Genomic DNA, 129,829 nt, shown 5'->3' with positions numbered 1-129,829 from the left:
CCCAACCTAATCTCCTCCCCCACCCCATCCCCATCCCACCCCATCCCCACCCATCCCCATCCCACCCCATCCCCTCCCACCCCCCACCCAATCCCCATCCCACCCCACCCATCCCCACCCCACCCAATCCCCATCTCACCCCATCCCCACCCAATCCCCATCCCCACCCCCACCCAATCCCCATCCCACCCCATCCCCATCTCACCCCATCCCCACCCAATCCCCATCCCCACCCAATCCCCATCCCCCACCCCCCACCCAATCCCCATCCCACCCCATCCTGAACTGTTTATAGACACAAAGTAATGGCGGAAAAGTTGGTGCAGTGTGTTTCCTGCAGGATGTGGGAAGATAGGGACGTCGCTGGAGCCTCTGGGAGCTACACCTGCAAGAACTGTGTCCAGGTGCAGCTCCTGAATGGACGTGTGGTGGAGTTGGAGAGGCAGTTGGATGACCTCAGGGCCATCCGGGAATGCGAGAGTTTCCTCGACAGGACCTATTGTGAGGCTGTCACGCCAAGGGTCCAGGTCGAGCGAAGGTGGGAGACTGTTTCAGGGGGGGAGTGGACGTGGACTACAGGAGACCCCAGTGGCTGTGCCTATTGCAAATAGGTATACCCTCTTGGGAACTGTCGGGGCAGAAGACGTTTCCAGTCCGAGTGGCGGACCTGTTGGCAAGGATACTCGACAGGGGAGACCGAAGTCAGGAAGAGCCGTAGTGGTGGGTGACTCCATCGTCCGAGGGACGGACAGAAGATTCTGTGGCAGCAGGAGGGACTTGAGGATGGTCTGTTGCCTCCCTGGTGCCAGGGTTCAGCACATCACGGACCGGCTTCAGAAAATCCTAGTGAGGGAAGGCGATCAACCTGAAGTCGTGGTGCACGTGGGCACGAATGACGTCGGGCGGAAGAGGAAGGAGGTGCTACAGCGGGAGTTTAGAGAGTTAGGAAAAAGACTGAGAAGTAGGACGTCGAAGGTGGTTATCTCTGGACTGCTACCGGTACCTCGTGCTGGTGAGGCCAGGAACAGAGAGATAGAGGGTATGAATTTATGGCTGAGGGGCTGGTGCAGAGAGCAGGGATTTAGATTTCTGGACCACTGGGATCTCTTCTGGGCTAGGGGTGACTTGTACAAAAGGGATGGGTTACATCTTAACAGCAGGGGGACAAACATTCTGGCAGGCAGGTTTGCTAGTGCGACACCTGTGGCTTTGAACTAAGTAGTGGGGGGGAGGGGTTAACAAATTGTGAATATGAAGATGAGGTTAAAGGGAATACAGGAGATATTGCAGAAGACTCTCGGAAGAATGGGAGCAGAAGTTCTAGAGGGGAAAAGAGATTAAGGGCAGGGCCATTTGTGACCGATGTGAGAGGGGAGGTAAATACAGAAGTTAAAGTGTTGTACTTAAATGCGCGTAGTATAAAAAATAAAGTGGATGAGCTTGAGGCTCAGTTAGTCATGGGCAAGTATGATGTTGTAGGGATCACTGAGACATGGCTACAAGAGGACCAGGGCTGGGAACTGAATATTCAGGGGTACACAACGTATAGAAAAGACAGACAGGTGGGCAGAGGGGGTGGGGTTGCTCTGCTGGTAAGGAATGATATTCATTCCCTTGCAATGGGTGACATAGAATCAGGAGATGTTGAATCAGTATGGATAGAAATGAGGAATTGTAAGGGTAAAAAGACCCTAATAGGAGTTATCTATAGGCCCCCAAACAGTAGCCTCGACATAGGGTGCAAGTTGAATCAGGAGATAAAATTGGCGTGTCACAAATGTAATGCTACGGTGGTTATGGGAGATTTCAACATGCAGGTAGACTGGGAAAATCAGGTTGGAAATGGACCCCAGGAAAGAGAGTTTGTAGAGTGCCTTCGAGATGGATTCTTAGAACAGCTTGTACTGGAGCCTACCAGGGAGAAGGCAATTCTGGATTTAGTGTTGTGTAATGATCCTGATCTGATAAGGGGACTAGAGGTAAAAGAGCCATTAGGAGGCAGTGATCACAACATGATAAGTTTTACTCTGCAAATGGAAAGGCAGAAGGGAAAATCGGAAGCGTCAGTATTACAGTATAGCAAAGGGGATTACAGAGGCATGAGGCAGGAGCTGGCCAAAATTGACTGGAAGGAGGCCCTAGCAGGGAAGACGGTAGAACAGCAATGGCAGGTATTCCTGGGAATAATGCAGAGGTTGCAGGATCAATTTATCCCAAAGAGGCGGAAAGACTCTAAGGGGAGTAAGAGACACCTGTGGCTGACAAGGGAAGTCAAGGACAGCATAAAAATTAAGGAGAGGAAGTATAACATAGCAAAGAAGAGTGGGAAGACAGAGGATTGGGACTCTTTTAAAGAGCAACAAAAGTTAACTAAAAAGGCAATACGGGGAGAAAAGATGAGGTACGGGGGTAAACTAGCCAATAATATAAAGGAGGATAGCAAAAGTTTTTTTAGGTACGTGAAGAGGAAAAAAATAGTCAAGGCAAATGTGGGTCCCTTGAAGACAGAAGCAGGGGAATTTATTATGGGGAACAAAGAAATGGCAGACGAGTTAAACCGTTACTTTGGATCTGTCTTCACTGAGGAAGATACACACAATCTCCCAAATGTTCTAGGGCCCGGAGAACTTAGGGTGATGAAGGAACTGAAGGAAATCCACATTAGGCAGGAAATGGTTTTGGGTAGAATGATGGGACTGAAGGCTGATAAATCCCCAGGGCCTGATGGTCTGCATCCCAGGGTACTTAAGGAGGTGGCTCTAGAAATAGTGGAAGCATTGGAGATCATTTTTCAATGTTCTATAGATTCACGATCAGTTCCTGTGGATTGGAGGATAGTAAATGTTATCCCACTTTTTAAGAAAGGAGGGAGAGAGAAAACGGGTAATTATAGACCAGTTAGTCTGACATCAGTGGTGGGGAAGATGCTGGAGTCAATTATAAAAGACGAAATTGCTGAGCATTTGGATAGCAGTAACAGGATCATTCCGAGTCAGCATGGATTTACGAAGGGGAAATCATGCTTGACAAATCTACTGGAATTTTTTGAGGCTGTAACTGGGAAAATTGACAGGGGAGAGTCAGTGGATGTGGTGTACTTCGACTTTCAGAAAGCCTTCGACAAGGTCCCACATAGGAGATTAGTGGGCAAAATTAGAGCACATGGTATTGGGGGTAGGGTACTGACATGGATAGAAAATTGGTTGACAGACAGAAAGCAAAGAGTGGGGATAAATGGGTCCCTTTCGGAATGGCAGGCAGTGACCAGTGGGGTACCGCAAGGTTCGGTGCTGGGGCCCCAGCTATTTACGATATACATTAATGAATTAGATGAAGGGATTAAAAGTACCATTAGCAAATTTGCAGATGATACTAAGCTGGGGGGTAGTGTGAATTGTGAGGAAGATGCAATAAGGCTGCAGGGTGACTTGGACAGGTTGTGTGAGTGGGCGGATACATGGCAGATGCAGTTTAATGTAGATAAGTGTGAGGTTATTCACTTTGGAAGTAAGAATAGAAAGGCAGATTATTATTTGAATGGTGTCAAGTTAGGAAGAGGGGATGTTCAACGAGATCTGGGTGTCCTAGTGCATCAGTCACTGAAAGGAAGCATGCAGGTACAGCAGGCAGTGAAGAAAGCCAATGGAATGTTGGCCTTCATAACAAGAGGAGTTGAGTATAGGAGCAAAGAGGTCATTCTACAGTTGTACCGGGCCCTGGTGAGACTGCACCTGGAGTACTGTGTGCAGTTTTAGTCTCCAAATTTGAGAAAGGATATTCTTGCTATTGAGGGCGTGCAGCGTAGGTTCACTAGGTTAATTCCTGGAATGGCGGGACTGTCGTATGTTGAAAGGCTGGAGCAATTAGGCTTGGATACACTGGAATTTAGAAGGATGAGGGGGTTCTTATTGAAACATATAAGATAATTAGGGGATTGGACACATTAGAGGCAGGAAACATGTTCCCAATGTTGGGGGAGTCCAGAACAAGGGGCCACAGTTTAAGAATAAGGGGTAGGCCATTTAGAACGGAGATGAGGAAGAACTTTTTCTGTCAGAGAGTGGTGAAGGTATGTAGGTTAATTGGCTGGGTAAATGTAAAAATTGTCCCTAGTGGGTGTAGGATAGTGTTAATGTGCGGGGATCGCTGGGCGGCACAGACTTGGTGGGCCGAAAAGGCCTGTTTCCGGCTGTATATATATGATATGATATGATGATAAGGTGTGGAATTCTCTGCCTCAGAAGGCAGTGGAGGCCAGTTCGTTGGATGCTTTCAAGAGAGAGCTGGATAGAGCTCTTAAGGATAGCGGAGTGAGGGGGTATGGGGAGAAGGCAGGAACGGGGTACTGATTGAGAGTGATCAGCCATGATCGCATTGAATGGCGGTGCTGGCTCGAAGGGCTGAATGGCCTACTCCTGCACCTATTGTCTATTGTCTATTGTCTATCTTTGGAGTGTGGGAGTTCTCGAAGAAATCCCACGCAGGTCACGGGGAGAACGTTCAAACTCCGTACAGACAGCACCCGTAGTCGGGATGGAACCCGGGTCCCCGGCGCTGCAAGTGCTGGAAGGCAGCAACTCTTCCACTGCGCCACCGTGACCGCCCAGGGTTCTTAACGCCCTTACATTACAAGTTAAATTCACTGTGGAAAAGAATATAGGAGAAAAACCTTGAATATAAAATTAAGTTTTAAAATATAAAACATTTGATGTTTCTATCATGGGGAAAAAAGGTTCTGACTGTCTACCCTATCTATGCCTCTCATAATTCTATGTACCATCAGGTCCCCCCTCAACCTCCGATGTTGCAGAGAAAACAACCAAGTCTGTCCACCCTCTCCCTGTAGCTAATACCCCTTAATCCAGGCAGCGTTCTGGTAAACCTCCTCTTCACCCTCTCCAAAGCCTCCACATCCTTCCTGTAATGGGATGACCAGAACTGCTCGTAATACTCCAAATGCGGCCCAACCATAGTCCATTTCTGGAGGTGATCTAAATCCCACTGTTTACGTTGACAGCCTTCCTCAGTCTGCAACCCTAGTAATCTTAGAGTCACCTGCAAATGAACTAACCAACCTGTCTGTGTTTCTGTCCAAATCATTTATATATTTTACAAACAACAGAGGTCTCATCCCAATCACAGACCTCCAGCCTGAATATTATCCTTCCACCACAACCCTCTTGTAAGCCAGTTCCCTGTCCTTATGACCAAGTCAGTATTAATCCTATGCATTTTAATACTCTGGATCAGTTTATCAAAAGCCTTGTAAAAATCCATGTAGACAACATCCGCCACCCTATGCCCATCCATCACTTTCGTCACCTCCTCAAAACAACTCGGCCAAGTTAGATTAAAGACGATTAAAGACTCCAATCACCAAGGATTTGAAGGTACGGTCCAAGTAGTAGGAACATGAGATTAGTTTGGATCCACTTGGTGTGCTGAAGGGGCTGTTTTGCTGCTGTGACTCCGTTATAAGCAAGTTCGAATGTGAGAGCAAAGGGGCAAGAAAAATAAAAGTGGATGCTCAGAACCTCCCAAAGGAAAGGTTCAAAAGGAAAAGACCAGTGAGGGCAAACGTTGGCCCCTTCCGGACCCATGCAGGAACGTTCACAATGATATTAGGTTTGTTAGTTAATCAGTTTAGTTTATTGTCATCTATATGGTGCAAAGTTGAAGATGGACACAAAGTGCTGAAGTAACCCAGCAGGACAGGCAGCATCTCTGGCGAGAAGGAATGGGTGATGTCGCCCATTCCTTCTCTCCAGAGACACTGCCAGACCAGCTGATACTCCAGCATTTTGTGTCTATCTTCGGTGTAAACCAGCATCTGCAGTTCCTTCCTACAGTAAAAAGCTTTTGATGCATGCCATCTAGTCAGCAGGACAATGCATGAACACAATCGAGGCGTCCACAGTGTACATGATTAAGGGAATAATGTTGGTGCAAGGTAAAGTCAGATTATTGATAGTCCAATTATAGTCATGATTGAGAAATTAAACAAATCCTTTGTGTCAGTATTCACAGAAGACATAAACCTGGCAGAAATACTGGAGAGGGCAGGTGTAGCAGGGATGATGAAATAAAGGATTTGGCTGAGGGGAATAATTCCATGTTTGCTTATGCTACAAAACTGCATAGATATGTGAGTGGATGCAGACTTGATATGAACTTTGAACAAGGAACTGGTCAGACACTTACAAAGGAAATAAAATTGCAAGGCTGTGTGGAACAGACCAGAGGAATTGAAGGGCTATTTCAGAGAGCTTTTTCAAACAGAGAGTGGTGGATATATGGAACGAGGTGCCAGAGGTAGTTGAAACATAGAAAATAGGTGCAGGAGGAGGCCATTTGGCCCTTCAAGCCAACACCGCCATTCATTGTGATCATGGCTGGTCATCCACAATCAGTAACCTGTGCCTGCCTTCTCCCCATATCCCTTGATTCCATTAGCCCCGAGAGCTCTATTTAACTCTCTTTTAAATTCATCCAGTGAATTGGCCTCCACTGTCTTCTGTGGCAGAGAATTCCACAATTTCATAACTCTCTGGGTGAAAAAGTTTCTTCTCACCTCAGTTTTAAATGGCCTCCCCTTTATTCTTAGACTGTGGCCCCTGGTTCTGGACTCCCCCAACATTGGGAACATTTTTCCTGCATCCAGCTTGTCCAGTCCTTTTATAATTGTATACGTCTCTATAAGATCCCCTCTCATCCTTCTAATCTCCAGTGAATACAAGCCCAGTCTTTCCAATCTTTCCTCATATGACAGTCCCGCCATCCCGGGGATTAACCTCGTGAATCTAAGCTGCACTGCCTCAATAGCAAGGATGTCCTTCCTCAAATTAGACCAAAACTGCACACAATACTCCAGATGTGGTCTCACCAGGACCCTGTACAACTGCAGAAGGACCTCTTTAATCCTGAGGTACAATAACAACATTTAAAAGACAGTTGCACAGGTGCGTAGAAGTTGAGAGGGGTGTGGGCGAAATGCAGGCAAATGGGACTAGCGTAAATGGGGCATGTTTTCTAGCATCGATGGCTTGGGCTGAAGGGCCTGTTTTTAGACAATAGACAATAGGTGCAGGAGTAGGCCATTCGGCCCTTCGAGCCAGAACCGCCATTCAATGTGATCACGGCTGATCATTCTCAATCAGTACCCCGTTCCTGCCTTCTCCCCATACCCCCTGACTCTGCTATCCTTAAGAGCTCTATCTAGCTCTCTCTTGAATGCATTCAGAGAATTGGCCTCCACTGCCTTCTGAGGCAGTAATTGCCTCAGTAATTTTTGGGCTGTAATTATTTGGCAATTACAAATGATGCAAGTTGGGAGGCAAATGGGACTAGCGTAAATGGGGCATGTTTTCTAGCATCAATGGCGTGGGCTGAAGGGCCTATTTTTGGGCTGTAATTGTTTGGCAATTACAAATGTTGCAAGTTGGCAGGTTTTGGTACCGCAATCTCAGGACATCAGCCCCAACCACTGATTGATGACTGGCTGAGGGACCAATTAACGTTGGTGAGTTTATTGATCGCATGTAACCCGGTGGGGATGTGACTGGTGAGGACGAAGCAAAAAGCCTCAATCTAAGTGGGCAACAATGTCAGATGTGGAAGAACACAAGGTTAGCAACCTTAAACTAGAAATGGAAATACTGAGTAAATTTAAAGGGAAACGTTGATGTTCACCAGGTCCCTGTCCACAAGTCATTGAACACTAACTAAAGGCTCCCCTGGTGGGCAAAGGTGCATTGTCAAGAAGTGATGGTCCACATTGGTACCAATAATGGATAGGTCCTGCGACTTGTATTGAGGGCTCTAGGTAGCTGATTAAAACCCTGGGAACTCTTGTTTCCAGTGTCTGGGTGTATTCTGGTGCCTGCACATACATGAGCTGGGGGATTGGTTGGGTGGATGGATGCATGACTGCAGATTGGATGGTGGATGCATGGCTGCAAGCTGGTGGATGGATACAGGGCTGCAGTCAGGCTGAGTGGATGCATTGTTGCAGGAAGGATAGGTGGGTGCATGCATGGCTGCTGGGTGGAGGCATGGCTGTCGGCTGGATCCATAGCTGCAGGCAGGATGGGTGGATGCATGGCTGATGGATGGATGCATGGCTGGATGGGTCAATGCATGGCTGCCGATTTGCTGGGTGGATGCATGGCTGCTGGGTGAATTCATGGCTGCAAGTTGGATGGGTGGATGCATGGCTGCAGGCTGGATGGGTGGCTGCATGGCTGCTGGGTGGATGCATGGGTGCTGGGTAGATGCACGGCTGCTGGTTAGATGGATGGAAGAATGTAGGCTGCTGGTTGGATGGGTAGATGGATCGGCGAATGCATGGCTGCAGGGTGGATGCTTGGCTGCAGGCTGGATTGGTGAATGCATGGCTGCAGGGTGGATGCATGGCTGCAGGCTGGATGCATGGTTGCCGGCTGGGTGGGTGGATGCATGGCTGCAGGCAGGATCAGTGAATGCATGGCTGCAGGCTGGATGCATGTCTGGTTGGATGTGTGGGTGCATGTATGGCTGCAGGTTGGGTGGGTGGATGCATGGCTGCAGGCTGGATGCATGTATGGTTGGATGTGTGGGTGCATGCATGGCTGCAGGTTGCGTGCATGGTTGCAGGCTGGATGGGTGGGTGCATGGCTGCAGGCTGGATGCATGGCTGCCGGTTAGATGAATGGATGAATGTAGGCTGCCCGTTGGATGGGTGGGTGCATGCACGGCTGCAGGTTGGGATGGGTGCATGCATGGCTGCAGGCAGGGCGGGTGGATGCATGGCTGTAGGCAGGATAGGTAGATGCATGGGTGGCTGCGTAGAAGGGACAGGAGGAGGCCCAAAGGTTACTGATTCGCAGGGGCCATTTCTGGAGACAGTGCAGCCTGTTGAAGCCAAACAAGCTGCACGTGAAGCAGAATGCATGCAATGTCCGGGGGGGGGGGGGGGGGGGATTTGCTGGTGCTGGAGGCAAGGGCTTAAACTCATTTAGCAGGGGAACGAGGCAGAGACTACAAATTCAATAGAGAATTACCTGATTCTAGAAGAAAAAACAGTCAACTTGGCAGAGCGTGCTTAGCCTTGACAAGACAAATGGGAGGCATGCAAGACAGGACCACATCTATTTTAATGACCGGAGTAATGAGGGTGAGCTGAGGAAATTGGTGGATAGAGTTATCGAGTCACATAGCATGGAAATGGGCCCTTCAGCCCACCTTGCCCATGATGAGTTAGATAGAGATCTAGGGGCTAGTAGAATCAAGGGATAGGGGGGAAGTTGGGCACGGGTTACTGATTATGGATGATCAAATTTGCAGATGATACTAAGCAGGGGGGTAGTGTGAATTGTGAGGAAGATGCAATAAGGCTGCAGGGTGACATGGACAGGTTGTGTGAGTGGGCGGATACATGGCAGATGCAGTTTAATGTAGATAAGTGTGAGGTTATTCACTTTGGAAGTAAGAATAGAAAGGCAGATTATTATCTGAATGGTGTCAAGTTAGGAAGAGGGGATGTTCAACGAGATCTGGGTGTCCTAGTGCATCAGTCACTGAAAGGAAGCATGCAGGTACAGCAGGCAGTGAAGAAAGCCAATGGAATGTTGGCCTTCATAACAAGAGGAGTTGAGTATAGGAGCAAAGAGGTCCTTCTACAGTTGTACCGGGCCCTGGTGAGACCGCACCTGGAGTACTGTGTGCAGTTTTGGTCTCCAAATTTGAGGAAGGATATTCTTGCTATTGAGGGCGTGCAGCGTAGGTTCACTAGGTTAATTCCCGGAATGGCGGGACTGTCGTATGTTGAAAGGCTGGAGCGATTGGGCTTGTATACACTGGAATATAGAAGGATGAGGGGGGATCTTATTGAAACATATAAGATAATTAGGGGATTGGACACATTAGAGGCAGGAAACATGTTCCCAATGTTGGGGGAGTCCAGAACAAGGGGCCACAGTTTAAGAATAAGGGATAGGCCATTTAGAACGGAGATGAGGAAGAACTTTTTCAGTCAGAGAGTGGTGAAGGTGTGGAATTCTCTGCCTCAGAAGGCAGTGGAGGCCAGTTCGTTGGATGCTTTCAAGAGAGAGCTGGATAGAGCTCTTAGGGATAGTGGAGTGAGGGGGTATGGGGAGAAGGCAGGAACGGTGTACTGATTGAGAGTGATCAGCCATGATCGCATTGAATGGCGGTGCTGGCTCGAAGGGCTGAATGGCCTGCTCCTGCACCTATTGTCTATTGTCTATTGGCGATGCTTGCTTGAAGGGCCGAATGGCCTCCTCCTGCACCTATTTTCTATGTTTCTATGACCAAGATGCTCCATCTACACTAGTCCTACCTCCCCACGTTTGGCCTAATATCTCTCCAAACCTTTCCCATCCATGTACCTGTCCAAATGTTTTTTCAAAATGTTGTTATAGTACCTGCCTCAACTACCTCCTCTGGCATGGGTGACGTTTCGGGTCAAGACCCTTCTTCAGACTTCTCGACCCGAAACATCACCCATTCCTTCTCTCCTAGATGCTGCCTGGCCTGCTGAGTTACTCGATTTGTGATACCTTTGATTTGTACCAGCATCTGCAGTTATTTTCCTACCTCCTCTGGCAGCTCGTTCCACATAACTACCACCCTCTGTGTGAAAAAGTTGCCCCTCAGATTTCTTTTAAATCTTTCCCCTCTCATCTAAAACCTGTGTCCTCTGGTTCTTGATTCCCCTACTCTGGGTAAAAGACTGTGCATTCACCCTATCTATTCCCCTCATGATTTACACACCTCTATGAGATCACTCTTCAGCCTCCTGGTCTCCAAGAAATAAAGTCCTAGCCTGCCCAACCTCTCCCTACAGCTCAGGCCCTCGTGTCCTGGCAATGTCCTCATAAACCTTCTTTGTACTCTTTTCCAAATTAATGGCATCCTTCCAATAGCAGGGTGACCAAAACTGAACATAGTACTTCAAATGCAGCCTCAGCAATGTCTTGTAACGTCCCAACTTCTATACTCAATACCCTGGCAAATGTACCAAAAGCCTTCTTGACTAATCTGTCTATCTGTGATGCCACTGCCATGGAGCAATGTACCTGTACTCCTAGAACCACTGCTTAGCAACATCCCCTTCAGCCCTGCCATTCACTGTGACGGTTTTGCCCTGGTTTGACTTCCCAAAATGCAGCACCTCTCACTTATTTGCATTAAACTCCATTTACCATTTCTCAGCCCACTTGCACAGCTGATCAAGATCCTACTGTAATTTTTGACAACCATCTTCACTATCTATGATACCACCCAGTCACCTGCAAACATGCTAAACTTAACCATTCCCATCTAAATAGTTGATATAAACCACAAATACCAATGGGCCCAGCCCCAATCCCTGCGGTATACCACTAGTCACGGGCTTCCAGTATAATAAACAACCTTCCACCACCACCCTCTGTTTCCTTCCATGAAGCCAATTCTTTATCCAGTCGGCTAGCTCTCTCCAGAGCAGCCTACCATGCTCATCTCCAAACTCGCGGGACTTGGAGTCAGCACTCATCTCTGCAACTGGATCCTCGACTTCCTGACCAACAGACCCCACACAGTGAGGATAGCGGGCAAATCATCCTCCACGATACTCCTCAACACTGGTGCTCCTCAAGGATACGTTCTCTTTTTCTGTTCACTTAAGTTTTTATTAAGTTTTCACAGAGATATAGACAGAACAGTACAGCCAACATCAACATAAATAAAATAAGAAAAATAATAAATTAAAACAAAAATTATAATAAAACAATGAGGTACACTTACCAAATAAAAAGTTAAAAAGTAACAATGATTGGTTGTCTGGAAATATTTCAATATTTATACAAACATATTATCTAGTTCTATATAATCTTCTAATATCCGGTTAGGCATTCATTTAGTTGGTGTCGTGTCTCAAATAAATGATCCATTTTTTTCAGTTCTTTTCAAATGTATTCTCTGACTCTCAAAGGTATGTCAACTTTTCCATAGCAAAGATGTCTTGAACAATTTCCAGCCACTGTTCCTGTTTTGGGCTGTTTTCATTAAGCCACTGCCTGGTAACGGCCTTCTTACTTGCTGCAGTAGAACTTTAGTCAAGTAGGTATCTTCTCTCATCACAATATCTTTAATGCTCCCAAGATACATCACAGGGTAGGTATTTCATAATCCGGTCTACACCAAGGATACGTTCCCTTACTCCTTATACACCCGTGACTGTACAGTCAAGTACAAATCTAATTCGATATGATATGATAGAACTTTATTTATCCCAGGAAGGAAATTGATCTACCGACAGTCATAAAAGTACATGAAACATGAAATTAAGGCGATGAGTGGAATTGAAACATGAAATTAAAGTGATGTGTGATGAGTTCAATTTACAAATTTGCAGACGACATCATCATTGTGGGCCGGATATCAAATAATGATGAGATGCAGTACAGGAATGAGATCGAGAACCTCGTCAACCAGTGTCGAGACAACAACCATTCCCTCAATGTCAGCATGACAAAGGAGATAGTGATCGACTTCAGGAAGTGAAGTGGTACACATACCCCAGTTTGCATTGATGGTGCCGAAGTAGAGATGGTTGATAGCTTCACATTCCCAGGAGTAAATATCACCAACAACTTGTCCTGGACCACCCATATTGAAACAACGGCCAAGAAAGCACACCAACACCTCTACTTCCTTAGAAGGCTCAGGAAGCTTGGCGTGTCCCCAACAACTCTCTCCAACTTCTACAGATGCGTTATTAAAGGCATTTTATCGGGATGCATCACAGCTTGGTTTGGGAACAGATCCATCTATGACCACAAAAAATTGCAGCGAATTGTGGACACAGTCCAGACCATAACACAAACCAACCTCCCTTCCATTGACTCCATTTATACCTCACACTGCCTCGGCAAGGCAAACAGCATAATTCAGGATGTCACATCCTGGACACTACCTCTTCTCCCCTCTCCCATAGAGCAAAAGGTATAGAAGTGTGAAAACACACACTTCCAGATTCAGGAACAGTTTCTTCCCAGCTGTTATCCTACCACCATCTAGAGAGCAGTCGTGAACTACTATCTACCTCATTCAAAACCCTTGGACTATCTTTGATCAGACTTTACTGCACTTTATCTTGCACTAAACGTTATTCACCTTATTCCATTTATCATGTATCTGTATATTGTAATCATGTTTTGTCTTTCCATTGACTAATTAGTACGCAACAAAAGCTTTTCACTGTACCTTGGTACACATGACAATAAACTAAACTAAACCAAATCATGTGGCACCTTATCAAATGCCCTGCTGAAGTTCATAGTCATCTACGGCCTTGCCTCATTACCCTTCGTCATCACTTCTTCAAAAAAACAATCATATTTCTGAGCTATGATCTCCTGAGTATCATCGGCTTTTAAGGCGTCTTTTAATCTTTTCTTTTGTCCGCCTCTTTTACGTTTGCCTTCTTTAAGCTGGGAGGAGAAGGCTTGTTTTGGTAGATGCACGTCTTCCATCCGAACAACATGAACGCTCCATCTTAGTTGGTCTTTGATGACGAAGGCTTCGATGCTTGATGATTTTGCTTAATTCAGCACGCTGACGTTGGATCTTCTGTCTTCCCAGCTGATATTTAAGCTGAGTATAAAACCATATTGACTACCCCTAGTGGTCAGAGGATTAAGGGAGACAGAGGAACTGAAAGAAATTTGCATTAGGCAAGAAATAGTATTGGGTAGACTGCAAACTTGCTAGTGTTACTTCTAATTCCATCATTCAAATCATTAATATATATTGTAAATAGTTGCGGCCCTAGCACCGAGCATTGCGGCACTCCGCTCTCCACTACCTCTCATTCTGAAAAGGCTGATAAATCCCTCGGGCCTGATGGTCTGCATCCCAGAGTACTCAAGGAGGTGGACGCATTGGTAATCATTTTCCAATGTTCAATAGATTCAGGATCAGTTCCTGTGGATTGGAGGGTAGCTAATGTTATCACACTTTCCAAGAAAGGAGCGAGGGAGAAAACGGGGAATTATGGACCAGTTAGCCTGACATCGGTGGTGGGAAAGATGCTGGAATCAATTATTAAAGAGGTGATAATGGTACATTTAGATAGCAGTAAAAGGATTGGTCCAAGTCAGCATGGATTTATGAAGGGGAAATCCTGCTTGAATAATCTTCTGGAATTTTTTGAGGATGTGACAAGTAAAATGAATGAAGGAGAGCCAGTGGATGTAGACTTTCAGAAAGCCTTTGATAAGGCACCACAAGGTTAGTGAGGTTGGTGAGCAAAATTAGAGCACATGGTATTGGGGGTAGGGTATTAACATGGATAGAGAATTGGTTGGCAGACAGGAAGCAGAGAGTAGGAATAAACGGGTCCTTTTCAGAATGAGAGGCAGTGGAGAGCGGAGTGCCGCAAGGCTCGGTGCTAGGGCCGCAACTATTTACAATATATATTAATGATTTGAATGATGGAAATAGAAGTAACACTAGCAAGTTTGCAGATGACACAAAGCTGGGTGGCAGTGTGAACTGCGAAGAGGATGTTAGGAGGTTGCAACGTAACTTGGACAGGTTGAGTGAGTGGGCAGATGCATGGCAGATGCAGTACAATGTAGATAAATGTGAGGTTATCCACTTTGGCGGTATAAATAAGGAGGCGGATTATTATCTCAATGGTGTCAGATTAGGTAAAGGGGAAGTGCAACGAGACCATGGTGTCCTTGTACACCAGTCACTGAAAGTAAGCTTGCAGGTACAGCAGGCAGTGAAGAAAGCTAATGGTATGTTGGTCTTCATAACGAGAGGATTTGAGTACAGGAACAAAGAAGTCCTTCTGCAGTTGTCTCGGGCCTTGGTAAGACCACATCTGGAGTATTGTGTGCAGTTTTAGTCTCCTAATTTGAGGAAGGGCATCCTTGCTATAGAGGCAGTGCAGCGTAGGGTCACGAGGTTAATCCCCGGGATGGCGGGACTGTCATATGAGGAAAGATTGGAAAGACTGGGCATGTATTCACTGGAGTTTAGAAGGATGAGAGGGGATCTTATAGAGATGTATAAATCATAAAAGGACTGGACAAGTTAGATGCATGAAAAATGTTCCCAATGTTGGGGGAGTCCAGAACCAGGGGACACAGTCTAAGGATAAAGGGGAGGCCATTTAAAACTGAGGTGAGAATAAACTTTTTCACCCACAGAGGGCAGTGGAGGCCAATTCACTGGATGAATTTAAAAGAGAGTTAGATAGAGCTCTAGGGGCTAGTGGAATCAGGGGATATGGGGAGAAGGCAGGCACAGGGGTACTGATTGTGGATGATCAGCCATGATCACAATGAATGGTGGTGCTGGCTCGAAGGGTGGAATGGCCTCCTCCTGCACCTACTATGTTTCTATATTTCGACCAGAAACGTCGCCCATTCCTTCTCTCCAGAGATGCTGCCTGAGCCGCTGAGTTACTCCAGCACTCTGTGTCTACCTTCAATTTAAACCTGCATCTACAGTTATTTTTCCTACAAATATCTTCTCCCTCGGCTTACCTTTGCTACCCCCCTCCCCACCTGCCTTGATCTGCTGATCACTCTGTGCAGGGACCAGCGAGTTGGCTTGGCGTCATGTTCGGCGCAGACAGACATCGTTCCTGGGACCGGGTCCGGGTCTGTCGTCGCCCAGCAACAGCAGCCGGAACCGGATGTGTACCCGTTGCCAGGGAGGGGGAGGGGCGCAGGCGCGACATCGCATCCCATCCCCCTCCCCCGTCGCCTAGCAACAGCAGCCGGAACCGGATATGGGCCCGTTGCTAGGGGGGTGGAGGGGCGAGGGCGCAGGCGCGACCCCCTCCCCGCCCCCTCGACCAGGTCCCGCTCCGTCACCGCCCGGACCCGCTCTGTCCCCCGCTCTGTCACCGCCCGGACCCGCTCTGTCTCCCACTCCCCGCCGCGATGTCGTTGCAGTTCGAGCTGTGCCCGGGCCGCTCGGTGGGCGGGCAGCACCCCTGCTTCATCATCGCCGAGATCGGGCAGAACCACCAGGGCGACCTGGACATCGCCAAGCGCATGATCCGCATGGCCAAGGTGGGCAGCGGGGGGGAGGGAGGGGAGGGAGGAGAGGGGGAGGGAGGAGAGGGAGGGGGAGGAGAGGGGGGGGAGGGGGAGGAGAGGGGGGGGAGGGGGAGGGGGAGAGGAGGGGGAGAGGGAGGGGGGGAGGGGAGGAGAGGGGGGGATGGGGAGGAGAGAAGAGGGGAGGGGGAGGAGAGGGGGAGGATGGGTAGGGGAGAAGAGGGGAGGGGGAGAGAGGAGGGGGAAGAGAGGAGAGAGAGGAGCGGGGGAGGAGAGAGAGGGAGTATGAAGAAAGAGGGGTGGGGGGAGAGGGGAGGGGATACATGAAGAGGGTGGGGAGGGGTGGTGGGGAGAGAGAGGGGAGGGGTACACAGAGAGGGGAGGGGGTGGGTAGGTAGAGAGAGGGGAGGGGGTGGGTAGGTAGAGAGAGGGGAGGGGGTGGGTAGGGAGGGGGTGGAGGGAGGAAGGGAGGGGGAGAGAGTGGGGGAGGGGGAGAGAGGGTGGGGGTGGGGGAGAGAGAGGGAGAGGGTGGGGGAGAAAGGAGAGAGGGAGAGGGTGGGGGAGAAAGGAGGGGGGGAGAGGTGGGTAGAGAGGGGAGGGGGTGGATGGATAGAGGGGAGGAAGAGAGAGGGGAGGGGGGTGGATGGATAGAGGGGAGGGAGGGGGAGGAGAGGGGGTGGGTGGAGAGTGGGAGGGTGGAGAGAGGGGATGGGTGGAGAGAGAGGGAGGGGGTGGGGGGAGAGGGAGGGAGGGAGGGGGTGGGGGGAGAGGGAGGGAGGGGTGGGGGGAGAGGCAGGGGTGTGTGGGGTGGTAGGACCCTGAGGGTAGAGGGGCGGAGGTTGGGGGACGTGGCACTGGATCCTGCCTCCACCCCTCTACCCATTCCCTTAATGTACATAACATCTCCATGGATTTCCTTTCCTTACTTCCATGGCTATCTCCTTTGTGATCTCATGATTTCCTCAACTATGTTCCCAAGTTCCAGAAATCCCTCCTTGATCCCTGCTGCCCATATCTATCCCATGCCTCCTTTTTCCTGATCAGAACCTCATAATTTCTCTCATCTTCCAAGCTTCCTTACTCGCATTAGATGAGGTTGGAGGAGGTGCATGTGAACCTCATCTCACCTGAAGGACTGCCAGGGTCCCTGGATGGAGGTGACAGAGGTGGTGTAGGGACGGACGTTACCTCTGTTGCAGGATGGGGATGGAGGTACAGAGGCATGCGTTGCAGGGGTGGTGGGTACAGGGACAGGTGTTGTATCCCCTGCAGTTGCAGGGGTGGTGGGTACAGGGACAGGTGTTGCATTTCTTGCGGGTGTGGATGCAGGGACATGTGCTGCAGCTGCAGGAGATACAATCACTGATTCCTGTTCAGTTACATTCAGCACTACTGCAAAGGCTACTGCAGGTATTGGCGGGTGTGTCCGTCCACCCTTCCCCTCACAGACACACTAACATTCCTTCCTGGTGACAGAGCCACCTACATGGCCCACCCAGTGTTGCTGTTCACCAAGTGTCTCCCCCACACCAGCGCAGTAAAAGTGGAGGCAGTTGGGGCCACTGTTTTTTTTAGTTAAATGATGATACAGCATAGAAACAGGGCCTTCAGCCCATCGAGTCTACGCCGACCATCGATCGCCTATTCACACTAGTTGTATGTTACTTTCTCATCCACTCCTTGCACGCAATTTACAGAAGCCAATTAACCATGCATTAGGGTTAGATAAAGAGAAACTGACAAAAAGTCTTTGGGTTGTGAGAGGAAAACAGAACACCCGGAGAAATATCACTGTCACAGGGAGAATGTACAGAGTCCGTACAACAGCACCCGAGGTGGGAATGGAGCCCGTGTCACTGGCGCTGGGAAGCAGCAGCAGCTCTCCCTAGTGCGCCACTGTGCCGCCCTTGGCCGAGCTTCTTACTGGCCTCCCTGTGACCCCAGCCCACTCCCACTCTGACCGTCCTGCCCTGTCACTACACACCTTGAGGAAACATAGAAAATAGTTGCAGGAGGAGGCCACTTGGCCCTTTGAGCCAGCACCGCCAATCATTGTGATCATGGCTGATCATCCACAATCAGTAACCCGTGCCTGCCTTCTCCCCATATCCCTTGATTCCACTAGCCCCTAGAGCTCAATCTAACTCTCTTTTAAATTCATCCAGTGAATTGGCCTCCACTGCCTTCTGTGGCAGAGAATTCCACAAATTCACAACTCTCTGGGTGAAAACATTTTTACTCATCTCAGATTTAAATGGCCTCCCCTTCATTCTTAGACTGTGGCCCCTGGTTCTGGACTCGCCCAACATTGGGAACATTTTTCCTGCATCTAGCTTGTCCAGTCCTTTTATAATTTTATATGTCTATAAGATCCCCTCTCATCCTTCTAAACTCCAGTGAATACAAGCCCAGTCTTTCCAATCTTTCCTCATATGACAGTCCCGCCATCCCGGGGATTAACCTCGTGAACCTACGCTGCACTGCCTCAATAGCAAGGACGTCCTTCCTCAAATTAGGAGACCAAAACTACACACAATACTCCAGATGTGGTCTCACCAGGGCCCTGTACAACTGCAGAAGGACCTATACTCCTATACTCAAATCCTCTCGTTATGTGGAATTCTCTGCCACAGAGGGCAGTGGAGGCCAAATCACTGGATGAATTTAAGAGAGAGTTAGATGGAGCCCTAGGGGCTAGTGGAATCAAGGGATATGGGGAGAAGGCAGGCACGGGTTATTGATTGTGGATGATCAGCCATGATCACAATGAATGGCGGTGCTGGCTCGATGAGCCGAATGGCCTCCTCCTGCACCTGTTTTCTATGTTTCTATGAAGGCCGGGCAGCAACTGCTTCCATGTGGACAAGCAGGTTGCTGAACTCCAGATTACACCCAACAGCTGTAGCTCATTTGCTCTATTTGCCTGTTGCACAGCCCTGCTGTTAGCACAGCACAGCACAGACATTGCTGCCACTATAAGTCATTTGATTTTTGTCCTATTCGAGAGATTCCCTTAGTTCTATCCATCTCCATTATTCTCTTCTGAAACCAGCCTGCTTTTATTCTCTTTCCCTGTGCTGTCTGTGCGAAGTTTGCACGTTCTCCCTGTGACCGTGTGGGTTTTCTCCGGGTGCACCAGTTTCCTAGCACAACCCAAAAATGTGTGTGTAGTAAGTGGATGAACGGAGTGGGATAACATAGAACTAGTGTGAATAGGTGATTGTTGGTCGGCATGGACATGGTGGGCCGAAGAGGCTGTATCTCTAAAGTAGAGTAAAACAGTTCTAGCTAAGAGACCTGGATCTGAAGCATTATCTTTCCACAGATGTTTAGCTAGTTTTAGTTTAGGTGCTGCCTGTAGTTGTATGGTCCATTATCCTGACTTCCTGGCACTGCTGTAATTCTGGCCTCATGAAACATAGTGTGCCTCAATGTTGGAGGTGTGCATTTTATTCAATTTCCCTTCACAATGGTTCTGTTCTGCTCTGAGGCGTGAACATTAAGTGGTGTTTGGATGTGTCTGATGTAAGAAATCTGGTCAGTATGGGATAACACGAAGCTAGTGTGAGCGGGTGATCGATGGTCGGCTGGACTTGCTGGGCCGAAGGGCCTGTTCTATGCTGTATCTTTCCATCAATCAATGGGACTATTTTGAAGAACAGGCAGTTGTTGGTATTTGTGCCAGTGTTACTCACTTGGACGGTCACGGTGGCGCAGCGGTAGAGTCGCTGCCTTGCAGCGAATGCAGCGCCGGAAACCCGGGTTCCATCCCGACTACGGATGCTGTCTGTACGGAGTTTGTACGTTCTCCCCGTGACCTGCGTAGGTTTTCTCCGAGATCCTCTGTTTCCTCCCACACTCCAAAGACGTGCAGGTTTGTAGGTTAATTGGCTTGGTAAATGTAAAAATTGTCCCTAGTGGGTGTAGGATGGTGTTAATGTGCGGGGATCGCTGGTCGGCGCGGGCCGAAAGGGCCTGTTTCCATGCTGTATCTCTAAAACTAAACTTAAGGTACGATGCAGGGCCTGGAAGGTGAGCTGTCTGACCAGTCTTGCTGTTGTACTGGGGGTGGGGGGGATGTGCTGGGCATTGGGTAATGCCACGTAATGCAGGGCCTGGAAGGTGAGCTGTCTGATCGGTCTTGCTGTTGGCTCTAGGAATGCGGGGCCGACTGTGCCAAGTTCCAGAAGAGTGAGCTGGAGCACAAGTTCAACAAGGCAGCTCTGCTGAGGCCGTACACTTCGCAGCACTCGTGGGGAGCCACGTACGGAGAGCACAAACGCTTCTTGGAGTTCAGTCACCAACAGTACCGCGAGCTGGCAAAGTTTGCAGAGGAGGTTGGCATCTTCTTCACGGCGTCTGGCATGGATGAGGTGGGTTCATCTGTCGGGTGCGGATCACCGCTTTGTGACTGATTTGTGACTTGACATGAAAGGTGCCTTGCACTGTAAACATCACAGATGCTGTAAAACCGACATCAACATAGAAGGTAGACACTAAATACTGGAGTAACTCAGCGGGACAGGCAGCATCTCTGGAGAGAAGGAATGGGGGACGTTTCGGGTCGAGACCCTTGTCAGGGGAGGGGGTGGGACAAAGAAAGAATGTAGTTGGAGACAGGAAAACTGGTGGGAAAACTGGGAAGGGGGAGGGGATAGAGAGGGAAAGCAGGAACTATCTGAAGTTAGAGAAGTCAATGTTCATACTACTGGGGTATAAACTACAATTCCTCCAATTTGCGCTGGGCCTCAAAATAGAACAGCTGCCTCACAGTGCCGGAGATCCAGGTTCCACCCTGACCTTGGGTGCTGTCTGTACAAAGTTTAGATGTTCTCCCTGTGACCTGTGTGGATTTCCTCTGGGAGCTCCAGTTTCCTCCCACATCCGAAGGACGTGCGAGTTTGCAGGTTAACTGGCCATCTCTAAATTGCCCAAGTGTGCAGGGAGTGGATGAGAAAGTGGGTTAACAGAGAATTAGTGTGAATGGGTAATTAATGGGCTGCATTAACGGTGGGCCAAAGGGCTTGTTTCCATGCTGTATCTTTCAATCAAATCAATCAATCAAGTACTGGTGGATGTATAGAAGTAGATCGGGCAGATGCAATCTCAACATTTCAGAGATATGGACAGATACATGGATAGGAAAGGTTCAGAGGGGCAAACATGGACAAGTGGTGGGCATCTTTGTTGGTGTGTATAGTTGGGCTGAATGGCCTGTTTCTGTGATATGTGATTCATTGACTATTTTGGTAGGTCAGTCAACTCTGGGTGAAAAAGACTTTCCTCATCTCAGTCCTAAATGGACTACCCCTTATTCTTAAACTGTGACCCCTGGTTCTGGACTTCCCCGACATCAGGAACATTTTTCCTGCATCTAACCTGTCCAATCCCTAAAGAATTTTATATGTTTCTATAAGATCCCCTCTCATCCTTCTAAATTCCAGTGAATACAAGCCCAGTCAACCCATTCTTTCATCATATGTCAGTCCCGCCATCCCGGGAATTAACCTGGTGAGCCCACGCTGCACTCCCTCAATAGGAAGAATGTCCTTCCTCAAATTAGGAGACCAAAATTGCACACAACACTCCAGGTGCGGTCTCACCAGGGCCCTGTACAACTGCAGTAGGACCTCCTTGCTACTAAACTTAAATCCTCTTGCAATAAGGGCCAACGTACAACTCCACAGTCTGTAGAAGGGTCTCGACCCGAAACGTCGCCCATTCCTTCTCTCCAGAGATGCTGCCTGACCCGCTGAGTTACTCTAGCATTTTGCGTCTACCTTCGATTTAAACCAGCATCTGCAGATCTTTCCTCCACACAGGCTATCTTTGATTTAATCCCCACCTTTGCAAGTGTAGGTTAAACCTACCCCTTGAGAGTTCCTCCGGCCTCATTACTGATGACACATTCAGCGTCCTGCGATCACTCGGCTCATTTATCCCTGCTGCTGTTGCTGACATTTGCTGCTTTCCCTGGCTGCACACGTTGCCGTTCTGGGCTGTCGTGGCTCCCACTCTTGCCTAGCTACCCTTGCTGTTAATGTACCCAGGGGTGCAGTGCTGCCAGAGGTCACCAGAGCGCCGCTCTGGCAACTCTGGAAAAAAAAGAAAAAGCCAAAATGAACAGCGGGGAATTTAACAGCGGTCGCTCCCGCACCAGTGACAGCTCCGGCTCTTAAAACATTACCTCTGCAACACTGGATGTACCTAAAGCTTTGGAATTCCCCTTGCTCCTGCCCACTGGAGCGTTCCATGCCACCCTAGGTTGTTGCGTACCTCATGCAACGGCCTGCAGAGAAGAGCCCCCTGTTTGTGGAGGGTCAATGTAATGGCAGTGCTGCCTGTGAGCTGGGACTGCAAGCTGCAGTCAAATTCAGAATTCTGTCACTGCCTGTTGGGTCCTGCACTGCTTCATTGCGTTGAAAGTCTGTCCGAGAGGCTCTGTATGTTCAGAGATACAGCATGAAACACACCCTTTAGCCCACCGATTCCATGCCGATCACCCGCTCACACTAGTTCTATGTTGTGCCACTTTCTCATGCACTCCCGACACACTAGGGACAATTTACAGAGGGACAATTAACCTTTGAACCCAGAGAAAGCACATGTGGTCACACAAGGAGGATGTGCAAACTGCACTCAGACACCACTTGAGGTCAGGATCGGACCTGGATTTCTGGTGCTGTGAGGAAGCGTCTCTACCCGTTGTGCCACTGTGGCGCCCCTTATATGTGCTTTCCGTCACCATGATAACTGCAGTGTGAAAGTATAAATGCACGCGAGGGTGAGTGGGTGAAGTGCCTGGTATTGGTGTTGCTCAGGGGCCTGATTTCTGCAGGCTCCGGGACTTTGCAGAGAGTCAGTGGACAGTGTTCCCTTTGGGAATGAGCTGGGTAGACACCAAAGGTGCAGGGTCTTGACTCGAGACGTGACCAGGTAGATGTTGAATGGATGACAATGCCCTCGAGACCGAGTGGCTGACAGCTCCCTGTCCTAGTTTAGTTTAGAGATACAGCACGGAAACAGGCCCTTTTGGCCCACCGGGTCCGCGCCGACCAGCGATCCCCGCACATTAATACTATCCTACACCCACTAGGAACAATTTATACATTTACCAAGCCAATTAACCTACAAACCTACGACAGCACCTGTAGTCGGGATGGAACCCGGGTCTCCGGCGCTGCATTCGCTGTAAGGCAGCAACTCTACCGCTGCGCCACCGTGCCATGTCCTGACGAGTTCAGTGTTAACGATCACATTTGCGAGGTGCAGACAGAAATGTGTAGAGGCCGGGCCTGTGGGAGTCAGCAAGCGATTAGCAGGAGTGAGGTGAAGGTGCCCTGGGTCAGAGACGGGTGATCACAGGCAAAGCCATTAATGTTCTTTTGTCTTCCCAGATGGCGGTAGAATTTCTCCACGAACTAAATGTGCCTTTCTTCAAAGTTGGTTCTGGAGACACCAATAACTTTCTGTATCTGGAGAAAGCTGCCAAGAAAGGCGAGTGCAGTTCCAAAATTCCCTGCCCTTCTCCGGGAGACTGTTCCGCTGATGCTACAGGGTCTTTACCCTGCTGTGTGTGTGACTGTACCCACTGACACTGCTGTGTGTGTGTGTGACTGTACCCACTGACACTGCTGTGAGTGTGTGACTGTACCCACTAACACTGCTGTGTGTGTGACTGTACTCACTGTCACTGTGTGTGTGACTGTACCCACTGACACTGCTGTGTGTGTGTGTGTGTGTGACTGTACCCACTGACACTGCTGTGTGTGTGTGTGACTGTACCCACTGACACTGCTGTGTGTGTGTGTGTGACTGTACCCACTGACACTGCTGTGTGTGTGTGTGACTGTGCCCACTAACACTGCTGTGTGTGTGACTGTACCCACTAACACTGCTCTGTGTGTGACTGTACTCACTGTCACTGTGTGTGTGACTGTACCCACTGTCACCGTGTGGGACTGTACCCACTGTCACTGTGTGTGACCGTACCCACTGTCACTATGTGTGTGACTGTACCCACTGTCACTGCACTGTGTGTGACTGTACCCACTGTCACTGATCTGTGTGTGTGACTGTACCCACTGTCACTGTGTGTGACTGTACCCACTGTCACTGTATGACTGTACCCACTGTCACTGATCTGTGTATGTGACTGTACCCACTGACACTGCTGTGTGTGTGTGTGACTGTACCCACTGACACTGCTGTGTGTGTGTGTGTGACTGTACCCACTGACACTGCTGTGTGTGTGTGTGTGACTGTACCCACTGACACTGCTGTGTGTGTGTGTGACTGTGCCCACTAACACTGCTGTGTGTGTGACTGTTCCCACTAACACTGCTCTGTGTGTGACTGTACTCACTGTCACTGTGTGTGTGACTGTACCCACTGTCACTGTGTGTGTGACTGTACCCACTGTCACCGTGTGGGACTGTACCCACTGTCACTGTGTGTGACCGTACCCACTGTCACTATGTGTGTGACTGTACCCACTGTCACTGCACTGTGTGTGACTGTACCCACTGTCACTGATCTGTGTGTGTGACTGTACCCACTGTCACTGTGTGTGACTGTACCCACTGTCACTGTATGACTGTACCCACTGTCACTGATCTGTGTATGTGACTGTACCCACTGACACTGCTGTGTGTGACTGCACCCACTGTCACTGTGTGTGTGACTGTACCCACTGTCACTGTTCTGTGTGTGTGACTGTATCCACTGTCACTGTGTGACTGTACCCACTGACACTGCTCTGTGTGTGTGACTGGCCCCACTGTCACTGTGTGACTATCCACTGACACTGCACTTTGTGTGTGACTGTACCCACTGTCACTGTTCTGTGTGTGTGACTGTACCCACTGTCACTGTGTGTGACTGTACCCACTGTCATTGCTCTGTGTGTGTGACTGTACCCACTGTCACTGTGTGTGTGACTGTCCCCACTGTCGCTGTGTGTGTGACTGTCCCCACTGTCATTGCTCTGAGTGTGACTGTGCCCACTGATGCTTCTTTCCCCAACTCTGAGACTGTTGCCACTGACTCTGGCGTCTTTGTGTCCCCAGGGCGGCCGATGGTGATTTCTAGCGGCATGCAGAGCATGGAGATAATGAGGAAAGTGTACCAGACCGTGAAGCCCATCAACCCCAACTTCTGCTTGCTGCAGTGTACCAGTGCCTACCCGCTGGAGCCTGAAGATGTCCACCTGCGAGTCCTCACCGTCAGTACAATGCCCACGGCTCCTCGCGGTAGAGCAATGTAGACAAACGAGGCTTGCCGCCGCTGTTCCTCCTCCCTCCTGCCACCCCACACTGATCACAAAATGCACAACCTCACTCACTCAGTCACATGGGGAGAGGGCAGGAACGGGGAACATTCTGGATGATCAGCCATGATCATATTGAATGGCGGTGCTGGCTCAAACGTCCTGCACCCTGTTTTCCATGTTTCGGTGTTTGTCCCTCACTCATCTGAAATTTCCAAAACTAGTTACCCTTCTTCCTCCTGTCCACCCGCTCCAGTCAGACAGTGACGTCGGAACGCCACCACCTCTCGGTTCTGCCCTGTCCTCTGGCCACTTGTCCCGCTGCACAGCAAACGATGAATTTAAGAGAGAGTTAGATAGAGATCTGGGAAGTGGAATCAAGGGATATGGGGAGAAGGCAGGCACGGGTTACTGATTTGTGGATGATCAGCCATGATCACAATGAATGGCGGTGCTGGCTCGAAGGGCCGAATGGCCTCCTCCTGCACCTATTTTCTATGTTTCTATGAAACTTCACCCCAGTGTCTCCACTGACATCCGAGCTCTCCTTCAATCCTCAGCTCCTCCGTTTCCAAAGCACCGCGATGCAACCTTCAGCGTGTTTATGACAGGGAGAGGGTTTATCTGTTTCCCAGACAAATGCGATTGTATTTGAGTTTAGGAGCAAAGAGGTCCTTCTGCAGTTTTACAGGGTCCTGGTGACACCACATCTGAAGTATTATGTGCAGTTTTGGTCTCCTAATTTGAGGAAGGACGTCCTTACTATTGAGGCAGTGCAGTGTAGGTTCACGAGGTTAATCCCCGGGATGGCGGGACTGTCATATGAGGAAAGATTGGAAAGACTGGGCTTGTATTCACTGGAGTTTAGAAGGATGAGAGGAGATCTTATAGAAACGTATAAAATTATAAAAGGACTGGACAAGCTAGATGCAGGAAAAATGTTCCCAATGTTGGGGAGTCCAGAACCAGGGGCCACAGTCTAAGAATAAAGGGGAGGTCATTTAAAACTGAGGTGAGAAAAAACATTTTCACCCAGAGAGTTGTGAATTTGTGGAATTCTCTGCCACAGAGGGCAGTGGAGGCCAATTCACTGGATGAATTTAAAAGAGAGTTAGATAGAACTTTAGGGGCTAGTGGAATCAAGGGATATGGGGAGAAGGCAGGCACGGGTTACTGATTGTGGATGATCACCCATGATCACAATGAATGGCTGTGCTGGCTCGAAGGGCCAAATGGCCTCCTCCTGCACCTATTTTCTATGTTTCGATAGATCTGTAAAAATGGGTATTAACTTTCTTAGGTAGGGTAGACAGTCAGTACCTTTTATATCAAGGTTGCAAATTTCAGACTAGAGGGCACTACTTTACGGTCGGAAGGGGAAAGTTTAAAGAGGATGTGCAGGGCAAATCTTTTGCACAGAGGGTGGTGGGGGCCTGGAACGTGGTGCCAGTGGTGGTGGTGGAGGCAGATACGATAGTGGTGTTTGAGCTTTTGGATAGGCACATGGATATGCAGGAAATGGAGGGATATGGATAATGTAGAGGCAGAGGAGATCAGTGTAACTTGGTGCCATGTTCTGGGGTTGTCCTCAGTGACAGGAACAGAATGAGGCCATTCGGCTCATCAAGGCATTGGCTGATCTATCTCTCCCTCCTAACCCCGTTCTCCTGCGTTCTCCCCATAATCCCTGACACCTGTACTAATCAAGGTTGTGGGTGGCAGGGTCTGTTCCTGTACTGTTCTATGTTCTGTGCTTTGACCCCCATCAGGAATATCAGAAGGAGTTCCCGGACATTCCCATTGGATACTCTGGGCATGAGACTGGAATAGCGATCAGCATTGCTGCGGTGGCTCTGGGAGCCAAGGTGCTGGAACGTCACGTCACCCTGGACAAGAGCTGGAAGGGCAGTGACCACCAAGCGTCTCTGGAGCCAGCCGAGCTGAGAGAGCTGGTCCACTGCATCCGCACTGTGGAGAAGGCCCTGGGATCGCCCCTCAAACAGATGCTGCCCTGCGAACTGGCCTGTCATAACAAGGTAGGCACTGCCCAGCAACCAGCATCCCCTCTCACCGTGTTACAGCAACCAGCCTCCCCTCCCCTCCCACCTCTCAGTGTTACAGCAAACAGCCTCCCCTCCCACCTCTCATCGTGTTACAGCAACCAGCCTCCCCTCCCCACTCTCACAGTGTTGCAGCAAACAGCCTCCCCTCCCACCTCTCACCGTGTTACAGCAACCAGCCTCCCCTCCCACCTCTCATCGTGTTACAGCAACCAGCCTCCCCTCCCACCTCTCAGTGTTACAGCAAACAGCCTCCCCTCCCACCTCTCACCGTGTTACAGCAAACAGCCTCCCCTCCCCTCCCACCTCTCTCAGTGTTACAGCAACAAGCCCCCCCTCCCCTCCCCGCTCTCAGTGTTACAGCAACAAGCCCCCCTCCCCTCCCTCTCAGTGTTACAGCAACAAGCTCCCCCTCCCCTCCCACCTCTCTCAGTGTTACAGCAACAAGCCCCCCTCCCCTCCCCGCTCTCAGTGTTACAGCAACAAGCCCCCCTCCCACATCTCTCAGTGTTACAGCAACAAGCCCCCCTCCCCGCTCTCAGTGTTACAGCAACAAGCCCCCCTCCCACATCACACAGTGTTACAGCAACAAGCCCCCCTCCCCTCCCTCTCAGTGTTACAGCAACAAGCCCCCCCTCCCCTCCCCGCTCTCAGTGTTACAGCAACAAGCCCCCCTCCCACATCTCTCAGTGTTACAGCAACAAGCCCCCCCTCCCCTCCCACATCTCTCAGTGTTACAGCAACAAGCCCCCCTCCCCTCCCCGCTCTCAGTGTTACAGCAACAAGCCCCCCTCCCCTCCCCGCTCTCAGTGTTACAGCAACAAGTCCCCCTCCCACATCACACAGTGTTACAGCAACAAGCCCCCCTCCCACATCTCACAGTGTTACAGCAACAAGCCCCCCTCCCCTCCCCGCTCTCAGTGTTACAGCAACAAGCCCCTCTCCCCGCTCTCACTGTAGGTGGTTGCAGGTCTTGCTGTGACCTGTGATGGTGGGTCAGCCCTGAGTTCCCTCCTTGTTCTCTTGCAGCTGGGCAAGTCTGTCATTGCCAAGGTGCCCATTGCGGCGGGAACGATACTGACACTGGACATGATGACTGTGAAGGTGGCAGTGCCCAGTGGCGTGGATCCCAGCCACATCTTCAACCTGGTGGGCAAGCGGGTGAAGGCAAATGTTGGTGCTGATGAAACCATCACCGAGGATGTGGTGGGAGAGCACGGCTCTTGCGGTGCACACGGAGCGTGTAAAAGCAAGTGAGGCCCCTCTCCATCCTGCCCCGTCTGCCTTTAAATTCAATCAATCAATCAATTCACACATTATTGAATAAATCAATGAAATTAAAACCAAATGCTGCTTCAAATATTGAATCCACTGGTGTTGATTTTTCATCCAGCTGCAAACTTACTAACCTTATTTACCAACACCTCTAATTCACATAGAATTCATTAATGTAATTAATGACCCAGCACTATTCCCTGTAGAACATCACTTTGTCAGAGGCCTCCAGTCCAAAAGACACCCTCCACCACCCACTCTCCTCTCCTCATGTAAATTTGGAATCCAATTGGTTAGATCGCCTGGATCCCATGTGATCTAAGCTTCCAGACCTGTTGACCACGTGGTAACGTGTCAGAGGCCCTGCTAAAGTCCAGTACGAATGTCTATCACACTGCCCTCATCAACCTTCTTGGTCATCTACTTTTGTTTTAAAAACTCCAATCAAATTGGCTAAACATTATTTCCTGTGTACAAAAGCACAATCCCTAATTAGTCCTTGACTGGGAAATGTATGTAGATCCTGTCTCTCAGAACCTTAACCAATAACTTATCCACCACTGATGTCAGGCTCACTGGTCTGTAGTTCATCTGAAGAAGGGTCCTGACCTGAAAAGTTGCCTGTCCATGTTCTGAGGGCAGCACCGTGGCACTGTGATAGTTGATGCCTCACAGCGCCAGAAATTCAGGTTCGATCATGACTATGAGTGCTGTCTCTAAGGAGTTTATATGTTCTCACTGTGACCAGGTGCTCCGGTTTCCTCCCACATTTCAATGATGTGCAGATTTGAACGTTAAATGGCTCAGTAAAAATTGTATATTGTCCCCAGTGTGTAGGATACTGCTAATGTATGGGGATCACTGGTCGGCATGGACTCGGTGGGATGAAGGGCCTGTTTCCGCGCTGTATCTCTAAACTAAAAAACTAACACCCGCTGAGTTTCTCCAGCACCCTGTGAAACGTCACCTATCCATGTTCTCTACCGATGCCGCCCAGCTCGCTGAGTTACTCCAGCACTCTGTGTCCATGTTCTCCAGAGATGCTGCCTGAGCCGCTGTTACTCCAGCCCTCTGTCCTTTTCAGTTTTCAGGTTTCTCCATGCAGCCTGCCTTAAATAAACGGACATTAGCCACCCTCCAGTCTTCCAGCATCTCACCCATGGCTATCGACACAAATCTCTGCCTGAGGCCTGGTTATTTCTCCCCGAGCTTGCTGCCCTGTCTTAGGATACCTTTGGGTAGGTCCCAGTGATTTACAGTATCCACATTCATGTGTTTTAAGAGTTTGGGCACCTCCTCTTCTGTAATGGATACATAGATACATAGAAAATAGGTGCAGGAGGAGGCCATTTGACCCTACAAGCCAGCCAGCTACATGATCCATTCATTGTGATCATGGCTGATCATCCACAATCAGTAACCCGTGCCTACCTTCTCCCCATATCCCTCGATTCCACTAGTCCCTAGAGCTCTATCCAACTCTTTTAAATTCATCCAGTGAATTGGCCTCCACTGCTTTCTGTGGCAGAGAATTCCACAAATTCACAACTTTCTGGGTGAAAAAGTTTTTTCTCACCTCAGTTTTAAATGGCCTCCCCTTTATTCTTAGACTGTGGCCCCCAACATTGGGAACATTTTTTCCTGCATCTAGCTTGTCCAGTCCTTTTGTAATTTTATACATCTCTATAAGATCCCCTCTCATCCTTCTAAACTCCAGTGAATACAAGCCCAGTCTATCCAATCTTTCCTCATATGACAGTCCCGCCATCCCGGGGATTAACCTCATGAACCTACTGCCTCAATAGCAAGGACGTCCTTCCTCAAATTAAGAGACCAAAACTGCACACAATACTCCAGTAATGTAGGCCTCTTTGAGATATCACTAATAAGGTGCCTGTATTCCCTTGCATCCATTCTCTCCATTCTTCAGTCTGAAGAAGGGTCTCGACCCGAAACATCACCCATTCCTTCTCTCCTAGATGCTGCCTGACCTGCTGAGTTACTCCAGCATTTTGTGATACTTTCCATTCTCTCCATGGTAACTATATCAAACGGCTCGCTCATCTGCCGTGGCTCCACACACAAGAATCTCATTGAACTTTAACTTTAATTCTCTCTCTTTAGTTACTCTTTGCTCTCAATAAACTTACAGAATCTCTTTGGATTCTCCTTTACCTTATCTGCCAAAGCTATCTCATGTGCCTTTTTATGTTTCAATCACATGTGTAATTAAATCAAGTAACTTATTACCCCAGGGCCTTGTTCCATTCTGAGCACGGCTTATTGCAGAGATCCTACCTTTAGTTGGAAAAGTAAAACAGTAAAGAACAGTGCACCACCGTCCGTGGTTCCACACCCACTGCCCTTGCACTTATTTTTTGCACTTTCTCATGAAGCCGTAACACTATATTCTGCCCTCTGTTTATTTTCCCTTTTGCACTAATACTGTACTCGTGCGTGGCAATGATTTGCCTGGATAGCATGTAAGACAAACCTTCTCAGTGGTGCAGCAGGAAGAGATGCTCGTATTTTCAATGGCGATGAGCCGAATGGCCTAATTCTACTATTCCTTATGGCCTTATGAAACATACAGAATAGTGAAAGGCTTGGCCAGAGTGGGTGTGGAGAGGATGTTTCCACTAGTGGGAGAGTCTAGGACCAGAGGTCACAGCCTCAGAATTAAAGGGCGTTCTTTTAGGAAGGAGATGAGGAGAAATTTCTTTAGTCAGAGGGTGGTGAATCTGTGGAATTCTTTGCCACAGACGGCCAAGTCAGTGGATATTTTTAAGGCAGAGATAGATAGATTCTTGATTAGTACGGGTGTCAGGTTATGGGGAGAAGGCAGGAGAATGGGGTTCAGATAGAGCAGCCATGATTGAATGGTGGAGTAGACTTGATGGGCCGAAAAGCCTAATTCTCCTATCACTTATGACCTGATGAGTTGCTGCTTCAACGGCAGAGACCTAGGTTCAATCCTGACTACGGGTGCTGTCTCTACGGAGCTTGCACGTTCTCCCTGTGATCGCGTGGGTTTCGTCCGGATGTTCCGGTTTCCTCCCACATCCAAAGACATGCAGGTTTGTAGGTTAATTCACTTCTGTAAATTGCCCCATGTGTGTAGGGAGCGGACGAGATAACACAGAAATAGTGAGATGGCATCGAACTGGTGTGAACAGGATATCGATCGTCGGCGTGGACTCAGTCGCCCAAACTAAACTAAAGCTAGATATACATTAGCCAAAACATTATGACCTGATGAGCCAAAACATTATGACCACCTGCCTAATATGCTGTTGGTCCTCCGTGTGCAGCCCCATACGCAGCAGGGTGTGATGCACTGTGTATTGTGACACATTCCTCCCGTGACCACCATTAACATTTTCTGTGACATGCCACAGTAGACCTTCTGTCGGTTCGGACCAGACGGGATAGCCTTCGTTGCCCTCGCGCATCGATGAGCCTTGGGCGCCCAACACCCTGTCGCCGGTCTGTCCCACCTCGGACCACTGTCGGTAGGTACTCACCACTGCTGACCGGGAGCACCCCACAAGCCTTGCCGTTTCAGAGATGCTCTGACCATGTCTGGCCATAACAATTTGGCCCTTGTCAAAGTCGCTCAGGTCTTTACTCCTGCCCACTTCTCCTATATCCAACACATCAACTTCAAGAACTGACTGTTCACTTGCTGCCTAATATATCCCACCCCTTGACAGGTGCCATTGTAACAAGATAATCAATGTTATTCACTTCGCCTGTCATTGGTCATAATGTTTTGTCTCATCGGTGTAGAATAACTTATCAGTTATTGTAAGTAAACCACGCCATGTTCATTCCACAAGTCCCAGCGCGCTGAGCAACCATAGTCGTGCAAAGTGTGGAGTAGTTCTGTGGTGTGGTAGTGTTGTGGTTTGTGTGTAGTGTTCAAGAGTCTGATAGCTGCTGGGAAGAGGCTGTTCTTGAACCTTGAAGTCAAAGCTCCTGCACCTTCTCCCCAATGGTAGCAGCAAGATCAGAGCGTGGCCAGGGTGGTGTGGGCCTCTGATGATGCTGGCTGCCTTCTTGAGGCAGCGCCTCCTGTAGATTGCATCGATGGTGGGAAGGGCTTTACCCGTGATGGGCCTTCGATGGTGGGGAGGTCAGTATCTGTTTAGTTTGGAGATACAGCGTGGAAACAAGCCCTTTGTCCCACCGAGTCGGCGCCCTACACACACCAAGGACAATTTACATTTGTACCAAGCCAATTAACCTGCAAACCTGTACGTCTTTGGAGTGTGGGAGGAAACCAAAGATCTCAGAGAAAACCCACGCAGGTCACGGGGAGAACGTACAAACTCCGTACAGACAGCACCCGTAGTCGGGATGGAACCCGGGTCTCTGGTGCTGGAGGCTGCAACTCTGCCGCTGTGGCACAGTGCCACCTGTGGTGGACCAAGGGACTAACTGTCTCATCAGAATCTTCCCTCAAAGGCAACTAATTGTAATTAAAGGTCGACACAAAATGCTGAGGTAACTCAGTGGGACAGGCAGCATCTCGGGATAGAAGGAATTGGTGATGTTTCGGGTCGATTCCCTTCTTCAGACTGAGTTACTCCAGCATTGTGTGTCGACCTTCGATTTTAACCAGCATCTGCTGTTTTTTCCTACACATAAATGCAATTAAAGTTGTTTAACTCTGGCCTCATTTTAATAACTCTGTCAATTCGGGTTGTTAAATCATAAATGAACATAAACCACGAAAAGCAATTCCAAACTGAAGCTAACCCTCCCCTGGGCTTTGAACCAGAGAACCTTTCTCCCCGCTGTTATCAGACTCATGTTAAGGATGACTTTGCAATCTCCTATCTTATCTGGTGGTGACCGTTGCAGCTTGTTTTTATCTGCATGTTCTCTGTAGCTGTAACTCCAGATTCTGAACTCCCTTGCCTTTCACTTTTGGCCCTACCTGTTGTAATTGTGTGTGGTTTGATTGTCCTTGTGGACAGCACTGTCATGAGTACTGATACCGTCAACAAATTCAATTTTTCACTGTATCGTGGTGCACGTGACATTAATAACAAGATAAAACGGATTCTCTGCCTCAGACTGCCCTTTAACCGGGACATTTGAACGTGCACTCATCCTCCTGCACCGACGCTGGAGAAACATTTCTGCTGAAAACACCAATGAGGTGGGCAAGGGTAGACAGTCAGAACCTTTTCCAGGGTGGAAATGTCGGAGACTAGAGGGCATGTTTAAGGTGAGAGGGGCAAATTTATAGGAGACTAGACAACCCGTGGAGCCGTTGGGTGCAAGCCTCTCCTGCGGGCCCGACAACCCTCCCTCAACTGACCACCCGTGGACCCGTTGCTGGCCAGGGAGTCTCCTCCGGGGCTGTGGGCGGGCGAGGGGGGAGAGGAAAGGGGAGAGGGAGCCACTAAATCGTCATTGATCTCAATAGACAATAGCCAATAGGTGCAGGAGGAGGCCATTCGGCCTTTCGTGCCAGCATCGCCATTCACTTTGATCATGGCTGACCATCCACACTCAGTACCCTGTTCCTGCCTTCTCCCCATATCCCATGACTCCGCTATCTTTAAGAGCTCTATCTAATTCTCTCTTGAAAGCATCCAGAGAATTAGCCTCCACTGCCTTCTGAGGCAGAGAATTCCACAGATTCACAACTCTCTGGGTGAAAAAGTTTTAATGGCCTACCCATTATTCTTAAACTGTGCCCCCTGGTTCTGGAATCTCCCAACATCGGAAACATGTTTCCTGCCTCTAGCGTGTCTATTCCCTTAATAATTTTATATGTTTCTATAAGATCCCCTCTCATCCTTTTATATTCCAGTGTATGCAGTACAGTACAGAACTTTATTGTCATTCGGTACCGAGGTACCGAACGAAATTACAGCAGTCACAGAACACAACAAAAAAGAAAAGAACACAGGACACACGACCCCAACACAAACATCCATCACAGTGACTCCAAACACCCCCTCACTGTGATGGAAGGCAACAAAACTTCCACTCTCTTCCCCCCCCACGCCCACGGACAGGCAGCTCGACCCCTACCGAGGCGACCGACACGCACAGCCCCCACAAGGGGATGGAAGGCCCCGCGGCCAAGCCGCACCAGGCACTGAAACGTCCCGCGGCCGAGCCGCGCCGGGCGATGGAAGGCCCCGCGGCCGAGCCGCACCGAGCGCTGAAACGTCCCGCGGCCGTACTGGGCGATGGAAGGCCCCGCGGCCGAGCCGCGCCGGGCACTGGTAGGTCCCGCGGCCGAGCCGCGCCGGCGATGTTAAGTCCAGCGGCCGAGCCGCGCCGGGCGATGGAAGGCCCCGCGGGCGATGGAAGGCCCCGCGGCCGAGCCGCGCCCCGGGGAAGAGACCTAAAAAAAGAAAGGTTTCCCCCACCCCACCACCCCCCCCCCCCCACAGCCAAAAACAAAAACCATCCCAACACCGACGCACAAACAACAACAAAAAAGGAAAAAAGACATACAGACTGCCAGCGAGCCGCAGCCGTTAGGCACAGCCACACATGACAACTAGCCCTGTCGCTCCATTCTTTCAACATATGAAATTCTCGCCATCCCGGGAAGTAACCGTGTGAACCTACACTGCACTCCCTCAATAGCAAGGATGTCCTTCCTCAAATTAGGAGACCAGAACTGCACCCAATACTCCAGGTGTGGTCTCATCAGGGGCCTCGTACAACTGCAGAAGGACCTCTGTGACCTTTCACCTTTGTCTTTCTCCAAAGTTACCTTTAACATGGTATTTCCTGTTATTTCTGAAACATTCTCCCATATATCTAACTAATAGATACCATAGATGTCAATATTCCTGTGTGGAGAATTGATGGGGTCAGTTTATTAAAAAAGGCCATTGCTGGGAGACTTGGGTGGCACGGTGGCGCAGCAGTAGAGTTGCTGCCTTACAGCGAATGCAGCGCCGGAGACCCGGGTTCCATCCCGACTACGGGTGCTGTCTGTACGGAGTTTGTACGTTCTCCCCGTGACCTGCGTGGGTTTTCTCCGAAATCTTCGGTTTCCTCCCACACTCCAAAGACGTACAGGTTTGTAGGTTAATTGGCTTGGTAAATGTAAAAATTGTCCCTAGTGGGTGTAGGATAGTGTTAGTGTGCGGGGATCGCTGGTCGGCGCGGACCCGGTGGGCCGAAGGGCCTATTTCCGCGCTGTATCTCTAAACTAAACTAAACTAGAAGCACACCAACACCTCTACTTCCTTAGAAGACCGGAAGTTCAGCATGTCCCCTCCAACTCTCACCAACTTCTACAGGTGTGCCGTAGAGAGCATTTTAACGGGATGCATGAAAGCATGGTTTGGGAACAGATCCATCCAAGACCGCGAGAAATTGCAGAGAATTGTGGACGCATCACACAAACCAACCTCCCTACGATTGACTCCATCTACACCTCACTGCCTCAGCAAGGCCAGCAGTATAATCAAGGACCAGTCTCACCCCGGTCACTCCCTCTTCTCCCCTCTCCCATCAGGCAAGAGGTACAGGTCTGAAAACGCACACCTCCAGATTCAGGGACAGTTTCATCCCAGCTGTTATCAGGCAACTGAACCGTCCTCTCACCAACTCGAGGGCAGTCCTGACCTCCCATCTACCTCATTGGAGACCTTCGGACTATCTTTAATCGGACTTTACTGGACTTTATCTTCATCTAAACATTATCCCCTTTATCCTGTGTCTGTGGATGGCTCGATTGTAATCACGTATAGTCTTTCCACTGACTGGATAGCAGTCCACATAACAGTTTAGTCAGTTTGTTTATTAATGCACACGTGACATTAATAAACTAAAATAAATTCTGCTGCGAGTGTGTCAGGTTCCTGTGTAACGCTGCATTGCTACTAACAATGTCCCTCACACAGCACAACACCAGCCCAGCACTGGGGAGCACACTCACCGATGAATGTTGGGGGAGTCCAGAACCAGGGGCCACAGTCTAAGAATAAAGGGGAGGCCATTTAAAACTGAGGTGAGAAGAAACTTTTTCACCCAGAGAGTTGTGAATTTGTGGGATTCTCTGCCACAGTGGAGGCCAATTCACTGGATGAATTTAAAAGAGAGTTAGATAGAGCTCTAGGGGCTAGTGGAATCAAGGGATATGGGGAGAAGGCAGGCACAGGTTACTGATTGTGAATGATCAGCCATGATCACAATGAATGGCGGTGCTGGCTCGAAGGGCCAAATGACCTCCTCCTGCACCTATTCTCTATGTTTCTATGTTTCTAATGTATCTGCAATGAGGGCAGCAAAGACACCACCGCCCTCATTGCTCCTCCTCCCCGCCCTCTGGCTTAAGCTCCTGCAGATGCTGCCTCCTGTTCCGGAGTACAACAGAACTGTGGGCTGCACATGAGATCAGGGGTTGCCAGGCGTGGTTCACGTACAGACTGAGGAAGTGGGAGACCCTCACCCCTCCCCATAGACAAGACACAAAGGCCCACGTGTGGGGCTGTACCCAAGGCCACAGGAGGTCTGGGTCTCGGCTGACGGAGACACAAGGAACCGCAGATACTGGTTTACAAAAAAACACACAATGTGCTGGAGTAACTCAGCGGGTCAGGCAGCATCTCTGGAGGATATGCATAGGCGACATTTCAGGTCGGGACCCTTCTTCAGATGTCTGATTGTTGACCTTCGATGAGAGTTTCAGGGAGTAGAGCATATAAGACGTTTGTTCTGGAGGTAAATAACAACTACCCCTCAGATCAGGGAGGAGGGTGTTTCTTACCACTGTGGGTGTCAGCTGGAGAGCTGTGCTCAAATTCATCAGGTCACTTAGTGGATGGGGCCCTGTGCCGAGGAACTATTTAAGGTGAAAGGGGAAAGATTTAATAGGAACTCGAGAGGCATTTTTTTTCACACAGTGGGTGGTGGGTGTATGGAACGAGCTGCCAGAGGAGGTAGTTGAGGCTGGAACTATCATCACGTTTAAAAAATATTTGGACAGGTATGGAGGGATATGGGCCAAATGCAGGCAGGTGGGACTTGTGTAGATGGGACATGTTGGCCGGTGTGGGCATAGAAACATAGACAATAGGTGCAGGAGGAGGCCCAAGGATCTGTGTTGGGTCCACTGTTGTTTGTCATTTACATTAATGATCTGGATGATGGTGTGGCAAATTGGATTAGTAAATATGCAGATGATACTAAGATAGGTGGAGTAGTTGATAGTGAGGTAGATTTTCAAAGTCTACAGAGAGACTTGGGCCTTTTGGAAGGGTGGGCTGAAAGATGGCAGATGGAGTTTAATGCTGATAAGTGTGAGGTGCTGCATTTTGGTAGGACAAATCAAAATAGGACGTACAGGGTAAATGGTAGGGAATTGAGGAATGCAGTGGAACAGAGGGATCTGGGAATAACTGTGCATTGTTCCCTGAAGGTGGAATCTCATGTGGATAGGGTGGTGAAGAAGGCGTTTGGTATGCTTGCCTTTATAAATCAGAGCATCGAGTATAGAAGTTGGGATGTAATGTTGAAATTGTACAGGGCATTGGTGAGGCCGAATCTGGAGTATGGTGTGCAGTTCTGGTCGCCAAATTATAGGAAGGATGTCGACAAAATGGAGAGGGTACAGAGGAGATTTACTAGAATGTTGCCTGGGTTTCAGCACTTAGGCTACAGAGAGAGGTTGAACAGGTTGGGTCTTTATTCTTTGGAGCGTAGAAGGTTGAGGGGGGACTTGATAGAGGTTTTTAAAATTTTGAGAGGGACGGACAGAGTTGACGTGGGTAGGCTTTTCCCTTTGAGAGTGGGGAAGATTCCAACAAGGGGACATAGCTTCAGAATTGAGGGACAAAGGTTTAGGGGTAACATGAGGGGGAACTTCTTTACTCAGAGGGTTGTGGCTGTATGGAATGGGCTTCCGGAGGAAGTGGTGGAGGCTGGCTCGATTTTATTATTTAAGAGTAAATTGGATAGGTATATGGATAGGAGGGGATTGGAGGGTTATGGTCTGAGTGCAGGTAGATGAGACTAGGTCAGGGAGAATGGTCGGCGTGGACTGGTAGGGCCGGACAGGCCTGTTTCCATGCTGTAGTTGTTATATGTTATATGTTATATGTTATTTGGTCCTTCAAGCCAGCACCGCCATTCATTGTGATCATGGCTGATCATCCACAATCAGTAACCCGTGCCTGCCTTCTCCCCATATCCCTTGATTCCACTAGCCCCTAGAGCTCTATCTAACTCTCTTTTAAATTCATCCAGTAAATTGGCCTCCACTGCCCTCTGTGGCAGAGAATTCCACAAATTCACAACTCTCTGGGTGAAAAAGGTTTTTCTCACCTCAGTTTTAAATGGCCTTCCCTTTATTCTTAGACTGTGGTCCCTGGTTCAGGACTCCCCCAACATTAGGAACATTTTTCCTGCATCTAGCTTGTCCAGTCATTTTATAATTTTTTATGTTTCTATAAGATCCCCTCTCATCCTTCTAAACTCCAGTGAATACAAGCCCAGTCTTTCCAATCTTGCCTCATATGACAGTCCCGCCATCCCGGGGATTATCCTGGTGAACCGACGCTGCACTGCCTCAATAGCAAGGATGTCCTTCCTCAAATTAGGAGACCAAAACTGCACACAGTACTCCAGTTGTGGTCTCACCAGGGCCCTGTACAACTGCACACAGTACTCCAGTTGTGGTCTCACCAGGGCCCTGTACAACTGCACACAGTACTCCAGTTGTGGTCTCACGAGGGCCCTGTACAACTGCACACAGTACTCCAGGTGTGGTCTCACTAGGGCCCTGTACAACTGCACACAGTACTCCAGGTGTGGTCTCAATTCCACTTTGGATCCCACTGTGTGTTGGGGGGCAGAGTCTCTCACAACAGCTTGTGTCTGGGTGAGCAGCTGCATCGCTGAGGAAGAGATGACTGCAGGCCCAGTGCTGGTAGATGGCATGAGTACTGATGAAGAGTTGATGGTCAGCATGCACTTGATGGGCTGAAGGGCCTGCTTCTGTGCTGTGGAACGATGAATGTGCTGGTGATGGGTGGCGTGGTGTGGCTGGAAGCCACCTTGGGTGCAGGTGAAGGTTTCACGTTCCTGAGGCTGGGCATCTGTCCCAGGGTGGACCGGTCAAGCCTGGGTCTGGCCCGGGTCCAGACTGGTTCTGGCCCAGCAGCAGTGCAGTGGGGGCGGTGTCAGCTACAAAGGGAAGGTGGGGCCACCTCAGTAGAAGCATCAGGGTCAGGGTGAGCAGGAGGGTTAGGGTCAGGGTCAGCATCAGGGTCAGGGTGAGCATGAGGGTCAGAGTGAGCATGAGGGTCAGGGTTGGGGTTAGGGTGAGCATGAGGGTCAGGGTGAAGGTCAGGGTTAGCATCAGGGTCAGGGTTAGCATCAGGGTCAGGGTCAGGGTGAGCAGGAGGGTCAGGGTCAGGGTTAGCATCAGGGTCAGGGTCGGGGTTAGCATCAGGGTCAGGGTTGGGGTTAGCATCAGGGTCAGGGTCAGCATCAGGGTCAGGGTGAGCAGGAGGGTCAGGGTTAGCATCAGGGTCAGGGTCAGGGTTAGCATCAGGGTCAGGGTTAGCATCAGGGTCAGGGTTAGCATCAGGGTCAGGGTCAGCATGAGGGTCAGGGTCAGGGTCAGGGTGAGCAGGAGGGTCAGGGTCAGGGTTAGGGTTAGGGTTAAGGTGAAGGTGAGCAGGAGGGTGAGGGTGAGCATAAGGGTCAGGGTTAGGGTCAGGTTCAGCATCATAATCACAATCACAATCACACTTTATTGGCCAAGTATGTTTTGCAACATACGAGGAACTTCATTTCCCACACAGTCATACCAATAAAAAGCAACAGAACACACAAAATACATTTTAACATGAACATCCACCACAGTGACTCCTCCACATTCCTCACTGTGATGGAAGGCGAATAAAAGTTCAATCTCTTCCCTTCTTTGTCCTCCTGCGGTCGGGGCCTCGAGCCTTCCGTTGACGGAACGATCTTGACTCCCGTAGCTGGTGGTTGTGCCCTCTGCATCGGGGCGATCAAGCTCCTGCATCAGGGGGAATCTCAGCTCCCCCACGCCGGGTGATCTACCCCGGGTCGGGGCTGGTCGAACCTCGTGCGGCCTGGAGCTTCCCGACATCGGTCTCCACCCAAGGCTGCGAGCTCCTCGATGGTGAAGTCCACAGGCCACGGTTGGAGCGTCGATCCCAGGCAAGGGATCGCACGCTCTGATGGTAAGTCCACGCCCCGCGGTGGGGCTCAAAGTCAGTCTCGAGCAAGGCCGCCAGCTCCACGATGTTAGGCCGCAGAGCGACCGGAGATACGATTCGCAACTCCCGCAAGGTAAGAGATTGAAAAAAAGTTTCCCCCACCCCCCCCCCCCCCCCCACATAAAACCAACCAGAGAACATTAACACAAACTTTTAATACACACCAAAAATAACAAAAGAAAGACGAAAAGGTAAGGCTGCCATCGCTGACGGCATATGTAAATAGGGTCAGGGTTACAGTTAGGGTCAGCATGAGGGTCAGGGTTAGGGTCAGCGTGAGGGTCAGCGTGAGGGTCAGGGTTACAGTTAGGGTCAGCATGAGGGTCAGGGTTAGGGTCAGCATGAAGGTCAGGGTTAGGGTCAGCATGAGGGTCAGGGTCAGGGTCAGCATGAGGGTCAGGGTCAGCATGAGGGTCAGGGTTACGGTTAGGGTCAGCGTGAGGGTCAGGGTTAGGGTTAGGGTCAGCATGAGGGTCAGGGTTAGGGTCAGCATGAGGGTGGGTCAGGGTCAGGGTTAGGGTCAGCGTGAGGGTCAGGGTTAGGGTTAGGGTCAGCATGAGGGTCAGGGTCAGGGTTAGGGTCAGCATGAGGGTGGGTCAGGGTCAGGGTTAGGGTCAGCATGAGGGTCAGGGTTAGGGTCAGCATGAGTGTCAGGGTTAGGGTCAGCATGAGGGTCAGGGTTAGGGTCAGCATGAGGGTCAGGGTTACGGTTAGGGTCAGCGTGAAGGTCAGGGTTAGGGTTAGGATCAGCATGAGGGTCAGGGTTAGGGTCAGCATGAGGGTGGGTCAGGGTCAGGGTTAGGGTCAGCGTGAGGGTCAGGGTTAGGGTTAGGGTCAGCATGAGGGTCAGGGTCAGGGTTAGGGCCAGCATGAGGGTGGGTCAGGGTCAGGGTTAGGGTCAGCATGAGGGTCAGGGTTAGGGTCAGTGTGAGGGTCAGGGTCAGGGTTAGGGTCAGCATGAGGGTCAGGGTTAGGGTCAGCATGAGGGTGGGTCAGGGTTAGGGTCAGCATGAAGGTCAGGGTTAGGGTCAGCATGAGGGTCAGGGTTTGGAGAGTATTCACCAGGAGACAGGGATGGTGATTCAGCAGGGATCGGAGTGTGATTGTTGGCGCTGGAATGGATGAGCGATGATCCACACGGGCGATGGACGGGGCTTGTAGCACGCAGCGTCCAGCGGTCACAGGCTCCAGCCTCCGTCAATGACAAACTCCCTCCCTGTCACGTAGGAAGACTGCAACACAAACAACATGGACACCTCAGAGGCACAGACTCGGCAGATGGTGGGGTCTGGAGCAAGCACAGGGTGGTGGCTCAGGCACCTTGTTACGTGGAATTAGGGTTCCAATTCTGCCGGGGATGAGAGTAAATCCAAAATAAACAGGAGATGGACTGAGACAGAATGAGCTCTGGTCTCCCACTGCAGGAAGTATGGAGATAAACTGGAACGGATTCATGAATTCCACAAATTCACAACTCTCTGGGTGAAACTGTTTTTTCTCACCTCAGTTTTAAATGGCCTCCCCTCTATTCTTAGACTTTGGCCCCTGGTTCTGGACTCCCCCCAAAATGTTCCCAATGTTGGGGGAGTCCAGAACCAGGGGCCACCGTCTAAGAATAAGGGGGAGGCCATTTAAAACTGAGGTGAGAAAATACTTTTTCACCCAGAGAGTTGTGAATTTGTGGAATTCTCTGCCACAGAGGGCAGTGGAGACCAATTCACTGGATGGATTTAAAAGAGAGTTAGATACTCTAGGGGATAGCGGAATCAAGGGATATGGGGAGAAGGCAGGCACGGGTTACTGATTCTGGATGATCAGTCATGATCACAATGAATGGCTGTTCTGGCTCAAAGGGCCAAATGGCCTCCTCCTGCACCTATTTTCTATAGGGTGCTGGCGTCTGAAGGGTTTGAGTTATGAGAGGATGGATTGGCTTGAACCTTTCCCTGGAGTCAGGATGCTACCCAGGTAAGGTTCATAAAATTATGGATCGGGTGAACAGTCACAATGTTTTCATCACAAGCTTAATGAGGGGGGAGATTTAGACGGGTCCCCCAGGGATAAAGATTTCACTCAGAGGGCACTCCAAATCTAGAAAGAGCTGCCAGAGGAAACTGTAGAAGTGGGTACAATTATGACGTTCAAAAGACATTTGGACTGGTGCATTGATCGGGAGGTTTAGAGGGCAATGGGCCAAATGAAGGAAAATGGGACAAACCTAAGTTGGCGTGGGCAAGGTGGGCTGTACAATACAATACAATACAATACAATACAATATATCTATATTGTCATTGTACCCAGGGGTACAACGAGATTGGGAATGCGCCTCCCATACGATGCAATAATTTAGGTAATTTAGACAGCAGCAACCCAACGAAACGAAACAGTTGTAATAGGGTTTTGGACAGGGTAAAGTGCAAGTTGATCTATGCGTTGTGGCCATCCGGCTCAGCAGGACCGGTTCATAGCAGCTATGGCCCTGGGGATGAAGCTGTTCCTGAGTCTGGAGGTGCGGGCATAGAAGGCCTTGTATCGTCTGCCCGATGGTAGAAGTTCGAACAGACTGTTGCAGGGGTGTGAAGAGTCTTTGTGGATGCTGGTGGCTTTTCTGAGGCATCGTGTGTTGTAGATGCCCTCCAAGTCTGGTAGCTGTGTTCCGATGGCCCTCTGAGCTCTATGGACTACCCGCTGTAGAGCTTTCCTTTCTGCCTCCGTGCAGCTGAGGTACCACACAGGGATGCCATGCGTTAGGATGCTCTCTATGGTGCAGCGGTAGAAGGTCGTCAGCAGCTGTTGGGGTAGACCAGACTTTTTCAGTGTTCTTAAGTAGAACAGTCTTTGTTGTGCCTTCTTGACCAACGCAGCAGTGTTATTGGACCATGTTAGGTCCTCCGAAATGTGAGTGCCCAGAAACTTGAAGCTGGACACTCTCTCCACACTGTCCCCGTTGATAGAGATCGGGGCATATTCCCCGTTATGTGACCTACGGAAGTTGATGATCAGCTCCTTGGTCTTGGTGGTATTTAGGGACAGGTTGTTATCCGAGCACCAGTCCGCCAGGTTCTGCACCTCCGCTCTATAGTTTATAGGGCCTGTTTCTGTGCTATACAGTTCTTGTACAGGTTGGGCAGGCTAGGACTTTATTCCTTGGAGCGCAGGAGAATGAGTAATAAGGAGAGGATCAACAGGCGAGGACTTTATTCCTTGGAGTGCAGGACACTGAGGGGTGACACAGAACTGTATAGCACAGAAACAGGCTATAGGGAAAAAGCAGGAACGGGGTACTGATTTTAGATGATCAGCCATGATCATATCGAATGGCGGTGCTGGCTCAAAGAGCCGAATGGCCTACTCCTGCACCTATTGTCTATGTTTCTATGATTCTATCTCATGCAATCTAACCTTCTTTAGCAGCCCACCATGCAGAACCACCTTGTCTGCAAATATGTTGATACCCGGTGAATTTCTATATTTTAAATCTTTAACTAAGGTATTTTTGGTAACAAAAGTTCTGAAGTTACTTAGTAAAAAGTTATTTTGTGGAGTCCAGCTGCAGGTTCACCATTGTCTCAGTGAGAGCTCAAAGTGCTACGTGACCTTCCCTTGTCTGGGTCAGCCCAACACGGTCAGAGTGATACAGTGTGGAAACAGGCCCTTCAGCCCAACTCGCTCACACCGACCAACATGTCCCAGCTACACTAGAGTCATAGAGTGATACAGTGTGGAAACAGGCCCTTCAGCCCAACTCACCCACACCGACCAACATGTCCCAGCTACACTAGAGTCATAGAGTGATACAGTGTGGAAACAGGCCCTTCAGCCCAACTCGCCCACACCGACCAACATGTCCCAGCTACACTAGAGTCATAGAGTGATACAGTGTGGAAACAGGCCCTTCAGCCCAACTCACCCACACCGACCAACAATGTCCCACTTGCCTGCGCGTGGTTCATAACCCTCCAAACCTGTCCTATCCATGTACCTGTAATTGTTTCTTAAACGATGGGATAGTCCCAGCCTCAACTACCTCCTCTGGCAGCTTGTTCCATACACCCACTGTGTGAAAAAGTACCCCCTCGGATTCCTATTAAATCTTTTCCCCTTCACCTTGAACCTATGTCCTCTGGTCCCCGATTCCCCTACTCTGGGTAAAAGACTCTGTGCATCTACCCGATCTATTCCTCTCATGATTTTGTACACCTCTATAAGATCTTCCCTCATCCTCCTGCGCTCCATGGAATAGAGTCCCAGCCTACTCAACCTCTCCCTGTAGCTCACACCCTCTAGTCCTGGCAACATCCTCGTAAATCTTTTCTGAACCCTTTCAAGCTTGACAATATCGTTCCTATAAGATGATGCCCAGAACTGAACACAATATTCTAAATGTGGTCTCACCAACGTCTTTTACAACTGCAACATGACCTCCCAACTTCTATACACAGTATGTGGCCATTACCCCTCCAAACCTGTCCTATCCATGTGAAGGTGTACATGGGGAACAAGCACCCTGCTGTAGTTGTACACTTGCCATTGTACTGTATGCACTCTACACTCAGCGAGCCTCATGTCACCAAGGAATTTCTCTGCACCCTGGTAACATAAAAACATAGAAAATAGACGCAGGAAGAAGCCATTTGGCCCTTCGAGCCAGCACCGCCATTCATTGTGATCATGGCTGATCATCCACAATCAGTAACCCATGCCTGCCTTCTCCCCATATCCCTTGATTCCGCTAGCCCCTCGAGCTCTATCTAACACTCTCTTAAATCCATCCAGTGAATTGGTCTCCACTGCCCTCTGTGGCAGAGAATTCCACAAATTCACAACTCTCTGGGTGAAAAAGTTACTTCTCACCTCAGTTTTAAATGGCCTCCCCTTTATTCTTAGACTGTGGCCCCTGGTTCTGGACTCCCCCAACATTGGGAACATTTTTCCTGCATCTAGCTTGTCCAGTCCTTTTATAATTTTATACATCTCTATAAGATCCTCTCTCAAACTTCTAAACTCCAGTGAATACAAGCCTGGTCTTTCCAATCTTTCCTGATATGACAGTCCCAGTGGGGCCTGTTTCCGTGCTGCATGAGCTGGGTGAGTGCACAGTGTCCATGTGAAGTAGGCTATGCCGTGCCCTGGTCTGACCTTGTACACAGTGAGCAGGGGCTCCACTGGCATCCATCACGTACCTCATCAGACGCCAGGTACACACACAAGTGAGCCACCTCGTCTGCGGTGGCCATCCGCCCAGTCCGCTGTCGCCCCAGGAAATCTTGCAGAGCCTGTGAGGGTGCAAGGATTAGTGTCCCAGTACCTCAGCGCAGCGGCCCTTAAACACGTGGGGACCCTGACTTTAGTTTAGTTTACAGATTCAGTTTAGTTTAGACCTTAGTTTAGTTTAGTGGCGGTCACGGTGGTGCAGCGGTAGAGTTGCTGCCATACAGTGAATGCAGCGTCGGAGACCCGGGTTCCATCCCGACTACGGGTGCCGTCTGTACGGAGTTTGTATGTTCTCCCCGTGACCTGCGTGGGTTTTCTCCGAGATCTTCGGTTTCCTCCCACACTCCAAAGGCATACAGGCTTGTAGGTTAATTGGCTTAGTAAATGTAAACATTGTTCCTGGTGGGTGTAGGATAGTGTTAGTGTGCGGGGATCACTGGTCGGCGCGGACCCGGTGGGCTGAAGGGCTTGTTTCCGCGCTGTATCTCTAAACTAAACTAAAGATCTCCCCTTGGCTGCTGATTTATCCCTCAGTGTTTGCCCCTGCTGCGAGCACCAGCTCGAGCTGAGCGGAGGGGTAGTGAGGGAACGGTGATATCAGCTCAGGAAGCTCAGCTCCAGCCCAAACGTGAAGCCATCACCTTGAGTTCCTCTTCCAGCCCTTTGATCAGTCTGCATTTGGTGGGTTTAGTTTAGTTTAGAGATACAGCGCGGAAACAGGCCCTTTCGGCCCACCGGGTCCGCGCCGACCAGCGATCCCCGCACATTAACACTATCCCACACCCACTAGGGACAATTTTTACATTTACCAAGCCAATTAACCTACAAACCTGCACGTCTGTGGAGTGTGGGAGGAAACCGAAGATCTCGGAGAAAACCCACGCAGGTCACGGGGAGAACATACAAACTCCGTACAGACTGCACCCGTAGTCGGGATGGAAACCGGGTCTCCGGCGCTGCATTCGCTGCAAGGCAGCAACTCTACCGCTGCGTGATAATGCGGGGTAATGCTTCCACGCCCTCAGGTCGGCTGCAGGAGGCACCGCGGGACAGAGGCAGCCAGGCGAGGAGAGGAGAGGAGAGGGATGTTTGTTTGTGGGAACTGCTCCAGTACAGCGAGCCTGTGGGCTGACCAGACTCTGGACTTGGAATAATGGCGCCAATGATGCGGCTCCCGCAAGTGTTATATATTGAATTGAGTTGAAAAAGTTTATTGGCCAAGTATGTGCACATACAAGGAATGTGCCTTGGTGCTCCGCTCGCAAGTAACAACACGACATACAGTAAACAATTAAGAATAAAACATAATAGTTTAAACATGTGATTGAAATAAAATACCAGAATAAAAGGAGACTGCAGACTTTTGGTTGTTGAGTGCAGCAAAATTGATATGCAAAGATAATGTCATTGTGTAGTTGCATATGTTACAAAGAATGCCCTTAATGCGTGCAGTTCTGGTCACCCCATTACAGGAAGGGTGTACAGGCTTTGGAGAGGGGACAGAGGATGTTTACCAGGATTAGGGGGTGTCAGCTACAGGGAGGGGTTGGACAGACTCTGATTGTTTTCTCCAGAATGCCCAAGGTTGCAGGGAGACCCGAGAAAAGAGTTTAAAATTATGAGAGGTACAGATAGGGTAGACAGTCAGGACCTTTTTCCCCAGGGCAGAAATGGCAAAAGCCAGAGGGCAGAGGTTTCAGGTGAGAGGTGCAAAATGTGAAGATGTGTGAGCAAGAATCACAAAAGATTTACGAGGATGTTGCCAGGACTAGAGGGTGTGAGCTACAGGGAGAGGTTGAGTAGGTTGGGTCTCTATTCCATGGAGTGCAGGAGGATGAGGGGAGATCTTATAGAGGTGTACAAAATCATGAGAGGAATAGATCGGGTGGATGCACAGAGTCTTTTACCCAGAGTAGGGGAATCGAGGACCAGAGGACACAGGTTCAAGGTGAAGGGGAAAAGATTTAATAGGAATCCGAAGGGTAACTTTTTCACACAGAGGGTGGTGGGTGTATGGAACAAGCTGCCAGAGGAGGTAGTTGAGGCTGGGACTATCCCATCGTTTAAGAAACAGTTTGACAGGTACATGGATAGGACAGGTTTGAAGGGATATGGACCAAGCGCAGGCAAGTGGGACTAGGGTAGCTGGGACATTGTTGGCCGGTGTGGGTGAGTTGGGCTGAAGGGCCTGTTTCCACACTGTATCACTCTATGACTCTAAGTATCATTTTATATACACTGAGGTGATGAGTTCCTAGAACGTGCTGCCGGGGGTGGTGGTGGAGGCAGATACGATAGTGGTGTTTAAGAGGCTTTTAGACAGGCACATGGATATGCAGGGAATGGAGGGACATGGATCACATGCAGTCAGAGGAGTTTAGTGTAACTTGGCATTGTGCTGAGCTGAACCATGTGGGCTGAAGGGCCTGTCTCTGTGCTGTTATATCCTCACATTTAGATAAACAGGCAGCATCTCTGGAGAACATGGACACAGAGTGCTGGAGTAACTCAGCACACCCCCCCCCACACGCACACACACACACACACATACCCCCACACACACGCACACACACACACACACATACCCCCCCCACACATACACACACACACCCACACACACCCACACACACCCCACACACACCCCACACACACACCCCACACACACACACACCCCACACACACACACACCCACACACACCCCACACACACACCCCACACACACCCCACACACACACCCCACACACACCCCACACATACACACCCCACACACACACAACACCCCCTCCCCACACACACCCAACACACATACACCCCCCCACACACACACAACACTCTCTCCCCACACACACACACCCGACACACACACACACCCAGACCCCACACACACACCCCCACACACACATCCCCACACACACACACACACACACCCACACACACCCACACACACTCACACACAAACACACCCCACACACAACACCCCCCACACACACACACACCCCCCCACACACACACACACACACACATCCCCACACACACACACACACACACACCCCACACACACACATCCCCACACACACACCCCCCCACACACACACACCCACACACACATCCCCATACACACACACCCCCACGGGCCAGTGACCCCAGTGGTCCTGGTGCTTGGAGCGGGGGCTGTGACGGTGTGGCCAGTGCTGCTGGGGGGGGGGGGTACGTACCTGCTCAGGGTTTGGCTGGGCTTGAATCCTGTCTCTCAGTGAGGGGGTGTCCACGGTACCTGGGGAAAGATATTGTGAAGACTTACCCTCGATCGAAACATAGAAACATAGAAAATAGGTGCAGGAGGAGGCCATTCGGCCCTTCGAGCCAGCACCGCCATTCATTGTGATCATGGCTGATCATCCACAATCAGTTACCCGTGCCTGCCTTCTCCCCAAATCCCTTGATTCCACTAGCCCCTAGAGCTCTATCTAACTCTCTTTTAAATTCATCCAGTGAATTGGCCTCCACTGCCCTCTGTGGCAGAGAATTCCACAGATTCACAACTCTCTGGGTGAAAAAGTTTCTTCTCACCTCAGTTTTAAATGGTCTCCCCTTTATTCTTAGAATGTGGCCCCTGGTTCTGGACTTCCCCAACATTGGGAACATTTTTCCTGCATCTAGCTTGTCCAGTCCTTTTATAATTTTATATGTCTCTATAAGATCCCCTCTCATCCTTCTAAACTCCAGTGAATCCAAGCCCAGTCTTTCCAATCTGCACCTGCATTATCTTCTATAGTCACAGCATTATGCAGCACAGAAACAGGCCCTTCAGCCCAACTCACCCATGCTAACCATACTCTTGGCCAACCTCACTCAATTCAGTGGGGACTCTACTGGAGAGTGATATTATAAGACACAGAGGAGCAGAATTAGGCCATTGGGCCCATCAAGTCTACTCTGCCATTCATAGCTGATCTTTTTTTCCCCCTCAACCCCATTCTCTGTTCTTTTCCCCATAATCTTTGACACCCTTACTAATCAAGAATCTGTCAATCTCCGCTTTAGAAATATCCAATGCCTTGGGCTCCACAGCCGTCTGCAGTGATGAATGCAGATTGGGGGGGGGGGACCCAGGACAGGGGAAAACTGAGCTTTGATGCCAATATCAACCGCTTGCTCAATCTAGAACTTCATTCAAGACCCGACATATAGTTTAGAGATACAGCGCGGAAACAGGCCTTTCGGCCCACCGGGTCCACGCCGACCAGCCATCCCCGCACATTAACATCCACTAGGGACAACTTTTACATTTACCAAGCCAATTAACCTACAAACCTGTACGCCTTTGGAATGTGGGGGGAAACCTAAGATGTCGGAGAAAACCCACGCAGGACACGGGGAGAATGTACAAACTCCGTACACACCGCACCGGTAGTCGGGATGGAACCCGGGTCTCCGGCGCTGCATTCGCTGTAAGGCAGCAACTCTACCGCTGCGCCACCGTGCCACCCAAGTCAGGAATGGAAATGGTGTCAAGCTCCAAGAGATTTGATGAGGAGTCTGTTAGCAAAAGCTTTTAGAAACAGCAAAGTCCTGACTAAATAAGCACAAGCATGAGGATTACCTGGGCAAACACAGTTGCATTTTATGCCTTGTTCAATGAAGTCAGCAGCCACAGACTTGGTCAACCCAATGACCGCTGCCTTGGAGGTGCTGTACACACATCTGTTCACAACCCCTGGAAGAACAGCAGGGCATTAACAATCAATGCACAAACGGTCTCTCGAAAAATTCACACACATACAGTGCCCTCCATAATGTTTGGGACAAAGACCCATCATTTATTTATTTGCCTCTGTACTCTTCAATTTGAGATTTGTAATAGAAAAAATCACATGTGGTTAAAGTGCACATTGTCTGATTTTAATAAAGGCCATTTTTATACATTTTGGTTTCACCATGTAGAAATTACAGCAGTGTTTATACATAGTCCCCCCATTTCAGGGCACCATAATGTTTGGGACACTGCAATGTCATGTAAATGAAAGTAGTCATGTTTAATGGCGGGACTATGTATAAACACTGCTGTAATTTCTACATGGTTAAACCAACATATATAAAAATGTCCTTTATTAAAATCTGACAATGTGCAGCACTTTAACCAATGTGATTTTTTCTATTACAAATCTCAAATTGTGGAGTACAGAGGCAAATAAATAAATGATGGGTCTTTGTCCCAAATATTATGGAGGGCACTGTCCATGCATGTGCAGGCACACATGTTATTATTAAAGATACAGTGCAGAAATAGGCCCTTCGGCCCACCGAGTCCACGCCGACCACTAGCACTATTCTACATTCTAGGGACAATTTACAATTTTACCAAAACCAATTAATCTACAAACCTGTACAACTTTGTAGTGCGGGAGGAAACATGAGCACCCAGAGAAAACCCACATGTGCAGAACAATAGACAATAGACAATAGGTGCAGGAGGAGGCCATTCGGCCCTTCGAGCCAGATCTGCCATTCAATGTGATCATGGCTGATCATTCTCAATCAGTACCCCGTTCCTGCTTTCTCCCCATACCCCCTGACTCCGCTATCCTTAAGAGCTCTATCCAGCTCTCTCTTGAATGTATTCAGAGAATTGGCCTCCACTGCCTTCTGAGGCAAAGAATTCCACAGATTCACAACTCTCTGACTGAAAAAGTTTTTCCTCATCTCTGTTCTAAATGGCCTACCCCTTATTCTTAAACTGTGGCCCCTGGTTCTGGATTCCCCCAACATTGGGAACATGTTTCCTGCCTCTAACGTGTCCAACCCCTTAATAATCTTATACGTTTCGATAAGATCCCCTCTCATCCTTCTAAATTCCAGTGTACAAACTCTGTACTGACAAGCACCCATAGTCAGGATTGAACCCGGGTCCCTGACGCAGTGAGGCAGCAACTCTGCCGCTGTGTCACCGTACTGCTCCAGTGACCACACTTGTGTGCGCACCAAAGATGTTTTATAAAGTAAATAATTTTTTTCCTAATTTACGTTTCTTGAGGTAGGTGATGTAGATGATATGAGCAGATGATTGAACCATGAATATGCCACAGTTGTCACAGACTTCACCAGCAAGTGTGTAGTGGATAGAAGTGCCAACTATCTCACTCCCAAATAATGGACAAGGTGACGTCACCGCCCCTCGCCCCACGTGACCTCACCCAGCCAGCGGCCACGTGCACCTGCTCCACCAATGGAGGCCGCCCGGGCCGGGAGGCGGGTTGATACGCAACCTCCTTTAGGCGGCGCCCGGGCCTCCACTGTCCGGGCCTACAGTGTCCGGGCCTACAGTGTCCAGACATACAGTGTCCAGGCCTACAGTGTCCGGGCCTAAAGCGTCCGGGCCTACAGCGTCCGGGCCTACAGCGTCCGGGCCTACAGCGTCCGGGCCTACAGTGTCCGGGCCTACAGTGTCCGGGCCTATAGCCCCCCCCCCCCCGGGCCTAATATGGGCCTAGGGCGGTCCCGTACGGTACAAACGAATTTAGCCCAAAATACGGGATGTCCCGGCTAATACGGGACAGTTGGCAACCCTAACTGTGCCACTGTTTGTCATTCTAGAAAAGCGCGAGTTATCAGGGTAGGCCAGTACACCATTCACCTTTGATGCTGGATGCCACAGAGGACATGTTGATGATGTGGCCAGACTTCTCAGCGAGCATCTGCATTGAAAAGGAAAGTGAATGAATGGGACATGATGACAGCACCAGCTCACAGACAGCAAGAGGGACTGGTTCAGTCTCACAAACAGAGGGCACCTCCAAATACACGGCAATCACCGTTAGAACTGGTGTTTGGCTGAGCAGGAACCTCCAATATACTGAAATACCTCGCGGATCAGACCTATTCTGCCAATACCAAATCTGGTTCACACTCCGCACAGCCCGATCAATCTTTAGTTTAGAGATACAGCGCGGAAGCAGTCCATTCGGCCCACCGGGTCCGCGCCGACCAGCGATCCCCGCACATTAACATTATCCTACACCCACTAGGGACAATTTTTACATTTACCAAGCCAATTAACCTACAAACCTGCACATCTTTGGAGTGTGGGAGGAAACCGAAGATCTCAGAAACCGAAGATCTCAAGCGGTCACGGGGAGAACGTACAAATTCCGTACAGACGGCACCTGTAGTCGGGATGGAACCCGGGGGAATATGGATCATGTGCAGACAGATTAAGGGATGCTGTTGACATGATGGTTGGCACAGACATTATGGGGTGACGGGCCTATTCTTTTGCTCTACTGGTCTCATAGAGTCATAGAGTGATACAGTGTGGAAACAGGCCCTTCACCTCAACTCGCCCACACCGGCCAATATTGTTCCAGCTACACTAGTCCCACCTGCCTGCGCTTGGTCCATAACCCTCCAAACCTGTCCTATCCATGTACCTGTCCAACTATTTCTTCAACGTTGGGATAGTCCCAGCCTCAACTACCTCCTCTGGCAGCTTGTTCCATACACCCACCACCCTCTGTGTGAAAAAGTTACTCGTCGGATTCCTATTAAATCTTTTCCCCTTCACCTTGAACCTATGTCCTCTGGTCCTCGATTCCCCTACTCTGGGTAAAAGACTCTGTGCATCTACCCGATCTATTCCTCTCATGATTTTGTACACCTCTATAAGATCTCCCCTCATTCTCCTGCGCTCCATGGAATAGAGTCCCAGCCTGCTCAACCTCTCCCTATAGCTCACACCCTCTAGTCCTGGCAACATCCTCGTAAATCTTTTGTGAACCCTTTCCAGCTTGACAATATCTTTCCTACAACATGGTGCCCAGAACTGAACACAATATCCTAAATGCGGTCTCACCAACTGCAACATGACCTCCCAACTTCTGTACTCAATACTCTGACTGATGAAGGCCAAAGTGCCAAAAGCCTTTTCTACGTTACTCCAGCACGATGTGCAGTGTGTGGCCTGGGGGGGACGTTCCAGGGGGTGGTGGCCCGGTGCTGTGCTGCCCTTGTCTGTTGAGCTGGTGGAGGGGGTATGTTTGGAAGATGCTGTCTATAGTCTTGGTGAGTGGCTGCAGTGGGTGCTGTAGATGGTACAGGCCGCTGCCTCTGTATGTTGGTGGTGGGGTGAGTCAGGGATGGACCAGAGACCCGGCTGCCATCCTGACCACGGGTGCTGTCTGTACGGAGTTTGCACGTTCTCCCTGTGACATTCGTGGGATTTCTCCGGGTGCTCCGGTTTCTTCCCACACTCCAAAGACGTGCAGGTATGTACGTTTGTTGGCTTCAGTAATATTGTAAATTGTCCCTAGTGTGTATAGGATGGCGTTAATGTGCGGGGATCACTGGTTAGCACGGACTCATTGGGCCGAAGGGCCTAGTGTGTGTAGGATGGCGTTAATGTGTGGGGATCACTGGTTAGCACGGACTCATTGGGCCGAAGGGCCTAGTGTGTGTAGGATGGCGTTAATGTGTGGGGATCACTGGTTAGCACAGACTCATTGGGCCGAAGGGCCTAGTGTGTGTAGGATGGCGTTAATGTGTGGGGATCACTGGTTAGCACGGACTCATTGGGCCGAAGGGCCTAGTGTGTGTAGGATGGCGTTAATGTGTGGGGATCACTGGTTAGCACGGACTCATTGGGCCGAAGGGCCTAGTGTGTGTAGGATGGCGTTAATGTGTGGGGATCACTGGTTAGCACAGACTCATTGGGCCGAAGGGCCTAGTGTGTGTAGGATGGCGTTAATGTGTGGGGATCACTGGTTAGCACGGACTCATTGGGCCGAAGGGCCTGTTTCCGCATTGTATCTGTAAACTAAACTAAACTGGAACAGACAGCAGTTCATGGCGAACTGGCAGATGATCGGCATGGTTTGTGAGTTTTTCCACCTGTCTTTATTCACTGATCCTCCCCTGATAGCACCTGCCAGTTTTACAAAACTGCTCATTCATTTCTTCCAAGGAGGTTCATGGTTAGGGTTGCCAACTATCGCACTCCCAAATAAGGGACAAGGTGATATCACCGCCCCTCGCCCACGTGACCTCATCCAGCCAGCGGCCAGGAGGCGGGTTGCTACGCAACCTCCGTTAGGCGACACCTACACTGTCCGGACCTACAGCGGCCCCCGGGCCTACACTGTCCGGACCTACACTGTCCGGGACTACAGTGTCCGGGCCTAAAGCGCCCCCCTGGGCCTACAGTATCTGGACCTACAGCGTCCAGGCCTACAGTTCCTCCCGGGCCTAATATGGGCCTAGGGCGGTCCCGTATGGGACAAACCAATTTAGCCCAAAATACAGGATGTCCCGGCTAATACGGGACAGTTGGAAACCCTAGTCATGGTTCAAAAGGAATTGACGAGGTTCCTGATAAAAAAGTAAGTTACAAGGTGACAGAGAAGCAGCTGGTAAATTGGATGTGAACCTTGCTCCATGGGAGGCAGGGCAGGGCAGGGCAGAGCAGAGCAGGGCAGGGCAGGGCAGGGCGCCGAGGCTCTTTGTCCTCATGTACTTTTATATTAAATATTGACACATTAAATATTGACAGTGAAGCGGAAGTGCTTGCATCATTACATCCTGTACGAGGATCTTTACAACATGGTTATGCAAACACTGAAACACATCCCCACCTGTTGTGGGAGCAGGAACGAGAGGTCTGCTTTACCTTGGGTAAGAAGGCTCTGATCATGGTGTACATGCTGCGCACATTGAGGTTCATGGTAAACTCCCAGTCTTTGTCTTCACAATCCAGAATTGTGCCGTGGTGCACAAACCTAGGCAGCAAACCATGAAATAAAAGCAAGACAACTGCATTGAGTTGATCTGTCACAACAGAGAGACTGGAGAGATTAAAACATACAACAGCAAACAACAAGCAACAAGTAAATTACCACAAAATAAACAGCCCAGCCCAGCCACAATCTCACTGCCCAACAATGTGATGACGTTACAGCAAATCCCAAACTGAAATGAGACACTCAGCGGCTCAGGCAGCATCTCTGGAGAACATGGACACAGAGTGCTGGAGTAACTCAGCGGCTCAGGCAGCATCTCTGGAGAACATGGACACAGAGTGCTGGAGTAACTCAGCGGGTCAGGCAGCATCTCTGGAGAACATGTATAGTTGACGTTTTGGGTCAAGGTGAAGAAGAGATCCGACCCGAAACGTCAACCATTCCTTCTCTCCAGAGATGCTGCCTGACCCGCTGAGTTACTCCAGCACTCTGTGTCCATGTTCTCCAGAGATGCTGCCTGACCCGCTGAGTTACTCCAGCACTCTGTGTCCATGTTCTCCAGAGATGCTGCCTGACCCGCTGAGTTACTCCAGCACTCTGTGTCCATGTTCTCCAGAGATGCTGCCTGACCCGCTGAGTTACTCCAGCACTCTGTGTCCATGTTCTCCAGAGATGCTGCCTGACCCGCTGAGTTACTCCAGCACTCTGTGTTCATGTTCTCCAGAGATGCTGGCTGACCCGCTGAGTTACTCCAGCACTCTGTGTCCATGTTCTCCAGAGATGCTGCCTGACCCGCTGAGTTACTCCAGCACTCTGTGTCCATGTTCTCCAGAGATGCTGCCTGACCCGCTGAGTTACTCCAGCACTCTGTGTCCATGTTCTCCGGAGATGCTGCCTGACCCGCTGAGTTACTGCAGCACTCTGTATATTTCCGTATCAATAACTTACTGCACTAACCCATTTTCCTCCCTAAATCGGGACTAGGAATATTTCAGTGCAATGCAAGATCTAGATCTAGACATGCGGAGTTCACAGATTTATTATTTGGTCAGCAGTAGCTTAATCTCCAACTGTATTCTGGAACTATATTCAGATATTCGGATGCCTGATCGTCGTTACCCTGCACAGTTGAACACAACATCAACTCTCCCGATCTCCTTGGCCAGCTTCTCTATTTGCTCCTTCCGAGTCACATCCACAACTTTGATTTGAATACCTGTCAGGCAGAAAAACATTTAGCTGAAACACGGGTTAATGCATGCAATCTGTTCAAAACTTCTTGCAAAATCCTTTATGATTTAGCAAACACAAATCTTTGTGTTTTTTGTGAAGATTGGGGATGAGGCTGAGGTGAGGCGAATGAGAGCAGTTCAGTTACAAAAGCAAAGGGCAGCACGGTGGTGCAGCGGTAGAGTTGCTGCCTTACAGCGAATGCAGCGCCGGAGACCCGGGTTCCATCCCGACTACGGGCGCTGTCTGTACGGAGTTTGTACGTTCTCCCCGTGACCTGCGTGGGTTTTCTCCGAGATCTTCGGTTTCCTCCCACACTCCAAAGACGTACAGGTTTGTAGGTTAATTGGCTTGGTGTATGTGTAAATTGTTCCTACTGTGTGTGGGATAGTGTTAATGTGCGGGGATCGCTGGTCGGCGCGTACCTGGTGGGCTGAAGGGCCTGTTTCAACACTGTATTTCTAAACTAAAACTAAACCCAACGAAAATATAAAGTGCTGAGGAAGCAACTGTGGAGGAAATGGGCAGACAACATTGCAAGGCAGGTCCCTTCTGTTGGCCAATCCGAAACATCACCTGTCCATGTTCTCCACAGATGTTGCCTGACCCGCTGAGTTACTCCAGCACTCTGTGTCCATGTTCTCCAGAGATGCTGCCTGACCCGCTGAGTTACTCCAGCACTCTGTGTCCATGTTCTCCAGAGATGCTGCCTGACCCGCTGAGTTACTCCAGCACTCTGTGTCCATGTTCTCCAGAGATGCTGCCTGACCCGCTGAGTTACTCCAGCACTCTGTGTCCATGTTCTCCACAGATGCTGCCTGACCCGCTGAGTTACTCCAGCACTCTGTGTCCATGTTCTCCACAGATGCTGCCTGACCCGCTGAGTTACTCCAGCACTCTGTGTCCATGTTCTCCACAGATGCTGCCTGACCCGCTGAGTTACTCCAGCACTCTGTGTCCATGTTCTCCAGAGATGCTGCCTGACCCGCTGAGTTACTCCAGCACTCTGTGTCCATGTTCTCCACAGATACTGCCTGACCCGCTGAGTTACTCCAGCACTCTGTGTCCATGTTCTCCAGAGATGCTGCCTGACCCGCTGAGTTACTCCAGCACTCTGTGTCCATGTTCTCCAGAGATGCTGACTGACCTACTGAGTTACTCCAGCACTCTGTGTCCATGTTCTCCACAGATACTGCCTGACCTACTGAGTTACTCCAGCACTCTGTGTCCATGTTCTCCAGAGATGCTGCCTGACCCGCTGAGTTACTCCAGCTTTTTGTGTCTATCACCGATCGCTTTGACCTTCCCCTCCTCTCTTCCATCTTTCTTCCCCCCCCCCCACCCCCCAGACCACAATCAGTCTGAAGAAAGGTCCCAACCTGAAATGTCACCTATCTATGATATCTACAGATGCTGCCTGACCTTCTGAGTTATTCTGGCACAGTGTCTATTTTCGTAAACCAGCATCTGCAGTTCCTTGTGTTAAAGGTCTATTATTGTCACGTGTTCCAAGGTACAGTGAAAAACTTTGTTTTGCGTCCTATCCAATCAAATCCGATAATACAAAATTCAATCAAGTCAAACTCCAGTACAATAGGTAGATCAAAGGGGAAGATACAGAGCGCAGAATATAGTTCTCAGCATTGTAGCGCATGAGTTCCACAGACAAAGTCCAATGTCCGCAATGGGGTAGAGGTGAATCGGACAGTACACTACCTTATGGAAGCCTGATAACAAAGGGAAGAAAAAAAGGCAGTGCAGTGTAGGTTCACAAGGTTAATCCCCGGAATGGCGGGACTGTCATTTGAGGAAAGATTGGAAAGACTGTGCTTGTATTCACTGGAATTTAGAAGGATGAGAGGGGATCTTATAGAAATGTATAAAATTATAAAAGGACCGGATTGGATGCAGGAAAAATGTTCCCAATGTTGGGGGAGTCCAGAACCAGGGGCCACAGTCTAAGAATAAAGGGGGAGCATTCAAAATTGAGGAGAGAAAAATCTTTTTCATCCAGAGAGTTGTGAATTTGTGGAATTCGCTGCCACAGAAGGCAGTGGAGGCCAATTCACTGGATGGATTTAAAAGAGAGTTGGATAGAGCTCTAGGGGCTAGTGGAATCAAGGGATATGGGGAGAAGGCAGGCACAGGTTATTGATTGTAGATGATCAGCCATGATCACAGTGAATGGCGGTGCTGGCTCGAAGGGCCAAATGGCCTCCTCCTGCACCTATTTTCTATGTTTCTCTGTTTCTAAGCTGTTCCTGAGTTTAGAGGCTTTCAATCTTCTGTATTTTCCGCCCTGCGGTTGGAGTTGTCCAGTGGGAGGAGATACAGTAGGTCAGTGGTAGGAGGAGCTGGCAAAGATTGTTGCAAAGGCCTGGCTCGCAGCAAGAGAGATGTCTCCTGTAGTCACTCTGGTGCAGAGGAGTTGTCCATGTGCATCTTGGCAGCATGGGGAGCAGCCAGGAGAATGCTTTACACAATTATTCACACTCAGCTGGCAAGGCAAGTGTTCATGGGCAGGTAGGCACCTGGAAGAGCAATGTGTGCAGGAGGGCATGGTGATAACAGAGTGTCCTCTGGTGATGCTTAGGAAAGGTTAGCCTTAGTTTAGAGATACAGCGCGGAAACAGGCCCTTCAGCCCACCAGGTCCGCGCCGACCAGCGATCCCCGCACATTAACACTATCCTACACCCACTAGGGACAATTTTTACAGTTATCAAGCCAATTCACCTACAAACCTGTACGTCTTTGTAGTGTGGGAGGAAACCGAAGATCTCGGAGAAAACCCACGCAGGTCAAGGGGAGAACGTACAAACTCCGTACAGACAGCACCCGTAGTCGGGATGGAACCTGGGTCTCCGGCGCTGCATTCGCTGTAAGGCACCAACTCTACCGCTGCGCCACCGGGAAAGCCATCTGGGGCGGTCTGTCACTACAGGTCAGCAAGGACTGAAGCCCCACCTATACTTTGCATGGGGAGCTAGATCGACAAGAAACAGCAGTAATGATGATCACAGAATCCAATGCTGCACTGGGTACTGCTAGGAAAAGACAAAACTCATAGAAACATAGAAAATATGGCCCTTCGAGTCAGCACTGCCAGTCAATATGATCATGGCTGATCATCCACAATCAGTAACCTGTGCCTGCCTTCTCCCCATATCCCTTGATTCCGCTAGCCCCGAGAGCTCTATCTAACTTTCTTTTAAATTCATCCAGTAAATTGGTCTCCATTGCCCTCTGTGGCAGAGAATTCCTCAAATTCACAACTCTAGGTGAAAAAGTTTTTCCTCATCTCTGTCTTAAATGGTCTCCCCCTTATTCTCAGACTGTGGCCCCTGGCTCTGGACTCCCCCAACATCGGGAACATTTTTTCTGCATCTAGCCTATCCAATTCTTGACGAATTCTATCTGTTTCTATAAGATCCCCTCTCATCCTTCTGAATTCCAGTGAATGCAAGCCCAGTCGACCCAATCTTTCATCATATGTCAGTCCCGCCAACCCGGGAATTAACCTGGTGAACCTACGCTGCACTCCCTCAATAGCAATAATGTCCTTCCTCAAATTAGGAGACCAAAACTGGACACAATACTCCAGGTGTGGTCCCACCAGGGCCCTGTTCAACTGCAGTAGGACCTCCTTGCTACTAAACTCAAATCCTCTCGCAATGAAGGCCAACATGCCATTAGCTTTCTTCACTGCCTGCTGTACCTGCATGCTTACTTTCAGTGACTGATGTACAAGGACACCCAAATCTCGCTGTACTTCCCGTTTTCCTAACCTGACACCATTCAGATCTGCCATCTGCCTTCCACCAAAGTTGCCACCAAAGTGGATAATCTCACATTTATCCACATTATACTGCATCTGCCATGCATCTGTCCACTCACCCAACCTGTTCTAGTCACCCTGCAACCTCATAGCATCCTCATCGCAGCTCACACTGCCACCCAGCTTTGTGTCATCCGCAAACTCAATATCTAACAAGCCCAATACCATCCACGCTTACCAAATCCAGAGAAAGAACGGAAACAAATACGGCTCTATTTTTCACACACACGTATGGTGGGCGTATGGAAGGAGGTAGTTGAGGCAGGTACTATAACAACATTTATCGGATACTTGGACAGGTAACTGCTTAGGAAAGGTTTCAAGGGACATGGGTAGGGGTGACAACTACCTCACTCCCAGTTCCCAGGCATACAGTTCCCGGGCATACTGTGTCCGGGCCTACAGCGTCCGGGCCTACATCGCCGTCTGGGCCTAATACGGGACAAGGGTGGTCCCGTACGGGACAAATCAATTTAGCCTAAAATACGGGATGTCCCGGCTAATAAGGGACAGTTGGCAACCCTAGTGAGAGGGGAAAGGTTTAAAGGGGACCCAAGGGGCAACTTTATTCCACACAGAGGGTGGAGGGTTTATGGAAAGAGCTGTAAGAGGAAGCAGTGGGAGGTGGGTACAATTATAGACATTTTGACAGCACATGGACAGGATAGGCATAGAGGGACATGGGATTAGTTTAGTTTGACAACCTGGCCAGCATAGAGCAGTGGGCCAAAGGGCCTGTTTCCGCACTGTATCACTCTGCAAGCAGTTGCTTTTCCTGCCCAGCTCTGTGTCACTGGAAGCTAATCAGTGCAGGGCACCAATAATTTATACATCCACTGCCATCATGCATCACATCCTAATCAGCAAACCTTACATGATGGATAATGGATGCAACCCGTGGATTGTCACCTTGTGGTGGTGGAGAAGCTTGTGTGGTCCTGAGATCCTGAGAGCGATGCCGTCTGGAGCTACGCTCCTGGTAGGGTCACCCATGGGGGTAAGGTCGAGGGGGAGGTCCCTGGCAAAGAGCAATCCAACCAAAACCTCAACAGTGGAACAGGCGGAGGGAGGATGGCGGCTGACTTTAGTGGAGCGTCACAACGGCTGGGAAGGCGGATGGATGAAGGCTGCAGCAGAAAAGGGTCCCCGGTCGTCTTGGACTCCATGCCACTGGATCCTGACCCAGATCTGTCAAGGACCGTGTGGTGGCTGTCTGTGCACCAGTCTCCCCACGTTAAACAAAGTCATGCACAGGCGTCCCACCCTATGGAGAGGACTTTTTCTTCGAGTGACCGCCGATGATGGATGCAAGTTGATGTTACTCAGACTCATCCAGCACACGGCCTTCTCAGCAAAGAGAAAAAGTGTAGGGGAAAGTGGACTCAGAACAAGGCTGGAGAGAAAGGAAGTGAGAAGGAGAGACAAAGTGTGAGTGTGTGTGTGTGCGAGAGTGAGTGTGCATGTGTCTATGTGTGTGCACGCGTCAGTCTGTGCATGCGCATGCACGCATCTGTGCATGTGTGCTCGCTCGCCTGTGCATGTGCGTGTTCATTTATGTGAGTGCTGAGGCCAGTGTACAAAGGATAGTCTGCATTCTTTGTTCAGCACCCTTCCCCCACCAAACTACCATTCCCCACACGAAATAACACCGCCCTCTACTGGGCACACCTGCAGATGCTGGTTTACAAAATAAACAGTGCTGGAGTAACTCAGCGGCTCAGGCAGCATCTCTGGAGAACATGGACACAGAGTGCTGGAATAACTCAGCGGGTCAGGCAGCATCTCTGGAGAACATGGACACAGAGTGCTGGAGTAACTCAGCGGGTCAGGCAGCATCTCTGGAGAACATGGACACAGAGTGCTGGAGTAACTCAGCGGGTCAGGCAGCATCTCTGGAGAACATGGAGGGGTGATGTCGGGATCCTTCTGCAGACTGACTCAGTTTGCTGAGTTACTCCAGCACTTTGTGTCGTCTCACTTCAACGCTGGGCACCGATGTTGTGGGTTGGCACCTGCGAGCCCTTCTTCACCCACAGCATGATGACAAGGCTGACGTCGTAGCCCCTGGCTGACAGCATTTCGCCAGGTCACTGCCACCAACAGGACACACCCGAGCACCATGGGCCCCCTCCCCTCCCACTAACCAGCACTTCCAAGCTGGAGTATGGTGGCGACTCCGGGCAAGAAGGATGTTGCCAGGACCAGAGGGTGTGAGCTACACGGAGAGGTTGAGTAGGCTGGGTCTCTATTCCATGGAGCGCAGGAGGATGAGGGGAGATCTTATAGAGGTAAACAAAATTATGAGAGGAATAGATCGGGTAGATGCACAGAGTCTTTTACCCAGAGTAGGGGAATCGAGGACCAGAGGACATAGGTTCAAGTTGGAGGAAAAGATTTAATAGGAATCCGAGGGGTAACTTTTTCACACAGAGGGTGGTGGGTGTATGGAACAAGCTGCCAGAGGAGGTAGTTGAGGCTGGGACTATCCCATCGTTTAAGATGCAGTTGGACAGGTACATGGATAGGACAAGTTTGGAGGGTTATAGACCAAGCACAGGCAAGTGGGACTAGTGTAGCTGGGACATGTTGGTCGGTGTGGGCAAGTTGGGCTGAAGGGGCTGTTTCCACACTGTATCACTCTATGACTCTAAGGTGTTGTGGTGGGGGGGGGGGGGGAGGGGGGGTGCGTTGGGGGGGACGAAGGGAAGATGTTGAGTGGACAGAGCACTGGGAGAAGGAGGATTGGGGAGATGACAAAACAATGGCCAACTGGCAGAAGCAGCACCAGATGGGGGGGGTGGGATGGGGGAGCCCCAGGGTGACCAAGCACATCCTGTCGGTGGCAGCTGCCCAAAGATGGTGCAGACCTTAGTGGCTGCAACGTGAGCCACAACAACAGCCGTGTCACCGGGCCGTGCAGTGGGAGAAGGGTTCGCTGGTGCTCTTGTCAAGACTGAGGCACGGTGGCGCAGCGGTAGAGTTGCTGCCTTACAGCGAATGCAGCGCCGGAGACCCGGGTTCCATCCCGACTACGGGTTCTGTCTGTACGGAGTTTGTACGTTCTCCCCGTGACCTGCGTGGGTTTTCTCCGAGATCTTCGGTTTCCTCCCACACTCCAAAGACGTACAGGTTTGTAGGTTAATTGGCTTGGTAAATGTAAAAATTGTCCCTAATGGGTGTAGGATGGTGTTAATGTGCGGGGATCGCTGGTCGGTGCGGACCCGGTGGGCCGAAGGGGCCTGTTTCTGCGCTGTATCTCTAAATCTAAAATCTAAATCTAAATATCCATGCCCGCTCTGGTGTGGTCTGCGAATTTGTAAATTGGATTGGATTTGTACTTGGCTGCACAGTCGTGGGTGTACAAGGAGTAAGGAGGAGGCTGAGAACGCAGCCTTGCGGAGCACCAGTGGTGAGGATTATCGCGGAGGATGATTTGCCCGCTATCCTCACTGATTGGGGTCTGTTGGTCAGGAAGTCCAGGATCCCGTTACAGAGATGAGTGCGGACTCCATTCACCACTGCAGACGGTTCAACAGCCCCGACCGCGGGTGAACAAAGAGGAAGGTGATTGAACTTTATTACCTTCCATCACAGTGAGGAATGTGGAATCCGCTGTGGTGGATGTTTATGTTAAATGTTACTTTATGTGGCTGTGTGTCTTGTTGCTTTTCACTTAGTATGGCTGTATGGTAACTCACATTTCACTGCACCTTAATTGGTGCATGTGACAATAAATTGATCTTGAAATCTTGAATTTGGAAATGTGCTTGGATGGGTTAATGGCATTGAAAGCAGAGCTGTCGTCCATGAATAGCAGTCTGATATAGGCCTCTCTCTTATCCAGGTGATAAGATACAAAGGAACAAAGTACAAGGTCTGGTTATCAATTCTGAAGAGATATGGTGGTATGAATGCAAGAAACTTTAGTTTAGAGATACAGCACGGAAACAGGACCTTCGGCCCAACCGGTCCGCGACTACGGGTTCTGTCTGTACGGAGTTTGTACGTTCTCCCCGTGACATGCGTGGGTTTTCTCCGAGACCTTCGGTTTCCTCCCACACCAAAGACGTGCAGGTTTGTAGGCTGATTGGCTTGGTGTACGTGTAAATTGTCCCGAGTGGGTGTAGGATAGTGTTAATGTGCAGCGATCGCTGGTCGGCGCGGACCCGGTGGGCCGAAAGGGTCTGTTTCTGCGCTGTATCTCTAAACTATAAACTAAAGGCACACACCAACTTCCTGAGACTGAGGCCATTCACCGTGTCTCCAGTGACTCTTACACACTTCTACAGATGCACTGTGGGTAGCACACTGTCGGGCTGCATCACAGCTGGGTGTGGGAACAGCTCTGCCCAAAACCACAACAAATCGCACAGAGTTGTGGATGTAGCCCAGTCCATCACACACACCACACTCCCCACCATTGTAGATGTGGCCCAGTCCATCACACACACCACACTCCCCACCATTGTAGATGTGGCCCAGTCCATCACACACACCACACTCCCCACCATTGTAGATGGGGCCCAGTCCATCACACACACCACACTCCCCACCATTGTAGATGGAGCCCAGCCCATCACACACACACACCACACTCCCCACCATTGTAGATGGAGCCCAGCCCATCACACACACCACACCACACTCCCCACCATTGACTCCATCTACACTCCACGCTGCCTCAGGAAAGCAGCCGATATAACCAAAGACGTGTCCCTGTCCCACCCCGGTCATCCCCTCTTCTCCCCACTCCCGTCCGGCAGAAGGTACAGAAGCTTGAAAGCGCGCACCACCAGACTCAGGAACAGCTTCTTCCCTTCTGTTATCAGGCTTCTGAACGGCCCTTCCATAAGCCAGGGTACTGTCCCATTCACCTTGGACATTGGACTTTGCATCTGAAACTGAGGCGCTATGATGTTAAGAACTATAACCTTAACATGCAAGATGGATTCAACAATGGCTGAATGGGAGATACCAGAGGGTAACGGTTGACAATTGTATGTCAGGTTGGAGGCCAGTGTCTAGTGGAGTGCCCCAAGGATCTGTGTTGGGTCCACTGTTGTTTGTCATTTACATTAATGATCTGGATGATGGTGTGGCAAATTGGATTAGTAAATATGCAGATGATACTAAGATAGGTGGAGTAGTTGATAGTGAGGTAGAGTTTCAAAGTCTACAGAGAGACTTGGGCCTTTTGGAAGGGTGGCTGAAAGATGGCAGATGGAGTTTAATGCTGATAAGTGTGAGGTGCTGCATTTTGGTAGGACAAATCAAAATAGGACGTACAGGGTAAATGGTAGGGAATTGAGGAATGCAGTGGAACAGAGGGATCTGGGAATAACTGTGCATTGTTCCCTGAAGGTGGAATCTCATGTGGATAGGGTGGTGAAGAAGGCGTTTGGTATGCTTGCCTTTATAAATCAGAGCATCGAGTATAGAAGTTGGGATGTAATGTTGAAATTGTACAGGGCATTGGTGAGGCCAAATCTGGAGTATGGTGTGCAGTTCTGGTCGCCAAATTATAGGAAGGATGTCGACAAAATGGAGAGGGTACAGAGGAGATTTACTAGAATGTTGCCTGGGTTTCAGCACTTAGGCTACAGAGAGAGGTTGAACAGGTTGGGTCTTTATTCTTTGGAGCGTAGAAGGTTGAGGGGGGACTTGATAGAGGTTTTTAAAATTTTGAGAGGGACGGACAGAGTTGACGTGGGTAGGCTTTTCCCTTTGAGAGTGGGGAAGATTCCAACAAGGGGACATAGCTTCAGAATTGAGGGACAAAGGTTTAGGGGTAACATGAGGGGGAACTTCTTTACTCAGAGGGTTGTGGCTGTATGGAATGGGCTTCCGGTGGAAGTGGTGGAGGCTGGCTCGATTTTATTATTTAAGAGTAAATTGGATAGGTATATGGATAGGAGGGGATTGGAGGGTTATGGTCTGAGTGCAGGTAGATGAGACTAGGTCAGGGAGAATGGTCGGCGTGGACTGGTAGGGCCGGACAGGCCTGTTTCCATGCTGTAGTTGTTATATGTTATATGTTATATGTTAACCTGCACTAAGTATCTTCCCCTTAGTTGTATCTATTGTACTTGACTTGATTATATTCATGAATATTATCTGATCTGTTTGGATAGCATCCAAACAAAGTTTTTCATTGTAGCTTGGTACATATAACAATAGGAATAATTTTAAACCTAACCACCATTTACCTGATTTTACAGCGTGGAAAAGGGCACTTTCAGCCCACCGGGTCCGCGCTGACCAGCGATCCCCGCACATTAACACTATCCTACACCCACTAGGGACAATTTTTACATTTACCAAACCAATTAACCTACAAACCTGCACGTCTTTGGAGTGTGGGAGGAAACCGAAGATCTTATAGAAAACCCACGCAGGTCACGGGGAGAACGTACAAACTCCATTCAGACAGCACTCGTAGTCGGGATGAAACCCGGGTCTCCGGCGCTGCATTCGCTGTAAGGCAGCAACTCTACCGCTGCACCACCTATCTTTCCCAATATCGCTCAAATCCCTTCAATGTTCAGAAATCAATCAATTTTAGTTTTGAATGAAGTCAATGATCAATACTCCACTGACCTCCCGAGTAGAGAATTCCAAATATTCACCAGCTCTGATAATAGACAATAGACAATAGGTGCAGGAGGAGGCCATTCAGCCCTTCGAGCCAGCACCGCCATTCAATGTGATCACGGCTGATCATTCTCAATCAGTACCCCGTTCCTGCCTTCTCCCCATACCCCCTGACTCCGCTATCCTTAAGAGCTCTATCTAGCTCTCTCTTGAATGCATTCAGAGAATTGGCCTCCACTGCCTTGTGAGGCAGAGAATTCCACAGATTCACAACTCTCTGACAGAAAAAGTTTTGCCTCATCTCAGTTCTAAATGGCCTACTCCTTATTCTTAAACTGTGGCCCCTGGTTCTGGACTCCCCCAACATTGGGAACATGTTTCCAGCCTCTAACGTGTCCAACCCCTTTTACGTGTAATCTTTTACGTTTCGATAAGATCCCCTCTCATCCTTCTAAATTCCAGTGTATACAAGCCTAGTCGCTCCAGTCTTTCAACATATGACAGTCCCACCATTCCGGGAATTAACCTAGTAAACCTACGCTGCACGCCCTCAATAGCAAGAATATCCTTCCTCAAATTTGGAGACCAAAACTGCACACAGTACTCCAGGTGCGGTCTCACTAGGGCCCTGTACAACTGCACACAGTACTCCAGGTGCGGTCTCACTAGGTCCCTGTACAACTGCACACAGTACTCCAGGTGCGGTCTCACTAGGGCCCTGTACAACTGCAGAAGGACTGCCTCTAGGTGCAGACATTTCTCCCCACATCACATCCACTAAGCTAGTATGTTTATTTTGCTGAGTGAAGGTAGACACAAAATGCTGGAGTAACTCAACGGGTTATGCAGCATCTCGGGAGAGAAGGAATGGGTGACGTTTCGGGTCCGAAACGTTACTCATTCCTTCTCTCCCGAGATGCTGCCTGACCCGCTGAGTTACACCAGCATTTTGTGTCTACCTTCGATTTAAACCAGCATCTGCAGTTCTTTCCTACATATCTTACATAGAAAATAGGTGCAGGAGGAGGCCATTTGGCCCTTCGAGCCAGCACCGCCATTCATTATGATCATGGCTGATCATCTACAATCAGTAACCCGTGCCTACCTTCTCCCCATATCCCTTGATTCCGCTAGCCCCTAGAGCTCTATCTAACTCTCTTTTAAATTCATCCAGTGAATTGGCCTCCACTGCCCTCTGTGGCAGAGAATTCCACAGATTCACAACTCTCTGGGTGAAAAAGTTTCTTCTCACCTCAGTTTTAAATGGCCTCCCCTTTATTCTTAGACTGTGGCCCCTGGTTCTGGACTCCCCCAACATTGGGAACATTTTTCCTGCATCTAGCTTGTCCAATCCTTTATATAATTTTATACTTCTCTATAAGATCCCCTCTCATCCTTCTAAACTCCAGTGAATACGAGCCCAGCCTTTCCAATATTTCCTCATATGACAGTCCCGCCATCCCGGGGATTAACCTGGTGAACCTACGCTGCACTGCCTCAATAGCAAGGATGTCCTTTCTCAAGTTAGGAGACCAAGTATCTTGTTGAGTGAACCAAGCTAAACAAACACAGTTATTCCATGAGGAGTTTTCACTACAGATTGTGTGGGAACACAGACACGAACAAGTAGATTGTTCACCTGAGTACTGCAGCAACTCCTTCAGTTTCTCTTCATTGATGTCTGTAGCAATTACTGTCGCACCTTCCTTGCAGAATGCCTCAAAGTTCAAAAGAAAAATCACAATTAATAGGAAAGTCAATTTGATTTTATGTAAATGATGATTACATTCTATCCAACATTGTTCGAACTTCAAAAGCTATTTAAAATTTGTCTGCAAAGATATTCAGTAGCAGCAGTTTCAGAAGTTGAGTTGTGCAGAAAAATAACTGTGGATGCTAGTACAAATCGAAGGTATCACAAAATGCTGGAGTAACTCAAGGAATGAGGGAATGGGTGACGTTTCGGGTCAAGACCCTTCTTCAGAAGTCTGAAGAAGGGTCTTGACCCGAAACATCACCCATTCCCTCTCTCCGAGATGCTGCCTGACCTGCTGAGTTACTCCAGCATTTTGTGATACCTCATAAGTTGAGTTGGTAGTTAATGCAACATCATGTGTTATTTTGGGAGCTCCATGCCGTGGAGAGTTTCAACCATCCCGACGCCGGAGTTTCGATCATTCCAACGTGAGGTCTCCGACATCGGACGGTCGGCAGCGGCGACTGTGGATGGTTCAACAGCCCCGACCGCAGGAGAACAAAAAGGAAGGTGATTGAACTTTATTACCTTCCATCACAGTGAGGAATGTGGAACTGCTGGGGTGGATATTCATGCTAAATTTTATTTTATGTGGCTGTGTGTCTTGTTGCTTTTTACTTACTATGGCTGTATGGTAACTCAAATGTTACTGTACCTTAATTGGTACACGTGACAATAAACTGATCTTGAATCTTAAGAAAAAGCTGAACTCACTCTCAGCGATGTGAACTGCCAGTTGAACAAGATAAGTTCTAACACCGTAAAGAGTAAAACAGAGGGCGGCACAGTGGCGCAGCGGTAGAGTTGCTGCCTTACATCCGCAGAGACCCTGGTTCCAGCCTGACTACAGGTACCGTCTGTATGAAGATTACACGTTCTCTCTGTGACCATGTGGGTTTTCTCCAGGCGCTCTAGTTTCCTCCCAGATTCCAAAGACCTGCAGGTTTGTGGGTTAATTGGTCTCTGTAAATTTCCCACAGAGTGTAGGACATAGAACTAGTGTATGGGCGATTGTTGGTCGGTGTGGATTTGGTGGGCCAAAGAAGCCCATTTCCACACTGTTTACTCGGTCACTGTGATGCAGCGGTAGAGTTGCTGCCTTACAGCGAATGCAACGCCGGAGACCCGGGTTCCATCCCGACTACGGGTGCTGTCTGCACGGAGTTTGTACGTTCTCCCCGTGACCTGCAAGGGTTTTCTCCGAGATCTTCGGTTTCCTCCCACACTCCAAAGACGTACAGGTATGTAGGTTAATTGGCTGGGTAAATGTTAAAAAAAAATTGTCCCTAGTGGGTGTAGGATAGTGTTAATGTACGGGGATCACTGGGCGGCACGGACTTGGAGGGCCGAAAAGGCCTGTTTCCAGCTGTATATATATGATATATGATATGATATGATATCTTCGGTTTCTTCCCACACTCCAAAGACGTACAGGTTTGTAGGAGAATTGGCTTGGTAAATGTAAATTGTCCCTGGTGGGTGTGGGATTGTGTTAATGTGCGGGGATCGCTGGTCAGCGCGGACCAGTTGGGCCGAAGGGCCTGTTTCTGCGCTGTATCTCGAAACTAAACTAAACTAAACTGTATCTAAAAGTAAAACTAAGAGGACTTACAATTGCACACGCCCGTCCGATGCCCTGTGCAGCAGCCGAGAGCACAATCACCTTCCCATCCAACCGGCCCATCGTCTGAGGGGAGAGTCATTACACACAGAGAATCACTTTCTTTGCCCCATTACAGGGAAGATGTGGAGGCTTTGGAGAGGGTGCAGAGGAAGTTTACCAGAATGATAGATGCAAAATGTTGGAGTAACTCAGCGGGACAGGCAGCATCTCTGGAGAACATGGACACAGAGTGCTGGAGTAACTCAGCGGGTCAGGCAGCATCTCTGGAGAACATGGACACAGAGTGCTGGAGTAACTCAGCGGGTCAGGCAGCATCTCTGGAGAGTAGGAATGGGTGATGTTTCGGGTCGAGACCCTTCTTCAAACTGATGCATGGGGAGGGGGCGGGACAAAGATAGGATGTAGTCGGAGACAGGAAGACTGGTGGGAGAACTGGGAAGGGGGAGGGGATGGAGAGGGAAAGCAGGGACTACCTGAAGTTAGAGAAGTCAATGTTCATAAACGACCCAGTTTTTTTCCTACACATTTTACCAGAATGATGCCTGGATTCGAGGGTGTTAGTTACAGGGAGAGGCTGGATAAACTTGCATTATTTTCTCAGGAACACCGTAGGTTGCGGGGAGACCTGATAGAAGTATATAAAATTATGAGGGGCAAAGAACCTTTTTTCCCCCAGGGTGAAAATGTCAAAGACCAGAGGGCAGGGCTTTAAGGTGAGAGGGGGAACGTTTAAAGGAGATGTGTGGGCCAAGTCTTTTCCTGCACAGAGGGTCATGAGTGGCTGGAACAGGTTGCTGGAGGTGGATGGAGCCAGTTACAATAGTGACATTGAAGAGGCCCTTAAATATGCTGGGAATGGAAGGATATGGATCATGTGCAGTCAGATGAGTTTATCGTGTTCAGAATAGACATTGTGGGCCGAAGGGTCTGTTCCTGTGTTGGACTGTTCTATGGTCCAAGTGGAACTGGTGCAGTTTTACATTCTAAATTGAGAGTGGACAACTAGGGTTGCCAACTGTCCCGTATTAGCCGGGACATCCTGAATATTGGGCTAAATTGGTTTGTCCTGTACGGGACCGCCATTGTCCCGTATTAGGCCCGGGGGGACACTGCAGGCCTGAACACTGCAGGTCCGGACACTGTAGGCCCGGGGACCGCCATAGGCCCAGATCGTGCAGGCCAGGACAGTGTAGGCACGGACGCCACCTAACGGAGGTTGCGTAGCAACCCGCCTCCACCATTGGTGCAGCAGGAGTATGTGGCCGCTGGCTGGGTGAGGTCACGCCACCTTTTGTCCCTTATTTGGGAGTGAGATAGTTGGCAACCCTATAGAAAACTGGACATAGAATCACAGTTGTGGAGTTCAACAGCATGGAAACAGGCCCTTCAGGACAACTCGTCCATGCCGGCCAATAAGCCCCATCGAAGCGAGTCCCATTTGCCCGCCTGCTCCTCCTCTAACCTTGCATCCCCCACCCTCCCCATCCCCCCCATCACCCCCACCCTCCCCATCACCCCCACCCTCCCCCATCACCCCCACCCTCCCCCCCACCCTCCCATCACCCCCACCCTCCCCATCACCCCCCCATCACCCCACCCTCCCCCATCACCCCACCCTCCCCCATCACCCCCACCCTCACCCCCACCCTCCCCATCACCCCCCCATCCCCCCCACCCTCCCCCATCACCCCCACCCTCCCCCATCACCCCCACCCTCCCCCATTACCCCCACCCTCCCCCATCACCCCCACCCTCCCCCATCCCCCCCACCCTCCCCCATCCCCCCATCACCCCCACACTCCACCATCACCCCCACCCTCCCCCACACTCCCCACCCTCCCCCATCACCCCCACCCTCCCCACATCACCCCCACCCTCCCCCATCCCCCCACACTCCCCCATCACCCCCACCCTCCCCCATCACCCCCACACTCCCCCATCACCCCCACCCTCCCCCATCACCCCCACCCTCCCCCCCACCCTCCCATCACCCCCACCCTCCCCATCACCCCCCCACCCCCCCCATCCTCCCCCATCACCCCACCCTCCCCCATTACCCCCACCCTCCCCATCACCCATCCCCCCATCACCCCCACCCTCCCCCATCACCCTCACCCTCACCCTCCCCCCCATCACCCCCACACTCCCTCCCCATCCCCCCATCACCCCCATCCCCCCATCACCCGCACCCTCCCCCATCACCCCCACCCTCCCCCATCACCCCCACCCTCCCCCATCCCCCCCACACTCCCCCATCACCCCCACCCTCCCCATCCCCCCATCACCCCCACCCTCCCTATCCCCCCATCACCCCCACCCTCCCCCAATCACCCCACCCTCCCCATCCCCCATCCCCCCCACCCTCCCCCATCCGCCCATCCACAGCACCCAGTCGCGCAGGGAGCCAGGGTCACGGTGTGGGCGGACGGTGCCCCACGCTGTGACAGGTTGCTCTCCACGCCAGCAACAAGCAGTAAGTGCACGGACCCCCGGCTCCTCACCGCACTCCAGCGATGCCCACAGTGTCCAGCGATGCCCACAGTGTCCAGCGATGCCCACAGTGTCCAGCGATGCCCACAGTGTCCAGCGATGCCCACAGTGTCCAGCGATGCCCACAGTGTCCAGCGATGCCCACAGTGTCCAGCGATGCCCACAGTGTCCAGCGATGCCCACAGTGTCCAGCGATGCCCACAGTGTCCAGCGATGCCCACAGTGTCCAGCGATGCCCACAGTGTCCAGCGATGCCCACAGTGTCCAGCGATGCCCACAGTGTCCAGCGATGCCCACAGTGTCCAGCGATGCCCACAGTGTCCAGCGATGCCCAGCTGCACTTTGCCCCGGGTTTATGGACACGGTGCCTCACGTCATATACGCCCACTCACAGCGTCCGCCCACCCTCCCCACACACACACACCCCACACACACCCCACACACACCCCACACACACACACACACACCCCACACACACACACCCCACACACACACACCCCACACACACACACCCCACACACACCCCACACACACACCCCACACACACACACCCCACACACACACACCCCACACACACACACACACCACACACACCCCACACACACACACCACACACACACACACCCCACACACACACACACACCCCACACACACACACCCCACACACACCCCCCACACACACACACCCCACACACACCCCACACACACACACACACACACACACCCCACACACACACACACACACACACCCCACACACACACACACACACACACACCCCCCACACACACACACACACCCCACACACCCCACACACACACACCCACACCCACACCCCACACACACACACCCCACACACACACACCCGACACAACCCCCCCCCCCCACACACACCCCACACACACACACACCCCACACACACCCCACACCCCCCACACACACACACACACACCCCACACACACACACCCCACACACACACACCCCACACAACCCCCCCCCCCACACACACCCCACACACCCACCCCACACACACACACCACACACACACACCACACACACACACCACACCCACACACCCCACACACCCACCCCCCCCCCCCCCCAACACCCCCCCCCCCCCCAACCAACAAACCTGTATGTCTTTTGGAGTGTGGGAGGAAAGTGGAGCACCCAAGGAAAACCCTCGTGGTCAAAGGGTGATCGTGCACACTTCACACAGGCAGCACCCGTAGTCAGGATCAAACCTGGGTCTCTGGCACTGCAAGGCAGCAACTCTACTGCTGCTCCACTATGCTGCCCTTGATAAATGAACTGATCAAGTGAAAAAATAACTTCCAAACCAGCATTTATGAAGATTAATAAATTATGGACTCAGTCCATTAATTATTTCCAGAGTTACATGAACTGGAAAGGCTTATAAAAGTGGACCAATCACTGCAACACACAGAGTAACTCAGTGGGTCAGGTGGGATTTCAGGAGAACATGGATAGATGACGTGTAGAAAGGAACTGCAGATGCTGGTAAATACTGAAGAAAGACACAAAGTGCTGGAGTATCTCAGCGGGTCAGGCAGCATCTCTGGAGAACATGGACACAGAGTGCTGGAGTCAGGGCCGTTTTTACAGCATTATGGGCCCCCGGCAAAGCAGTGTACTGGGGCCCCTACCGTTACTCTCCCCCACCCCCCTTTCCCTACCAGCCCCCCCCTGCCGTGCCGGCGAAAAGCACTTACCGAAAAGCACTTAGCGATGGACTTAGGGTGCTACATTGTTATGAAAAGCACTTACAGATCACTGTGAGAAGCACTTAGGTACCGAAAATGTTGCGAAAAAAGCACTTATTGAACCTACATTTTTAAAGTAGTATTTATTTATTGCAAGTCACTTAACGTACACAGATCAGCATGGGGCCCCTATGCTCGTGGGCCCACGGGCAAGTGCCCATCAGGCCCATGCGTTAAGACGGCCCTGGCTGGAGTAACTCAGCGGCTCAGGCAGCATCTCTGGAGAAAAAGGATGGGTGACGTTTTATGTTGGGACCTTCTTCAGCAGAGATGCTGCTTAATCTGCTGAGTTACTACAGCTCTTTATGTCTATCTTTGGTATATACCAGCATCTACAGTTTCTTTCGACTCATGGATAGATGACGTTCAGGGCCAGGACCCTTCTTCAGACCGAAAAATCACTTGAGAGTCTGAAGAAGGCTACCGACCCATGTTCTTCAGAGTTGTTACCTGAACTGCTGAATTACTCCAGCACTCTGTGTCCATGTTCTCCAGAGATGCTGCCTGACCCACTGAGTTACTCCAGCACTCTGTGTCCATGTTCTCCTGAGATGCTACCTGATCCGCTGAGTTACTCCAGCACTCTGTGTCCTCTTTTGTAAACCAGCATCTGCAGTTCCTTGTGTCTACCGATAAGTACTGTGTTCAGTTTTAGTCACTCTGCTTAGAGGAAAGAGGTAATTAAGCTGGAAAGGGTGCAGAGAAGATTTACGAGGATGTTGTTAGGTCTGAAATATCGGGAAAGGTTGTGCAGGCTTGTGTTTTTATTCCTTGGACAGCAGGAGATTTTTACGAGGTAGAAAATCATGAGGGGAATAGAGACATTTTGCCCAGGGTAGGGGAAATTAAGAACCATGGAAAATAGTGTAACGGGTGGCACCGTCAGCGAAGGCAGTCGCGCCAACGGTCTGTCTGTCTCTTGGTATTTTTTGTTATTTTTAGTGTGTTTTAAATGTCTGTGTTAATGTTCTCTGGTTTGTTTTATGTGAGGGGTGGGGGAAGGGGGGGGGTCGGGGGAAACATTTTTCAATCTCTTACCTTGCGGGAGATGCGATTTTTTTCCGGGTCGTATCTCCGGTCGTTCTGAGGCCTAACATCATGGAGCTGGCAGCCTTGCTCGAGACTGACTTTGAGCCCCATCGTGGGACCGTGGACTTACCATCCGAGCCTGCGATCTCTTCCCTGGGATCGACGCTCCAACTACGGCCTGCGGATTTCAACATCGAGGAGCTCGCAGTCCTGGTCTGATTAATAAATATGCTGAAGATTATAGATAATGAGGGACACAGAGGGACATAGATCAGGTGAAAAGTTGGGTCAAGCAATGGCAAAAATAATTTAATCCAGGCCAGTGTGAGGTGAGGCCTTTTGGGGTCGTGCGTTACGCTGCTGAGAACTATATTCCGCACTCTGTATCTTCCCCTTTGCTCTCCCTATTGTACTTGAGTTTGACTTAATAATATCTATGTGCCAACTTCCTCACTCCCAAATAAGGGACAAAAGGTGACGTCACCGCCCCACGTGATCTCACCCAGCCAGCGGCCACGTGCTCCCGCTCCACCAGTGGTGGCCGCCCGGGCCGGGAGGCGGGTTGCTATGCAACCCCCGTTAGGCGGCGCCCGGGCCTCCGAGCCTACACTGTCCGGGCCTACAGCGGCACCCGAGCCTACATTGTCTGGGCCTACAGTGTCCGGGCCTACAGTGTCCGGGCCTACAGCGGCACCCGATCCTACAGTGTCCGAGCCTACAGTGTCCGGGCATACAGCGGCACCCCGGCCTACAGTGTCCGGGCCTACACTGTCTGGGCCTACAGTGTCCGGGCCTACAGTGTCCAGGCCTACAGCGGCTCCCGGGCCTACAGTGCCCGGGCCTACAGTGGCACCCGGGCCTCCAGTGTCTGGGCCTAGTGTCCGGGCCTACAGCGGCTCCCGCACCTAGTGTCCAGACCTACAGTGTCTGTGCCTACAGTGTCCGGGCCTACAGCAACTCCTGGGCCTACATTGTCCGGGTCTACACTGTCCGGGCCTACAACGCCCCCCCGGGCGTATTACAAGACAAGGGCCAAACGGGACGGGACAAACCAATTTAGGCCAATATACGGGATGTCCCGGCTAAGACGGGACAGTTGGCAACCCTAATGTGTAGTATTAACTGATCTGATTGGATAGCATGCAAAACAAAGCTTTACACTGTACCTCAGTACATGTGACACCAATAAACCTAAAGCTAATCTAATACTGACTGAACATAAACAGTGAACAGTGGGACAATTTAAGCACTGATGTACAGAGGGACCTTGGGGTAAAAGTTCATTGCTCCCAGAAAATGGTGACACAAATGGACAGGATAATGAAGAAGATGTTTAGCTTGCTTGCCTTCATAGGCAGTGATTTCAGTATAAGAGTGGGGCATAAGGTTGCCAACTGTTCCGTATTAGCCGGGACATCCCGTATTTTGGGGTAAATGGGTTTGTCCCTTATGGGACCACCCTTGTTCCGTATTAGGCCCGGGTGGCGCTGTAGGCCTGGATGCAGTAGGCCCGGACAGTGAGGGCCCCGATGTGGTAGGCCCCGAAGCTGTAGGCCTGACGCTATAGGTCCCAACAGTTTAGGTCCTGACACTAGGTTTCTGACATTTTAGCTCCGGACAATGTAGGTCCGGAGGCCCGGGTGCCGCCTAACTGGGAGGCGGTTGTGTACCAACCCGCCTCCCGGCCTGGACGGCAGCCATTGGTGCAGCGGGAGCACGTGGCCGCTGGTTGGGTGACGTCACTTTTTGTCCCGTATTTGGGAGTGAGGAAGTTGGCACCCCTAGTGGAGCATCATGTTGCAGTTGTACAAGGTATTGGTTAGGCCATGCTTGGAATATTGTGGTACCCCTCCTCATCCCCTCTTGTACTACCCTATGAATGATTGAAGGAGGGTCCCAGCCTAAAACATCACCCATCCTATACTCTCCAGAGATGCAACCTCCCACCCCTTCAATTACTCCAGCACTTTGTGTCTATCTTTGGTAGAAACCAGCATCTGTAGTTCCTTGTTTCCACATGATTTCTAATTGGTTTTTGCATGACTGTCTTGTTTTGCAGTCTTTTCCATTTTCACTGACATGTATAACTTATGTACAATTTATGTTGTGTGTAAGCCAGACACAAAATGCTGGAGTAACTCAGCGGGACAGGTGGCATCACCGGAGAGAAGGAATGGGTGACATTTCGGGTCGAGACCCTTCTTCAGACCCTCATATGATGTCTTTGCGTGTTGTCTGAATCTATGTGTTTGTGATGCTGCTGTAAGCAAGGATGATTGTACATGAACATTGGTTTGCGCTGGTACATGACAATAAACCCAACTTGACCACTAATCACATGGACTTAAGTGTTAAGGAACTGGAGCTGGAGTCCCTAAAGACGGTCGGCTGATCCCTCGTCGTTCGGCTTCCGACAATGCCTGCAACTGAGTAGGCCCCAGACGTGGCAGCCTAGTAGGCCCCACACGTGGCAGCCTAGTAGGCCCCACACGTGGCAGCCGAGTAGGCCCCACAGGTAGCAACTGAGTAGGCCCCAGACGTGGCAGCCGAGTAGGCCCCAGACGTAGCAGCCGAGTAGGCCCCACACGAAGCAGCCGAGTAGGCCCCACACGTGGCAACCGAGTAGGCCCCAGACGTAGCAACCGAGTAGGCCTTAGACGTGGCAGCTGAGTAGGCCCCAGACATGGCAGCCTAGTAGGCCCCAGACATGGCAGCCAAGTAGGCCCCACAGGTAGCAACTGAGTAGGCCCCAGACATAGCAGCCGAGTAGGCCCCACATGAAGCAGCCGAGTAGGCCCCACACGTAGCAGCCGAGTAGGCCCCAGACGTGGCAGCCGAGTAGGCCCCAGACGTGGCAGCCGAGTAGGCCCCAGACGTGGCAGCCGAGTAGGCCCCAGATGCAGATTCCTCTGGAATCAGCCTACCAGGTGGAGAGGGGAATGCAGATGCTGGGCAAGTTTGTATTCCCATTTACCTGCCCAGGCTCAGCGGCCAAATCAAATGGAGAGGACACTTCATCCTTGCTGGGCACAGTGAGATGTAACCACGGAAGAAAAATCCCCCTCTCCAAGCAGGACAACGCCAATCCTCACCATTACCTCCCGCAGACGGACGCATGCCAGTACAGGTGTACAGGCCTCAATTGGAATTTAAAGAAGACACAAAAATTAAACAACACTAAGAATACTGACTTTCACAATACAATAACATCAGCCACCCGCTCATATTTCCTCTTCAAATATTTCATCTAATATTTTTTTGTATAAAATTTTACACAATTATTTGGCAAATCTACTAATTACTTTACAGGTTCAAAGTTGGTTCTGTATCTGCCTTACTAGTGCATTAACGGGACCATTGGTACCACTGTTTCTGTGGACATGTTACTCACTTTGGGCTTACTCCACCAAAGCTTTGATGTCTGAATGCTGAGCACGTAGGCTCATGTGTGGCAAAAGTTACTATCTCGTTGAAATTATAAGTATGTTTCATACAGCACCATCTTCGAACACACCCTGTGATCTTGATCGCAATGTACACATAATGCCAAAATACTAATTTGCTGCCTAGAAATTAATACTTGCCTAACAACAGTCTTAAAATAATATGAGCCCAACTTTGGGTCGGCTGTAACCACTATCTGGAGCCCACACACACATTCTGTACTCTGATACGCCACCGAGCCGGCACCACATGGGGAGCCACGACGAAGACACTGCGCATGTCCACAGTGGCCCTGGTGTTCTCAGCCACCGAGTACTGCACCCCGGTCTGGTGCCGTAGCCCTCACGCTAAGAAACTGGATGCTGCCCTTAGCAACGCCCACGGACTGTCTCCGGATGCCCACGAGCTACCCCAGTAAACCAACTGCCCGTCCTTGCCGGCATCGCCCTGGCCAACATCAGACGAGAAGCAGCCACGCTGCCCCTTTCTGGCCACAGTTTAAGAATAAGGGGTCGGCCATTTAGAACGTAGATGAGGAAAAACTTTTTCAGTCAGAGTTGTGAATCTGTGGAATTCTCTGCCTCAGAACGAGGTCTTATTATACCTGGACGATGACACGTTGGCCTGGCTCGTCTCAACGGAACTGCAGGTCTAAAAGACCTACGACAGAAGAAGAAGCAGACAGTCTACTTGCCGAAAAGCCTGTTCCTGTGCTGCATTATTCTATGTTCTATCAGTTGTGTACTCCTTCAAAGAGGATCAGTTGTGTACTTCTTGTTGTAGATTGCCATATTAGATCACCTCATTTATTATGCATGCTACACATTCCACATGTGATCCAGTCCGGATCTTCATCCCTACCTTGACTATGTCAGCTGCCTTACGCAGTCTCACAGCAGACTTGATGCTGACTACAGAGATGATAGCATGTAATGTTTCCTCCACTTGTGTTACAATAAAACTATGAGTTGTTACTCCTGTGTATGGGTCTGATTCCAACAACATGGTGTCAGAAGTTTTGAACCTTTTAATCGCCTAGTTTGGTTCCGGTTTATCTTAGCTAGTTTTTTTCTGTTCTGTTTGTTATCTCGCTACGGCTACTAGGTTTCGGAAGCCCGATCCGCTCGTATTTGATGGCGACTTCGCTGAGCGCTGGCGCATCTTCGAGGAGGACTTCAACATTTATATCCGTACAGCACATCATGCTGCACCACCAGAAATTCGAGCATCTATCCTCCTCAACCTGGCTGGTACAGAAGCCTTTCGACGTGCACACCGGTTCCACTGCGCTCCAGCCCAGTTGGATCCCGTGGGCATTCAGATCATCCCAGCAGAATCTATAGATGATCCAGCCTGCCTACTGAACAAGTCCAGACAGCTGTATGAGCTACGCACCAATCTTGTAATGGAGCGCCACAGATTCTTTGCGTGCAGCCAGATTCAAGGTGAGCCAGTGGAAGCCTATATCAGGTCTTTAAAACGTATTAATAGCCAATGCGCATTTGAAAACTTGTGCGACAGTCTCGTTTGTGACAGACTGATATATGGCAGTCTTAATGACAAGGTGCAGGAAGAGGCAGATTCATGGAGGATGGACACAAAATGCTGGAGTACTCAAACTGATGAAGAGTCTTGACCCAAAACGTCATCTATTCCTTTTCTCCAGAGATGCCGCATGACCCGTTGAGTTACTCCAGGATTATGTGTCCATCTTCTGTGTAAATCAGCATCTGCAGTTCCTTCTCACACAGATCTATGAAGGATGTGTAAATCAAGGACAAGAATTTTACAATCAAGCACATGGATGGACAGGATCTGACACACAGGTTATAGGGAGCAGAGTTTTGGCTAACCTAAGTTTACAATGCAGAACAAAGGAGATTTGAGTGAGTCCATTCACAAAGTCAATTACGGAAGGAACAAAGGGATCAAAGAGGATTTAACATTAGATGACCAGAAGCAGTGAAGGAGAAGGAATTATTTATGCTTGATGATGGGAATCATTTCGGATCAGAAACACAGCTTAGTGTTAAATAAGTGGGAAAAGAGCTGTGAATATTCCATTGCCATCACAAACAGACGAGCAAATATTGTTGCAGTTTGTGGCAAGGAACTGAAGATAATCAGTTTGGTCTTCCCAATATTTAATTTTACATTGCAGAGATTTTATAGAAAACAGGAGGAAACAACCCTTAATTGTATGCAACGGGACATTTTAGTGAAGCAGTGATTCTACAGTAATATCGGAATAAACTTTTTAAAAGCTGTAATTTTGAATGTTTATTTAAATAACGAAACAGTACTAGTCTTAACATGAAAATTATATCCAAAAAAGAGATTGGCACTTAAACTTATCTATAGAATAAAATAAACATTAAAAAGATCTGTCATACTACCGCGAAAAGATTGCTAAGGCCACATAAAATACGTTTCCAGGAACTCAATTAAAAGAACCTCTTAATTTCTTTTCTGGTTGTCACAGATATCCAATTTGTAAATCGGAGGGCAAGCAGAATGTTTAAAAAAGAACTTCCAAAACATAGTGCCCGAGAAACAATTCCATTTTAAAATTGACCTGATGATATAGATGTATATTTAATAATAAATAATATTCTTGTAAAAATAAAAACTATTTACATTTATTTTAAACCTCTGGTGATGTATGGATATAAAAAGGGGAAATTATATCAACCCTTATTGATGTACAGATGTATCACATAAAGCAATTGGCACTTGAGATTATCTATTGAGGAAGATTTGAATGAAATGGACATCATAAAGATTCTTAAGACTACATTTAAAATTATGCTAAGCCCACACAAAATAAATACTACGTTTCCAGGAAATGGATGGGTAGAATCTGTTCCATTCCCCCCACCCCCCAGATTGTCACAATTTCCAATTCCAATGCAAGCAGAATGTTTAAAAATATATACTGTACTTCCAAAACTTAGCAGTAAATCTGTGCCCTGAGAAACAGTTCCATTTCATAATTGGCCTGATGATATGTAGATGTATATTAATAAATAACATTTATATTAAAAATAAACTAGACACGCTTAGTTACAAGCCCTATTGATGTATAAAAAAGGGGGAAATTATATCAATCCTCTGATGTATGGACATTAAAGGGGAAATATTATCAACTCTCATTAATGTGAAGGAGAATAACTGCAGATGCTGGTACATACTGAAGGTATCATAAAATGCTGGAGTAACAGCATCTCAGGAGAGAAGGAATGGGTCAAGACCCTTCTTCAGACTGATGTCAGGGGAGGGGGCGGGGTCCCACATAAGAGATTGGGGTACAAACTTAAAGCATACGGTATTGTGGGTTCAGTATTGATGTGGATAGAGAACTGGCTGGCAGACAGGAAGCAAAGAGTAGGAATAAATGGGTCCTTTTCGGAATGGCAGGCAGTGACTAGTGGGGTACCGCAAGGCTCAGTGCTGGGACCCCAGCTATTTACAATATATATTAATGATTTGGACGAGGGAATTGAATGCAACATCTCCAAGTTTGCGGATGACACGAAGCTGGGGGGCAGTGTTAGCTGTGAGGAGGATGCTAGGAGGCTGCAACGTGACTTGGATAGGTTAGGTGAGTAGGCAAAGGCATGGCAGATGCAGTATAATGTGGATAAATGTGAGGTTATCCACTTTGGTGGCAAGAACAAGAAAACAGACTATTACCTGAATGGTGGCCGATTAGGAGAAGGGGAGATGCAACGAGACCTGGGTGTCGTGGTACACCAGTCATTGAAAGTAGGTATGCAGGTGCAGCAGGCAGTGAAGAAAGCGAATGGTATGTTGGCATTCATAACGAGGGGATTTGAGTATAGGGGCAGGGAGGTTCTGCTGCAGTTGTACAGGGCCTTGGTGAGACCACACCTGGAGTATTGCGTACAGTTTTGGTCTCCTAATCTGAGGAAATACATTCTTGCCATAGAGGGAGTACAGAGAAGGTTCACCAGATTGATTCCTGGGATGGCAAGACTTTCATATGAAGAAAGACTGGATAGACTCGGTTTGTACTCGCTGGAATTTAGAAGATTGAGGGGAGATCTTATAGAAACTTACAAAATTCTTAAGGGGTTGGACAGGCTAGATGCAGGAAGATTGTTCCCGATGTTGGGGAAGTCCAGAACAAGGGGTCACAGTTTAAGGATAAGGGGGAAGTCTTTTAGGACCGAGATGAGAATGTTTTTTTTCACACAGAGAGTGGTGAGTCTGTGGAATTCTCTGCCACAGAAGGTAGTTGAGGCCAGTTATTTGGCTATATTTAAGAGGGAGTTAGATGTGGCCCTTGTGGCTAAAGGGATCAGGGGGTATGGAGAGAAGGCAGGTACAGGTTACTGAGTTGGATGATCAGCCATGATCATATTGAATGGCGGTGCAGGCTCGAAGGGCCGAATGGCCTCCTCCTGCACCTATTTTCTATGTTTCTATGACAAAGATAGGAGTTAGTTGGAGACAGGATGACTGTGAGAGAACTGGGAAGGGGTGGGGAAAGAGAGGGACAGAGGGACTATCTGAAGTGGAGAAGTCAATGTTCATACTGCTGGGGTGTAAGCTGCCCAAGCAAAATACGAGATGGTGTTCCTCCAATTTGTGGTGTGCCTCACTATGACACTGGAGGAGGTCCATGACAGAAAGGTCAGACTGGGAGTGGGAGGGAGAGTTGAAGTGCTGAGCCACAGGATGATCAGGTTGGTTCAGGCGGACTGAGCGAAGGTGTTGAAACGATCGCCGAGCCTGCGTTTGGTCTCGCCGATGTAGAGAAGTTGACATCTGGAACTGCGGATACAATAGATGAGGTTGGAGGAGGTGCAGGTGAACCTCTGTCTCACCTGGACAGACCATTGGGTCCTTGGATGGAGTTGACTGGGGAGGTAAAGGGACAGGTGTTGCATCTCCTGCAGTTGCAGGGGAAAGTACCTGGGGAGAGGGTGGTATGGGTGGGAAGGTTTGAGTGGACCTGGGAGTTACGGAGGGAACGGTCTCTGCGGAAAGCAGAAAGGGGAGGAGATGGGAAGATGTGGCCAGTAGTGGGATCCCTTTGGAGGTGACTGGCCACATCTTCCCATCTCTTCCCCTTTCTGCTTTCCGCAGGCCCTGTCCCTTTACCTCCCCCCTTGACTCCATCCAAGGACCCAAACAGTCTTTCCAGGTGAGGCAGAGATTCACCTGCACCTCCTCCAACCTCATCTATTGTATCTGCTGTTCGAGATGTCAACTTCTCTACATCGACGAGACCAAACGAAGGCTCAGCGATTCAGTCTGCCTGAACCAACCTGATCTCCCGGTGGCTCAGCACTTCAACTTCCTCTCCCACTCCCAGTCTGACCTTTCTGTCTTGGGCCTCCTCGATTGTCATAGTGAGGCCCACCGGATCTCATATTTCGCTTGGGCAGCTTACACCCCAGCGGTATGAACATTGATTTCTCCAACTGAGTTACTCCAGCATTTAACCCTCATTAATGAATGGATATTAAAGAGCAAATTTTCTCAACTCCAATTGATGTACGAAGATTAAAGAGGAAATTATATCAATCCTTTTTGATATATGCATATTGAAGAGGAAATATCTCACCCCCTGTTGATGTATGAATAGAAAAAAGGGGAAATGTACAGAGCGTTTACAGTTTTGGCTGCTGTGTTCAAGTAAAATCATGTGCCATGTCATGCCCTTGTCATTGTCATATGTCAAAGCTGGATAATTGTTAGGGATCTAGTTTTAACATGTGAATTTAGAATCATCCAGATGTTGTCTGCGTTTGTGTCTACGTTATTTGCTGTCTGGGGCACGAGATGCAGGTAGGTCTGGGTAGACCTGATTACTGAATCTCTTGTTCCCATATCTAGATTTCTGCGATGGTTCGGGGAGGGGCATGTCGTCACTCTTTTGAGGGACAACCACAGGAGGAGCAGTTTGAGGCATCTTACTCTTTGGATCTGATCTTGGATATCTTCCACCACTCCTCCTTTTGGTTCTATGCGTTGGGAGCACCACCAATTCTTCAGCTAAAGAGGGCCGTTTGGGAATTCGACTCTGAGAAACCTTTCTGAAGTTGTCATTTGCGATTGTGTTGGTTTGGTTGGCAGTTGTGACACTGCCCGCGATGCTTATCTGGGCCACTGGAATTTCAACCATGGACTCTACAGAATCGGAATGGTACTCAGCCGGAGGGCCTGCAGCCTGCACAGAATGTTCCTGCTTGTTCCAGAATGTTCCACACGGTCCATCAGTCGCTGGAAAGCCTGTGCCGCGTTCTTTAAACCGAAAGGCATACGCAACCATTCAAACAACCCGAACGGAGTAATAGTTGCAGTTTTTTGTATGTCCTCCGGTCGCACCGGGATCTGATGGTATCCTCGCACCAAATCGATTTTGGAAAACACCACCGCTCCTTCCAGTCCAGATGAAAAGTCCTGTAGGTGCGGTATGGGGTAGCGATCAGCCGTGGTGACAGCATTGAGACGCCGATAATCGCCACATGGCCTCCACCCCCCAGATGCCTTGGAGACCATGTGTAACGGCGAGGCCCACGGGCTGTCAGACTGACGAACAATTCCCATTTCCTCCATCTTCCTGAACTCCGCCCGTGCCACCACCAGTTTGTCTGGCGGTAGTCTCCTGGCCCGAGCGAAAACGGGAGGGCCTTCGGTGCGGATGTGATGGACCACACCGTGCTTAGCTGAAGGTGCGTCAAAACGTTGGACGAGCAGCTCTGGGAACTCTGCCAGAATCGCAGCATACGAGTCGGGGGCCGCGACGACGGCCTGGACAGTAGGGCTGGGCGAGGAGGCGATTGCCGGAGCGATGTGCTCGTCTTCAGCAGCGGGTCGGAGGTCGTTACCGCGGACATCAGGAACCAGTGAAAAAGCCCAGAGAAAATCTGCGCCCAGGATCGCTTGTTTGACGTCGGCTATGATGAATGGCCATTCGTACGTGCGGAGGCCTAACGCAAGGGACATCTTCCGTGTGCCGAAAGTGCGAATTGGGCTGCCGTTAACCGCGATGAGGGTGGGACCTGTCTTACCCGATCTGGTTTCGAGGTCGGTCGGCGGCACTATGCTGACGATGGCTCCGGTGTCTACCAAAAATTCTGTGTCCGTGAATCGATCATGGACATAGAGGCGCCGGTTCTGGCCAATCGTAACTGCCCCTATGTACGATCGGCCGAGGCATTTCCCGCGAAGGTACAAGGCAAACGACAGTTGCGGGATTCGTTACCCCATCGTAGGTGATAATAGCACCAGCCGCGCTTGTGCGGATCTTTTTGGCGGGCTTTCGGAGAATTGGCGGGAGACGTGGCGCCATCTTGCCGTCGCTGTGGCGTGGTCACCGATGTCGAGACTTTGTTGATGGAATCACTTGCCTTGTTTTTTCCCGCTATGAGCGCGTCCGCTTTCGCTGCATATGCTTCGGGGTCCTTAAAAGAACAATCCGTAAGCAGCAGTCGGACATCCTCGGGAAGTTTCTCGCGGAATGCCTGTTCAAACATCGGGCAATCCGTATGCTCACCGGCTAGCACCATCATTTCGGCCATGCGGACGGAAGGCAGTTGGTCTCCAAGCTCCGGTAGGTGCAGAAGTTTTGCCGCACCACCATGCTTATTTAACCCGAAGGTTCGCGGTAATGCCTTCTTCATGGTTTCATATTTGTCTTCCGCAGGTGAATTTATGATAAACCGCATCATGCGCTTGGTTGTGTCCGGCGATAGAGCGCTGACGAGGTAGAAGTACTTCGTGGAATCGTCCGACACCTTCTTTATGTGGAATTGAGCCTCGGCGTGGATAAACCAAGCTTGCGGTGCGTACGTCCAAAATAACGGAAGATGAACGCCTGCCGCGCTTGACTCCGGTGTGCCCTGCTCGGTCATCGTCAACGAGGCGTCGGGTTCCTGCTCAGTTGGTGATCGTCCAGATCACGTTCGGGGTCACCAATATGGCGAGTCCGAAACTTGCTAGTTGTAGACGAAGTTTATTGCAGCCGCAATACACGAATACAGAGCCAAAACAACAAGTTACAGGACAACCAATATAAACTTACTGTCTTCCTTGAAGACTTCGCCGAACTGCCTAAATCGGGCGCCAAACGCGCACCTGACATCGCTGGCCAATCAGCGATGTCGTTTCCTGGACCAATCCCCATGGTCGCGTTCCCACGTGACCTCGCTGGCCAATCCGAGGGTTCGACGACCTGGACCATTCTCCCCCCTTGACTCCATCCAAGGACCCAAACAGTCTTTCCAGGTGAGGCAGAGATTCACCTGCACCTCCTCCAACCTCATCTATTGTATCTGCTGTTCGAGATGTCAACTTCTCTACATCGACGAGACCAAACGAAGGCTCAGCGATTCAGTCTGCCTGAACCAACCTGATCTCCCGGTGGCTCAGCACTTCAACTTCCTCTCCCACTCCCAGTCTGACCTTTCTGTCTTGGGCCTCCTCGATTGTCATAGTGAGGCCCACCGGATCTCATATTTCGCTTGGGCAGCTTACACCCCAGCGGTATGAACATTGATTTCTCCAACTGAGTTACTCCAGCATTTAACCCTCATTAATGAATGGATATTAAAGAGCAAATTTTCTCAACTCCAATTGATGTACGAAGATTAAAGAGGAAATTATATCAATCCTTTTTGATATATGCATATTGAAGAGGAAATATCTCACCCCCTGTTGATGTATGAATAGAAAAAAGGGGAAATGTACAGAGCGTTTACAGTTTTGGCTGCTGTGTTCAAGTAAAATCATGTGCCATGTCATGCCCTTGTCATTGTCATATGTCAAAGCTGGATAATTGTTAGGGATCTAGTTTTAACATGTGAATTTAGAATCATCCAGATGTTGTCTGCGTTTGTGTCTACGTTATTTGCTGTCTGGGGCACGAGATGCAGGTAGGTCTGGGTAGACCTGATTACTGAATCTCTTGTTCCCATATCTAGATTTCTGCGATGGTTCGGGGAGGGGCATGTCGTCACTCTTTTGAGGGACAACCACAGGAGGAGCAGTTTGAGGCATCTTACTCTTTGGATCTGATCTTGGATATCTTCCACCACTCCTCCTTTTGGTTCTATGCGTTGGGAGCACCACCAATTCTTCAGCTAAAGAGGGCCGTTTGGGAATTCGACTCTGAGAAACCTTTCTGAAGTTGTCATTTGCGATTGTGTTGGTTTGGTTGGCAGTTGTGACACTGCCCGCGATGCTTATCTGGGCCACTGGAATTTCAACCATGGACTCTACAGAATCGGAATGGTACTCAGCCGGAGGGCCTGCAGCCTGCACAGAATGTTCCTGCTTGCTTACAATGATCCCTTTCCGTATTGGGGGAAGACTAGGCTTTGACAGGTGGACTGTGACCGGCAGTGCTCTAGTCTGCAACGTAGAACCCTTTTCTGTGGAATGAGCAAACAAGTGGAATTAAATAACTAAATCATTCTGGAAATTCTTCATTACATTTATATGTTCTTCTGATTACCTGGAATATTAGAAACAAAGAACAGCACCACAATGAATTAAACTTCAGGGAAACTCCATACAGTAACTTACACTCAACACAAAATGAAAATCAACACAAGACTTTGTTGACTCTTATGGCTGAAACTGTTTCACCAGGCTGAAACAAAGTGCAGTAAGAATGATAGTTTTGTCAGCTATTAAAAAAAAATAGGCAACAAGGAACTGCAGACGCTGATTAAAAAAGACAAAGTGCTGGAATGGCTCAGCTGGTCAGGTAGCAGCCCTGGAGGACATGGGTAGGTTCAGGACCCTTCTGAATAAGATTTCCAACTTTCTAACTACCAAATAAGGGACAAAAGGTGACACCACCGCCCGCACCCACGTGACCTCACCCAGCCAGCGGCCACATGCTCCCGCTCCACCAATGGCGGCTGCCCGGGCCGCAAGGCGGGTTGCTATGCAACCTCCCTTAGGCGAACACATTCAGCCCCGCTCCCCAAACACACTGCGTTAGCTTACGCTGTCTGGGCTTACAGTGGCCCTCGGGCCTACAGTGTACGGGCCTTAAGTGACCCATGAGCCTACAGTGTCCGGGCCTACAGTGCCCCCTGGGCCTACAATGTTCCCCGGGCCTAATAAGGGACAAACAAATATAGCCCAATATACGGGATGTCCTGGCTAATACGGGACAGTTGGCAACCCTACTTCTGAAGAATTGTCACCTCACCATGTTTTCCAGAAATGCTGCCTGACCAGCTGAATTACTCCAGCACTTTGTGTCCTATTTAATATCGATTTCAATTAGGCAAATGTTTTTTTAATGTACACATTAGCACATTTTAACTTAAGAAAATAACCATAAACCAGGCCAGTATGAATTTCCTGAAATTTGACATATCGTAAAAAAAGTACATTACTTTTAGCTTCATTACTTATTTATAATATAAGAAAATAACTGCAGATGCTGGTACAAATCGAAGGTATTTATTCACAAAGTGCTGGAGTAACTCAGCAGGTCGGGCAGCATCTCGGGAGAGAAGGAATGGGTGACGTTTCAGGTCGAGACCCTTCTTCAGACTGAAGAAGGGTCTCGACCCGAAACGTCACCCATTCCTTCTCTCCTGCGATGCTGCCCGACCTGCTGAGTTACTCCAGCACTTTGTGAATAAATACCTTCATTATGTAGCGACCATAGAGAATGGTCCAGGTCGTCGAACCCTCGGATTGGCCAGCGAGGTCACGTGGGAACGCGACCATGGGGATTGGTCCAGGAAACGACATCGCTGATTGGCCAGCGATGTCAGGTGCGCGTTTGGCGCCCGATTTAGGCAGTTCGGCGAAGTCTTCAAGGAAGACAGTAAGTTTATATTGGTTGTCCTGTAACTTGTTGTTTTGGCTCTGTATTCGTGTATTGCGGCTGCAATAAACTTCGTCTACAACTAGCAAGTTTCGGACTCGCCATATTGGTGACCCCGAACGTGATCTGGACGATCACCAACTGAGCAGGAACCCGACGCCTCGTTGACGATGACCGAGCAGGGCACACCGGAGTCAAGCGCGGCAGGCGTTCATCTTCCGTTATTTTGGACGTACGCACCGCAAGCTTGGTTTATCCACGCCGAGGCTCAATTCCACATAAAGAAGGTGTCGGACGATTCCACGAAGTACTTCTACCTCGTCAGCGCTCTATCGCCGGACACAACCAAGCGCATGATGCGGTTTATCATAAATTCACCTGCGGAAGACAAATATGAAACCATGAAGAAGGCATTACCGCGAACCTTCGGGTTAAATAAGCATGGTGGTGCGGCAAAACTTCTGCACCTACCGGAGCTTGGAGACCAACTGCCTTCCGTCCGCATGGCCGAAATGATGGTGCTAGCCGGTGAGCATACGGATTGCCCGATGTTTGAACAGGCATTCCGCGAGAAACTTCCCGAGGATGTCCGACTGCTGCTTACGGATTGTTCTTTTAAGGACCCCGAAGCATATGCAGCGAAAGCGGACGCGCTCATAGCGGGAAAAAACAAGGCAAGTGATTCCATCAACAAAGTCTCGACATCGGTGACCACGCCACAGCGACGGCAAGATGGCGCCACGTCTCCCGCCAATTCTCCGAAAGCCCGCCAAAAAGATCCGCACAAGCGCGGCTGGTGCTATTATCACCTACGATGGGGTAACGAATCCCGCAACTGTCGTTTGCCTTGTACCTTCGCGGGAAATGCCTCGGCCGATCGTACATAGGGGCAGTTACGATTGGCCAGAACCGGCGCCTCTATGTCCATGATCGATTCACGGACACAGAATTTTTGGTAGACACCGGAGCCATCGTCAGCATAGTGCCGCCGACCGACCTCGAAACCAGATCGGGTAAGACAGGTCCCACCCTCATCGCGGTTAACGGCAGCCCAATTCGCACTTTCGGCACACGGAAGATGTCCCTTGCGTTAGGCCTCCGCACGTACGAATGGCCATTCATCATAGCCGACGTCAAACAAGCGATCCTGGGCGCAGATTTTCTCTGGGCTTTTTCACTGGTTCCTGATGTCCGCGGTAACGACCTCCGACCCGCTGCTGAAGACGAGCACATCGCTCCGGCAATCGCCTCCTCGCCCAGCCCTACTGTCCAGGCCGTCGTCGCGGCCCCCGACTCGTATGCTGCGATTCTGGCAGAGTTCCCAGAGCTGCTCGTCCAACGTTTTGACGCACCTTCAGCTAAGCACGGTGTGGTCCATCACATCCGCACCGAAGGCCCTCCCGTTTTCGCTCGGGCCAGGAGACTACCGCCAGACAAACTGGTGGTGGCACGGGCGGAGTTCAGGAAGATGGAGGAAATGGGAATTGTTCGTCAGTCTGACAGCCCGTGGGCCTCGCCGTTACACATGGTCTCCAAGGCATCTGGGGGGTGGAGGCCATGTGGCGATTATCGGCGTCTCAATGCTGTCACCACGGCTGATCGCTACCCCATACCGCACCTACAGGACTTTTCATCTGGACTGGAAGGAGCGGTGGTGTTTTCCAAAATCGATTTGGTGCGAGGATACCATCAGATCCCGGTGCGACCGGAGGACATACAAAAAACTGCAACTATTACTCCGTTCGGGTTGTTTGAATGGTTGCGTATGCCTTTCGGTTTAAAGAACGCGGCACAGGCTTTCCAGCGACTGATGGACCGTGTGGGCAGGGGTTTACCCTTTTTGTTTATTTATTTAGACGACATCCTGGTAGCCAGCCCCTCAGTGCAAGAACACCAGGCCCACTTGCGGACTGTGTTCCAGCGGCTCCAAGACCACGGGCTCATTATTCAACCCTCCAAATGTCAATTCGGCCTGCCTGCGCTCGATTTTCTAGGACACAGAATTACCCCTGCCGGCGCTGTCCCTTTGCCAGAGAAGGTGGAGGCTATCCGGGCTTTCCCCAGGCCTACCACAGTAAAAGGGCTGCAGGAGTTCGTAGGCATGGTTAATTTCTACCATAGATTCGTTCCGGCAGCGGCGCGAGTCCTGCGCCCACTTTTCCAATGCCTTGCAGGTAATCCGGTAGAGTTGTTGTGGTCCCCGACCGCAGAGTCGGCTTTTACGGCAGCTAAGGCAGCCTTGGCAGACGCCACCATGTTGGTCCATCCGAGCCCCTCCGCCCCCAAGGCCCTGACGGTTGACGCCTCTGACGTGGCGGTGGGCGGGGTTCTGGAGCAGCAGGTTGGTGGCCGTTGGCAGCCTTTAGCGTTTTTCAGCCGGCAACTAAATTCGGCCGAGCTGAAATATAGCGCATTTGACCGAGAGCTTCTAGCTCTCCATTTAGCTGTCCGTCATTTCAGGTATTTCCTCGAGGGCCGCCCATTTGTGGCATTTACGGACCACAAGCCATTAACATTTGCTTTTTTGAAATTGTCTGACCCATGGTCGGCCCGCCAGCAGCGGCACCTGACTGCTATCTCAGAATTTACCACAGATGTCCGTCATATCGCGGGTAAGCTGAATGCCGTTGCTGACGCCCTGTCTAGACCTGCTTTTCCCCCTATTTCGGCGGTGGACTGCGAAGTGGATCCCCAGGAGCTCGCGGAGGCACAGCTCCTGGCGGATACCGTTTCGACGTACCAGTCCACCACTTCGGGATTGAAGTTGGCCCAGGTAGCTTGTGGGTCGGAGGGCACGAAAGTCTGGTGCGATGTTTCTCTTCCTCGCCCCAGGCCGGTAGTACCGCCCTCCCTTCAGCGCCGGGTTTTCGATGCCATTCATGGGCTGGCGCACCCATCCATCCGCTCCACCTCTGCCTTGGTGGCAGCGAGGTTTGTCTGGCATGGCCTGCGGAAACAGGTAGCGGGGTGGGCACGTTCCTGCGTGCCCTGTCAGACCGCTAAGGTCCAGCGCCACGTCCAGCCCCCCGTACAGGATTTCGAAGTCCCGGCTTTTCGTTTTTTCCACATCCACGTGGATTTGGTCGGGCCTTTGCCTTCCTCCCGGGGCTACACCCACCTCCTCACGGTGGTGGATCGGTTCACCCGGTGGCCGGAGGCTTTCCCATTGTTTGATATCTCGTCAGCGTCTTGTGCTAGGACTTTGGCCCTTCATTGGGTAGCTCGTTTCGGGGTCCCGGCAGTTATTACAACTGACAGAGGACCACAGTTCACTTCGTCCCTCTGGGCCGCGCTGGTGGAACTGTACGGGTCCAAATTACAACCCACAACTGCATATCACCCCCAGGCAAATGGACTCGTAGAAAGGTTCCACCGCCAACTTAAGGCGTCCCTCAGTGCAAGGCTTGAAGGCCCAGACTGGGTAGACCAACTCCCTTGGGTTCTGTTGGGCATCCGGACGGCTCCTAAGCCAGATCTCGGTGCGTCGTCCGCAGAGCTGGTATATGGCTCGACCCTTCGAGTACCTGGAGATCTGTTTCCGGACACTTCAGCCATGCTCCCTACAGTCCCATCAGCGTTAGCAGCTCTCCGGGAACGGGTGGGCTCCCTGGCTCCAGTGCCGACTTCACGTCATGGGTGTCCCATGGTACATGAACCGTCTTCCCTGAAGGACTGTGAGTTTGTTTTTTTGCGTAAAGATGCCTATCGCGCCCCGTTGCAGAGGGTCTATCAAGGGCCGTTTCGGGTTTTACGTAAGGGAACGGCTACTTTCACCTTAGACATGGGCGGCAAGAGTGAACTCGTCTCGGTGTCCCGGCTCAAACCTGCCCATTTGGACCCGGATCAACCAGTCCTGGTCGGTCAAACCCCTAGAAGAGGCCGACCTCCGTTAGTTCCGCCCAGTCCACAAACCCCCATTCCGACAGTTCCTCCGGGACCCCCAGTTTCGGCAGTTCCCCTAGGACCCCCCGTTTCGGCAGTTCCTCCAGGACCCCCCGTTCCGGTAGTTCCTCCAGAACCTCCCGTTCCGGCTGTTCCACCAAGTCCGGAACCTCCGGCTCCTGTGGTTCAGGCTGTCCCTCTCCGTACTCGTTCTGGTCGCGAAATCCGGCTCCCTGCTAGGTTCCGCACCTCGGGTTCTGGGGGGGGTCATGTAGCGACCATAGAGAATGGTCCAGGTCGTCGAACCCTCGGATTGGCCAGCGAGGTCACGTGGGAACGCGACCATGGGGATTGGTCCAGGAAACGACATCGCTGATTGGCCAGCGATGTCAGGTGCGCGTTTGGCGCCCGATTTAGGCAGTTCGGCGAAGTCTTCAAGGAAGACAGTAAGTTTATATTGGTTATCCTGTAACTTGTTGTTTTGGCTCTGTATTCGTGTATTGCGGCTGCAATAAACTTCGTCTACAACTAGCAAGTTTCGGACTCGCCATAATTACTTATTTAGTTCATCTTTACCTATATTGATGATAGGAATTGGTGGAATTTCAGCGCTGGCTGAAGGTGTATCGTCAACTACGTCTCTGTTCGATTTGGCCTTCCTCTACAATGACAAAAGAAGATTAGCATTAGTTATTCAGATTGATCGTCCAATGTAAAGCTCTCCCAGAGGGATACTTATTCACCAGTTAGAAATTTGTCAGGGCCACACATGTAAAACAAACACAGTACTTTAATTATTTCATAGTTTCCAAACTTCATTTACACACTTAAAAAAATACTGCAATTGTTTTTTGATAGAACTCAGACAGTTCCACCAGTCTAAAGATGAGGCCTACAGGAGCGGGGATGCAGACCTCTACAGGCAGGCCAAGTACAAGCTGAGAAGAGGAATCAGAGCTGTCAAGGAAAGGTAGTCTGAGAAGCCGAGGAGTAAGTTCTCAGCTAATGATTCCTCTTCAGTTTGGAAGGGATTGCAAGAAATCACCGGCTACAAGAGGAAACCCCCCACTCCTTGGACAATCGTCAGCTGACCGAGTTCTACTGCAGGTTCGATAGACAGAAACATACCCCCAGTACCCCCTCCCTCCCTCCCCCACCCACTCCTCCCCAATCACCACTTCACAGCTGCTTACTGCCTGACTCCCCTCATCCACTACCCACCCCCTCCTTACTGCCCAACATCAGTCTGGCCACTTCTCCATCACTAACAATAGAAATTGAGAAGGCGGAGAAGCTATTCAGAAGACAGAAAAGCCCAAAATCTCTAGGACTGGACAGTCCCTCTACCCTCAAGCTGTGCTGAACAACTGAACAATCTGCACAGACATTTTCAACCAGTCCCTGCAAACCTGCACTGTCCCTGCCTGCTTCAAAGTCTCCACTATTGTTCCTGTACCCAAAACGCCAATGATTACTGGTCTTACTGACTACAGGCCTGTCGCACTGACCTTTATAATCATGAAGACCCTTGGAATGACTTGTGCTGGCCCACCTGAAAAATATCACAAACCCCCTGCAGTTTGCATACCGGGCCAATGGCCCCAGAGCAGAAGCGTCCACGTCTCAGGGCTGGAAACTGGAAGTGCCCTGAGCTAATTCTACCGTATCACAAAATGCTGGAGTAACTCAGTGGGTCAGGCAGCTGGAGAGAAGGAATGGGTGACGTTTTGGGTCGAGCCCCTCCTTCAGACTGATGTCAGGGGGGGCGGGACAAAGAAAGGATAAAGGTGGAGACAGGAAGACAGTGGGAGAACTGGGAAAGGGAGGGGAAGAGAGGGACAGAGGAGCTATCTAAAGTTAGAGAAGTCAATGTTCATACCGCTGGGCTGTAAGCTGCCCAAGCAAAATATGAGATGCAGTTCCTCCAATTTGCGGTGGGCCTCACTATGACACTGGAGGAGGCCCATGACAGAAAGGTCAGACTGGGAGTGGGAGTGGGAGGGGGAGTTGAAGAGCTAATTCTACTACCACCATCATCTATTGTACCTGTTGTACCAAACCCTGCAAAACTACAACCACCAGCCTACCAAGTCTTAACAAGTGATGGTTCCCACTGATTGTCACCGGAAGCTTGCATTCTTTTCAGGACGGACAATGACAGTGATGTCCATCAATGCCGAGGGGCTTTCATCTGCAAAACAATAACTGATTGGAAAGCTGCAACGAGAATGACTGTGATGTCTTATGTCTACAAGAGACCCACAGAGGCCAGCAACAGCATCAACTTAAGATCCCTGGAATGAAGCTAGTTATTGAAAGGCCACATGAGAAATATGGCAGTGCTATCTTCATTAAAAGAGACCAAATCATCGACCAGACTTCAATGACAGAAAGGGACAACATAGAAATCCTTGCTGTGAATCTGTGGAAACTAATTGTGACCTCTGTTTACAAACCGCCAGGCTCTACATTTGCCTTTGAAGAACCACAATCTTTCAGTGACCAACTCATGAACGTTATCATTGGGGATTTCAACAGCCACAGCACCTCATGGGGCTATAAAGAAACCAGCGAGGATGGTAATCTTGTGGAGGGTTGGGCAGAAGCACATCATCTTGACCTAATTCATGATGCTAAGAATGAATGAGTTTATTGGCCAAGTATGTGCATATACAAGGAATGTGCCTTGGTGCTCCGCTCACAAATGACAACACAAACATACAGTTAACAATTAAGAATAAAGCATAAACACATCAAAACAATAAGGATACAACATTACGGTCTAAACATGTGGGTGAAAATAAACCAGAGCAAAAAAGAGACTACAGACTTTGGTTATTGAGTAGAACTACTACTTGTGGAAAAAAGCTGTTTTTATGTTTGGCTGTGGCTGCTTTGACAGTCCGGAGTTGCCTTCCAGAGGGAAGTGCTTCAAAGAGTTTGTGGCCATGGTGAGAGGGGTCAGAGATGATCTTGCCCGCTCGCTTCCTGGCCCTTGCAGTGTACAGTTCATCAATGGGGGGAAGGTTGCAGCCAACAACCTTCTCAGCTGTGCGAACGATCCGTTGCAGCCTCCGGATGTCGTGCTTGGTGGCTGAGCCAAACCAGACCATGATGGAGAAGGTGAGGACGGACTCAATGATAGCAGTATAGAATTGGACCATCATTGCCTGTGGCAGATTATGTTTCTTCAGTTGCCCCAGGAAGTACATCCTCTGTTGGGCTTTCTTGACTGTGGAGTCGATGGTGGCCCCCATTTAAGGTCCCTGGAGATGATGGTTCCGAGGAACCTACGGGGCTATAAAGAAACCAGCGAGGATGGTAATCTAGTGATGAGAAGCTGCATTTATTCTGAAGACCTTGGAATAGCAGCTCAGAGCACTCACATAGATGGGGTGGAAGCTGCCCTCTCATCATCCTTAGACAACTTGACAAACTACTACAACGACAACCAACTGAAGGCAAACCCTGCTAAGACCCAAGTTAGCCTGTTCCACCTTCGTAATCGCGAAGCTGGGAGGAAGCTGTCCTTAACATGGAATGGTTTCCCTTTGAGACACTGACTACACTGTTTATCTTGGGGTCACTCTGGACTGAGCCCTTTCCTTCAAGCAACACGTCGTAAAGGTGAAGGGCAAAGTGAGGATGAGGAACAGCCTCCTAGGCAAGCTGACAAACTCGTCGTGGGGGACCAATGCATCTACACTGCGGTCCACTGCTCTAGCGCTGTGCTACACTGCTGCAGAGTATGCTTGTCCTGTTTGGGAGAGATCATCTCATGCGAGGAAAGTTGATGGCGCCCTTAATGACAGCTGCAGATGCATCACTGGCTGCCTAAAACCAACGGATGTGGATAGCTTGTTCATCTTGGCCAGTATTTCTTCACCAGGAATCCGCAGATCAGTTGCCGGTGGAACTGAACGTAGTGGGCAAGTTGGGGACACCCACCATCCCTGTCACTCCCATCACCCAGCCCCAAACCGCCTGAAGTGGAGGAAGAGCTTCCTTCACACAGTCCAGCCCCTGTCACAGTCTCCTCAAGCAACCAGACTAGCCTTGTGGAAACGCTGTGAAAACCACCACCACGAAAAGCTGCCGATCCCAACCAAGGAACAGCTACCACCTTGTCACAGGTGTGACTGGAAGACCTGGAAGTCCCTCAATAGGCTTCGTACAGGGATGGGCTGATGCAAGGCCAATATGAGCAAATGGGGCTATGCAGATGCGGCAGACACAGAACGTGAATGTGGAACATCTGTACAATCCATGCCACACTTACTAAGATGCCCACTTCTTGGCGAACAATGCTGCCTGGAAGATCTAGCAGTGGCAAACGAGAAGGCTGTCCACTGTGCAAGAGACTGGCCGAACATTTGAAACATAGATGATGGACACGAAAGAAGACAGGACCAATGATGCAGTCTACCTCGGCCTGCACTTCATCCTCCAGCACCTAGACCGCCAGGGGACCTATGCAAAGATTTTGTTTGTGGATTTTCGCTCTGTATTCAACACTCTAAACTCTCCCAGCTGACTGTGCCTGAACCCCTCGTTCAGTGTATCACCAATTTTCTGACAGGCAGAAGCAACATGTGAGGCTGAGAAAGCACATCTCGGACCAGCAGACCCTCAGCATAGGAGCACCGCAAGGCTGCGTACTCTCCCCTCTCCTTTACTCTCTCTACACCAACGACCGCACCTCCACAAACTCCTCTGTCAAGCTTCTCAAGTTTGCGAACGACAGAACCCTGATTGGACTGATCCAGGATGGGGAGGAATCTGCCTACAGACAGGAAATAACACAGCTGGCATCCTGGTGCCATCGCAACAACCTGGAGCTCAATGCTCTGAAGCCAGTGGAACTGATTATAGACATTAGGAGAGCTCCCCCTCCTCTCTCCCCACTCACCATCAACAACACCATAGTCACATCTGTGGAGTCATTTAAGTTCCTTAAAACCATCATCTCCAGGGACCTTAAATGGGAGGCCACCATCGACTCCACAGTCAAAAAGGCCCAACAGAGGATGTACTTCCTGCGGCAACTGAAGAAACACAATCTGCCACAGGCAATGACGGTCCAATTCCATACTGCTATCATTGAGTCCGTCCTCACCTTCTCCATCATGGTCTGGTTTGGCTCAGCCACCAAGCACGACATCCGGAGGCTACAGCGCATCGTTCGGTCAGCCAAGAAGGTTGTTGGCTGCAACCTTCCCCCCATCGACAAACTGTACACTGCAAGGGCCAGGAAGTGAGCGGGTAAGATCATCTCTGACCCCTCTCACCCTGGCCACAAACTCTTTGAAGCACTTCCCTCTGCAAGGTGACTCCGGACTGTCAAAGCCACCACAGCCAGACATAAAAACAGCCTTTTTCCACGAGCAACAGCTCTACTCAACAACCAAAAGTCTGTTGCCTCCTTTTGCTCTGGTATTTTATTTTATTCTTCACATGTTTAAATTATAGTGTTTTATTCTTAATTGTTTGCTGTGTATTGTGTTGTTACTTGCGGGCAAAGCACCAAGGCACATTCCTTGTATGTATACACACTTGGCTAATACAATTTATTCAATTCAATACTGATCTGAAAGAATCTCAATATTTTGCCTCATTGTTAAACTTATTTAATGGTCATTTGTCTTACAGCATTGCAAATATAATGGTTACTAATGCAAATATAATCAGCTTTCTGGATGCTGATTGAGCAATTATTTAGTTGATTTTCAACTCATAACTTATGGAAATTACTGTCACCCCTTTGCAAATTAACTTAAATATTGCTGAAATATTGCATGGGTCTGCTATAAAATTGGACAGACTTTTGTGGTTGCTCTAGAATCCAACACGTTGTTGCTTTGTGCACCACTGCATCAATCAATAACTAATCTAGAACAGTTCCACTCCAAGCTACAGATATATTGAGTCCTCTCTTGAAAACATTCCAGGCAAGGAAAACATGGTTCTAGTTGAAGCTTTAGAGATACAATGCGGAAACAGGCCCTTCGGCCCACCAAGTCCGCGCCGACCAGCGATCCCCGCACACCAACACTATCCCTACACACACTAGGAACAATTTTACCAAGCCAATTAACCTCTACGCCTGTACATTTGACAGAATTTTCCTGTAGATGCTAGTTTACATCGAAGATAGACACAAGATGCTGGAGTAACTCAGCAGATCAGACAGCATCTCTGGAGAAAAGGTGTGTGGGAGGAAACGCTGAGGTCACGGGGAGAAGGTACAAACTCCATAGAGACTAGCACCAGTAGTCAGGACAGCAACTCTCCTGCTGTGCCATCATGTTGCCCTTGTGGTCCAGGATGCTTCCCCAAGACTTACTGCTCCTCAGCACACAATGAAGTGTCAGTTTAGTGCAGGACAGGTGGGTCATACTTCACGTAGTTTTTTATTACGTTGTTTATGTGTAATTGAGTACAGGTTTCAAATCGCTAAATGCTTTGTGGTGTTGATACAAGGAACTGTAGATGCTACATCTGCACTTCCTTGTGTCAAACCCACAAACCATTTATATCCTCCAGAGATGCCGCCTGACCTGCCTAGTTACTCCAGCACTTTGTATCTTTGTGCTATTGTTGAGTTCACCATATTAATGGTGTAATACAAATGCAACAATTGTGTCATTAGGCAAAAGATATCAGATAATTGGCATTTTGATGGGGTTACTCCATTGTTTTTTTTATATGGAACGTTAAGATGCAGGAAAATTACAAATGTATAGTTCGAGCAACAACAGCCTGACTTCTTCAGCCTGAGGAAGGGTCTTGACTCAAAACGTTACCTAATCATTTTCTTCGGAGATGCTGCCTGACCCGCTGAGTTACTCCAGCAATTTGTGTCTATCTTGGGTGTAAACTAGCATCAATTCTCAGCTTCTTGTTGGGCAGAAACATTTGCAAATCATTAATGCAGGTTATGTTAATGCTTCAGTTTTATGATCTCGTCAGAGTTAGACTGCAAGGACACACAAGGGACCGCTGATGCTGGTTTACAAAAAGGGTCTGGTAGCATCTTTGGAGAACATGAATAGGCGACGTTTTGGTCTGAAGAATCCAAACCCAAAACATCACCTATTCATGTTCTCTAGAGCCGCTGCCCGAACTGCTGAGATATTCCAGAACATTATGTGTGTTTATACTCATGGATTTAGCTTCACTGTTTCTAAATAGAATGATTACCGCACTTCAGATGAGTAACAAACTTATTAAATCTCACTGACTACAGAAGCAACATCAGCTATCAACCTTTCATGTTAAATATGGGGTCTTCTGTTTGGAAATCAATAGTCCAGTTGCTTTAGCTACTGAACTATTTGACATATATTTTTATTTTCTGTGCACCCGCCTCCTTTACCTGGAAAGACATTTTTACCCTAGTTTGTGGAATATGATCAGAAATCGTCCGTCACATAGCACGGAAACAGGCCCTTCAGCCCAACTTGCCCAGGCCGACCAAGATGTCCCAACTACACTAGTTCCACCTGCCCGTATTTGGCTCATATCCTGCTGAACATTTCCAATCCATGTTTCTGTCCAAATGCCTTTTAAAAGTTGTTTACAGTAGTTGCTTCAACTACTTCTGGCAGCTTGATTTAAATATCTACCAGTTTCTATGTGAAACAGTTGCCCCTCAGTTTCTTATTAAATCTTACTCCTCTGACCTTAGGTTTATCTCCGCAGACCGGCAGAGTTTCATCCTCCACCTGGATAGTGGCGGAGTTGGAGCCAGCACTCTGATTTTGCTCCAATGCCCTATAATGAAACAGACAACTGTTAGGTAGTAATAATGAAAAGGAAGAAATAATGACGTTGTCTAGACCGTTTTGTCCATTTAAGCAATAAAGTGTGGGATTTTTCACGCTAGTAAAGATAAAAACGACATATAATCCCCGTGTGGATGGAGCATGTTTGATTGCAGTTCTTTTAAGTGCTTTCCAAATTTGCTTAGTTCACTGGAAAGAATCAATATATCCCTCAAACAGGTTTCTGACTAGAAAATAGGCTGAGAATCAACACCTGCCCAAAATATGTGGACTCTTTATGGCACAAAGAATTTAATATTCATGCATGCAATGACCAACCAACTCAAAGTAGTGTTCAGAACTTAGACACTCGAGCAATGAGAAAGATTGATCGACAGATAGACAGGACAGACAGGAACCTCCCACAGGGCAAATCAGCACATGCTGACAATGTAAACTACATCCCATCTAAATAGCGTACAGAATATTAATGCTACCAATAGTTTTTTGTTATTTTTTGACAATAAAGTTCTATCGTATGTTATCTGTTTATCTTTTCTGAATTGTAATTTCATTATAAAATAATTTGATTTGAACTGACGAAATGTGGCAAATTTACATAATGCAGTTTTCTTCATTTGTTACAGTGCTTCTGTTAAAATGGTCATCAATTGAACTACAGGTGGGGAGGAAAGTTAGAGAGAAGACTTACTTCATTGTCTTTGGGTCAGTCAATGAGGTGCTCTCAATGACAAGTCCAACTGGCTGAGTGGATATATTTTCAATATTCTGAAAATAGAGAAATAACCATTCCATTTTGAGTTTCTGCCTCTATAATAATCTTCACTAAAACATATGCATCTTTCAGTAACCCTGAAATATTTTGTTTTTATTTTACTTTTAATTTAACATTAGTTTATTAATCCAGCATTTTTCCTTTCTCAACTTCCTTTCTCAACAACAGGGCAGCATGGTGGCGCTGCGGTAGAGTTGCTGCCTCACAGCGCCAGGGATACGGGTTCAATCCGGTCTACGGGAGCTGTCTGCACAGAGTTTGTACGTTCTCCCTGTGAATGCAATCCAAGAACCTACAATTACGTCTGCCTCATCTGAAGCAATTTATTACAGAATGGAGGAATATAAGGAACAATGTGGAAATCTGAAACAAATCTGAAAATAATCTTTAATGTAATAAAAAGAACCAGCAAATGCTGATTTGTACCAATGATAGACACAAAATGCTGGAGTAATTCAGCAGGTCAGGCGCATCTCTGGAGAAAATACATAGGTAACGTTTCGGGTCACACTGAAGAAGGGTCCCGACCCAAAACGTCACCTATGTATTTTCTTCAGAGATGTTGCCTGGCCCACTGAGTGACTGTAGCATTTTGTGTCTATCTTTGAAGAGATTATTTTCCGTTCAGCTGCCATTATCAGTCGAACTGCATCAGAACAAGAGCTGCCACTACTCTTTTAACTCACCACAAATATCTTAATCAGCTTAACCTGAGAACACACGCAAAACGCTTACTGAACAGGACAATATCTAAAAATATAAAAAAGCCTACATACATTTTAGAAGATTCACACTTTCCTACCTGAATAGATGTTGTGGGTGATGCTTTTGGATTTGATCTTGTAGTTGGCATTGTATCTGAATTTGACTTTGGCCCTGTATTTACATTTGGAAGCACAGGGGGAACTGCTGTCTCACGCAGTCGATGCTGCATCGTCAAATAGTCAAAAGTGCTTATCCGGTACCACACTATCAGGGAAGAATGGAATCCAAGTTATGTACCATTTGCAATCGCAATCAGCGAACTAAAATTCATTTTTTTAAAAGCCATTGTTGAGTGATGGCTTTGGACATGAATGAAAAACCTAATTCATCAGTGGGTAAAATAGATTATGATGTAAAAATGTAGGAAAAAAGCCCTAAATGCGCTTGATTAAAATGTATGCTTCATAAACCTAGCATACGATCTTACCTTTATTAAAGAAACCGTGAAGTTCGTGTGGTAAAAGCCAACGTGTGTATTTTATTTCCACGTGAGTGGTACATCAATGGTTTTGCATGCATGCCATGTTTTCACTGCATCCACGCTTAAAGTCTAATTTTTGAATTGCAAACCAAACTGTTTCCAACACAAACGCTGAAGGAATCTTGAAGGAATATTGTGAAGATATTTTCTAGCTCAATGCTCATGCCTGAATGACTGTACACATGGCCAGCGGTACCTTTTTTGCCCTCTGGGATGTACTGCATAGTTTAATGAACATAAAAATCACTGGAAAAACCTCAGTTAAGTCTAATTTGCATGCATATACCAGTGTTGAGTGCCCCGGTTCATGACTGGAAGTCAACAAAGTACATCTGGAATGTTGTAACTGCGAAACATAGGAATTATACGCGGGGTTACCTTCTTGAAAATCAGTGCATAAATTCAAAAATGAGTAAATTAAACATATACACAACTATACTGTCTGCCAGGTGTAAAATTGTGTGCATTATTCCAAAAATACAAATGTGTAAAATATGTTTTGGTTTTAAATGAAGCGCTTTATTTCAAAAACACATGAAATCAATCACTGTCAAGCACGAGGAGCCTGTACTGTATTAGAGGCCTAGTTTGTATGGACTGGCATCCTTTCTATGATCTATCAAAGTAGATGCTAACGAATTAATGGCAGAGATTTGATCAAGTTTAATTTTTAACAATCATTTACTTGTAACAGAATTTTTAAGGTATATTTTAATATTTGTGAGAAAGTCTTAATTTCCTTAACAAAGCAGTATACAAGTGGTCCATATTATAGCTAAAAATAATGGAGTAGACATTTAGCACATTACTTACACAGGTAGATGTGGAAGTACAGAAGTTGAGTTTCAGTTATTAGTGAAGTCAGACTTAGTCCAGCGGTGATCACAATGATAGTAATTAAAGTAGCCGTGTTCACATAAACACGAGCTAGTGGGAGAAATATAATCCAGACGTCTGGACCACCTAAGGTTGCTGGAAGTAAGAGTATAACATTTTAGTTAGATTTAATCTCCACCAGTTTCCCCCCCCCCACCTACCTCTGTATGGTTCATGGTATAAGTTCTGACCACTCAGAATAGAGAAACCTTCAATATTTCCATTCCAACAATCAGTCTCTACCCCATTACATGTGAAGATCTTCTGCCAGATGATGCCTTACGTTGGATAAAATCCTACTTCTTCTCCTTCCCAGTTCTGCCAGGCTAACCCCTTCAATACAGACTCAGTGCTGCCACCAAGACAATAAGCCTTTGACTGACTGATAGTTTTAGTTCAGTTTAGTCTAGGGTGGCATGGTGGCCCAGCGGTAGAGTTACTGCCTCACAGCGCCAGAGACCCAGGTTCGATCCTGACTGTGCTTGTCTGTACAGAGTTTGTACGTTCTCCCCGTGACATTCAGTCGTCGATAATCCCCGCAAGGTCTCCAGCCCCCGTTTGCCTTGGGGACCATGTGGAGTGGGGACGCCCATGGGCTGTTGGAAGGGCGGACGATCCCCAAGGACTCCATCGTGCTTGCCGGGCCAGACGGAGCTTATCAGGCGGCAGACGGCGTGCTCGTGCGTGGAGGGGCGGGCCGGTAGTTGATATGTAGTGCACCACCCCGTGCCTGGGGGTCGACGACCGGAACTGTGGGGTCAGGATGTCCGGGAACTCGGCCAAGACCCGAGCAAAACAGGAATCCACAGTCGACAGGGGGCGTGCAATCGGCTCATCCAGGCGCAGCGCGATTGGCTCCATCCTGGCGGCATTGACCAAGCGCTGCCGCCTGACGTCCACCAGGAGGGAGTGAGCCCGTAGGAAGTTGGCACCGAGCAACAGCTGGGAGACATCGGCAATGGTAAACTGCCACAAGAAATGACAGGAGTCGAAAGCGATCGGGACCGTGCGATCCCCATATGTACGGATGTGGTTTCCATTTGCAGCGGTGAGGACGGGCCCCCGCTTACAGGAACTAATGTCCGCCAGCGAAGGGGGCAGGACGCTCAGCGTATTCATGAGGAAGCAATCCCTGGAGCGCCGATCCCAGGCGAAGAGGGTGAATCTGGCCGGCCGCCGCGGGGACTATTGGCAGCCGGCCCTGGCGTTTCCTGGGAACATGCACGGCTGGCGGCATTGTCGGGCTGCAGCACCCCAGCGCTGGTGGTAATAACACCAGCGCCTACTGCTGGTGCTGGATGGAGCCTGCTGGTGCGGGACTGCAGGTGCAGGACCCGCAACGGCCACGGGGGGGCGATCTCACAGGCCTCCGGGGAGCAGCTGTCACTCCCTCCACAGCTCCCCCACACAACCGGAGGAAATCAGGCGCTGCCGGAGTGACGGCCAGCGCGCTGATGTCATCCCAGCGCGCCGTCCACAACGCGTCAGCGCGCCTGCCGAGGGCCCGGGTGTCGGTGAACGAGGCGTCTGTGAGCTGCAGGCGGATGTCGGCCGGCAGCAGATGCAGGTAAACGTACTCAAACATGAGGCACGGCTAGTGACCATCCAGCAGCGCCACCATCTCATTGAGGAGGCTTGATGGTCGGCGGTGCCCTAGGCCTTCCATGTGAAGGAGCCTGGCAGACCGTTCCATCCGGCTGAGCACGTAAATCTGGAGCAGAAGCTCCTTAAGGCCGAGGTGTTTATCGTCGGCCGTGGGGTCTTCGAGGAACTGGGTGACGATTCCGGCCGTGTCCTGGTCGAGGCTCCCACCAGGTAGAAGTAGCGGGTGTCGTCCACCGTAATGCCCCGCAGCTGAAATTGGGCCTCCGCCTGCTGAAACCAGACGCGACGCCGGGCAGTCCAGAACGTCGGTAGTTTAACGGAGACCGCGTCGAGAGACGGACGGACTGGCGGCTCTGTCTTTTGAATCCATTATGACACCAATGTGGCGCAGTGATAAGCCCGAAATGAAGGCGAGGAGCCAGGTGTTTCGGGAGGAATTTTATTTGCTGTTGTTCTCTTGTCCAGTCGGGTCTGCAAGAGAGGATCGCGTCTAAACCCCCGCCCTTTATCCCTGTAGCTAAGGGCCACCCCCGCACTAGTCCATTCCCGTGCCGAGGGGTTCGATAGTGGCATGGCCCGACCCTTGGGAGTCGCCACAAGATAAAAATTCAAATTAGAAATGACTGTGAAGAATTCTCACAAAATTCAGACAGTTGATAAAAGTAGGGAGCCAAATAACCCATGTTTGTACAGTGTCCAAATGTTCAAATGTTATAGGGGCAGAATTAGGCCATTCAGCCCATCCAGTCTACTCTGCCATTCAATCGTGGCTGATCTATCTGCCCCTTTCAACCCCATTCTCCTGCCTTCTCCCCATAACCCCTGACACCAGATATGTTACTGAAATTAAAACTCAACGAGATTATCTTACACTTATATAATGGGTTGGTCCGAAAAATATCTCGATTCATAAAGTAGCCAATGAATACAAAGGACGAAAGGCAGAAAATTAGCAGAGCAGCAATTACCCCCGAGATAAGACAGCCCAGGAAAAACCTACACCAGAAAGAAAGTCAAATGTTAATAATGCATGCCATGATATTTATGAGCTTTAAACAATACACATTGTCATGAATTCAGTGCTCTGAAACTGTTCAAATTCCATGTGTAGGAAAGAACCAAAGATACTAGAGGAACAAGATGGACCACTCCACTGAAATCACCTACACTGAAGTGTATTACACAAAGGAGCCGTTCGCTATGCCTCTCGCAGTGTAATTTGTGTTTTGGGAGAACAGTATGTGTGATGATACCATTAAAATGCAGAATATATCTCATCTATCAATTTACAGATTTTTGTTATTTTTCTTTTCAAATGTTTCTGCAAGTTTCTGCCTACTAAAATGGCGCCATGACGTGCTATGGTTTTTAGGGTCGAGTGGTCTATCTTGTTCCTCTAGTATCTTTGGAAAGAACTGCAGATGCTGGTTTAAATCAAAGGTAGACACAAAATGCTGGAGTTATCAGGGAGCGGCCTTGTCGAGTGAAGTGCCTTGTGAGAAAAGTGCGTGTCTTTGGCTCGAGTGTCTTCGGCGAGGAGGCTGAGGGAGGAGACTACGCCAAAAGTTGGAGAGGGTGAGACGCAGTGAAGAAATGACAGGCAAACTGATTCATTGTGATGCTTGCAGGATGTGGGAGGTCAGGGACACTGGTGGTGCCTCTGGCTGCTACACCTGTGGAAAGTGTGTCCAGGTTCAGCTCCTGAAGGACCGTGTTGCGGCACTGGAGAGGCACCTGGATGACCTCAGGATCATTCCGGAAAAAGAGAGTTTCCTGGACAAGACCAGACTGTTACACCGAAGATACTGGAAGAGAGAAGGTGGGTGTGGATGAGGAAGGGAAGGAAGCTTGGAGTACAGGAGACCCCGGGGGTTCGCCCTCTTGGAAGCCGTTGGGACAGAAGACACTGCCTGTCTGAGCGGCGGACAGGTCTGCAAGTCAAAACACGGCCTGGAAGCAAAGCTGAAGAGACATGTCAGGCAAAGTCATGGGTTCCGTCCGGCGCGGCCTGGAACGTGGCAACTTCAGCAGCCTGACCGCGGGAGAAGACGGCAGGGGAAGAGAAAAGACTTTCTGGCCTTCCATCACAGTGAGGGGGTGACTGGTGGAGACTCACTGTGATGGATGTTTCTTTTTGTTTGGTGTTGGTTTATGATTGTGTGTGTTATTGCTTATTTTTATTGCTCTTATTGTTGGATAATCTTTCATTTCACTGCACATTTATGTGTATGTGACAAATAAAATTGACTATTGACTATTCAAGGATGGTGTGTGGCCTCCCTGGTGCTAGAGTCTAGGACCGATTGCAGGACATACTCAAGGGTGAAGGTGAGCAGCTGGAAGTGGTAGTGCATGACGGCACAAACGACGTCGGGAAGAAGAGGAAAGAGATTCTGCAGCGTGACTTTAGGGAGCTCGGAAGAAGGCTGAAAGGCAGGACCTCCAGGGTGGTTATAGAAACATAGAAAATAGGTGCAGGAGGAGGCCATTCGGCCCTTCTAGTCAGCACCGCAAGTCATTGAGATATGGCTGATCATCCACAATCAGTAACCTGTGCCCAACTTCTCCCCATATCCCCTGATTCCACTAGCCCCCAAAGCTCTATCTAATTCTCTCTTAAATTCATCCAGTGATTTGGCCTCCACTGCCCTTTGTGGCAGAGAATTCCACAAATTCACAACTCTCTGGGTGAAAATGTTCTTTCTCGCCTCAGTTTTAAATGGCCTCCCTTTTATTCTAAGTCTGTGGCCCGTGGTTCTGGACTCCCCCAACATTGGGAACAATTTTGCTGCATCTAGCTTGTCCAGTCCTTTCATAATTTCTAAACTCCAGTGAATAAAAGCCTAGTCTTTTCAATCTTTCCTCATATGACAGTCCCCCCATCTCAGGAATCAATCTTGTGAACCTACACTGCACTGCCTCAATTGCAAGGATGTCCTTCCTCAAATTAGGAGACCAAAACTGTACACAATGCTCCAGATGTGGTCTTACCAGGGCCTCGTTATTCCTATTCTGAAATCCTCTCGTTATTAAGGCCAACATGCCATTAGCTTTCTTCACTGCCTGCTGTACCTGCACGTCAATTTTCAGTGACTGGTGTACAAGGACACCCAGGTCTCGCTGCACTTCCCCCTTACCTAACCTGACACCATTGAGATAATATTCTGCCTCCTTGTTTTTGCTGTTTTTATCTCTGGTTTGCTTCCAGTTCCTCGTGCTGGTGAGGGCAGGAACAGGTAGACAGGGTATCTGAAGAGCTGCTGCAGGGAGCAGGGATTTAGATTCTTAGACCACTGGGATCTGTTTATCTGTTTTGGGGTAAGGGTGAATTGTACAAAAGGGACGGTTGCACCTCAACAGGCGGGGGACCAGCATTCTGGCAGGTAGGTTTGCCACTGCTACACGGGTGCTTTTAAACTAAATATTGGGGGGGGGGAGACAAATTGGAAATACAAGAATGGAGTTAAAGGGAAAGAGAGTATCGGAAAAGTTAAGAGAGACACCAGTATTAACGGAACAGGAAGCTCATGAAGGGATCGGAGAGTATGGTATGTGAAATAGGAATCGACGTGAAATATGAGGTGAGTAATGGATTTAAACTATTATATATGAATGCGCAAAGTATAAGAAGTAAAGTGGATGAGCTTGAGGCTTAGTTAGAGATTGGTAGATATGACATTGTGGGGATTACAGCGACGTGGCTGCAGGAGGATTGGGACAGGGAACTGAATATTCAGGGCTATAAGTCCTATAGAAAGGACAGGCAGGTGGGCAGAGGAGGTGGGGTAGCTCTGCTGGTGAGGGATGAAATGCTGTCCCTTGCGAGGGGTGACATAGGGACTGATGATGTAGAATCTCTGTGGATAGAGTTGAGGAATTTTAATGGTAAGAAGACACTAATGGGAGTTTATCTACAGGCCCCCAAACAGTAGCCTGGATATAGGGTGTAAGTTGCAGCAGGAGTTAAAACGGGCATGTAACAAAGCTAATGCCACTGTGGTTATGGGAGATTTCACTCTGCAGGTAGACTGGGAAAATCAGATTGGTTCTGGACCCCAAGAAAGGGAGTTTGTAGAGTGCCTCCGAGATGGATTCGTAGAGCAACTTATACTGGAGCCTACCAGAGAGGAGGCAATTTTGGATTTAGTGTTGTCCAATGAACCAGATTTAATAAGGGAACTCAAGGCAAAGGAACCTCTTGGAGGTACTGACCATAATATGATTAGTTTTAATCTGCAATTTGAGAGTTAGAAGGTTAAATCAGAAGTGTCAGTGTTGCAGTTGAACAAAGGGGACTATGAAGGCATGAGAGAGGAGCTGGCCAAGATCGACTGGAAAGGGATCCTAGCAGGAATGACGGTGGAACAGCAATGGCAGGAATTTCTGGGCATAATCCAGAAGATGCAGGATCATTTCATTCCAAAGAGGAAGAAAGATTCTAAGGGGAGTAAGAGGCAATCTTGGCTGACAAGGGAATTTAGGGGTGGAATAAAACTAAAAGAAAAGGTGTATAACATAGCAAAGAGTAGCGGGAAGCCAGAGGATTGGGAGACTTTCAAACGACAACAGAAGGTAACCAAAAGAGTAATACGGGGTGAAAAGATGAAATACGAGGGTACGCTGGGCAAGAATATAAAGTGGGATAGTAAAAGCTTCTTCAGGTATGTTAAAAGAAAAAGATTAGTAAAGGCAAATGTGGGTCCCTTGAAGGCAGAAACAGGTGAAATTATTAATGTGAACCAGGAAATGGCAGAAGAGTTGAACAGATACTTTGGTTCTGTCTTCACTAAGGAAGACACAAACAATCTCCCAGATGTACTAAAGGACAGAGGATCAAGGGGAACTGAAAGAAATTTGTATTAGGCGAGAAATAGTATTGGGTAGACTGATGAGACTGAAGGCTGATAAATTCCCAGAGCCTGATGGTCTGCAACCCAGGCTCCTCAAGGAGGAGGCTCTAGATTCAGGAACAATTCCTGTGGATTGGAGGGTAGCTATCCCACTTTTCAAAAAAGGAAAGAGAGAGAAAATGGGGAATTATAGATCAGTTAGCCTGACATCGGTGGTGGGGAAGATGCTGGATTCAGTTATTAAATAAGTAATAACGGCGCAGTTGGATAGCAGTAAGAGGATTGGTCCAAGTCAGCATGGATTTATGAAGGGGAAATCCTGCTCGACTAATCTTGTGGAATTTTCTGAGGATGTGACAAGTAAAATGGATGAGGGAGGGCCAGTGGATGTAGTGTATCTGGACTTTATGAAAGCCTTTGATCCCACACAGGAGATTAATGGGCAAAATTAGAGCACATGGTATTGGGGGTTGGGTATTGACAAGGACAGAGAATTGGTTGGCAGACAGGAAGCAAAGAGTACGAATAAACTGGTCCCTGTCAGAATGGCAGGCAGTGGCAAGTGGAGTGCTGCAAGGCTCGGTGCTGGGAAAGCAACTATTTATAATATATATTAATTATTTCGATGACGGAATTAAAAGTAACACTAGCAAATTTGCAGATGACACAAAGATGGATGGCAGTGTGAACGGCAAAGAGGATGTTACGAGATTGCAGGGTGACTTGGACAGGTTGAGTGAGTGGACAGATGCGTGGCAGATGCAGTATAATGTAGATAAATGTGAGGTTATCCACTTTGGAGGTAGATTATTATCTCAATAATGTCAGATTAGGAAAAAGGGAAGTGCAACGAGACCTGCGTGTCCTTGTACACCAGTCAATGAAAGTAAACATGCAGGTACAGCTGGCAATGAAGAAAGCAAATGGCATGTTGGCCTTCATAACGAAAGGATTTGAGTATAGGTAAAAACACATCTGGAGTATTGTGTGCAGATTTGGTCTCCTAATTTGAGGAAGGACATCCTTGCTATTGAGGCAGTACAGCGTAGGTTCACAAGGTTAATCCCCGGGATGGCGGGACTGTCCTATGAGGAAAGATTGGAAAGACTGGGCTTGTATTCACTGGAATTTAGAAGGATGAGAGGGGATCTTATAGAAATGTATAGAATTTTTAAAGGACTGGTCTAGCTAGATGCAGGAAAAATGTTCCCAATGTTGGGGGAGTCCAGAACCAGGGGCCACAGTCTAAAAATAAAGGGGAGGCCATTTAAAACCGAGTTGAGAAAAAACGTTTTCACCCAGAGAGTTGTGAATTTGTGGAATTCTCTGCCACAGAAGGCAGTTGAGGCCAATTCACTGCATGAATTTAAAAGAGAGTTAGATAGAGCTCTAGGGGCTAGCGGAATCGAGGGATGTGGGGACAAGGCAGGCACAAGTTATCAGTGGATGATCAGCCATGATCACAATGAATGGCGGTGCTGGCTCGAAAGGCTAAATGGCATCCTCCAACACCTATTTTCTATGTAAAAATCTATCTGTGTAACTCAGCGGGACAGGCAGCATCTCTGGAGAGAAGGATTGGGCGATGTTTCGGGTCAAGACCATGAAAATTTCATGTATTGTATTCATCAAAAATGTTTTATGGATATTTTCTGTTATCAAAAACTACAGAATTAAATTGTATTAAAAGAGGTACATGTGTAACATAATCCTGTGTAAGAAAAATATAATTACATTATCTGAATGACACATTATAAAAAAAGTAGAAAATGAACTGCAGATGCTGGTTAATACACAAAAGGACACAAAGTGCTGGAGTAATTCAGTGGGAGAGGCAGCCTCTGGACAACATGGATAAGGTGACATTTTAGGTTGAAGAAGGGTCTTGACCTGAAGCGTTACCTTTTCATTTTCTCCGGAGACACTGCCTGATCTGCTGAGTTACTCCAGCACTTTGTGCCACGGTATAGAAAAGGACTGACTTAATATCGAATTTCCTTGCAAATAAAAAATATTTTATTTCAGTCAAAATATAAATAATTATCTTCAAAATAGAGAGATCGGAAGGTCTCTGTGTGGAATCTAACTAGTAATCTAACTGATTCTTACAGTATTAGATCAATAAGATCTTTGATTATTTGAGCTGCATTAAAAAAGTGAAAATGCATAAAAAATTAAGAGAATAAAAAATACTAAATTTTAAGAAAATTATACATTTATAGAGCAAAGCAAGATATAGCACAAAAAGAGATTATTTGACCCAATTTGACCATCAAACACCCATTTACCCTAATCTTGCAAAAATCCCACTTTTCATTCTCCCCACTCCCCTTCCCCCCTTCCCACAATCTAGATTTTTAAAATTAATACAAGCACACAAATATCAGACTTACCTGTAATTCCTGACTCCTACGCAATTATTGAGCCATTTACAATGATGATCAAAGTCAGCTACGCACTTGTTACACACACTGCAATGCTTGGCCTTTAAACCTCTATGAATAAGATATCAGAAACATCTATAAATATCTATGATCCTAAATTTATGATAAATAATTGAATTTGTCCATATAAGTACACATATACTCACACACAAACACACACACACACACAGTACTCTGTGAACATTAAAAACAACAAAAGTTCAGTATATATATTATCGTATAGTTGTATTAAATATATTAAATACTTGTATTCAATATATTAAATATACTTATAGTAGCACATCAGATATACAAGGATACTCTACTGTGTAAACATTTATTATGGTGTTTACAGAGTACTATGTACCAAATATATTTAATACAAGTATTTAATATATTTAATACAAGTATACCAGAATAAACAACAACAAATATTCAGTATACTGAACCTTTTCTGTTGTTTATTATGACGTTTCCAGAGTACTATCCGTTGTGGCGGTGCAAGAAAGGATTACATTGTTCCGTTTCGGGACACATGACAATAAAACACTCTTGGCACTTACACTTCAACTTCACAGATAAAGCAGTACCGATTTTCAATGACATGTTGATGAAGGTTGCGATCAAACAAAGGCAGTACTCTATTATAGCGTCTGGCTCGAACTTTGATATCGGCTGGGTCAATTGTTGATGCAAATGTGTAAAGTATGATGTGGAAAGAAAACACAACACCAAACCACTGTAAAAGAGTTAAGGCTCAACATACTGAATGGATGGCAATATTATATTATTTTAAAACTTTACATATCAGTTTTGAATCTTTGACATAAAACTAGACATGAAAAACGCTAAGTGAGCTTCTCTAAAATATTTAGTTGAGCAGGTAAAGATTGTCCATTAAATATCTTAATTATTTATAAGTTGGCAAAATGATCGGGATGCATGTGTCAAACTATGCTCCACTAAACAGTCCACCCATCTGCCAAACCCCTAACCCCCCTACCCCCCTGTGTCCAGGTGGTTCATATTATTGACTATGTTGTACTGAGACATTATAAGCCATATAAATGTTTTATCTCTATATAAAAGTAATCTACGACGAGTGTAAAGTAATCTTCCTAAGAAACTGTCTGCACATTATCGTATAGGTGATGATGCTAATAAATGGACTGTTTTTACCTGTTCAAATAAGTCTACTAGAGAATGCTATGAGAACTTAATATAAAATCCTCTGAATGAAACAGAGAATGGCAGTCTATTAATGATGGAGCACAATTTTTCTTGCCCCATTTCCTGTATTTTACTGTTGCATAATGGCAAAATGCAGTTGAATCTTTCAAGTTAAATAATTATCCTGCTAAGTACTGACTTACTTTAGCATCCTTTAAATTGTATAGGGTGCATTAATTTGTCACTCGAATAACAACAACAGGTAGATGTGAAGGTTATGGTTGTCATCTAAAATTTCCTGGATCCATTTCCACAGATTGGAATATAGGAAATGTAACCCCACTTTTTAAGAAAGAAGGGATAGAGAAAACAAAGAAGCATTCAGCAATTAGCCTGACGTCAATTGTATGGAGGATATTGGAATCTATTACATTCAATTCCCGTTAATCTAACACAATCTCTTACACTTTGTATATGTCGGATTATCGAATTTTCAATAATGTCACGTGGTAGTGTTATTCGATGCAAAGAAGAATGGGATGAGGCGTAAATTGGGAAAGTCGGGAATGGTGTTGACACCTCCCCCACGTGCCCCTAGCCACCAGTCCCCAAGAGCAGGAACTGCCCCACTAAGATCCCATCGGGGAGGCATCGGCACCCCCACAGGGAAGGGCACCCCCAGAGGAAGATGATACCGATAGCGACCGGGAAACTGAAATGGAGGACGAAAGGAGGGGAAGGGCTGAGGCAGAAGAGGAAGTAGCAGCAATAATTGAATTCATCAGTGAGAGAGTGCAACGAAGAGCAAAGGAAACGTGAGGCTGAGAACCAGCAGGAAACTAAAAAGACTAAAAAGATAATGCTACTGAGAGCAATGCCAAATCCATTAGCAGGACAGAATGGGGCGCAGGCTGTGATGCATGTATACACCCCATGGAAGTTGCAGGAAATGATGAAAATTTCTAGGAGTGCCCCAGACTGTGTTTGAATTTGTGAATTGTATAAGATCAACATTAACCATGTACGAAACAGTCGCAAGAGATGTGTTCACCCTAACGTCCGCCATCCTGAATCCAACCGAGGGGGTACGATGGAGAACCCTTTGGGAACCATACCAGCCCGACCACCCCTAAACGGATGAGGGTTTTTTTCTGGGCTTGGTGAATTTCTGCCGGAGTGGATCCCCAACGTGGCAGTGTACACTAAATTACTGTTACCCTTGCCTCTGCCAAGGCACCGCAGCAATTCACTCTCTCACCCCAACACGAAGAAGCATGCGGCAATCTAAAACATTGCTAGTGACTGCACCAGACATTGGACATCCTCTATATGAATGCCCCTTTCAGCTTTATGTGATCAACCTATTGCAAGCCCCAGCCCTCCCGACACAACTGACCATTATCAAGTGCAATGCCCATCCGGGTGGCCGCGACTAAAATTCCCAGGGAAATGCCCTTTACTGACGTCACTGCCTGCAGCGTAGCTTGTGAATCCTGCACTATGGTCCCCACAGAACCAAAGATTCTAATGGGCAGAACGGCCTTGCCAGACATGGGTGATGCAGGGTTAATGCAGGGGGATGCCTCTGCTGCGCCATGCGATCTTGGAAACGAGAGGGCGGTGCCATTGACTCCTTGACAGGGCTCTGGCTTTCCCCTCTTGGACAAATTTGTGGACCTGATGCTTTTCTGCCCGTTCTTTTAAACGATATACACTTTCTTACGCATGCTGGTAAGGAGGGTATGGTCAGGATGGCAAATGAAACATGGTGGCATCCAAAAATTCACCAGGAGGCGTTAAAACAAGCCTCAGATTTTGAAATTTGCAGATGAAATAATCCCGGAAAGACAGTAAAATGTCCGAAAAGTAATGACCCCCCTACTGGACCGACCCGTTGAGTATATATAAGTAGATCTTATAGAGTTGTCACGGGCACATTATGATTAAGTCTGTGGAAGTTATTTTGACCCACACGCCCTCAGCGATGAATTGATTATTTATGCACAGCAATTAACCCCTGCTTTACCTGTCCTGCATTCCAGTACAAGAGGCACAGATGTCACAACCAGTTACATCAGGGGACGAGTCCATAATACCAGGAGACTACTTGCTGAAATCTCTCCTCAGAATAGACATGGTTAGCTTATAAGAAAGCAAATGGAATTTTGGCCTTCGTAACAAGAGGAGTTGAGTATAGGAGCAAAGAGGTCCTTCTACAGTTGTACTGGGCCCTGGTGAGACCGCACCTGGAGTACTGTGTGCAGTTTTGGTCTCCAAATTTGAGGAAGGATATTCTTGCTATTGAGGGCGTGCAGCGTAGGTTCACTAGGTTAATTCCCGGAATGGCGGGACTGTCGTATGTTGAAAGGCTGGAGCAATCAGGCTTGTATACACTGGAATTTAGAAGGATGAGGGGGGGATCTTATTGAAACATATAAGATAATTAGGGGATTGGACACATTAGAGGCAGGAAACATGTTCCCAATGTTGGGGGAGTCCAGAACAAGGGGCCACAGTTTAAGAATAAGGGGTAGGCCATTTAGAACGGAGATGAGGAAGAACCTTTTCAGTCAGAGAGTGGTGAAGGTGTGGAATTCTCTGCCTCAGAAGGCAGTGGAGGTCAGTTCGTTGGATGCTTTCAAGAGAGAACTGGATAGAGCTCTTAAGGATAGCGGAGTGAGGGGGTATGGGGAGAAGGCAGGAACGGGGTACTGATTGAGAGTGATCAGCCATGATCGCATTGAATGGAGGTGCTGGCTCGAAGGGCTGAATGGCCTACTCCTGCACCTATTGTCTATTGTATATTGTCTATAATGAAAGTGCACCTGGTGATCATCTGTCTTAAGGCCTTGCTGATTCCAGGTATGATGGAGGAAAGAATGTGCAGGCTGGACCACCTGTGCCATGTTCACCACCTGTGCCATGTTCACCACCTGTGCCATGTTCACCACCTGTGCCAAGGAGATGTACACTAATGCGATGATGATAACCCGGAGGGATTTGGAGAATGGAACGTCAGCCGACTGAAGGCCTGTATTGGACTTTTGAGGCATCTTCACTTTTCGTGACTGTTGAAGGACCGTCATCATAAAATGTTATCGGACTAAGTGTAAATCTGATGATGTATGTCCAAGTTGGATTCCCATAGAACTATGTTGGGTCTCTCCACTACAGAGACATAAACGTGATCCCCAGTTTCTCGGGGAAGTTCCAAGAGGTAACTTATTTCTCCGAGCTGACTCAGCTATATAATAATAATAATAATAATGCATTACATTTATATAGCGCTTTTCAAACACTCAAAGACGCTTTACTCCCCACAGTCAGTTGTTTGCTACCCACCCATGACCTCAGTACAGGCATTATTCAGCATGACCAGAATGGGATCCCTTAAAGTACCTTATATGTGATAATTGGAGGGGGAAAGCAAAAATAAAGGCGCCTAAACCTATCCACCTCATTTATGAACCCTTTACTGCCCCGTCTTCCGTTATCAAAGGATAACTCACATTCACAGAACGTATGCTTGGTCAGAGATATCACCAAACTGTGTAAATTCATACCCAATGATGACCTCACATGAGAATTGCTTCCACCAGGAAAAGGAGGGATGCAATAGAACGCATGTGGTGGTAGGAAACTACCCAGATGACTAAAGAAAGAGGTGGTAGAGATGCGGGGTGGTTCTCTGAGCAGTTTAGGGACTGGATAGAGGGAGGTGAGTTAAACATGTATTGGATATGTCATGGCACCTTGTTTTTAACAGACTCAAATCTCTTCTCTTTCTTTAATGGTACGGCCACTAATGTCCTGAATTCACCATTCCCTAGACAGGTGGCAATAGGAACCCTGATTCCTATGACAATACCCAGTGGGTGTCTCGTCAAAGGTTGGTGACTAAAGCTGTTTCGGAAGAATTTTGTTCAAAGTGGAAAGATCCCAAATCTCTGGGAACACATGGAAGCTCTGTGGGATACGGATGGGCGAGCTTCTTTAGTCTAGGCTTTACTGGAGGTTATTTGGCTGCCAATAATCACAATTACCTCATTTGTGGTCTCACTATCTTGGGTAATGCAACCACGGGGGCCCTCGACATGATTACCCAGGGACTGACTGAACGCAGGCTCTTTACTATGCAGAACAGATATGCCCTAGATTATTTGTTGGCTCAGGAAGGTGGTGTCTGTGCTACAGTGAAAGGTAGGTGTATGATGGGAGTTAGGGATCAGACAGAGAATATTACTCATTTCATCACAAAGATAAGGGAGCAAATGGATAACATGAAGGAGTCGAATAGTTGGGATGATTGGGGTTTCGGAGGCTGGTCGGATGTTGATTAATATGGCATTGTATCCGGGAATGGTAATTGTTTATATTTTTTTAGGGTTGGCTATTCTGAAATGTGTATTGAGAAGAATGCAGATGGCGTTAGAGAGTATTAGATATGTGAAGAGAAAAAGATTAGTTAAGACAAATGTAGGTCCCTTGCAGTCGGAAACAGGTGAATTGATCATAGGGAACAAGGAGATGGCAGACCAATTGAACAAATACTTCGGTTCTGTCTTCACTAAGGAAGACATAAACCGTCTGCCGGAAATAGCGGGGGACCGGGGGTCAAATGAGATGGAGGAACTGAGGGAAATCCAGGTTAGTCGGGAAGTGGTGTTAGGTAAATTAAATGGATTAAAGGCAGATAAATCCCCAGGGCCAGATAGGCTGCATCCCAGAGTGCTTAAGGAAGCAGCCTCAGAAATAGTGGATGCATTAGTGATAATTTTTCAAAACTCCTTAGATTCTGGAGTAGTTCCTGAGGACTGGAGGGTAGCTAATGTAATCCCACTTTTTAAAAAGGGAGGGAGAGAGAAAACGGGGAATTATAGACCAGTTAGCCTAACATCGGTAGTGGGGAAAATGCTAGAGTCAGTTATTAAAGATGTGATAGCATCACATTTGGAAAGTGGTGAAATTATCGGACAAAGTCAGCATGGATTTACAAAAGGCAAATCATGTCTGACGAATCTTATAGAATTTTTCGAGGATGTAACTAGTAGAGTGGATAAGGGAGAACCAGTCGATGTGTTATATCTGGACTTTCAGAAGGCCTTCGACAAGGTCCCACATAGGAGATTGGTGTACAAACTTAAAGCACACGGTATTGAGGGTTCAGTGTTGAGGTGGATAGAAAATTGGTTGGCGGACAGGAAGCAAAGAGTAGGAATAAACGGGTCCTTTTCAGAATGGCAGGCAGTGACTAGTGGGGTACCGCAAGGCTCAGTGCTGGGACCCCAGTTATTTACAGTGTATATTAATGATTTGGACGAGGGAATTGAAAGCAACATCTCTAAGTTTGCGGATGACACGAAGCTGGGTGGCAGTGTTAGCTGCGAGGAGGATGCTAGGAGGCTGCAGAGTGACTTGGATAGATTAGGCGAGTGGGCAAATGCATGGCAGATGCAATATAATGTGGATAAATGTGAGGTTATCCACTTTGGCGGCAAGAACAGGAAAGCAGAATGGCGAACGATTAGGAGAAGGGGAGATGCAACGTGACCTGGGTGTCATGGTGCACCAGTCATTGAAAGCAAGCGTGCAGGTGCAGCAGGCAGTGAAGAAAGCGAATGGTATGTTGGCATTCATAGCAAGAGGATTTGAGTTTAGGAGCAGGGAGGTTCTACTGCAGTTGTACAGGGCCTTGGTGAGACCGCACCTGGAGTATTGTGTGCAGTTTTGGGCTCCTAATCTGAGGAAAGACGTTCTTGCCTTAGAGGGAGTACAGAGAAGGTTCACTAGATTGATCCCTGGGATGGCGGGACTTTCATATGAAGAAAGACTAGATATACTAGGCTTGTACTCGCTGGAATTTAGAAGACTGAGGGGGGATCTTATAGAAACATATAAAATTCTTAAGGGGTTGGAGAGGCTAGATGCGGGAAGATTGTTCCCGATGTTGGGGAGTCCAGAACCAGGGGTCACAGCTTAAGGATAAGGGGGAAGTCTTTTAGGACCGAGATGAGAAAACATTTCTTCACACAGTGAGTGGTGAGTCTGTGGAATTCTCTGCCACAAAAGGTAGTTGAGGCCAGTTCATTGGCTATATTTAAGAGGGAGTTAGATGTGGCCCTTTTTGCTAAAGGGATCAGGGGGTATGGAGAGAAGGCAGGTACAGGTTACTGAGCTGGATGATCAGCCATGATCATATTGAATGGCGGTGCAGGCTCGAAGGGCCGAATGGCCTACTCCTGCACCTATTTTCTATGTTTCTATGTTTCTATTGGTACTTCGAGAATGTTAGTGGTAAGACAAACTGAATTGTGTGATAAGGAGGCTGAGGATGTTGATAGTGTGAAGGAAGAGTTTGAACGACTGGGAAGGTTATTAGATTAAGAGCTAGAGTTGAAGGGGAAGTGTAGATCAACCATGACTGACACGGAACAACGCTACGCGCAGATTGAAAAACAGCTGCTAGCGGTTGTTTTCGCCTGCAAGAGGTTTAACGACTTCATCCTCGGAAAAATAGTCACAATTGAGACCGACCATCAACCACTTGTCAGCATTCTGAACATACCGATACACACTGCCCCAGCTCGTCTCCAGCGTATGATGTTACAACTACAGAGGTACGACATTTCTCTGATTAACAAACATGGCAAAGATATGCACCTGGCGAATACCGCCTCGTGCTCCACGTAAAACCTGCGAGACACTTTCAGCGGATGAAGACAGCTTTGTTGTCATGATGGTCTCTTACGTTCCCTTGTCCTAATTGGAAGACCTGGCAGTCCAGACTGCTGCTGACGATACCTTACGATCGCTCTCCTCTGCCATATCGGGTGGCCGGACAAGCAAAACAGACCTACAAAAGGACCTACAATTCGGCCCTTCTGCTCCATTCATGACGAACCGGTGATACAGGATGGCATTATCGTAAAGGGCCACAAAGCTGTAATTCCTGCCTCGCTACGCAGCAAATACTTTGATAATGTGCATGGGGGACACCCAGGTGCAGAGGCAACTATTCTAAGAGCGAAAAGCATGTTCATCTGGCCTGGAATGACTGAGTATATACTTGAGAAGGTAGAGTCCTGTGCAGTGTGCAACAGCCTAGCACCGCACCAACTAATTCCTGACCTCCCTTGGACTACCGTAGCAACCGACATTTTTGATTGGCACGGCAAGTGATATCTGGTCTTAGTCGACTCGAACTCCAGATGGTTTGAAATTGATCTACTCGCGAGCCCCACCTCCGCAGCAGTAACCCAGAAACTGGCACGGCACTTCTCAGTCCACGGGGCTCCCTATCAGCTGGAACGATCCAACAGAGCAGGATCTGACATTTTCCTTGACTTGCTCAACCTGCTCAACATCTTCTGTGATCCGATACTGGGTTCACCCGCCCAACGCCTGATGTCAAGACAGACCCGGGCCTGCCTTACTCTCCTGAGCTTGTTCCACCACCGTTCTCATCTCCGGTGAAAGAAAAAAAATGTAGGACTGTACCATACGCATGCAGGTCGCACCTGCCGGCCTACCATAAAGTACCAGGCCTAACATAAAGTACCAGGGCTACGTTACCAGGGCTACTTTTGAACTGCCTTTGCTGTCCTTAATAGAATAGGTGCAGTAGGATTTGTTGCCTTTGGAGGGCGATACCAGAAGGATGATGCATGTGTGGAGTTTTGGAACTGAAAGGGTTAATGCGATGCAGGCAAGAAGCAGTTCATGTAAGAGATATTGTACCAGGGAGTAGCTTTTCTGGTGTCAGTGATCGTTGTTTAAAAGTGTTAATGATGGTCTAGTATTGACGTAGTTTCCTTTCTGTAGAATAAACAAGGTTTAGATTTGGTTGTACTTAGAAGTTTGGTTGTACTTAGAGTTTGTTTTTCGATCCACATGAGTGAATATGAAGGCACTCTTGAGGTGTCTAATGTGGTTTGTTGTTTTAATCGTTGATGGTTATCATGGAATGATAAAAGGAGGCAATGATAATCTATATGCTATTAGCTGGTATAGTTAATTAGAGATATTAATATTTTGTTGTAGATGGTTGAAGATGGTTCCTTTTGTTGTTGTTTTAGCTAATATAAAATGAATGCTTATTTTCAGTAGAAAGCAGTAAAATGGATGCTTGTTGCAGAATATGTTATCATTGGGAAAGAATGTGTTTAGGAGTGATAGGGAGCAGACATGCGCTAAAGGGTTCTTTGTTCTTAAATGACTCCCTTGTTCTCTAGTGTTAGCTTGGGTATTGAAGCAGTTAGAAGCAAGGCCACGCAGCTGCAGGAGAATAGAGAACGTTGTTCTTATTCCACCATAACAACTCCTTATATGGGCATGTGTGAAAGTAGGAAAAGTTTCAAATCGACTCTAGGTGATGCGTTTCTCAGAAAGCATGTAACCTGTATTAATGGTTTGTTTTCTCTGTAACCATGGGAATTGTATTCGAATTGTAATTGGTTATTAATTTCCTATGTAACACTCCTTTACCTTTCTGTATAAAAAGTAATCAATTGTGGAAAAGTTGTTCTTTCCCTCTCCCAAGTTGAGATCTTTTCAGATACTGCATTGTATCTGGAGATCCTCACGGGAAGAACCCCACTGTGGAATAAATCAGTTGTACTCATACAGTATTCAGATTATTATTTTAAAATCTAGACTGCAGGTAAAGAACTCGGATTGTCAACCCGCTGAGTTACTCCAGCACTCTCTGAAATGTCACCTATCCATGTTCTACAGAGATGCTGCCTGACCCCGCTAAGTTACTCCAGCACTCTGTGAAACGTCACCTATCCATGTTCTAGAGATGCTGCCTGACCCGCTGAGTTACTCCAGTACTTTGTGACTGTTGAGTCAGTTGTTCATCTTTCTTGATGAACAATTCTCACATCATATATGATTTTAACGTTATTAATTTGTGGTTTATACCTGTAGCCTCTTGTGCCATCTGAATTATAAAATGCTTTCAGTACATTTTACACAAATATGACTGCCTGCTTTAAATCACCATTTAAATTTTGAAGATTTATTATTCTATTCATGAATTAGTTACGGTGCAAGAGGCGATTTATCAACATGCAACATTGAACTGAAAACACTGAGGCTGCAGAGTAATGGCAACTATTTCCCGAAAAAGTATTTTAAAATCCAGTTTTATGCTTGTATTGAAAAGGATACAATGTACACAGCATATGACCAGTTAACTGGAATAAGTGGGATAAGAATCCCAAATATGGCAATGAAATTGTATAGGTAGAGCAACCAACAAAGTAGTTGATATGGATGCAGCGGCCAACTCCATCCATTCCTTCTTGATCGTCTTCTGCAGGACATGAATTTAGGCTGCGGTTGTAATTTCCCAATTTTGCTGAAATAGCTGAAGCAATTCATCTGTAACGTAATATTAAAAAGTCACACCAAAACCAACAGCGATACAGCAACAAAGTTTGTGGAGTTTCACTGCAGGGGTGAAATTCAATTCACATTACATTAACTTTTTCCTTCAGTCATGAGCATAAAATTAATTCTCATAGTCTCGGTGTAAAGTTAAAATTCACTCAAACGCACCTCGATTTTATTTATTCTAACATCACGGTTATTGTTGGCAAAGGTTTCCCAATTTCTGGCCCTGGAATCTAATTTCAGTGGGTAATTAAGGCCAGTACGTTTTGTAGTGTAAAGGATGTTGTTCAGGTTGAGTCTTCCCAGACATCCAGCGTCCAACTGATTACATGGCACAATTGGAGACAACAAAGTACTGCAGGGAAACTCCAACCCCATCACATAACACTATATACATCCAGCGTCAGCCACACGCCCAAGGAAACAATACCAAACCCTGACAAATAAACCATAATAAACCACAAACTACAGTTTTTTAAACTTCCAACTGCTTTGTGTTACGTACATCGTGATACTTGGCAAGGAAGAAGGTATAGTGTCTGAAGAAGGGTCTCGACCCGAAATGTCACCCATTCCTTCTTTCTCGAGATGCTGCCTCTGTCCCACTGAGATACTCCAACATTTGTGTCTATCAAGGTATAATGTGCCCACTATAAACACTGGCCCTTCAATGCAAGGAATCAATGGTTGTTTGATAATTTGCCATGTTTAATTTTGTTGAGAAACAGATGGAAATATTACCCAAGAAACTGCTTGTGGATTTTAGAATATAATGTACTGGAATTAGCTGTATTTTTTTTAAAGAATAAAATTGTCTCAAGATGCATGCAATGAAGAAGAGATCAATTTTGATCAAGACTGGTCCATACACCTTAGGATGGAGAATTTCAAAGATTTACAATCATTGGATTGAAAATGGAATAACTCTGTGAGAGAAGAAATAAGCATAAAATATGAACATTAAATATTGGAGAGAGGGGCACACTACACCTTCTTCCTTTTGGGATTCCCTGAGAAACATGTAAACAACTAAAGAACACTTCAACCTGGTCAGTTCAGCAACTGTTTTCATTGATTTGCAGCCACTTTGGACAAAACATCCTAAAACCTCTTCACAGATATGCAACAACAGCACATTGCACTGGCTACAGCGCCTGGAGGGCGTTACATGACTTTTGCTGCCTCAAACGCAAGAAGATACATATACAAAAAGCTACAAGTAACAATATGCAATGATTTAAGTGACACTTCTCAAAATCTCAAACACATCTTTTTTGCATCAATAGAAGATTCCCCACTAGAAAAGCTAGGAAAACCCTTATCTTCATCTTGCTTTTGCTGCCAATAAACCCACTCATTGTAAGACAGGTGCAAGGGGGCTGTTGGTAATCTTGCAACATGCAGCTTTGCATGTCCATTCTAAATACAAGGTGGTCTCAAGCCCAAACAATGAACACTGTCCTTTGGTGTATCTATCCCCTCAATATATCCAATGTGTGTGAGAGTTTTGCTCTGTAACCTGGCAACATATCCAATTCAAAGACACTACACAAATTCCTCTTCAATAATGAACAACTGTCATTTAGACAATCTTCGAGGTAATTGTTCTACCCAATTACACATGTCAGCCTTACATGTCAGCAGATGAAAAAACAAATGACAAAATGCACCACAATTTATGATGATCAATTTAGATGGAAATTGAACTTTTTCTTTATTGTTAAAATTATGTACTGGAAATAGTAATAATTTAGTATTGGGCCAGTTAAGCAAAACTGAGGGTCATCGTAATTTATAGAGCTTCCGCTTTCCATTGATACATGTTCTGATTGATAGTTATCAAGAATGTAGCACAAATATACAAGCAACATGCAGGAAAACAAGAAAAACAATTTAAACAATATAACTTAGCACATTCATTTGTGACCTGAAACATAAAGTTTAATTGCTGCAGTAATTCACATTATTGCAAAGCTCTACAGGCAAATGGAGAACCAACCAAGACAGACAAGAAGGAATCCTATTCAAACTAGATAGTGCAACCAGATAGTGATATTTCAATCAAACATAATAATTTTAAATAAATTCTACCTTCACAAATACTGGGAGCAAAACTGAGGGATATTTGGTAAATTAGACAAATTACCTCTTCTGCAAATGCACATGACATTGGTGTTTTGAAGTTGACTTACACACACACTCACTGAAGTAGCTTCCATTACTTAAACCCCAGCAAAATAATCAAATAGTAAAAGATTCCATGTCATCTCCAAGGCATGACATTTCAATATTCTGGGCATACTGTTTTCTCAATGAACTTTCCTTCATCGTGAGGTCACAGGTTTATTCGTAACTGTTCATTATGATAGAACATAGAATAGTACAGCACAAGAGCAGGCCGTTCGGCCCACAGTGACCATTCCAAACATGATGCCAGGTTAAACTAATCTCCTCTGCCCGCATGTGATCCATATCCCTCAATCCCTGCACATCTAAAAGCCTGTTAAATGTCAACATCGTATCTGACTCCACCTCCACTCACGGCAGTGTGTTCCAGGCGTCCACCGGATTGGAAAGGGGCCACAGTCTAAGAATAAAGGGGAAGCCATTTAAGACTGAGGTGTGAACTGTGGTGGATGTTAGGAGGTTGCAGGGTGACTTGGACTGGTTGAGTGAGTGGGCAGATGCATGGCAGATGCAGTCTAATGTAGATCAATGTGAGGTTATTCACTTTGGCAGCAAAAACAAGGAGGCAAATTATTATCTCAGTGGTGTCAGATTAGGTAAAGGGGAAGTGCAACGAGATCTGGGTGTCCTTGTATACCAGAAACTGAAAGTAAGCGTGCAGGTACAGCAGGCAGTAAAGAAAGCTAATGGCATATTGGCCTTCATAATGATAGGATTTGAGGATAGGAGCAAAGAGGTCCTTCTGCAGTTGTATTGGGCCCTGGTGAGACCACATCTTGAGTATTGTGTGCAGTTTTGGTCTCCTAATTTGATGAAGGACGTCCTTGCTATCGAGGCAGTGCAGCGTAGGTTCACGAGGTTAATTCCTGGGATGGAGGGACTGTCATATGAGGAAAGATTGGAAAGACTGGGCTTGTATTCACTGGAATAGGTGGGATCGGATACTAGCAAGAGAATTTTGAGTGAACTGAAGTTTACATATTAGAGGTCGTAGCGTGGCCAGAAAAATAATCATATCTGGAGCAGCCTAGGTTCACGAGGTTAATCCCCGGGATGGTGGGACTGTCATGAGGAATGAGGCTTGTATTCACTGGAATTTAGAAGGATGAGAGGGGATCTTATAGAAACGTATAAAATTATAAAAGGACTGGACAAGCTAGATGCAGGAAAAATGTTCCTAATGTTGGGGGAGTCCAGAACCAGGGGCCACAGTCTAAGAATAAACGGGAGGCCATTTAAAACTGAGGTGAGAAGAAACGTTTTCACGCAGAGAGTTGTGAATTTGTGGAATTCTCTGCCACAGGAGGCAGCGGAGGCCAATTCACTGGATGAATTTAAAAAAGAGTTAGATAGAGCTCTAGGGGCTAGTGGAATCAATGGATATGGAGAGAAAGCAGGCACAGGTTATTGATTGTGGGTGATCAGCCATGATCACAATGAATGGCGGTGCTGGCTCGAAGGGCCAAATGGCCTCCTCCATAGAAACATTTTCTATGTTTCTAAAAAAAACTCCCACATGTTTTTAAACTATGACCTTTTCTGTCACCAGTCTTTCTCACAACAACCCTGACTGACTATTCATACCTCCCAGAATTTTTATATCAGGTCTCCCTTCAGTCTCAGACACCTCCGAGTAAACTATCCAAATTGATCCGATCTCTCCTTGTACCCAAAACCCCTTCCTAATCCAGGCAGCATTAAGCACTTTCCCCAATGCCTCCACATACTTCCTGTAATGGCACGACCAACACTGCACACAATCTTGTCAAATTGGGCATTAATACCTTGGTCATTGGAAAACGCCCAATGGCATCTTGTACCTTGTGGTCAATGTTTCCGAAGTGTCCACCAGGGACTGTACTGGAAGTATCCTATATCCACTAGGGACAATTTTTAACACTATCCTACACCCACTAGGGACCTTTGGAGTGTGGGAGGAAACCGAAGGAGCAAAAGGAGGAAATCTCGGAGAAAACTCACGCAGATCATGGGGCGAACATACAAAATCTGTACAGACAGCATCCGTAGTCGGGATCGAACCCGGGAGTCACGACTGATTGGCAAGTAATAATTGTCAATCAAACCGGTCGGTGACAAGGGATTTAAGTCACGTGGTGAGGAACGATTATAATCATTATGAATTTGTCCCTGCGGAAAGTCAACCCGTTCCATGTAAATTAAAAAATGTACCATTGCCCGCTTCCCAACTGCAAGCTTGCCCAGACCGGCCGGGGCCACTTCCTCGCTCAGGGTTCAATTGCCGGCAGCCATTCAACGTTGCATCTCGATGTCACCACCAACCAACGCCATTAATATATGGCCGGGTGCTCGGGCTCGCAGCGACGCCCATTACATCTGCCTTTCTGCATGGTCGCGTGCAGCAGCCCTGACTGACGCTGCCTTCCCCGCACCATAGCAACGTCGGCCGTGCCCCTAGCAATGCCGGCCCCGCCCCTGGCAACGCCGGCCCCTCCCCTGGTAATGCTGGCCCCGCCCTGGCAAAGCCGGCCCCTCCCCTGGCAACCCTGGCCGCAACCCTGGCAACGCCAGCCCCTCCCATGACAATGCCGGCCCAGCCCCTGGCAACCCTGGCAATGCCGGCCCTGCCCCTGGCAACACCGGCCCCTCCCCTGACAACACCGGCCCAGTCCCTGGCAACCCTGGCCGCACCCCTGGCAACGCACGCCAATGTCTCAAACACCTCAAACCGCCACCACGCGCCTGCATCTGGCAGGGTGCCGTCTGGGAGAAAGTGGCACAGAGGGGAGGAACGCCGCCCATTCCCTCTCTCCACAGATGCTGCCTGACCTGCCGAGTTACTCCAGGTTTTTCTGTCTATCTCCGGTTTAAACCAGCATCTGCAGTTCCTTCCTACAGAGTTAACAACGCATGATCTCTTTTTCCCACTGCCCCCTCACACAAAGTCAATAGTCAACATCTTCTGTCATCCCAGAGCACCAACTGCCATGAAACAAGACAAAATACCAAAATACCGCTACATCAACTCACTGAATTTCAATAAACTTTACTACCAATATTCCCTTTCCCCTCAGACGATAAGGGAATGGAACATGTTACCACCCAACACACGCGCTGCTCCCGCTGTTCAGTCATTTAAAAAGGGGATTGAGCAACTAGATCTCCTCAACTTGGTCACAAAGGCCCACTTCAAAATGTAATCACTA

The 129,829-nt window shown here is 48.5% G+C and overlaps 3 protein-coding genes across 3 annotated transcripts; 1 reads left to right on the top strand and 2 right to left on the bottom strand.

Moving 5' to 3' along the window:
* Positions 1 to 15,800: 15,800 nt before the first annotated feature.
* Positions 15,801 to 28,768, top strand: nansa (N-acetylneuraminic acid synthase a). The gene is made up of 6 exons (XM_078407822.1): positions 15,801 to 16,073; positions 20,216 to 20,431; positions 23,456 to 23,555; positions 25,127 to 25,281; positions 27,096 to 27,362; positions 28,416 to 28,768. The coding sequence occupies exons 1-6, from the start codon at positions 15,942 to 15,944 to the stop codon at positions 28,641 to 28,643; spliced, it is 1,098 nt and encodes a 365-aa protein (XP_078263948.1). The 5' UTR covers positions 15,801 to 15,941; the 3' UTR covers positions 28,644 to 28,768.
* A 12,300-nt stretch (positions 28,769 to 41,068) lies between these two features.
* On the bottom strand, positions 41,069 to 73,433 carry bdh2 (3-hydroxybutyrate dehydrogenase, type 2). Its single transcript, XM_078413059.1, has 10 exons — positions 73,381 to 73,433; positions 70,868 to 70,942; positions 69,139 to 69,217; positions 56,962 to 57,058; positions 55,773 to 55,881; positions 52,749 to 52,809; positions 50,718 to 50,831; positions 49,330 to 49,388; positions 46,084 to 46,176; positions 41,069 to 42,132 (listed from the first exon to the last, which is right to left on the bottom strand). The coding sequence occupies exons 2-10, from the start codon at positions 70,937 to 70,939 to the stop codon at positions 42,079 to 42,081; spliced, it is 738 nt and encodes a 245-aa protein (XP_078269185.1). The 5' UTR covers positions 70,940 to 70,942; positions 73,381 to 73,433; the 3' UTR covers positions 41,069 to 42,078.
* Positions 73,434 to 88,502: 15,069 nt separating this feature from the next.
* Positions 88,503 to 124,445, bottom strand: LOC144601104 (palmitoyltransferase ZDHHC1-like). The gene is made up of 10 exons (XM_078413047.1): positions 124,233 to 124,445; positions 114,455 to 114,630; positions 113,862 to 113,963; positions 107,490 to 107,614; positions 104,951 to 105,109; positions 103,694 to 103,860; positions 102,808 to 102,884; positions 102,015 to 102,105; positions 94,909 to 94,993; positions 88,503 to 89,029 (listed from the first exon to the last, which is right to left on the bottom strand). The coding sequence occupies exons 1-10, from the start codon at positions 124,443 to 124,445 to the stop codon at positions 88,503 to 88,505; spliced, it is 1,722 nt and encodes a 573-aa protein (XP_078269173.1).
* Positions 124,446 to 129,829: the final 5,384 nt, after the last annotated feature.

This window comes from Rhinoraja longicauda, chromosome 1, assembly GCF_053455715.1.
Source record: "Rhinoraja longicauda isolate Sanriku21f chromosome 1, sRhiLon1.1, whole genome shotgun sequence".
NCBI lineage: Eukaryota > Metazoa > Chordata > Chondrichthyes > Rajiformes > Arhynchobatidae > Rhinoraja > Rhinoraja longicauda.
Note: the sequence above shows the minus strand (reverse complement) of the source record. Positions and strands in the feature narration are given on the sequence as shown.

Excerpts from the sequence above, each read along its gene's own strand:
- nansa (XM_078407822.1), top strand. The coding sequence starts at position 15,942 with ATGTCGTTGCAGTTCGAGCTGTGCCCGGGCCGCTCGGTGGGCGGGCAG. Across the intron at positions 16,074-20,215 it reads GCATGATCCGCATGGCCAAG|GAATGCGGGGCCGACTGTGC; the intron begins GTGGGCAGCGGG and ends TGTTGGCTCTAG. Across the intron at positions 25,282-27,095 it reads TCCACCTGCGAGTCCTCACC|GAATATCAGAAGGAGTTCCC; the intron begins GTCAGTACAATG and ends GACCCCCATCAG.
- bdh2 (XM_078413059.1), bottom strand. The coding sequence starts at position 70,939 with ATGGGCCGGTTGGATGGGAAGGTGATTGTGCTCTCGGCTGCTGCACAG. Across the intron at positions 55,882-56,961 it reads GTTGTGTTCAACTGTGCAGG|GTTTGTGCACCACGGCACAA; the intron begins GTAACGACGATC and ends TTTGCTGCCTAG. Across the intron at positions 52,810-55,772 it reads TCAGAGCCTTCTTACCCAAG|ATGCTCGCTGAGAAGTCTGG; the intron begins GTAAAGCAGACC and ends TTTTCAATGCAG.
- LOC144601104 (XM_078413047.1), bottom strand. The coding sequence starts at position 124,445 with ATGAATTGCTTCAGCTATTTCAGCAAAATTGGGAAATTACAACCGCAG. Across the intron at positions 103,861-104,950 it reads GTACTTCCACATCTACCTGT|TGTGGTACCGGATAAGCACT; the intron begins GTAAGTAATGTG and ends CTTCCCTGATAG. Across the intron at positions 89,030-94,908 it reads AATTCCTATCATCAATATAG|AAAAGGGTTCTACGTTGCAG; the intron begins GTAAAGATGAAC and ends CTCATTCCACAG.